Source organism: Ictidomys tridecemlineatus, chromosome Y (genome assembly GCF_052094955.1).
Source record: "Ictidomys tridecemlineatus isolate mIctTri1 chromosome Y, mIctTri1.hap1, whole genome shotgun sequence".
Lineage (NCBI taxonomy): Eukaryota > Metazoa > Chordata > Mammalia > Rodentia > Sciuridae > Ictidomys > Ictidomys tridecemlineatus.
The window spans coordinates 5008994-5152662 of record NC_135494.1 but is presented as its reverse complement, the minus strand read 5'-3'; the positions used below and the strand labels follow the sequence as shown (position 1 = coordinate 5152662).

Here is a 143669-nt window from a genome sequence, read left to right as displayed (position 1 = left end):
CCAACACAGGTGGGGCTCTCTGACTGTTCTCTGTTGGCCCCTCTCTCTCTGACACTGAGCTCTGTGTCCCCGCTTCTACGCCGCCGCGACAGCCTGCCCAGTAGCTGGATCTTAATTGCTCTCCAAAGGCCCCTCTGCTGGAGGCTTGGTCACCAGCCCATGGCGCTATTGGAGGGTAGAAGGTTTGGGAGCCGCAGCCTGGGGCAAAGGACTTGAGTCATTGTAAGCATGGCCTTAAGGGGACACAGGGACCCTGGCACCCTCCCATCTTTGCTTCCTAGCTGCCATGACATGAGTGGCCTCCTCTTCTGCGCCCTCGTGCCACGATGCATCGTGATCCCACAGGTCCAAACAATGTGCCACCACGGTTGAAACCTCTGAAACTTCCAGCCAGACTGAACCTTCCCTCCTTGAACTTGTTGACCTTAGGGTACTTCGTCACAGCAACGGAAAGCTGACTAACACAGGAACAAGTTACAGGTGCTGGGGATGAACCCAGGGGCATTAGGTGGGGTGTTATTCTGTCTACTACTCTAGTCACCACCCCCAAAACTTTCCTCACACCCCTTCTAATTCTTCCCTCCCATCCCACCCCATTGTCTTATTCCCAAATACTCACTGGTTTGCTCCTGTCACATTTTCTTGAGCTCATAAAAATTAAGCCATATGGTCTATATCTTTCATATACTTTCTTTTACTCCATGCTGAATTATGTATCAATTATTCATTCCTTTTCCTTGCTGAGTAATATTCCATTGTAGTTTGCACCACAGTTTATTAATTAATCTACAGATGGACATTGGGTGATTTATAGTTATATAGTGTTTGGGCATTACAAATAAAAAAGATTCTTTGTGCATTTGTTTACAAGTTTTTACATGGGCTTATGTTTTTATTTCTCTTGAATAAATACCTAGAACTGAAACTGCTGGATCCTACCTACTGTCGGTGTATATTTAAAGTTTTAAGAAACAGACTCTGTCAAACAATAAAATGGCACAACAAAGTGGTGTACCCTTTTACACCCCCACCAGCCACCTTGGGAAGTTCCGGTTCCTCCACATCCTCACCGATCCTTACTGTGTTTGCTTGTTTCAATTTTAACCACTCGGGACACCTTTTAAAGATCACTGGTACTTACCAACGGTGGGATTTGAGACGAGTCCATTAGCCATTTTGAAATCTCCCTGGATTCGCTGTGAGAGGGAGATAATGAGATTTTCCTTTCCCTACAAAATCAGATTGATTGCCTGAGGATCACAGAGCAAGCCAAAGCGCGCGCTCTTCACTATCCACAGACGACGTGTCGATTCCAGGCACTTTTATGGGCTCTGTTTTTATTTCTGTTTATGTTCACCTCATCGTTCCTGGCTCACTGTAGATGATTCCATTTCTAAGCCAACGCAGAGCTTTGCCAGCACCCTCTATACCCCGAAAAGGGAACTGTCCACTGTGGAGTGTCCATCACGCCTCTGGGGGGACTCAGCCTGACCCAAACGCTGGGGACAATGGCTGCTGTCTATCTCATCATGTGTTGGACCACCGGCCTCTCGCTTCTCCTGTGTCCTTGACATTGGGCCTCCAAGTTCCCTGGAAGGACTTTTAGATCCCACCTGTTTTAGCTTCCTGTCCCCACTGCAAAATCCGGCCGCGGTGTCAGAGAGAGCGCATGTTGGAGACTCCAGAACGTCGCTAGAATCTGGCCCTAAAGAAGACACGGTGCACCCTGAAGTTCCATGACCCCAAACCTCAGGGACCAGCATTCTTCTGGTTGTGACCCGAGGACAAGGTTCGGGTGGGAGGCTTGGAGATGTTGTCTGTGACAGAGGTTCATTCTGTCATTCAAGTGATCTATATATTTTTTTTTCTTTTTTGGCATCCAGAGATTGAACCCAGGGCTGCCTGACCACTGAGCCACACTCCCAGCCCTTTTTATGTTTCATTTCTGAGACAAGGTCTCGCTGAATTGCTGAGGCTGGCCTCCCACGTGCAGTCTTCCTGCCTCAGCCTCCCAAACTGCTGGATTACAGGCACGTGCCACCGTGCCTGGCCTGTCACTCAGGTTTTAAGACAGTGATGTAGCGAGGCAGCGTGTGAGATACTGACAGTACAAAGTCAGAGGTCTGACAGGAGGATGGGCACATCTTCCAAGTAGTGCTGGGCGCCGTGTCCTCTCTGGTCTGGTCCACGCGGCGGTTGCTCTTGGTCCTCTCCTCCTGGTCTCCTCTCCTGGTCGTGAGTGGCCCTGCCTAGGGACAGAAGCAAGATATGTTTGTGACTTTCCCGGTTCACTGCGAGCCTTTCTGGGCATGGCTGGACGTGGAGGATGTCTCCAGAAGTATCTCCTGCTTATGGGGGTACAAAATTCGCCCTTCAGTCAGTTTTCCATCTCTATGACAAAACGCCTGAGAAAATCACTTAGAAGGAGGAAAAATTTATTTTGGCTCGTGATTTTCAGAGATTTCGATCCATAGCAACTTGACCCTGTTGCCTTTGGAAAGCACATAGCAGAGGAAGCAGCTCACCTCCTACAGCTAGGAAGCAGAGAGAGAGGGGGGAAGGAGCTGGGGCCCCAATATCCCCTTCTACTGCTTCCCCCGAATGACCTGACTTCCTTCCACTTGGACCCACTTCCTGCAGATGTTACCCCCCCCCCCCAATTACGAGCAAGTCAGGGCCGTTAACATTTCCACCTCTTCAACTGAAAAAGAAAAGCCCCTTTTTATTAACACACAATAATCGTACATATTTATGGGGTACAGCGTGCTATTTCAGTTTTAATTCCCACGTCTGCTGTAGGCACTGGTCAAATCTGCATAATTACCATGTCCATCTCACTATTATTTTGTGTGTGGAGAGTTTGAGCTTGTCTCTTCTAGTTCTTTGTAAAATACATAATAGGTGATTGAGAACGGTAGTGTCCCCCAGTTCTGTAGGTCACAAGGACTCATTGGGTTGGGTACCCTGTACCTGCACGCCCCCTGCCTCTCCCCAGCCTCTCGTACCCACCATTACACATTCTCACCTTTGAGAGAGACCATGCGGGAGTGCTTGTCTCCTAGGTGGGAACGTGGAAGTCTGGGGGACTTGAGTGCAGTGGGAGTTGTACGTCTTGCTGCCCATTATCCTGTCTCTATGAGTTTTGTCTCACCCCAAGTTAAATCCTGTTGCTTTTCAAAAAAGCTTCTCTGCTATTAAGAGCAACACCTCTGTCCATCAAAAGACACCATTAGCAGACGTAAATGGCTTCATGGCGTGAGAGAAGGCGTTTTCAATACAGGTATGTATTGGCCAAGAATGCACCAAGTGCTCTTCAACAGCGCTAAGAAGCCAGGCGCAGTGGCGCACGCCTGTTGTCCCAGCGGCTCGGGAGGCTGAGGCCGGAGGATCGCGAGTTCAAAGCCAGCCTCAGCCAAAGCGAGGCCCTGAGCAAATCAGTGAGACCCTGCCTTTAAATAAAATATAAAACAGGGCTGGGGACGGGGCTCCGTGGTTAAGCGCCCCTGGTTTCAATCCCTAATACAAAAATAAAATAGAGGAAGAGGAAGGGAGTGGGGTTCCACAATCCCCTTTGAGGGCATACCCCTCACACGGCCTAAGGACCTCCGAAAGAGACCACCTCTCAAAGATTCCACCACCTCCCAATAGCACCAAGCTTTTGACCTGGGGGGCACATTCAAGGTCCAAGTTAGAGCACACGTCTCTATGTTAAAGGCACATGGACAGTCTGTCAACCGTTCTCTGTACTCTCGGTTGGTTTTGTAGCCCCAGAGGGCAACCGTGATGATCCAGCAACCCCACTTTGAAATGGAAGCCGTGTCTCTTATTCTTTTGTCTTTGGTGCCGGGATGGAATGGAGAGACCTGCACAGGCTAGGCAGGTGCTCGACCCCTGCGCTACACCCCCCGGCCCACAAAATCGGGTCCTGAACAGGTGTTTGCACACCCATGTTAACAGCAGTGCCATTCAGAGTAGCCAAGAGGGGAACCCAGGGCCTTAGCACGTGCTAGAGGTGAGAGCAAGCCCAGCGCCCACTGCCTGAAGGGTGGATGAAGAATGGGGACTGTTTGTATTATAGAATATTAGTCAGAATTAAAAACTAGTCCGTCGTGTTCTGTGCAACAAAACGAACGGGGACATCATGGCTACATGAAATAAGCCAGTTACAAAAGCACAGGTTCTACCTCATTCCACTGACCTGAGGCACGTACAGGAGTCAAACAGAAACCGAAAGGTTAAAGGGGCAGGAAGGGGCAGCTGGAGTTGTTTAATGGGTGCACGGTTTCAGGGTTTTTGTGGTTGTCGTTTTCCGGTATTGGGGATTGAACCCAGGAACACTCTACCACTGGGCTACATCCCCAACCCTGATTTTTTATTTTGAGAAAATGTTGCCCAGAAACCACCTTTGTTTGAACGATACCAGAGAACCACACTACGGAAGGAAGGCGGTGAGGAGCAGATCCAACACGCAGGTGCAGGACAGGGAGCGTGGGTGCAGGACAGGGAGCGCAGGAGCAGGACAGAGAGCGCAGGAGCAGGACAGGGAGCGCAGGAGCAGGACAGGGAGCACAGGAGCAGGACAGGGAGCACAGGAGCAGGACAGGGAGCACAGGAGCAGGACAGGGAGCACAGGAGCAGGACAGGGAGCGCAGGAGCAGGACAGAGAGCGCAGGAGCAGGACAGGGAGCGTGGGTGCAGGACAGGGAGCACAGGAGCAGGACAGGGAGCACAGGAGCAGGACAGGGAGCACAGGAGCAGGACAGGGAGCACAGGAGCAGGACAGGGAGCGCAGGAGCAGGACAGAGAGCGCAGGAGCAGGACAGGGAGCGTGGGTGCAGGACAGGGAGCACAGGAGCAGGACAGGGAGCACAGGAGCAGGACAGGGAGCACAGGAGCAGGACAGGGAGCACAGGAGCAGGACAGGGAGCACAGGAGCAGGACAGGGAGCACAGGAGCAGGACAGGGAGCACAGGAGCAGGACAGGGAGCGCAGGAGCAGGACAGGGAGCATAGGTACGTCCATGCAGCCGACCTTGATGGACAGGCTTGTCCCAGGAGCTGGGCTGCTCGGGGATCCAGGGCTGATTGAGTGGCATCCCAACCCCCAGGGTCTTACCCTTCAGGAAGGGATAAGGGGACAGACCTCCTGCCACCGCTGGCTCCCTGCCTCTCTCCAAGCTTCAGCCGGGTGCCAGGTGCCAAAGGGTGGTCTGTCACAGCTGTCCAGGTGGGGTGACGTCAGCCACCAGAAATTAGAGTTTGCCTCTCTTCCAGGAAGTCATCCACTCTGCACTGTGTGGCTGCAGACAGGACGGCTCCTGCCTGTCTAGACTCATTTCCAAAGGACGGGTCAGGGAAAAAAATGTACAACGGCCCCATGTCAGATTAGTGGGGCCGTCGCTGCGAATCCACATAAAAACTTTGAGTTTAAAATACTTTGAGGGGCTGGGGATGTGGCTCAGGCGGTAGCGCGCTCGCCTGGCATGCGTGCGGCCCGGGTTCGATCCCCAGCACCACATACCAACAAAGATGTTGTGTCCGCTGAGAACTAAAAAATAAAATATTAAAATTTCTCTCTCTCTCTCTCTCCCCTCTCTCACTCTCTCTTTAAAAAAAAATAAATAAATAAAATAAAATAAAATACTTTGAGACTATTATATTTTTATCATAGCTCAAAGCATATAACAACTTGGTTTAGGTTACTCAATTGTCATCTTTAGGATGTCCTTTGAGAGTTGGCCTTAATGAACACACGAGAATAATTCAGAATTAGCGTAGCACTTTTTTTTTTTTTTTTTGGATGGGGGAGAGAGCTTGGGAGGAAAAGAGTCCTGTGAAATTCGGCATCCATTATAGTGCTAGAATCCCTGAGAACACTGGGGTATCCATTGCCACCCTTCTGCATGTATGTTGAAAATATCAGCACAACCAAGAGGGGAGAACACATTTTCTAGTATTTTACACACACACACACACACACACACACACATGTGTATTTTTGGTACTAGGGATTGAACTCAGCAATACTCGACTACTGACACTCCCCAACCCTGTTTTGTATTTTATTTAGAGAAAGGGTCTCGCTGAGTTGCTTAGGGCCTCGCTAAATGGCTGAGGCTGGCTTTGAACTTGTGATCCTCCTGCCTCAGCCTCCTGAGCTGCAGGGGTGACAGGCGTGTGCCACTGCACCCGGCCTGGTTATTTAATATTCGTTCAGTGCATGAAAAAAAAAATTGACTAGTTTTGTGAAAGGAAACTCAGGAACTTTTGCTGATTGATTTTTCAGAGTGACTCTTTACTTGACTTTAGAAACACTTACCCTAGGGCTGGGGATAGCTCGGTTGGTAGAGTGCTTGCTTGCGTGCACAAGACCCTGGGTCAATCCGTAGTACCACACACATACACAAAAATCCTGAATGAGTTATTTGTAGGTGGCTTTTAAAAATATCACCCTGAACCTCAGAAGCTGTGTTCCTTTGTTCATTCATTTCCTGACAATGTGGAGGGAATTGCGGTCCCCCCTCCCCACATGGAGATGCCTCAGAGATCCTATTTAGATGAGCAATTTCCTATTCTTGGACTAGAGTGTCCATCTCTGCTCCTGCCCCTCTCTAGAGGGGAGAATGTGTGTCAGATGTCTCTGTCTCTTCATGGGGAATATTTCTTTATCCTGTGCAAGCCATCTTTACCAAACTCACAGGAGGTCCTGCCCTTTCATTCCAAAAAATCCCTTCTGTCCTCCAGCAGGGCCTCCACCGACAGTTGGTTGGGAGGAAACGGACCTAATATTGCACCAGCCATCACCAGAAATATATACTGACCCAGGTCCCTGCCTTGGACACACCATCTGAACGATGAGCAAGCGCTTTCTCTGTTCAGCCCAGCCTCGCGCTGGCCAGCCTCTGTCACACCCATCACGTCATGCAGACCACTAGAGTCCAAATCCATTAGGTCTGGTTAATCATGAGCTTGCTGGCTCCTAGCGAGAGACGCACTCGGGGCTGGGAATTCTTGAGCTTGCTGTCCACCCAGAACGCTGCCCGGGCTGGAGAAGGCACACGGGGAATTCCAACGTGTGTGCAAAGGTGTCCTTGGAATAGAACGAAGTGTGAGTTCCATAGTCAGAGGTGTCACTGGGTGGGTAGACGTGCCCTGGGGTCTCTGGCTGGGTTTCCCTTGGGGTCCTGGAAGGGGCAGTAAATGAGGACATCTAGGCCCAGGGTGATACCGGAGCAGGTGTCTCCTACAGGGTAGAAGCTGGAGGGACCGCTTGAGACTCTGGGGACCAAATTGGCCTTGCTATGGATTCAAATCCACTCTGCAAAATTCAGTTCGATGTCCACTTGCTTTCTTTCTCCTTGTTTGGTACTGGGGGTTGGGTTTAGGGGTGCTAAACCACTGAGCCACATCCCCAGCCCTATTTTACATTTTATTTAGAGACAGGGTCTCCCTGAGTTGCTTCGCGCCTCCATGTTGCTGAGGCTGGCCTTGAACTAGAGATCCTCCTGCCTCAGCCTCCTGAGTGGCTGGGATGACAGGCGTGCACCACCGCACCTGGCTCCACCAGCTTTCTTTCCCTTTTCTTTTTTGTGGTGCCGGGACGGAACCCAGGGCATGTTAGGCAGATGCTCCACCCCTGACCTGCACCCCCAGCCCTCTGCTGACAGCGAACAATTCCGAAGGTTGGAAGCTGCCCGTCCTTAAACGCTTCCTGTCCACGACTCTCTTATAGCTCGAGGTGCAACGGCGGGTACAGGAACTTGAGATGCCCGGGGCACTAGGAAACCAGGGGCAGGGCCGGGAGGACCTGTGGTCCCAGAGAACCCCTGGTACTGCAGGCCTAGGATGCATGGTTCTGGAACATTCTGGAGGACGCAGAGAATGGAATAAGGACATTAAGGAGGACCGTGTGGGGCACCCAGAACACAGGAGATGAGTCTGACCATCCTCTCCCAGAGCAGCTTCATGTGGCCATGGAGCATGGGGCCTGGGGTGGCCCCATGACTCCTGTCCTTTCTTGTTACCTTTTACCTTGTGGCCGTTATAAAATCCAAGTGGACTTTGGCAGTGCCGGGCTAAGGGGTCCTATCTGGGAAGAACTCAGCAGGTTCCTGGGCAGCGTGTGTGTGGGTGTGTGTGTGTGTGTGTGTGTGTGTGTGTGTGTGTGTGAGATTGCTCCCTTCCTGCTTTGCACTGAACCCTGTGTGTGTGTGTGTGTGAGATTGCTCCCTTCCTGCTTTGCACTGAACCCTGTGTGTGTGTGTGTGTGTGAGATTGCTCCCTTCCTGCTTTGCACTGAACCTTGGGCTCTGCCACGGGGACGTATCTTGGAAAGGGTGTTTCTTTGTCTCCCCTCTCCCTGTCCTCCCTGAACTCCCCGCTCTCTGATCCTGGGGAAACAGGATGGCCTTTCTTCCCCATCCTGGGCACAGCTATCTGGCCTTGGGCACACCCCCCCACGGGAACAAAGTCATCCAGACTGGGCACCAAAAAGTCTCAGAAATGACCTACTCCCAGCGTCTTCAGGGAAGAAGGTACTTCAGTGAGACAAAGTGGTGAACCAGGAAGGCAGAGAGGACCAGGAGACAGCAGCCAGTCTTGCTGAGCACCGTGGGGGGGGGGGGGTATCTCAGGACAGGAGCGTTGCAGGATTTGAGGCTCAAACCAGCATGTCCTAGGGCAGGGGGCCCCTGAGCTCCCAGGAGGTGGGCTCTGGGGTGGGGAGAGGGGAGTCAGGAGCCTCTGGGGAGGGCATCAGTGGGCCCTAGAAGGCATCCACAAACATCTGTGTGTCCGGCCATGACACGGGCAGTACGAACCCCAGGACCAGGCAGAGCTGCACCCACAGGGAAACTCACCAGCCCCTGGCACCAACAGCAAACCCCTCAAGGCAGAATAATAAGACTCTGCAAAAAAAAATCACAGCCAAGGGGCTGGGGAAGGGAGCCGGAGTCGTTTGGGGCAGAAGCCCCTCCAGCCTTATAACACACACACACAAAAATGGCCACTACAAGACACGGAGAAATCATCACACACAGACATGATTTGGGAATAGGGAGGAGGATTCTACCAGAAACGGGACTGAGCGGGCATCGTTGCCCTGGGGGTGCGGGGAGAAGGGTTTAATTCTCCACGTGCTTTAGCTTGATAGAACAGTGATTCATTTTGCCAGCACCTGGCGGTCCCTCTCCAGGTGAGCTTCCTGGGGTTCAATGGCACTTCCCCAGAACTTGGGGCTTTATCCAATGCTTTTCCTCAAACAAGATAAAGATGCAAGTTTTACAGACCGACCAGCCCTGCCAACTGGCACCCTGGGCCAGGGCAGGGGGCGTCACCCGCCACGCACCTTGGTGGCCCCGCTCTGCCCTCTCGGCGGCTTGGAGGCTCCTGTGGTGGCCACTCCTTACCAAGGGGTCACCCGCCTCCACGCACCTCCTCCCGCCCTTCTGCCGTCCTCCAGCGATGGGGGTCACCTGAGTGGAGAAGACAAGACACTAATGAATGCGTGGGGTAGCATGGGTTAAAGATGGAATTTCAGCCTGCGTCGCCTTTCAACGGGAGTCCATCAAGGTCTGCAGATGAACAGAGCTGGGGTCCTCCCTCCCCTCCTAGGATTTCATCAACTCTTCTCCAAGCAGCTGTTTCCCAACCTGCATCATTTTCCCACCCCTGCAGCCACACGTTCGCAGGGCGGTCACCTATCCTGTATTTCACAGCTGACAGTGTTTGCCGTGAATTCCTCCTTGCGGGTGGGGGTCAGGGGAGAAACATCCCGCCTTGTCTATGTAGACGGGAACCCGGGAACCCGGGTAAAAAGCCCCATTCTGACAGTCTAGTGGTTTGAGAATCACCATTTTCATGGCTGGAATGAAAGACGCCTCCCTCCCCACCTCCTTCTCCCCCTCCCTCCCCACCTCCTTCTCCCCCTCCCTCCCTCCCCCTCCTCTGGGCATTTGCAAGCTCGAGTTACCTTGGACAATTCCGTCCTCACCCCGGAGACACCACAACACCAGATTGCACCCAAGGAAACGGATGATAGGAAAACCTGGAACACAGTGTCCAGATACACAAAGGGAATCCTGAGTGCTCTTTTGAACAAGTGGCACGTTGGGTGGCGGGTGCCGTGGGAGGACGAAGCAATTGTTTGATCAACCGAGAGGCCACCGCAATGAAACCCAACCTTGTCCCGCAAACATCCCTCTTGCAGGAAGCACGGATTGCACTCAGGCGAAAATGTGCTAGAAACTCGCCCGGCAAGGAAGGGGCTTGGAACTGGCCACCTTTACTGCAGAAGTGTCATTGTGAAAGGGGACCTTCTTGTCCCGTCCCTTTGCTGATTATTCCTCTTTATCAAGAGCCGCCTCGCACTTCTGATTTTAGGCACAACTCATTTTCATCCCATAGCTGTTTTCTGTCCATCAGAACAAGTTTGCCTTGTGCTCAGTGCACGTAAACCTGCTTCATATTCTAGAATGGCAGCCTGCTCGGGCTCAGCTCACCCAGACCCGTGCTGGCGGGCTTGACTTTTGTTCCTTGGCTTTGGTTTCTCAAACACGGCTGTAATGAACCTCCCTGCACATGCATTATTTACACATTGGGAGGGCTGTCTGTTGGAACATTCTGGAAGAGAGACCATGGAATCAGAGGAGGAACTGCACGCGAGAGAACCCCGCTAGCCCTCCGGCCCTGCGTGTGACGGGCCCTTCTCCGTGCCCTCCACTTGGGACCTACATCTGTTATTGGTTTTAGAAACACTGATTGGCAATGACTGTGGGCAGAGAATGTGTCATTTTGTGCCAGGGAGTTCTGCATGGCTTAGGATGGGTTGGTGTGCAGGGGAAGGTACACGGGGTGCAAACGGAATCCCCCAAGTCAGAGGTTGACGGCGTTTGGAGGTGGCACCTCTGAGGTGTACCTGGAGTCAGAGGAGGTGGAGAGTGTGGGGTTTAGTGAGGGCATCGTAAGACCCCAGCTAGCACGCTTGCCCTGTCTGACCACGCGATGTCCTCTGCCACGTTAGGAGGCACCAAGGAGGTCCTGGCCAGATGCCAGCTGCGTGTTCTTGGTCCTCTGGCCTCCAGTACTGCGAGCTGAATAAGCCTCTATTCTGTGTAAAGGACCCAGTGTCTGGTACTCCGTTACAGCAACGGACAACAACTAAGACTTGCCGTAGGTGAAGTCTGGCAGCTCTGCTCCTGTAAGCCTGGAGGAAGGTGCTTCCAATCACCGCCCAAGCGTCAGCCAAGGGCCCAGACTCTTTCCATCTCTCCCTTCTGCCTCCTCCCAGCCTTGGTCCTTCTCTGCTGGCTGGATCCTGGTACGGCACCAGATGTCTGAAGCGACTCTGGGTACCACATGCAGACATCGAGAAGTCGTGAGACAGAAGAGTTCTGTCCCCAGAACCGCTTTGCCACCGGGCACAGTAAATGATGAGGTGCTACCTGAGCAGTGAGTCCACTGGGTCGCTGTCAGATGACTGCAGGGTGCGTGACACCAGCATTTCTCCAGCACCTGCAATTTCACAGAGTCTCTAGCCCATGTAGAGGGAAGCAGGGATGAACCACAATCGTGGCTCTCTGTGTGTGAGGAGGCACCTGCTTGGCTCCGGGACTTTATTACCTGGTGCCAGGTGGGGGAGAAGGCGCGGAGCGCGGCTGCTGTGCCCTGTGCCTGGTGCACTGTGGCAGTCACACTGGAGGGCCCGATTCCTAAGGACCTCGGCCTGGATCTCTGAGGGTCTGGGGGAAAAGCACTGACCATGTGACCCTATCTGGGCATGCATCACGAAGACATGAAAACCTAGGCTCACCCAAACGCCTGCCCACGAAGATCCTCGGAAGGAGACTTTGCAGTGGCCAAAACTGCCTTCAGCAATGACGTCTCTCGCTGGGTGAACGGTGATCCGTGGAATGTGACTCGGCAATTGGAAGGGACGCGTACCCATCCCTACACACAGCAGCGTGGGTGAAACTCCAGGGAATTACCTTCAAGACGAGAGCACAGATTCAACCTCAAAAAGACACTCGTTGTACATTTCACTTACAGAATGTCCTTGAAATAAAATGATGAAGAGGGAGAACAGATCATTGGTTGCCTCTGGGTGGGGAAGGAGAAAGAGAGACATAGGGAGTTTGGGCATTGTTCTGTGGCTCGATAGTGGTACGGTGACACAAATCTACACAAGCATGTTATTGGTTTGGACCTTAAAATGTCCCCCCGAGGCACAGAGGGTAAAAGGTTTGGTCCCTACTCTGTGGCACCATTCAATGATTATGGCAGCTCAATTCAGAAAGCCAAACTGTGGAGCCAACCTAGGTGCCCTTCAACAGATGAATGGATAAAGAAAATGTGGTACATCTACACAATGGAATATTACTCATTCATGAAGAAGAAGAATGAGATGATGGCATTTGCTGGTAAATGGATGGATCTGGAGTATATCATGCTAAGGGAAATAAGTGAATCCCAAAGAACAAAAGGCTAAATGTTTTTTCTGATATGCTAATTCACAATAAATGTGGGGGTGCTAGGGAAGAACAGAGGTACTTTGAATTAGACAGAGGGGAGTGAGGGAGGGGAGGGGTATGGGGTAGGAAAGACAGCAGAATGAATCAGACATTATTATCCTATGTGCTTGCTGGCCACTGTGAGGTAAACATCTCCTTCCACCCCATGTTCCCGCCATGATGTTCTGCCTCTCCACAAAACTAACGGAGCCAGCTGACCACAGAGAGAAGCCTTGGAAATCAGGAGCCAAAACCATTTCATAGACTCAGACACAAGGACACACCCCTTCCATAAGTGCATGACAAACGGGAAATCTGCGTGGGTCTGTAGACCAGCAAACTGCACTAGGCCCAGGTTGGCTGGCAGGTGGCGGTGTGCCCTGTGTAAGGCACCACCGCGAGGGGACGTTGCGTGAGGGACAGAGGCTTCTCTGTACCATCTTTGCAACTTCCCATGGGTCCATGATCATTTATAAATCCAAAAATTTTTTAAAAAGGTGAACATATTTTGATTCCTAAGGAAATCATTAGAGACATCCATTGAATAAATTTGTTCACATGCCCAGCCACCATCTCCCCAGCCGGCCCCTTCCAGATTCTTGTCACCAGGAAAAGGTTCAGCAGGCAATGGTGGGGGCAGCAAGTGCCTAAAGTCACCTTGTCTAAAGTTCCAGTTTCCCTCCCTCATCACAGAGCGACGCATACAGCGAAGGACGGAGCCCCAGGCTCCCTCTGCTTGTGCAAGGGGTGTTACAACCCCAGAGTGCAAGAATTTTCCGCCTGCCCCCTTTCTGTGGAAGCACGCCGTCCCCATTAGAAAGTCGCCCAGGCTCCCGACCCGGGCCCCTGCTAGCCTCATCCTCTCCTGCGTTCCAAGGTCGCACCTGGGTCACCCCAGCTCTGTGACTGCCTGAGACGCTTCCCGAGAACTTCCATTGAATAATTAATTTTCCGTTTTAAATAATTCACCCGTCCTGGCCTGTGTAACTGCGGGGGAGCAGAGCATTACCTTGCTCAGAGGTCTCTTCTCTCTTCTCTGCCTGGAGGGAGGGAGGGCTGGGCTTTGTGGAACGGAACAGAGCTGAGTGGCCTCCAACCCGATGATCCCCCGGGGACATGGGATCCGTTCATGGTGACGGATGGCGATGGTCATGATCTTGCTGTGGGCATAGAACAGAGATTGTGGTTTTATCTTATGTAGAGACAGGGTTTCAATGAGTTGCTTAGCACCTTGCTTTCACTGAGGCTGGCCTTGAATTTGCAATCCTCCTGCCTCAGCCTCCCAAATTGCTGGGATAATAGGCGTGTGCCACTGTGCCTGGCCCACAGCCTGTTTTTTTTTTTTTATAAATAAAACCATCAGCACCCACTTGAATCTCCTTGTGCAACACACGATGGCAGTTTGAACTGCAAGGACAGAGACTGTAGGGACAGCCAACTTAATCCCTGACGTTCGCAGAGAGAATCCCTGGTGGAAGTAGCAAAGGAGGCCACCAGTCTTCAGTTTGAATTGGCTTTGCTACCAGGTCCGTACTGTGGGTGCTGCAGAGGGACAGGGCCACTTCTCTCCTTTTGTGCTCACCCTAGGGAGGGCCGGGAGAGCTGAGGGGTCAGAGCGAGAGGCAAAAGCTAAGCCATTCCTGGCTGGGCTCAGGCCTCCGCCTATGCAACTATTCAGGGGTCTCACCTGTCTCCTACCCAATAGAGCTAGGAGGGGACAAAAGCAAGCTCGACAGTCACCTGGGGCTCCTATTGGCTGCCGGGTGCCTGGAACCCCTCTTTTTTTGTGCTGGTAAAAGGCAATCTCTCTTGCTTCTCTGCTGGGTTCTTGGAGGGCCATATGCGCTCACTGACACTCAGCTATTTTATCTTTTAATTTTTTTGCAGCGCAGGGTGCTGAAACCCACAGCCTCCGTGCATTCTAGGCAAGCGCCTGGGGCTGAGAGCGACACCCCCAGCTGTGCCAATTAATGTAAAGCACTTATGGAGGCGCCCAGTGCCTAGTGAGCAGTAGGACATTTGGCTAGATGTTATCAGGAGAATGATTATTTCCCCCAAGATGAGTCGGTTCTTTCAGGGATGGGATTGGCAGATAAACTGCAGCTTTCACCTTGTCCATAGTTTGAACCAGAACATTGCAACCCAAACACGGAGAAGCTCAGTTTGCATTCACATGACCCCGAGGAAACACAAGGAAGAGCCCCATGCCATGTTTGATGCCTGCTTTTGCACGAGGCTGAGCTCCTGGCTGGTCAGAGGAAGCCCGAGTGCTTTGGGATAAAATGGAAATCTCTACTACAGCATAGTGAGCCAGGCCCTTGGAGTTTAAAGAGGGAGAAGAGACAGGCAATTGGAGGAAAATTGCTTCTGAAATGCTTTTGGCTTCTGAGGACCTTAGGGCTGCAAACAGGAATCTCCGCTTCTCCCAGGACTTCTCTCCCCCTCTTCCTGGTCTTTATAGATATTCTGTCACTGAGCCCCTAAGTCCCAGGTGGAACTTCCGTCTACGAACTTCTTTCTGTCAATCATTTTTCTCTTAAGTAAGTGACCTCCTCTGCACAATCTGATTCTAAGTCTGGTTGGCTCCAACCCACACCAGGACAGCGGTCTGCCTAACACTTGAATCCCACGGTGCATTGATCTCTTTTTCAGAAAATGATGTTAAAACCCCATAATATAAAATTGGCTGTCAGGGCTAGGGGGTAGCTCAGTGTAGAGCCCCTGCCTCGCATGCCCAACAGCCTGGCACTGCAAGGAAACCCCATGCCCACTAAGCTGCCTCTGCCTAGTTCCCCCAGCTTCTTCCAATCACAGCAAACACCAGTCTACTCTCTGCCTCTGGAATTTTGGACTCTACTTCCCATAAACAGAATTACACAATATGTTTCTGTGCCTGGCTTCTTTTATATAGCATAGGGTTTCCCCCCCTCCAGTATTGGGGATTGAACCCAGGGGTTCTTAACTACTGAGCCACATCCCCAGCCCTTTTTTACATTAGAGACAGGGTCTCACTGAGCTGCTTCCTGCCTCACTTTTGCTGAGGCTGGCTTTGAACTCGCGATCCCACTGCGTCAGCCTCTGGAGCCGCTGGGATTATAGGTGTGTGCCACCATGCCCAGCTTACTTTTTTATTTTGATGTAGGATCTGCCTAAATGTTTTATAACCTCACTAAGTTGCAGAGGCTTGCTTTGAACTTGCAATCCTCCTGCCTCAGTGTCCTGCGTCACGGGGATCACAGGCGTGTGCCACTGTGCCTATAGTATTTTTTACAAACATTTTTTTTAGTGGTAGATGGACACAGTACATATATTTTATTTATTTATTTTTATGCCATACTGAGGACATGCCATGTATTTTTGAAGTTCAACCACATTGTAACAGGTATCAACACTTTCTTCCTTTTTATGCCAGAAGAAGGTTCCATTATAATACTCCATTTTGTTCATCCATTTCACCTTTTGCTAGACACGGGTCATTTCCATTTCCGGGCTGTTGTAAATGATGCTGCTGGGAGCCGACTGTGTACATGCATTGGTTTGAAGACCTGTGTTCATTTCATTAAGGTAGATCCCCTGGAGTGGAATTGCCAGGTCCCGTGGAGTTTCAACACTGAACTGATGGAACTGCTTTTCTGGTTTCACCCACTCGATGGTGACGTCCACAAGGGCAGGAACAGTATCTGATTTGTTGGCCACCTCATGCCTGATTCTCAGCACAAAGTAGGGCAGATGTTTGAATGGATTAAATTGTGGGGCGGGGCAGGCATCACCCCACACCAACTGAAGACAGTTGGAGACGATTAAGAGGCTCAGCCCACAATTCACCCTAGACGTTAGCTTCCTACTTCCTGGTCTTTCCCGCCTCCCTGACATTCCCATATCTGTGACTTCATTGTTTAGAAATGTTTATCTGTAAATGTTTATTTATTGAAAGAAATAATGCCATGCTGCAATAAGACAAGGTGCGCCGTGTGGGCACAGAAGTATGTTTAAATATCAGATGGGTTCTTGTGGTAAGTCGATTCCTATCTCTTGCCTTACGCTTTTCCAAAGTGTCCAAGTGGCCACCTCCATCATGGGAGTTGCTTACCAAAAATCGTAACTAATGGTTGTCGTTCAACCCTCGCAGGTGAAGGAGATCTTTAAGAAGGCATTTGAAAAACCACAGTGAAATGCTCCTACACTGCTCTGGTGTGAGTTCCAAAGGCTGCTCACCACACTGGAGAACCCTCTGGCCGTATGTGACGGCGTTTAGCCCACAGGAATCCTATGCTCACTCTTACTAATGACTTATTAAGAATTAAAATACATGGCTGCAGGAGCCTGGTGCAGGTTCCGTAAGCAGAGGCATGGCCATTGAAGGGCGATAAACAGGAATTACCTATTCCTCCCTATAACAGCATACAACGGTGAATTTCCAAAGCATACTCCTTGGTGAAGAGCCAGTTACAAAGAGCACACACTGTGTGATTGCAAGACAGGATTAACTTTTTTTTAAAAAATTATAAAAATGATGCTTCTTTTGAGGTCCTTGGGTAATAAGTTTCAGATCGCCACTTCTGGATACTCATTAGGGAAAATTAGACTCTATTTTAAAGTATTTGGATCGGTTTCCTTTTGCTGTCTTGACGGATGGTTCCAGAACTGTATGGCTTAAAGCCACCTCCATACATTGAGTTTATGGTTCAGTAGGTCAGCAAATTGGGCTGGGCTCAGCCAGGTGATTCTTCTGGTCTGGGTTGGGCTCTGGCACGTATCGTCAGTTCACTTTCTTCCTTGGCTGGCAGACTGCAGGTTCCACTAGCACATTATTGCTGTCACACCCTGTAAAAGGACAAGGCTGGGAATCATTTTTCATTTTCGAGAAGGATGCAGACTGCATTATGATCCTGAATGAGTGGGACTAAAACGCAGAGATGGAGAAGTCCTCCCTAGCCTGATACTTTCTGTCTTAAAAAGGGGTTCCTTTTTGTGCCAGTCAGCTTTATGTTACTGTGACAAAATACCTGAGGGAACTGACCTATAAGGAACAAATGTCTACACTGGCTTGTGGCTTCAGAGTTTTGATTCCACGATAGGTTGGTGTGTTGCTGTGGGGACTGTGGTTAGATAGCATATCCTGGTGGGGAGCACATGGTGGAGGAAAGCAGCTCACCTCCTGGTGGCCAGGAAGGCAGAGGAAGAGGAGGGGCCAGGGTCCCAGTGTCCTCTCCAGGGTGGGGCCCCCTATGACCTCACTTCCTTCCACTAGGCTCCACCTCTTAAAGGCTCCCCTCCAGGGGCTGGGTCCAAACCGTCAACATGTGGGCCTTTGGAGAACGTTACAGATCTAAACTCTACCATTTTCTATTTGGCTTCTGCTAGGAAATGTGATTGGAAACTCTCCTGACAATACAAGCGGAGGCTTTGTCCTTCTCAGTGCTTGGGATCAGCAGAAAAACAAGCTTGATCTATTTCTGCAACCACACAGCCGTCTCCCTGTGGAAGTTGGAGCCAGGAGCTGACGTTGCAGGAGGCAATCGGAGATGACGGAAGCATGGCCTTCACTTCCACCTGCTCGTGCTTTGTAAGAAGAGGGGCTGCAAGTGGACAGTCACCAACAAAAAGCAAGAGACCACTTCCCAGGACCAAAATGGGCCTCCCCCTCCCTATTTCCTGCTTGAAGAAGCCACAGCACGTGGTGGAAAGGCTTCCTTATTAATACGGGGGAGCATTTCTGAACTCTCAGAAGGCAGCAACACCAGAAGCAGACTTTTGAAGCACCTTTTAAAATCTAGCTGATTTTGTTTTTATCGTTTATCTTTTATCTAGGATACTGGCTTCCCCATCTGTTACAATAAGAAGCAAATCATGTTTAGCAAAGAAAAAAAAAAAAAAATCCACCCGAGACGGAGAGGTAGCAGCAACAGAGTCATTCCATCTCTGAGCCCGTGCCTTAAATTTTAATGCTAACAGCTAATAATTCTGACATTCAGATTTCATTTGCGCTCGTATAAAGATAGATTTTCCCTGTAGGGGGGCCATCATCGTTTTTTTCTGCAGTGACAATGACAGCGAGTGTTCTCTGTAAGATGGCTTTTCCAAAAATCGTGTATTCTGTCACAAATGTGCAGGGGGGAGGGGAAAAGTCGCCCCAAAGTAGGGGAGAGAAATGCAGGTGCAAAGAAAGGGAAGGAGAAATAGACGGTTCTCTCCCTGCCCCCAGCTGAGGATCAATATTTAATCTTTTCTGCCTGAGAACTCTGATCCCGTTAGTCAAGGCGCTGAGACAGGAATGTATGGCGTGGTGCCGATTCCGTCCTCTTGTGATGCTTTCTTCCACAAAGATATTATTTCTTAAAGGATCAGATTTCTGTTTTGGAGAACAATTGATTTCACATTCACATGCTACACTGATGAAGCAAGTAGAAAAAATAGTAGACCTAATTATCTGTAATTCGGTATCTTTTTACCAACCAGTGCTTCTCTGTGTTTGTCCACGGCAGACAGATGTCTATTAACTTCTGCAGCAATGAGCAAAAAAATCATCACTCTGTCTTGACAAATCGCCGTTATTTAAAAATATTAACGGATCAAAGTTTTTTTTTTCGTGACTGAGCCGGGCTCCAAGATAACAATCTAGACTTGGGTTTTCCCCAAAGCAGACCTGAGACAGGGTTGGAGCACAAGTAGTTTCTGTGTGATCCAATCCCTGGGGACACCCAGAGGGTACTGGGAAAGTGAGACAGAGAATGGAGGCAGAGACGAAGGCTCATTTCCAAGCAACCTCTGGGAGACCGTGGAGGCCACGCCCCAAAGCTATTTCTCCTGCTGGTTCAAGAGGGGTGCGCTGACACATGCACCCTCCAGGCTCCGCTGTCGAGCAGTTGCTAGGAGCCCTAATGCTTCAGTTCTGTGGCTTGTGTCACATACAAGATCAGTGTGTGGGACAGTCAGCTTTTTGCAGTGTACCCAGGGGCGATGTCACTGTGCTGGTCCGTGAGGTTGGCCCTGTTTATGTTGGATCCACTGCCAACACTTATGCTGGGGATTGAACCCAAGACCTTGTGCATGTGAGGCGAGCTCTCTGCCAACTGAGCTGTACCCCCGGCCCCTAGGACTGTGGAAGGTTTTTATGGTATTGAGCAGAGGTCGGCACACTTGTGTCAAGGCCCAGCGGTAAATACATCAGGGCTGGGATGCTGGCAGATTTAGGATGACGATGATGGTGAGGGTCATGCCAAGTATCCAGCCCAGGGCCTTGCACACGTTAGGTAAGCACCCTCCCACGGAGCTGCGCCCCCAGCCTGGTGTTGGTGATTAAGTAACTCACTAGTTGATAATGAGGAGTGGCCCTCTGCTCGTCAGCTTTGTCCTACTATAAGGAATACCGGGGCTCAGGGGAGGGCATCGACTTATAAAGAGAAGAGGTTTGTCTTGGCTCAACGTTTTGGAGATTCCAGTTCATAATCAGGCAGACCCACTGCTCTTGGGTGTCAGAGGACAAGAGCAGGATCGCAGAACCCAGCAACACCACTCACCTCAGGAGCAAGAGAGAGGCAGAGGAAGGGCGGGGCCCAAGAGTCTCCTCGGAGGGCACCCGTCAATGACCCCAATACCTCCCATTAGCTCTTAAAGGTGCTGTGGCTTCCCTGGGCTGGCAAACGATCCTCTAACACGGGGCCTTAAAATCCAAATTATTGCAGCCCCGAGATCCAGGTAGCTGAATTGCTCTTCGGTGAAGCAGTGAGTTGGGCTGCGGATGCTCTGCGGTTCTGTGCTGGTCACTCCCCTGCTGCCCGAAGCCAGCTGCGCATGGACGTCATTATTGCAACCTTCCTTGGTGATCTTTCTCTTGTCACGAAAGCCTTGTGTCCCCCCAGTTATGCACTCCTGCACTGTACAGGGGGAAAAGTCTGCTTTGGAGACTAACTGAGGCCATTTTTCATGGCTATAATGAAATACCTGAGGCAGACTCGTTTCCTAAGGAAAAGTGGTTTCTTTAGCTCTGTGGGCTCAGGGGAGGGCATCAACATTAGCGAGGTGCTTGTGGGTGACTGGAGGGAAAGTTCACAGGAAGATGCTGCGAGGATCGACCACTCAGGGTCACTCCAGGAGAACTGGGCTGGCACGCATTAATGACACGCAGACAGAGAACTACCTTTTTCTTTGGATTCTGTGATGGCCCCTCTGACCCAGCTCCTACCAAGGAGGCAAGGCAGGCAAGAATGAGAGGGAGCACGCCTCGAACCTGGGTTTTATTAATAGGGGAGCTCATCCATGGAACATTCTATCCAAAAAAGGGCAGAAGGGTAGGGTTACAACCAACAGGTGGGTGTAATTCAACCTCATCGGTGACACCCACTCCAGAGCTGCACTTTCTTATCTGGGCGGAGGTCAAGTCCGGTTGCATTGCAGGGTGCCGTACCAGTCCAGCACCCCTTGACTCGGGACTTAACGGGGTGTGTATTCCTCCTAAATAGGGCGCCCCCCAACAGGAAGGCAGAGATGACCGGGCTCTTACCCCATCTCGTTACGGCCCCTCTGCCTCTCTATGTGGCCACACTAAGGACCAAGCTTCCAGTGCATGGATGCTAGGTGGGCCAACCACACCACAGCACAGCACAGCACACCACAGCACAGCACAGCACACCACACCACAGCACAGCACACCACACCACACCACCCCACACCACACCACACCACACCACAGCACAGCACAGCACAGCACACCACAGCAGAGACCTGTGCAAACCTGAGGCTGTCCGGAGGCTTGACATTTGCTGGGGTCCAGTTCTACCACCCGAGCGGAACGCTGTCTCTAGAGCACCCCACCCTTTCCCTGGCTCCAGGTGCTACCTCTTTCTCTTTGCCTGCTCCTAAGTGGACTCCTTAGGCCCGGAGAGGGACTTTGGATTCCCTCAAACTCATGGGATTTAATTAATTTCTGCAGTAAGACGCAGAAGTCCCCGATAACCGTTGCACGAACCAGGCAGAAGCTCATTTTCTGTTCACGTATTCAAGCTGGAGGGACCCGCGGTGGAGATGGGTGGTCCAGGCCTGGGCCAACACGGGAAGCAGGGGCTCGGGGCCAGCCCTGATAGGTGCTTTGTCAAGAAGCCCGGAGCCAGACTCTGCAGATCTAGGGACTCAGCCACCCTCCATCCACTTGCTTCCAACTTGTGGTCTAAAAAGGCTCTTCCACGTCCATCCTAATGGAGTGACCAGAGGAGACGGGGGAAAGGTGGGGTGTGGTAGATTGCATGTAGGTGCTGTCCCCAAATTCAGAGGTTGAAACTCTGACCCCCCCAATGAGACGCCATTGGGGGGTGGAAATTTCAGGAAGTGATTAGGTCACGAGGTGGCTCCTCATGATGGGATCAGGACGTTCATAAGAAGAGACGGGAGGGGTCTTGCTTCTCTGGCTGCTCTCTGTCATGAGGCAGCTCAGCCCCCACCTCATTTCCGTCCATATCCCCAAAGTGAGAGCTTCGTCACATGGACACACGTCACTGCTAAGGAGGCCGGAGAATGTGACCCTTGTTCTGGGAGGCCTAGGACAGCCAAAAATCACAGGTTTTATTACGACAGGGCACTACTGACTTCTTTGTTTGGTTTGGTACCAAGGATTGTCCACAGGGTGCTTTACCACCGAGCCACATCTCCAGTCCTTTGTGGTTATTTTATTTTTTTAGATTTTGAAACAGGGTCTCACTCAACTTGCTCAGGACCTCGCTAAGTTGCTGAGGCTGGTTTCCACTTGCTCCTGCCTCAGCCTCCTGAGCCGCTGGGATGAGAGGCGCACTACTGACATTTTGAAGAGGAGGTCCTTCTTACGGGATGTAATCTTGTGCCTTGTAGGATACATGGCAGCATCCCTGGTCTCCGGCCAATAGGTACCAGAAACACTCTCTGCCATTTCTGACAAGCCACAATGCGTCCAGATAGATGTCCACTGCGGGTAAAATCGCCCAGGCTTAGAAGCAGGGCTGGGGCGGGGATGGGTAGTGAGACGCACCCCAACACTCTCCCTTGCCTGGAAAGTGGATTCTCCCCACGCCCGCCCGTGTCTGGGCAGCCTCTCCTCTCTCATTCAAGGTCAGCTGTGGTGGTCTCCTGGTTGGTGGGCAGTCTGGCCTCTGGGGGAGCTGTTCTGTGACATGTTTCGGCCACTCCTGACCCAGTCGCCCCTGCGTCTGGTGCGCCCTCTTCGAGATCCTGGGAACTGGTCAGGAATCCTGCTACGCTCATCCTCTGTGGAGACTCGCTGAAGGTAAGTCCTATCGTGACAGCAAAGACTCCAGGCTGATTCATCAGGCCCTGCTTTGAAGGCCTTGGTCTTTGGTTCCTCCAGTTAAGGAGCAAGGCAAAAATTCTCGGAAGAGCTCACAAGAGCAGATTCCCATGCTTGGGACCCGTGGGACGATGCTCCTGTCCACAGGAGTTTGTGGGTCTCAATTCTGTCTCTGTCATCTTTCGCCTCGCTTGAGGACCAGCTGGGAAAGGGTGTGAGCCTCAGAATTCCAAAAGGCTCTCCTGCGTCTGCCTTCAACTCTAATCCCTGCATAATCCTCTTCACTCATCTCTCCCTCCCTCTGTCGCCTCCTTTTCCTTCTGGTCTGACCTCTTCCCCACTTAGTTTTTTCTCTCTCTCTCTCTCTTTTCCCTCCTCGCCACTGGCTTAAAAACTTTGGTCCCCATGTGTTCTTATTTCCTAGTTGGAAAGTGTTCTGTCAAACTTGCACCGGGAGCCATCTCACGAATCCTGGAACAAGTTGGAAAGCAGGAGAGAAGGAGAGAGAGGCACACTGGCCACAGTTGGGAGTCCGTCCACCCCGCAGGAGGCTAGCTGGGGGTAGGACTGGTGGGCAGTACTCCAGCAGGGGACTGAATTGAGACAGCCTCCAGGGAAGCCCAGCAGAACCACGGGCCACGAGAAGGACAGTGAGGTGCGTCCATTCAAGGAACTAGGTGTGCCAGGGGTGCATCAGCCCCAGGTCTGGGAAAGGCTGGGTAGGGTGCAGGATTGAGCTCTGCCTGGGCTCAGGGCTGACACGAGCAGAGCCTGCCACCACTGACGGAGCCAAAGAACAACCTGCCCAGGCCCAGTTCAAAGACTGGAGCCTGCACAGAGTCTCGAGATCCCTGGACTCCACCCTGGCGTGTCTGATCAGCCCGGGGTGGGGCCCCGGAATTGGCATTTCTCACAGGTTCCTGGGAGAGGCTGCAGTCTGGCTGGTGGCCAGGCTTGGAGAACTAGTGGCCTCTGCATTCTGAAACACTCTGGCTGCCTGTCAGAACCGTGTGCAGATGAAAGGACTGTGATTTCTGCTTCTGCTGAGGGGCCGGCCATTGCTTCCAAAGCAACAACTAGGACACGATGATACAAAATCATTAGGGGTGTCAGAGGGGTGTGCAAAGAGGTCAAGCGGACACCGGATGCTAGAGGAATCTTAGGCGAGACAAGCCACTTGACTATTGGACTATAACCATGTGACATTTTTGTTTATTATTTATGACCCTTATTTTTGCCCCCCCCGCCCAGTGCTGGGGATTGAAACCAGGGGCCCTTAACCACCGAGCCATTGGATGTACAGACACAGTCTCACTCAGTTGCTCAGGGACTTGCTAAGTTGCTGAGGCTGGCTTTGAACTTGTGATTCCCCCTGCCTCAGCCTCCCAAGCCGCTGGGACTATAGTCATGTCCCACCACACCCGGCTTATTTAGGGTCTTCCTCATCCCTGTACCCCCAGATTCCGGCACAGGGTGTGTAGCCATCAATGGGTGCCCACTGAATGTTTGCTGACTGAATACCAACGGTCTCAGTTCAGACTCTAGCTTAATGGCTCTTGGCGGCAGGTGACCTTGCAGCCCTCAGGGGTGTTCAGCTGTATTTGTAGTCATTGTTGATTGTCACAACTTTGGGGGGCTGGGGAGGTGCTCCTGGCACCTCCAGGGTACAGCCCAGGGAGGCTCAGCTTACATTGCACAGAGCAGACCCTGGGCAAAGACCGATTCTGCCCCACAGGCCTGCAGGGCCAGAGGTGCCAAATCCTGCGCCCTCCGTCCCTGCGGAATGGCCCCATCTCTGCTGCCTCCTCCGGCTTGAGGTTGGGGGCAGCTTGGGTCAGGCCAGCACAATCCCTTGACCCTCTGCCAAGGGCTTTCCTGCTGCTTCCTGGTTTCAGCTGGTGTTTCCTTCAAGGGCCACCTGCACACACAGGTAGTGACGGGGTTGTCCCTGAGCCCAGGTGGAGCCCAGCAAGGGACACGCATGAGACCTGTGTGACCTTTTCAAGAGACTCTTCTCTGTTTTCCAAGAGCCCTTCTCTGCCTCCAGCCTGCAGCCACCTGCCCACCCCCTTGTTCCTCTCCACCGTGACTCACTTCTCCTGGGGGAGATAGAAGAAGCCCCGGACTCCAATAAAGGCTTAAAACAAACAAACAAAAAGAGCAAGTCACTCCTTCCCAGGAAGGGAGGCAGGAGAGGAGGTGGAGGTGACATTTCTCACTATTGTACTGGCCCAGATGAATTAGTCAGCCAACAGGAGTAGGAAGGTGGGGAGGATAAAGCCCAGTAAAGACAGGGAAGGCTGGACACAGAGTGTGGACCAGGGGAACTAGGTCTGCAGGGGCTGGAGGGTCAACCCTCTAGTCTGGGAGATAGGTCCAAGGCTCTGTAAGCAAATTCCAGCACAGAAGTGCTTTAAAAGCACTCTACATCTATGATCCCATGCCACCTTCACAACCAATGAAATGGGTTCTATCACTATCATCTGAATCAATCAGCTAGTGATTGAATAATGCTGTGTAACAAGCATCCCTAAAGAATCTGAACTAGTCAGCTAGTGCCTCAATATTGCTCTATAACAAGCTTCCTTAAACAATCTGTACCAATAAGCTAGTGTTTCAATAATGCTATATAACAAACATCCCCACACAATCTGTATCGATCAGCTAGTGTCTCAGCAATGCTATGTAACAAGCATTCCCACACATTTTCCATGTCTTAACATACCCATAATTTAATCTCCATAATGTGTCTACCAGCTCAGTTGAGAGTCAGCAGATCTCATCTGGGTTTATATGGCCTTAGTTCCAAACTGCATGTTGGGTTCAGGTTTGCTTCCGTTATCTCTTTCCTTGAATCAGCAGGCTAACTGGAGCATGATCCCTGCACCACCACCCCACGCCAATGGTTGATGGGAGACCAGCAAAAGGGCAAGCAAATCTATGCAAACTCATTCCAAGCTTCTGCTTGTGCCACATCTTCTCACATTTGCCAAAGGAATGCCCACTTTTGATTCTCAAATTGAGAGAGCAGGAATTCAATTTGTGAGTTCAAAGCAAGTTATCCCATCAAGCCCAACACTGATGAAGGCCGGGAAGAAGTGGTGTTGGGAATAGACACATCACATGCCGCTTGATTTCACTTTCCAAAGTTCCAGTTACCTGCGTTCAACCTCAGACGGGACTGCTTGAGCATCCTCACCATATGGCAAAGGCTTTTCCCACAGGGAATGATCTAAGAAACCAAAGAGTAAATATCAAATGGAAATTTCCAGATATGAACAACTCAAACTTCTAAATTGTACACCACTGAGTACTTTGATAAGATCTCTTGCTTCCTCCCAGCCCCATCCTGCTTGGGACATGACTAATTCCTTTCTCCAGTGTATCCATGCTGTATATGATACTTGCCCATTAATAACCCAGTAGCCGCCTCTGTTATCAGATTGACTATCACGGTATTGCAGTGCCCTTATTTTACACATTACTGTGTACAGAGTGCTCGATACTCTCTGTGACGTTTTGGGTTTCCACTGGAGATCTTGAGATACGTCCCCTATGGATAAGGGGGGACTGTTGTATTTATCAAACAATAATAAAACTTTCCACATTGTAGATACACAGAAACTGAGACACAAAAGGATTGAGCCATCTGCTTTAGGCCCAGAGGAATGACTGGCTGGAACGTGAACCCAGATAACAGGCATGGTTTGAAGGCCCATGTAACAAAACAACACTCTATACTGAATCCGTGCACCAGGCCGCCAGGCCCCACTCTCTACCAGGTCTTGCTGTCTGAGGTAGACGTTCTCCAACAGGAAGTCTGCAAGGACCCCACCTTGTGTATCCATGCCTACTGTGAGGTGAAAGTGTGTGCCTCCCTTGTCAGACTTATATGTGGAGCCTCTAGTCCACACTGTGGTAGTATTTGGAGACAGGATACTTAGGAAATCATCTCAGTTTGCATTCTGAAGGTTTAGAGGGGGTCGTGAGGGTAGAGACTATTTTGGAACTGGTGCCCTGTAAGAAGACCATCTGTCATCTGCCTCTGCCATGTGAGAACACTGTAGGAAGGCGGCTGTCTGTAAATCAGGAGCAGACTCCTCACCAGGAGACAATGGCCAACTCGTGATCACGGACTCCAAGAATGGTGAGATATGAAGATCTGTTTGATGCTCTTTCATGATGGCTGGAGCCCAGGCAGAAGGTACACTAAGGCAACCCTCGTTCATAGCCTACTCCCACATTGGATATGGTGACCGCTAGGACCAATAAAATGCTAAGAATGGAATGTGACTTCCTAAGGGCCGTTTCAGGTTCCTCTGTGTGGGTTGGATCACTCACTCTGGGGGAACCTGCCACCATGTTGTGAGGATGCTCAAGCAGTCCTGTGGAGAAGGCCATGGGTAGGGGAGTCTACTTCCAACAGCCAAGGTCAATGTGACAGCCATGACTGGGTCCCCTGGGAAGTGGAGCCTTCAGCCCCCAGGAAGTCTTGAGACACTTTGTGTCCCTAGCTGTTAAGTCTTCCAGCTGATACCCCAGGAATCACGAGTCAAGGACCAGCCCTTTCTTCTGTGCCCTGTCTACAATCCGGACCCAAACAAACTGTGAGACATGGAACATGGGAGCCCGAGCGTGTCATGCCCCTAAATTCTGGAACAATTTATGATGTGGAAATTGATTGTGAATACACAGCCTGCCATAGTTTGGAGGTTGAATGTTCCTTAAAAGCTCATATGTTAAAGGCTTGGTCCCCAGTGTATGGCACTATTGGAAGATGGGGAGACCTTTAGGAGGTACAGTCTCCAACTCACCATGCACTGAACCCTCTGAAACCATGAGCCAAAATAAACCTCTCCTCCTTATGGGTTAATTATCTCAGGCATTTGGTCACAGTGTTGGAAACTGGACTAACACACAGTCTTTCTTCAGTCCTAGAAACGTCACCCCATAGTAAATACTAGCACTGTGGCTTGAACTCTAGTACTCCCGTCCAGTCCAGTGGTTTCTCTACCACCCTTCCACAGCAACGAGAACAAGGACTCGGGAGATAGCAGAAACAACTGAATCTGGGCAATGGTGCATGGGAGATCTGAACTATCCAGGGAATCTTAAAAGGTTGTCCGCAGCTTGAGGTAAATGAAGATTTAAAAGCAAGGTTAGTGGTAGGATTGCAACAGCACTACAAAGAAGTCTCGGGGTGAGGGGAACAGAGTGATCTGCACCTAGAACCCTTCCTTCCACAGACACCCTCTCTAGCCAATGAGGGATGTGGCAAATTGCTTGGGTCTGCAGAGCATAGTTCCCAGACTTAGAATTTGTCCTGATGCCATTATTTGGTGTTGCCTTCAAATAGGGTTTTCCGGTCCCATCTCTCCTTTTAATCTGGTCTTTGCTTTATTGAGGTAAATGTGTCTCTTGTTAGCTCTTGGGGATTTTGGTAGCCAGCTTTTTGTCACTGTGAACAAAATACCTGACAAGAACAGCTCAGAGGAGGAAGGATTTATTTTGGCTCTTGGTTTCAGATGTGTAGTCCGTGGCTGGCTGGCTCCAGGGCAGAAACAATATGGAGGAAGGGCATGGTGGGGAGAGGTTTTCAACTCATGACAGCTAGGAAGCAGAGAAAGAGGGGAGGGACAGAGAATGATAAACCCTTCCAGGGTCCCACTTGCTCCAACTGAGTCCCACTTCCCGGTCGTCCATTCAGTCATCAATGGATTAATCCACCAAGTGGATTAACCGATGAAGTTACAGCCCTCGTGATCCAATCATGGCCTGAAAACCCTGCCTCTGAACCTTGTTGCAATGGGGGCCGTGCTTTCCACAAAGGAGCTCCTTGTGGGGCATTTCAGATCTACACCGTCACAGGCATGTCTGCAATCTCCTCTTACAAGACAGCTCTTGTCACGACAATCAATAACACATAATATGGAGACAAGCCTGTCCCTCCCCCCACTTCACACACACACACTCCAGAGAGAAAGATAAGAAAACCCCATCTGCTTTTTATAATTTTTAAGATAGGCAACCAGGGCCTGACCACAATAAATGTGGCAACCTCACAGCCTTGGCAAGCACTCTGGCAGATGGGGAGGCAGATGACGCCACATAGACTTTCATCTGAAGAGCATCAGTCACTGGAGTTGACTTCTCCCCGGTCACCTCCGTCTCCCTGGGTGCGTTCTGACATGCCGGGCCAGGCACAGCTCGCTAGTGTCCACGGGGGATGGAGGTGACTCCCCCAGAGCGTCATGTGGCAGTTGGAATTGCTAAGTGGCCCTAGGGCAGGGTGAAAGGTGACCTCCTGAATTTAAAATCGTGGGCTGGGCAAGATGACTTGGCCACGCCACTCGGACTTGACTGTTTCTGAAACAGAAACCAGCGGCTTCTCCTGCCTGTGATTTCCTTGACCTCAGACCCCGTGGAGGGGCCAGGATTTGTCTGAGTACGTCATGTGATTCTGTGTCTCCCAAACACGCAGGAAACATGATCTGCACATGTTGAGTCCTTGGTTGGCTGGCTCCAAGGCAGAAACAATATGGCGGAAGGGCATGGTACAGAGAGAGAGAGAGATGAGCACACCAATGTGCACACACGCCCCACACACGTATACTCAGAATGCTCTCTGCTGTGACTGTGCGGTGCCGTGATAAACGTTGAACATGTTGGGATTTAGTAGAAGACGCTACAAAGCCCTAAATTAAATTCAGGAGATCTCCAGGGCTTTGCAGGTGAGAAAACCAACTTGAAGACATTCAGATCTGAGATTTTAAAAAACAAACACACAAGCATGAAGAAACCACTTGGGGTGTTACCTTAACAATCATTTTAACACTGAACAAATGCTGTCACTATACAATAAAATCACGAGTTTAGACTTACAGACACCATGGACAAAGAGTGTCACATTCTTGACTCCCTTGGGCCTCAGAAATACCAGAGAATTCAGATATTGCCATATGACACAAGTATCAGCATGTGTCCTCAGTACGTAACTTGCCCAGTGCCACCTGCCCAATGCATCCCCACACCAATGCATCCCCAACGACTCTCCATTTCCAAAGCCCCAATTCTTCTGCGTGGCTAGGCACTGTCGCTTTTGTACAAATTTTGTTTCATGCCTTAAAATGCATTGCAATACGTGTGTTTGAACTTGATAGTGCAATGAGTCATTGGAAAATTCTTGCCCTTCGTTTATTTACTTTTTGAGATTTATTTCCAATGCATCTATTCTTCAAAGTTTAGCTCAAATACCATTGCCTGTGAGAAGCTATCATCAAATACCAACCTGGCAAGCCCGGCTCTGCTTTTTTATTTTTTTTGGGGGGGGTGCAAGGATTGAACCCAAGGGTGCTTAACCACTGAGCCATATCCCCAGCCCTTTTTATTTAGAGACAGAGTCTCACTGAGTTACTGAGGCTGGCCTCTGACTTGGAACCCTCCTGCCTCTGCCTCCCGAGCCGCTGGGATTACAGGTGTGTGCCATCATGCCAGGCCCCTTGGGTGGATTTTGACAGTTACTCCCTGGGCCCCCACGGTCTCAGTCAAAGGTAGAATAATTCCATCACCTCTTCTGCCTCTTTGCAGTTAATGACCTTCAGGTAACCGCCAATCTGAACCTCCACCTGCACGTTGCGATGACGTGTCCCCGGGCATGGCTCCTGTGGGCTCTGGGTCTGTCCTCCCTGCTCCTCCATGCGCCCTGCACGCCGCCCTGCTCAGGTTGTAACATCCAAAGCCTCTTATTTTGCAGCCCTTCCCCCACCCTCAGTGGGCAGTTACTCATGGAGCAAACTTCCTGAAGCCGGGGAGCCCTGCCAGGGACCGAGTCATCCCCCAAAGCCAGCTCAGGCCACCTTCTCAGCAGCTCTTGCACTCCTTGTTAGCCTCGCTGCCGCCTCAGGTCACCTCCTCAGAAACTGTGGCTGATCCTGGCAGATCTGGGTCTGATCTCGGGCCTCCTCCTCTTCCCATCAACCCAGGGCTCCTGCTTCTGTCACCCACCTCCCTGGGCCTCCCCAGGTGATACAAAACACACAGAACAATGTCCCGCCTCCTCCGTGGGGCTTCAGGAGAGTGTACAGAGAGCCTCTCCCACTCACCTCCCCGGACCTGCTTCTGTGAGAACCAGAAGACTCACCTGCTTCAGAAGAGACTCTGTTTCCTCCTAATGCTACGTCTTCGTCCATGCTGTTCCTTCTTCTTGAGATGCCTTTCCTTCTCCCTCTTTGGGAATGAGACTCACCTTCAGGGCCCTGGGTTCAAAGATGCAAAGCTCCTTTGCAAAGATGTCACTGTCTCTCTGCGCGTGCTCCCTGAGCCTTGGTCACAGGGACTTTGTCTCCCTGGCTCTGTTCTGGCTACACCGTGAGCTCCACGCTCTGTGGAAGCCCATGTCAGCAAACCAAGGGACAGAATGCTCTTTCAGAAAGACCACCAGGGTTTGGTCTTGTGTTTCCCCTTCTAATTTTCTCAACACCTATATTTCTTCACCTGTTTTTGTCTTCTAGATGGGTTTGAATACTGCTTCTGCCTATAGTAGGTGTCAATCATTTGTCTGAAGAGACAGTTCATTGATTTCATTGGAACGCATTAGGGAAAAAAAAAGAAACAGTTTTTTCCCAAATACGCCTTTGATTCATCTTTATGTCCCATTCCCAGAGCCTAGCATGGGTCTTGGTGTACAATAGGTGCTCAATAAATGTTGAGTCAATGAATTGAAAAAATAGAGGGGGCCATGTGAGTGCTCAAAACCATCTGTAAAAGGTTATGCTAAGTTTGCTTTTATTATAGGGCTATTATGAAATCACAGGCATTGCCCAAACATTTAGGAAAAAGTAAAGGGACTTGTTCTGGACTTTGGGAAGTGTTCCTTCACTCAGAGCTTTGTGAGGCTGAGCAAAAGCCTTCCAGAGCAGGGCTTGTGGCCCCAGGCACTGGAGCCGGCAAACAGGAATGAGCGAGCATCTCGGGAGCCCCCGCGCTTCTGGGGCTCTGTTGAAAGACTGGTGGCTTCTGTCACAACAGAAAGCAGAGACAAGAGGAAATGAACGACTCTTTATCTGCCTCTCTCTATGCTTACATCCACCCCATTGCGAGGCAGCTTAAGAATCATGCATTCACAAACAATGCAGGTAGCAAGCAGAATATAAAGACTGATAAAGGGGATTTTTTTTCCTACCATGAATGTTTTTCTTGATTACAGCAGTGGCTTATATTTTCGGTTTCTCCAAAAAGCAGTAGAGACCCCAGCCATCATCTCCAGGTGAGTCTCTCTGACTCCATGTCTCTGCGGTCTCCCTGCATCTTGCTGTCGGGTACCACCTGGTGTTACTCAGATGCAGAGGCCCACATGTGCACACCCCCTCTTCTGACTCCACAGGAAATGATTTCGTGGGTTCAGGCAGAGAGGACCCCCTGCCCTCCATTCACTTGATTGCACCCCCACCACACTACCACCAGCTGCTGGAACAGCTGGTTAGAGGATTGTCCCCTCAGCTCAAGGTGATGGGCAAAAGCCAAGGCAAGAGAATTCTAGAAAACGAATCCCAGCTATTCCATTCACCCTCCCTGAGCCTGGTGGGTGTGTCTCGGATCTCTGAAGCCACTTGGAGAAGTAGACAGGTTTAGGTCAGGGCCTCCTACAATGGCAGAATCCCCCATGCGTCTACAAGCAGTTGTTCAAGTCTCTCGTGGATGACATCTCTCTTCCCTACCGCAGAAGGGAAAGCCACTGGCGTCTGCTTTGGGGCCAATTCCAGGACCTAAATTCACGCACCCTAATGAAATCAGAGAAGAAACGTGTAAAGCCTTAGACTTATTCAGCTTCACCCACTCTTAGTTTATTGCTTTAAAAAACACCAAATTTAGAGGTACAGGTAACACATCTGATTGTGCGTCATAATGGTACAGGAGACGAGAGTTGATCTCACATGCCCAGACCCTGGAGCACTGTCTAACCCCCAATCCCCTTCCCCTGCGCACTGCCTACCCTCCAATCCCCTTCCCCTGCACACTGCCTACCCCCAATCCCCTTCCCCTGAGCACTGCCTAACCCCCAATCCCCTTCCCCTGCGCACTGCCTAACCCCCAATCCCCATCCCCTGCGCATGGCCTAACCCCCAATCCCCTTCCCCTACGCACTGCCTACCCTCCAATCCCCTTCCCCTGCGCACTGCCTACCCTCCAATCCCCTTCCCCTGAGCACTGCCTACCCTCCAATCCCCTTCCCCTGTGCACTGCCTTCCCTCCAATCCCCTTCCCCTGCGCACGGCCTACCCTCCAATCCCCTTCCCCTGAGCACTGCCTACCCTCCAATTTCCTTCCCCTGCACACTGCCTAACCCCCAATCCCCTTCCCCTGCGCACTGCCTACCCTCCAATCCCCTTCCCCTGCGCACTGCCTAACCCCCAATCCCCTTCCCCTGCGCACTGCCTACCCTCCAATCCCCTTCCCCTGCGCAAGGCCTATCCTCCAATCCCCTTCCCCTGCGCACTGCCTTCCCTCCAATTTCCTTCCCCTGCGCACTGCCTACCCTCCAATCCCCTTCCCCTGCGCACTGCCTACCCTCCAATCCCCTTCCCCTGAGCACTTCCTACCCTCCAATTTCCTTCCCCTGCGCACTGCCTAACCCCCAATCCCCTTCCCCTGCGCACTGCCTACCCTCCAATCCCCTTCCCCTGCGCACTGCCTAACCCCCAATCCCCTTCCCCTGCGCACTGCCTACCCTCCAATCCCCTTCCCCTGCGCACTGCCTACCCTCCAATCCCCTTCCCCTGCGCACGGCCTATCCTCCAAACCCCTTCCCCTGCGCACTGCCTTCCCTCCAATCCCCTTCCCTTGAGCACTGCCTAACCCCCAATCCCCTTCCCCTGCGCACTGCCTACCGTCTGTTCCCGTTTCCCCATGCCTCAGCCCTTTCCTATCTCCAAACTCTTCTTGGGAATCTGAGCCTCGCTGTCCGTTCTCCATGTTTGGCTGCTTGGAGAATGAAAATTTTCTTTTCCAAAACTCTTGGTTTCTGTGGCTGGCGTAAGGCAGTAATGAGCAAAGGAGCGCCGTTCTCCACACACCTTTCCCTCCCTTAAGCGCAAACCAACCACTTAGGTGCTCAGGGACTTGCGCAGTGCGCGGAGGCCACCGCCCCAGGAGAGTCACCAAGACTCGTCTCACCGCGGGGCCACAGTACCCGGGGATCCAAACTGATCCTGCAGCTTTCTGTGGCTACTATTTTCACTTACAGTTTACTCTGCGGACAGTGAAATAAGATCAATCTCGTGTGGTTTGTATTTCAGTGATCTTTTAAATCTGAGAAACAAAGTGTGTGTGTGTGTGTTTGTGTGTTGTTTTTCTTCTTCCCTTTCTCTTTTCATAGAGAAAAAAAAAAAAAAAAGCCCTTTGCCCAGAACACAGCCAGCCACCTGCCCCCAGAAGCTGATGTGCTGGCTTCCCGTGGCTTGCTCTCTGAGCCTTTGGTCCTCAGCCCTTGGCCAGCCATGGCTGTCAGTCACAGGTTCTCGACCTTAGCGCTCACGCCTTTCTGGGCTGCATAATTCTTTGGTAATGGAGGCTGTGTGTCTGTGGGAGGGCTAGCAGTCCTTGTCCTCAATCCACTGGATGCTACCAGCATCCCTCCTCCCCTAGGTGAGACCATCAAAAATGTCCCCCAGGGAGCAGAATTCCAGCCAGGGGAGAACCCGGCTCCTTTCTGCTCAAATCTTTACACAAAAGCCTGACTATATCTGCCTCTCTTGCAAGGTCTGTTCCACTCTGTTTTCTGTTGCTAACACACAATACCAGAGTCTAGATAAATTGTAAAGAACAAAAGGTTTATTTGGGCTGGGATGGTGGTGCTGCCTCAGATCCTGGTCAGTCACTCTGGAGGCTGAGGCAGGAGACTTGCAAGTTGGAGGCCAGCCTTGGCAACTTAGCGAGACCCCCATCAGAGGAAAAAATTTAAAAAAGGTTAGAAGGGCTGAGGGTCTAGGTTAGTGATGGAGTGCTTGCCTAGCACGTGTGAGGCCCTTAGTTCCATCCCAATGTTGGAAAAAAAGAGCTTATTTGGTTCACAGTTCTGGCCCAAAATTGGGGAGCTGGCCCTGGTCTCACTCTGTCTCCCTGTCAGATTCCTGAGGCACTAGAGAGCGTCACATGGTAAGAGGGGGTGTGGGAGCCATCTAACCCAACTGGCTTCATAGCAGACCCATTCCGTAGATAACCCATTAACCCATGAACCCACTAATCCATTAATCACAGGAAAAGATTAATCCACTTACAAGGCCAGAGCTCTAATCAGCTCCCACCTGGTCCCCCTCTGAATCTCTTACGATGGGGAGTCAGTTTCATCTGAGTGACCCGCAAAGCGGAGGAGCCCTGTTCTAACCATTAGGCTACCAGATGAGATCGGCACAGGACAGGTTTCTGCAAGAGGGGGCCCTCATTTAACACTCTGCAGGAGGGGCCCTCGTGTAGCACGCAGACTTCTGTTTATGGATCCCGAGAGAACTTTCCCCAGACCTGAGCCTCCAGAGGGGAGCAGGGAGGAGCCGAGAGAAGACAAGGATAGCGACAGCTTACCCATTTCCGCTCCCCCCATGGAGTCTGAGAACGCCAGTGGGTCCCATGTCCGTGGATCCCTTGTGGCCACCTGAAGTGACCTGTTCCTAGAAAGCCACATTAGAAATAAACCAGACTGACGGAGCACGGTGGCGCACGCCTGTCATCCATCGGCTCAGGAGGCTGAGGCAGGAGGATCGTGAGTTCAAAGCCAGCCTCAGCAACTTAGCGAGGCTCTCAGTGAGAGTGTTTTCATAGTCTCCTCTGGACAAAAGGCCCTTCCACTTGTCCAGAGGAGGCTATGAAAACATCAGACAGTCACACCAGCCACTCTCAGGTGGGAGGCTGGCCACGTCTCTAAAGCACCTGGTTCCAGGGATCCATTAGTGTGAACATGAGCTCTGTGGTCTGCTGCTGAATCACACTGTTTTCAACTCTGAACTGGTTTTGCTATTGCTACATCAGAAGTTACCACAAACAGATTGCCTCAAAACCCCTCCCAGGAATCAGGTCAGAAGTCTGGTAGCGGGGCCTCCCCAGGCTGCAGTCCAGCTGGGGCTGGGGCCAGGCTGCGGCTCTTATCTGGGGTGACAGTCCTTTTCCCAGCTCAGGTGGTTGTGGGAGGACTCAGACGCTTTTAGCTTCTAGAAGCCACCTGTGTTCCTTGTCACATGACCATCCTCAGAGCCACTAACAGGGAATTCTGATCCAGCTTCAAATCTCTTTCCAGGGAGAATCCTGGAGTCCCCTAAGGACCCACTAGTTAGCCCAGACACAGAGAGTGATCTCCCTTTCTTAAAGTCATCCCATTTGGGATTTCATTACATCTGCAAACTCCGAGGTCAGGGTTGGATGGATAAGTTGGAGAAGGTGCATGTGTAGCAGGGGTCAGGAGTGCTGGGGGCTCACTTAGATTTCTGTTTCCTGCAACTTCTAATAGGACCACGGTGGCCTCAGGACACTGGAGACCCACCACTTCACCCGGGAAGAGACTGACTCCCCGCTCCTTCTGCCTCAACTTCAGTGCACTTGATTAATATCGATGGATTTAATGTTTTGGGAAAGTAATCGAACTCATTCAATAAATATTTACTGACTATCAATTACGTTTCAGGTACTCCTCCAGGTGGAAATGACATAAGATACACTATCAGACAAGGTACCTGGCTGAAGGGGTCTTCAGTTCCAATGGGTGTCTGAACCAACAAGTCTACATGAAGATCTTTTGAATACCCACTCTACGCGACTGATTATTTTGCAGGAAAACTACATTCCCTTTGATTTTTCTCCACAGAACGGATCATCTTTTCCTCGCGTGGAGAACAGTTCTCTGCCTCCCTACTTTCTTTCTTTCTTTTTTAAAAATATTTTTTATTTATTCATTTATTTTTTTAGTTCTTGGCGGACACAGCATCTTTGTTGGTATGTGGTGCTGAGGATGGAACCCGGGCCGCACGCATGCCAGGCGAGCGCGCTACCGCTTGAGCCACGTCCCCAGCCCTGCCTCCCTACTTTCTTCTCTGGCTGTGTATATTTGCCAAATTCACTTTTTGTGAAGCAATATACTAAACTGGAAGCTTTGGCCTGAGAACTTTGAAAACGTTCAAATGAACGTACTGAGGTGGAGCAGACCTGCTGGAGTTGGAACGTCCCCCAGAGGCTCATGGGGTGCTCCCCAGTGAAGCAGTGTTGGAGGTGGGTCTTTGGGAAGTGGTTGGATGACGAGGGGTCTGACCTCATCAGTGGTTAACCCGTGGAGTGGGCTGTTGGGAGGGGGTAGAAGGTAATGGAAGGGCGTGCCCTGGAAGGGTGTGTCTTGTCCTCCTGGACTCCTTCCACTGTTTCCTGGCTGCCGTGAGGTGAGCAGGTTCCCTGCCTCTGCTAAATTCTGTCCCATCTCAGGCCCAAAGCCATGGAGTCAGCTGTCCATGGGCTGGAACCTGTAAACCCTCCTGTCAGTCGTTTTCTTGGGCATTTGTCCCAGCCACAAAAAGCTGACCCAATCCCTTACGTGATGAGCTTAGGGCCAAAGTGTTTCAGATTTCAGATTCTTTGCTGGAATATTTTCACATACATAATCCTGGGGATGGGACCCTAGTCCAAACACAAAATTCATGTTTTATGTTTCCTATACACCTTGCACACGTAGCCTGATGGTAAATTCATGAGATATATTTATCAGAGTTTTGTGCATGGAACAAAGTTTCTCTATTGCAGCTGAAGGGGCTAGGATGGTGTTTTTTCTCTTGCAGATGCTGAATGTAAGTGTGTCATATACTTGATTGTTTGGGGGATATTGGGGTTTGAATCCAGGGGTGTTTTACTTCTAAGATACAACCTCAGTCCTCTTTATTCCTTTATTTATTTATTTAAAAAAATTTTTTTTGAGACAAAGTCTCACTTAGTTGCTGAGGCTGGCCTCAAACTTGCAGTCCTCCTGTTTCTGCCTCCTGAATCGCTGCATACATTTGAGTTTTTTTTTTTTAGTTCTTTTTATTTTGGGGTACTAAGGACTCAACTCAGGGGCACCCAACTACTGAGCCCCGTCCCCAGCCCTATTCTGTATTTTATTTAGAGACAGGATCTCACTGAGTTGCTTAGAGCTTCACCTTTGCTGGGGCTGGCTTTGAACTCCTTATTCTCCTGTCTCAGCCTCCTGAGGGGCTAGGATTACAGGCGTGCACCACACCCAGCTGCACTTGAGTTTTGATTGCAATTTGTCACATGAGGTTGGGGTGGGAATTCCACTTGCAATGTCATGTTGGCGTTCGAAAGGTTTCAAAAGGAGCATAGTTGAATTCATCAATTTAGAATTAGGGAGGCTCAGCCTGTTCAATGATTCGGGACATGCATTGGAGAGCCTTTGGACTGTACTGCACCAGTCCTCTGTTCCATCAGACCTGCCTTGGTGATCACACAGGATTGCCGAGAAAGATTCAGTAGGATGCTCCACTTCCTCCGTGAAGTCATCGTCGTGACTGATGGATTCTCTGGTGACTCTAATGCCACCAACAACCCAAGTGAACAGGTAGGTGTCATAAAGTGTGGATCATTTCCAGATCCAGGAGATCCCATGCTCTTGAGAAGACCTGGATCTAATCCGGAGGAGGCATAAGATAAAGCCTTTGGGAGGGAAATGGGCGTCAGGGCTGGGCATGTCACTAACTGATCACCCTTCAGTACCTAGGACAAGCTCTAGCAACAAAGACCCCTCTGGCCCCGAATATCAGTAGAGCTGAGGTTAGGGAGCTCTGCACTAACCAGGTCCAGGCCCTGGGGTGGACCCCGGACCACGCCATCAATGATTTATGGGCTGTTACTTCCAGCGAATCACATTGGGGATTGGTATCTTTTCAGAGCTCAGCAATCAGCCAGTTTCAAGGCCACAACGACAAGCCAGATATTCATTTGTCCCATTCGTAGTTGTGCAAGGGGAAATTATGGGAGTGTGTCGGTTCCTGTCCTTGTTATGTCAAATCCCTTGGCGTATTTGATTTGTATTTTTTTCCTGCTGGGATTGTTTTTCTTCAGATGCACGCTTACCAGAGAGAAGGCACTCTTTCAGGTTTTGAAAGCACAGTTAAACCTTGGGGAGGGGGTGGAGGGTCAGAAATGAACAAACAAACAAACAAACAAGCCATTCCTGCCTTCCTGCCCCTGGAAGGAGTCTGGCATGTGGAGCCGGAGTCATCTGTGCCTGTGACTGGCTCTCGGGTGGCTGATGAGCCCTCCTGGTACTATCAGGGTCACTTTCTATAAAACAGTCCCAAGATAAACTACGCAAGTTGCGTATCCACTTAAGACCTGGAGATCTTCCTCTTCTTCCTCATTTACTTCTTTTTAAAAAATCGGTCCTGGTAAACATCATTTGGATTGAGGCAGGCTCTGGCTCATTGACAGCATCTTAAATGCTTTTGAGTTTAGAACAAATGCTGTCTTTTCCTTGGTGAGGTCATCAAAATCAACTACAGATCTCCAAATGGCCCAAGAAGGTGTCAGGGAGATTCGCAAACCTTCAGATCTAAAGAGCTGAAATAATTTCGCTTTCTCAACTTCCTCCTGGGCTGGAGACCTGGAGGCTGTTTCTCTATGAACTTTCATGGTGGGGACAGGTAAATATTTGGGGTCTCAAAGGTAATTTTTCCCAATCCTGAATCAAAGGGTTGCAGGTAATCAGTCTTCATTTCCTTCTTCTTGTCTTGCTTTCATCTTTGGTCTGTGTGGCAGCTACCTAAATTACGAGACTTGACAGTCTCTTCTATTTAATAACCTTGCTTTGAAACTCAAGAAGTCCCCAGGGTGCAGCCCTGTCAACAGGGAATCCTTAACGCCCAGCAGACAAAAGGAACAGGCTTAATTGTTTTTATTGAAATCAGCGCCCCCTTCTTTCCCTCCTTTCCTCCCTCTCTTCCTTCCTTCCTTCACTTGGGGACAATGACAATCATAGCCTTGCTTCCAGATTCTTGATTCTGAGATGGAAGACTCAGATGGAAGACCAGATAAAAGTAAAAAGGTCTGGGGATGTAGCTCAGTGGCAGAGCGCACATGGGCTCATCCCTAGTACGCAAAAAATTAAAAAAGAAAGGCAGGAGGAAGCCGGTGTACACACAGTGAGGTCCACCACCATTAGTCAGCAGCCCCCTGGGTAATCACCAACCAGCCTTCCCTGGATTGGCCCCGGTGAAGTCCTTTGGGATCTGCCTTCAACCTGTATTTATAGCCCTTCTGTCCACAATTTTGCCTTGAACTCTTTATCATTGAGTCCAGTGGAAATATCCAGTGACTGCATAGTATAAAAAACGATGGCAACTGAAATAGCTGAATTGCTTTGTATATTTCACATGCCTCCGGCGCTTGGCCAAGGCTCTTGGACGATATATTTTAATCTTCTTAACAACCTTAGGAGATAGGGCTATTCTCAACCCCACTCCACTGGGAACTGAGTAACTTCCTGGAGGTCACACACCCCAGAGGTTGCAGAATGACCACTGAGCCTCCCAGGGTCGACCTTGGGGCTTGCTCTTCGGGAGCCAAGTGCCACCATGTCCCAAGTGGACGATCTTAGGTGTAACCCACCTTTTTATATCCACCTCTGAGCTGCTCGCAAAGCCCCGCCCCCACACCCCCCTCTCCAGGGCACACTTCCCGTTGCCCTTGGCTGGATGTTGTCTGGGAACCCACGGAGCATTTTACTCCTTCTTTCCGTGACACGCATCCTTTAATGCACTCATTTAACAAATATGCATTCTCACTACTCAGAGTAGTGGTGCCCTATCAAGTGTCCATGCATACGGAAGGAGCACGTGCTGACACTTTTTTCCCAGGGTCAACAGGCAGCCTCTTGCAACGACGTTTGGCCAACCCATCAGTACGGGACTTTGTTTTACGCGTGTTCCTGTTGGAAGACCCTTATTTAATATATACTGTTGATTGACAGGTTGAACTCCCGGCGGAGGGCACCATACCACACTTGAACCAAGAGGATCCACTGGGTCCTTTTTCCATAAAGCACTTGCTAAGCCTACTTGTGCTTAATCTCCAATATGCAAAATGCAAAAAGCATGACGCAGGCTCCAGAACATTTCTTTATTGCACCTGGCTTTTCTTTGTGTGTCATTTTTGTTTTTGAAGTTTCTTTGTTTTGCACTGCTGGGGATTGAACCCTGCCCGGGCAGTGTTCTGTAGACTGAGCAACAACCCCGGCCCCTGGTTTGCCCTTAGATGTTCTTAGTCTACCCAATGGGCTGTGACTTCAAGATCCGTTCAGAAATATGTGATTACCCTTTCCCTGAGACACATTTCTTCTTACTTTAAGATGTTGTGGGTAAAGGCATAGGTTATTATTTTTCCTTTAATCTCTTGGAAGTGTGCTCCAAATATGAGCAGCCAGGTAATGAAGTAATTTGGTGCTTCTCATCCAGCCCACGGCTCGTGTGGGCAGTGGGTGGACGATTCGGTGACACAGGTGACTTCAAGGAGTGCACCTGAGCCATTTCTGGTTGGGGCGGGAGCACCAGGTCCCCCAGAGCAGAAGCCATTGATTTTCTTTGTCATTATTCTTGGTTGATGTCCCCTGCTCATGAATAAGATATTAGTGACTCTCTCCTGCTGCTTTTTTTTCCTCTTTATCCATTTAAATAAAGGTGTCTCACCCTTTTTCTTCTAATGCGCTTTGTAATGGAATACAAAATAACGAGGTTATTCTGTTCAACATCAATGAGCTTTAGCTACAGAGAAACTTACATTGCACTAATATTTTTCCCTGTTTCTGCAACAGACTGATCTCATCAAGGATTGTAGGCGATTCCACTGCTGTGGGAAATGGTAATTATTTTACCAAGGAACAAGAGATGCTGCTCTGAGAGCACCTTAAGAGCCTGTTATTCAGCAGGGCAATGTGGTACATGCCTGCAATCCCAGCAACTAGGCCAGGAGAATTGCAAGTTCGAGGCCAGCCTTTGCAACTTAGCAAGACCCTAAGCAACTTAGTGAGACCCTGTTTCAAAAACAAAAAATAGCCTGGGGATGTGGCTCTGTGGTAGAGCATCCCTGGGTTCAGTCCCCAGTATCAGACAAAGAAAAAAAGGTCTGATGTATCAAGGTGATATATTTCAAAGCCATATATTTAGGGGGATGTTTCAAAATTTAAACACCAAGCACACAATCCTATATCTGGGCTTAAATCAAATCAGAATCCAGTGGAGCTTTTTAGTTCCCAACTGCTGGGTTGAATTTTTAAAACAACAACATAGAATGTGATTACGAAAATGCAAATAAGTACTACAGTGGATTGCAAAACTGGCCACGAATCTTGACCCCTACTTACGCGCATGCCCCTTTGTGGTAAGTTTCCAACTGACACGGAAGAAAGGAACCTTTGACTCAGACACAGTAGAAATGAAATCAAGTCAAGTGAAAGCAAATAGACAGGCAGGGCTTCTAACCAGGAGTTGAGCTGAAGGGAGACAGCACTGACCTAGGAGCAAGCCTAGCTTTTCTTGATTTGCTGGCATAGGTGGAGTCTTATAATATTCCACTGGCCAGGGGCCCCTTTCCAAAAGATGTTTCTTCTTGAGTGGCCCCGGTCAACTTGTCCTGGGTAATGTTGAGTTGTCTTACAACTGTCTCATCCTCCTGGACGAACAAGCTGGACACGTGGCTTGATTTGCCACTGGGCTGAAGGACTTTGGGTGCTTGGGCACAAGAAAACACACACCAGCTTCAACGGGAAAGCAGCCTGTCTACATGCAGAGCTGAGCAGGACGTGAAATCCACTAATAGGAGAAATCTACTTTTCCTCCCGGTGCATCCGTCTGCTCTTGTCCCTTGCTTTGGCTAACAGAAGGTGAAGCAGAGACATTGTGTACGTTCTAGCTCCAGATGCCAGGAGGCCTTTCTCTTGGAATCCTGCGAAGCCTGCCGGGGGCTGAGGCAGCCCACCTACAGCTCCCCTGAAGCGACACCACGTACTCACAGCTGGCCCCATCCGAGAAGAACCACGGAGCTGAGCCCAGCCCAAATTCCTGATCCACAGACTCCCAGGCTACACCAAGGGTGACTGTCGAAATCATTAAAACAAGGACTCACTCTCATTGGCCGTCATGACCTGTTTGGTGGACTTAAGCCATTCAGTTGGGGGAATGTGTGTTTTGCAGAAAATTCTGACTAGTACAAAGATTTTAAAGGTTCTCCAGTTTTAAAATAGAGTGCATGCAATAGTAGTGACTCAAAAACACGTTTTGGTTACTCCAAAGCAGCAGTATTTTCAGTAATTTTTAAGAGTTTTTTAACCCCCTCCCTCACTTTTTTTTTTTGGGGGGGCAATTCTAATGGTTTATTTGGTGGAATAACTGGAATTGTTCACCTGTGCCCTATGACAAGGAAAGTCTTCTTTGCTGTTTGGTAACTGAATTGGAAACTCTGAGGAGGAGGGGAGTTATGTCTGGCTAGAGCTTTAAACATCAAGAAATACTTCATAAAGAAACAGCACTTCTCCCTAAACGACTGTGCTCTCGCCTAGGGTAAGTATTCTGTGAGTGCGTGGGGAAGAAACAAGTGCAGGCTCTACTTCCCTTCACTAGGACCTGTGAACCTTCCGCAAGACCTTCTCTCCAGCGATCACCTGCTTGGAAACATGGAGTGAAACATGTCCAGCCTTCCTAATGAACAGACGTGATCGCAAGAGCCCTTGAACCCGGAAAAGAGGAACAACTCAGAATCATTTTATATCACAGGATCCATTAATCTCGTTCTGAGATGCGTTACTAATGCATGGCGGTAAAGATCCACGTGGGGGTCCCCATGACTCTGGAGGTGATCAAGAGCTGCGACTTATGATTCCAGTGAAAGCTCACTCCCCTTAACCCACTCTGAGGTGCTGGGCCGCTGGTGCCCTTGGAAGTCAGGAGCCTGGTCCTGGGTGATGCAAACGTCTCACCTGTGGAAACATTGGTCTGTTTGGCCACCTGTGCTTCCATTCCTTTCCCGGAGCCTGAAAACAAATGGCATCAGTTTGCAATAGGCACGCCTGCTGTGGGTGTAAAGTGCCAACCCCGAGCCCTTACATCTCTAATTCTCACCCCCGCTTTCACGCTTGGGTTTGTGTGTATCCTAGGTTTTTTTTGTTTTTTTTTTGGTTAAGGGGGAAGGGTCAATGACAACCCTGGGAGAACACACCACCTTCATCAAACCTTGTTACTGTTTCTTTTTTCTTTGGGCATGAAGCTACTTTACATGGCAGCATCCCTCACGGCTGTGTGGGGACTTGGGACGGAGTCTTGGCCAGTGGAAGGTTGGGGAGGGTGTTGGTGTGGACTCCTCTAGTTATTCCTGACTCCTGGGACTCCCCGATGTCCCCCACCCTCTCTTGTCCTCTTCCCTATTTATTCGCTTTCAGAACGCGGATCCCAGTGGATGGAGGAGCTCAAGAGTGCAGAGATCTGGGGTCCGCAGATGGCAGTCTAGAGCAGAATTCTCCACCTGCAGTGACGCTGGTTGACCTGTTTGCTGCGTGGCCCTGATGGGGTTGGTTTGCTAGGCTAGTCAGCTAACCCTAGTGAGTCTCCAGTGGAGGTGATGTTGCGCCTCTGCAGAGAGCATTTGGCAGCGTCTGGAGACATTTGTGATGGGTGCTCAGGAGACTGCTCTACAAGGGGCATCTAGCCGGGATGCTACTACAGGTGGTACAGTGCACGGACAGCCCCCCACAGCAAGACTCCCGGGCCCCAAACATCACTAGTGACAGTTGAGGACTCTCACCTTACCCTGATTTGTCCCTTGACTGTCCCTTAAATGGTAGCATATTCTACCATTGCTCTTGCTTTCCCCCAACAGTAACTTCTTGAGCGAAACATTCAGCTTTCATCATTCTTTTTCATGACCCCTCTCAAGGCTCCCTTACCCTTCTTCTGAAACTTAGGACAGGTAGGTAAGCAAGGAAACACAGCTGAGAGGCATGGATGGGCACCTTAGGAAAGTCACAAGTGGCAATGACAATGACGATGTCTTTGCGGTCACAATCTGATATGTGATCTGCACACATCAGATCCCAGTGTGACTGTTTGACCTTGGGTTAGACGGTTTCTAAGAACAGGAGAAGATCTAAGCTGGACCTTTCCTGCTACCCCAACCTAACAAACAATGGCAAATCTATTGAAACTAATAGGAATGAATGGTGGCTATTACCAGGCAGAACTGGGTGTCTGTCACTCTGGTGTGATACTCACGTGCCCACAATGTGATCCTTCAAGTCAATTGTTGAAGAGAGATAAATTTGCTCACTTCAAGACACCTAAGAAGTAGCTTTTTGGGGACAGAATAGGGGGTCACTTGGGTGCAAGAAGGTAGGCAGGGATTGAGGCTCACCTTCTCTCTCTCTGCATTTTAATCTGCCCACAAGAGTTGTGTTGAGTTTCTAAAATGTGCCTTGCTGAGGGTGACTTGTTACAACTGACTGAGATGTAGCTGCCTCTCTTCACATTCCTTAAAGTCTTATTGTTGAAGAAGGGGATCAGGGGGATGGAGGAAGGGTGGGAAAGGGCAAGTCCTGGGGGCTGTATTGGAGGAAACTCTATTAAGTGCATTTGTGAATATGTCAGAATGAACTCCACTATGAACTATAACTGTGCGGCAGTAATAAAAACATAGGAAAAAATCCTATTGTTGAGCTGCGTTTGGTGGTGAACGCCTTTAGCCCCTGCTACTTGGGAGGTGAGACAGGAGATCAGCTGAGCCCAGGAGTTCGGGGCCAGCCAGAGAAACATAGAAAATCTTAACCATGGGACCATTTCTTGTCACTGAATCCTGTCGACCAGATGCTATGCGGTTGGCATTTGGACTGTGCTTAGGATGTTTAGCCATCAGCTTATTATGTCAAAGTTGAGAGTCGGGTGGGGGTGGTGTGAAGATGACAAACAGCTAGCTTGGCTCTTTGGCTCCCTCAAGGTGTCAAGTACCACCCCATTTACAGGACAGTCCAGAACTCGGGTTTTCCCATCGATTCCTTCTCCTTCTTCCTTCCCACCTTCAAGATGTCCCTGGCCCTCATTCACTCATCAAGCATCCAGTTGAGCATTCGCCTGTGACCGACAGTTCAGAAGCTTAGGATGTACCACCGAACACAGCCGAGACCCGTGTCCCTCTGAAGTCTGCACTACTGCAAGAAAATCAGAAAATGACGTAGCATCTTAGGAGGGGTAAAACCATGTAGAGCAAAAACCAAAGTTGGGCAGGGTGGAAAACGTCGTGGAGTATCAGGACGGAGGGACGCACGGGAGTTGGAATACCATGGTCAGAGTCAGCCTTGTTGAGGAGACGGCATTTGGGCAAAGGCTCCAAGGTGCGAAGGTTGCCTCTCCGCAGAGCAGGCAGCCAGGTGCAGAGATTTTAAGGCTGGGCTGAACACACGTCTCCATTTGCCCGGGGACATCTTGGTTTATTGTAATTATTAGCAGTCCTGCCACTTGGTCACCAAAGTCCCCTGTTTTAGTCAGTTTTTTTTTTTTTTTTTTTTTTTTTTTTGCCACTCTGGCCCAAAAGACCTGACAAAAACAGTTTTAAGGAGGTAAGTCACCACAAAGAATACGAAACCAGTTGCAGTGGCGCACACCGGTCATCCCAGCAACCCAGGAGGCTAAGGCAGGAGGATCTTGAGTTCAAAGCCAGCCTCAGCAACTGAGTGAGGCCCTAAGCAATTTAGCAAGACCCTGTCTCCAAACAAAACATGGAAAAGGGCTGGGGATGTGGCTCAGTGGCGAGCTTTCCTGGGTTTGGTGCACAGTACCTCCACCCCAGAATACGAATCCAGGTAGCATTGATCATGCAGGATGATGATAAGGGTTCAATGGTAGTTGCACCTATACCTGGACCCGCTTCTTCCCACAGAACAGTTTTAAGTCATCTGTGACCATCAGGCAGCACTGATTGACTCAGTTGCTTAATAAAAGTGCTTAGTGTGTGCGGGGTGGGGTGTCTCAACTGAGACGTCCCCTCTGGAAAGCCATGCACCACAGTTCAGGAACACAGTCCACCTGTGTTGGACACCTGCCCATCTTTACCTGTCCTCTCGCTGTCTATCTTCCGGGTAAATTCTGACATACTGCAGGGCTGACCTCTTGGGGATTCCTGGGGAGCTCTGTGCATGTCTTAATAGGATGAAGTTTCAAAGGAATCTCCTTGAACCTTAACCAACTCCAGATTTTAAGGGACTTCAAGTTCCGGAGGTCTTACCTATTCAAAAACTTGAGAGTCACCCTTTGCCCCAGGGTTATGCCTTTGCATTCACAGTGCAGCAACTGTTGGCAAATCTCTTTTGCTAATTACAGGGCCTTCCACTGCAGGTTCCCCTTCTCCCTTCCTTCCAGGTTGGCACAGCAGTGGGGCCCGCAAGTGGTTGTCCAATTGCATAAGATCTAAAGGCGTCGATGGGCCACGCAATGATGTGGAAAGCGCTTGCTTTGTTCTCATCACAGTTGTGCCAGAGACGCCCTGTTCTGTCTGCGGGGCTCTGTCATTTCCTGAGAACAGTCTTGTTGCTTTTGGAGGAGGGCAAGATAAGAATAATGAATCGCATACGGGATCCTACTGTGAACTGGATCCTTGGCCTCCATCCATCCGTGGAGCCTGTGGGTAGTGTGGCAACTGAGATTCCCCAAACCCTGGAAGAGGGGAGCCGCTCCCTAGCCCTCTCCCCTCCCCCAGAGACAGCAGGGCTGGGAACGCAGGCAGCATCCAAGCCTAGAGTGGCACAGACATTTTTAGTTGCACGTGGTACCCCAGGCAGCCGATGATATGTTTTCCAACAGGCACGTGTGTGCTCTGCAACCAGGAGCGGCCCGCTGTTTGGCATAAACCATGTGACTGGGGTCCTTTTATGCGGATCTTGCGATTTCTCTGTAGCTGACCTTGTCTGATGGGCCCCTGCACCTTGGGATCCTGCAAGCCAGTGACTGCGTCCTGAGGCTGGGCTGCAAATCCAAGCCAAACCCAACCTCAGCCGCTGGCCTTGAGTGTCTCTTATCTGGAGCGTCTCGGAGGAGGACTCCTCCACTCCACGGGCGCCTGCTCAGCTCAAAGACTTCTAAATGGCAACAACTGGCCAAATGTTGCCTTTGGTCTCTGCACCCTATCACGCCTGCTCCTCTGCAGTCCCTTCACATTTCCTCTTTGTTGACTCAGAGAATGGAGGAGAAGGGGGGGGGGGGCGGCTGGAAGAGATGCAGAGGAAGCCAAGCTGCCCAGACGCTCTGGGGAAGGAGCCAAGTTCCTCTTGCCTGCACCTCTTTTTGTCTCAGAGAAGGCCACCCCGGCACAGCTGCAGAGGCTCCCCGGCTGGAGGACGCGCAGAGGTCAGCCATCTCCATGGAGGACACAGGATTCCAAGCCGCTCTCAGGGTCCTGAAAGGCATTCGCAGGACCCCTGAGGACCCCAGCAAATCCCGCTTCCTGTTCATTTCTCCGAAAAACCTGCCAGCTCCTGAGGAATTACCACGGCCTTGCAGAATCTCTCGGCGCTCCCAAGCACCCCGCTTCTCTTCTCCCTCCCTGTTTGGTCTTAACAGAATTTCTTCTGCCTCTCGGGTTCCTGGTGCTCTTATATTTTAAAATGTGTTCATGGTTTAAATCATGGAACCGGCACATCCCCTGGGGCAGAATCACACGTTTCAGAGAAGGCACACATTCCGCCAGATGGGAGCCTTCAAAAAAAAAAAAAATGTTGCCACATAAATATGTGGTTATTATTTGTCGATTAAAAACATTTTCTAAAGCTTTTTACTTTTTGATCTTTTTGTTTGTTCTTCTTAGGTGTAGATGACAGTAGAGTGTATTTTGACATATTATACCTACACGGAGTATAACTTATGCTAGTTAGGATCCCATTCACTGAGATTCCATCTCCCTCCAGTCAAAATGGCAATTGATCAAGAATACAAGGGGGCTCTGGGCCTGGTGGCACAGGCCTGTCATCCCAGCAGCTTGGGAGGCTGAGGCAGGAGGATCGCGAGTTCAAAGCCAGCCTCCCCAAAAGAGACGTGCTAAGCAACTCAGTGAGACCTTGTCCCTAAATAAAATACAAAATAGGCTGGGGACGTGGTTTAGTGGTTGAGTGCCCCTGAGTTTTCAATACCCAGTATCCCCCCCCCAAAAAAAAGAATTCAAAGGGGCCTGGGGACATAGCTCAGTTGGTAGAGTGCTTGCCTTGCATGCACAAGGCCCTGGGTTTAAACTCCAGCACCACACACACACACCAAAAAAAAAAAAAAAAAAAAAAAAACCCACAAGCAACAATAAGTGTAGATGAGGATGTGAGGAAAAAGGTACACTCATACTTTGCTGATGGGACTGCAAATTGGTATAACCACTATGGAAAGCAGAATATAGATTCCTCAGAAAACTTGGAATGGATCCACCATTTGACCTAGCTATCCCACTCCCTCGTCTATACCCAAGGAACTTAAAATCAGCACACTAGCGGGACACAGCCACATTCATGTTTACAGCAGCTCAGTTCACAATAGCTAAACTATGAAACCAACCAAGGTGCCCTTCAACAGATGAATGGATATAGAAAGTGTGCTACCTATACACAAGGGGATATGACTCAGCCAGATGGAAGAAGGAAATTATGGCATTTGCAGGTAAATGAATGCAACTGGAGACTATCATGCTAAGTGAAATAGGTCAATTAAAAATTTAAAAAGTAAGCCTGACATGGTGATTCATGCCTGTGATCCCAGCAGCTGAGGAGGCTGAGACAGGAGGACTGTGAGTTCAAAGTCAGCCTCTGAAACTTAGCGAGGACCTAGACAACTCAGCGAGACCCTGTCTCTAAATAAAATATAAAAAGGGTTGGGGATGTGGCTCAGTGGTTAAGCACCCCTGGGTTCCATCCTTGGCACCAAAAAATAAATACATTTGTTTTTTTAAGGTAGTGGGTGCTGTGACTCACACCTGTAGTTCAGCTACCTGGAAGGCTGAGTGGGGAAGATGGCTTGAGCCCAGGTGTGTGACCAGCCAGGCCACAAAAAATAATAAGAAGAAATTAAAATACCGATAAGTAAATGAATACCCTGGGCAAATGTGCAGGGGCAGCAAGGATGAGTTCCCTATTCTGAGTCTCGATGATGATGAATCACTGGATGTACATGGCTTGACAAGCACGAGTAGCAGAAAGATGGCTCTGTAGCCACTCCGTGAAGCACGGGTGCCGAACTAATATCCCCCAGGAAAGATAGGTATCCCCACAGTGACCGCCTGTGCTTGCCGAGTCGGGAGGCTGAGCCAGGAGCATCGCAAGTTCAAGGTCAGCCTCAGCAACTTAGTGAGGCCCTGATACAGCATGAAAAGCAGAAAGGGCTGGCATGGGGCTCAGTGGTAGAGCACCCCTGGGTTCAATCCCTGGTACCAAATAATAATAAAAAAAAAATCGCTAAGGAATGTGACTTCGGAGCTGAAACAATTTGCATTTTTAATTTTTGCTCCTATCTTGCAAGTGGGATCTGTGCTGAGGCAGCTAAACAGAGAACAAACAGACTGTGTTTTTCAGAGCATGGAGAAGCTGGGAAGAAGGGAGGTGTGGTGGCGTCCTGCATGTGTGCCGGGTACCCAAGGTGGCCGGAGGTGGGGAGGGCCCACAGGGGATGGGCACCCACACCCATAGAACGTCACTGGGTGCCCGCACCCTCTGTCAGGGCCTTTAGACTAGGAGCGTGTGTGGCTTCCTAGCATTTCAGCCAAGATGCGCAAGCCTACGCCAAAAGCAGGGTGGGGTTCATAGTGTTTCTGGGAGGAGCTAGAGTTGGTCACAACTGGAGGGGACATTGTTTAGACACGGGACACTGGGCCTGAAATGGGGGTGTCCCCAGCACCTCACCCTGCAGTTTGATCTTTGGAGCTGAGAAGTGACAAATGCTTTACATCTAGGTACGGGTGGTTCCAAGTCCTGACACCGAGAAACAGTGGGTGATATCCAGTGACAAGTTCAGGTGACATTCGCTTTCTCTCTCATCTTGCCGTTGTCCCCCACACAGTGCTGCTCCACGTTCAAACCCACCAGCAATGGTTTCCATTTTACTTTTCAAGGAAGGGGCAAAAATACATCTGTGGAATGCCTAATTTTTTTTTGGCCACACATAAATTATAATTGCTGGATTATTTTTGACTGTTTTTACAAAGCAGTCAAGGAATGTATGGTAGAAAGAACAGAAAAAGGAAGGCCTATTATTATTTTTTTTTTAAAAGCATACTTCATGTTTTCATTATGCACAGACTGACAACGTAAGCAAAAACGGGAAATGTTAGCAAATGTGAAGACCAAAAGTGCTCAATATGTGAATTCTCATTTTGAGAGAAGCCAGGTGCGGTGGTACACCTGGAGTCTGAGCCGCTCGAGAGGCTGAGAAAAGAGTATCATTGGAGCCCAGGGGTTCAGGGCCAGCCTGGCAACATAGCCAGACCCTGACTTGTAAAAAATAAAACAAAACAAATCTGCAAGAATGAGTTACTTGGGCAACTGGTTATAGCATTAGCCTTCTGATTTGGAAAATCATCCACTGCACCCTTTACATAATTGTAGAGGCTCCCCTCCATCTCTGAGGATTCTACATCCCCAATTTCAACTCACTGCCGTCGGAAAATCTTTGAAAGACTTGCATCTGAACTGCATGTGCACAGACATTTTTATTTCCTACTCCCTAAATACACAGAGTAACAACTATTTACGCAGCATTCTCATTGTGTTAGGGATCACACGCGTCATTGAGACAGGAGTTGACGTGGACTGCAGGATGTTTTATGCAAGACGTGTGATGCAATTTCATAGGAGGGGCTTGAGTGTTTATGGATTTGGGTGTCTGAGGGGTTCTGGACCAACTGTCCCTGCATAATGGGGACGACCGTGTAGGAAATAAGCTGGTCCTGGAGCTCAGTGGCAGACCTTGGCTGGCATGTGTGAGGCCTGGGTTCAACCCCAGCAAAACCCCCCCCCCAAATTAGCTGTTACTTTAAGTGCAAGCAGTGCCAGTTCCTTGGCTGTGTGACAGCTGATCACATCCATGTGACCCATGCTCGGGCAGGGTTCACGGTCTGCAACCTCCGTAAGAAAACTCTTCACCGCTTTGAGTGTGACTTGGAAGTGATGTCTGAGGGGGAGAGTGGAGCGTGAGCCTGCGGCTTGGTGGTCCCATCCGGCTGAGTGTCGCCTCCTCTTGTGACCTTTCTGTACCCCACTTGCCTGCCCTCATCCGTGACTGCAGCTTCCTTCGTCCCCATCCGGCACAGAAGGGAACAGGTCACCAGGCCTGTGCCCCACTCGAGGGTCAAGGGCAAGACCCTGGGTACCTGTGAGGGTGCACATTGGTTCCGAGAGGCATTAAAAACACCATCGAGAGACTGGGGGGTACCAGGACGGGGGATTCTCACTTGCAAACAACAGGCCCTGATTTGCATTTTGCACCATGTCATGCAAATCAGGCGTGGTCCTGTGTATACATCACTAAAAACCATGTCCCTGCACTACAGCAGGCTGGATGAAGGTCTGAGAAAGGACCGACGGGAGAATGACTCACCTTTCCACAAACAATTAAAGGGGTGAGCATCCAGAGAACCAATGTCCCTTCTCAATTCCAAACAAATGCTGCAAAGCCTGTTTTCAAACCCATGGACGCTCTGCTTACAGTTTTAAACAGCTACTCCTGGCCGGGCCCCGTGTGGGAGCAGTAGTGAATGGCATCCTGCCTGGTGTCGGCAGAAGTGACACACACTGTCCCCAAGCAGGTGCCAGCCATGCCGCACAGTTGGGCCACTCTGCTGTGTCTTTCTCCAGGTACATATTCTTCCCGCAGGTTTTCTAAAGCTCTTTTTGTACCCAGGAGAATAGGCCTGATGCTTTCTCCCACCAGCATTATGTAACTGGTTTGACTGGTTTGGAGAATATTTTTCTTCTTTGATACTGGGGTTGAACCACTGAGTCACATCCCCGGCTCTTTTTATTTTCCATTTTGAGGCTGGGTCTTGATAAATTGCTGAGGCTGACCTCCAACTTTTGATCCTCCTACCTCAGCCACCAGAGTGGCCGGGATTGCAGACATGCACCACCATGCCCAGCTGGAAAATATATTGGGAAAGAAAGTCTTTTTAAAAAATTTCACGTGGTTAAAAAAATCAGCAAGCTGAAACACATTTCTGCATGTATTTCAAGGCAGTGGTTCTCAACGGAGGGCAATTTCACTCCCTCGGGGGTTATTGGGCATTGTCTGAAGACAATGATGGTTGTGACAATTGGGGGAACTATTGGCATCTAGTGGGCAAGGATCTTCGACGCTGTCAAATACCCTACCATGTACTGGTAGCGCCCCACAGCCAAGAACTGTGCCATCCCAAATGCCAACAGTGTGAGGCTTGACTTAAACACAATTTTGCACACACACACACACACACACACACACACACTCGACAAACCTCATTGAGCCCCTCAGACCGAGTACAAATATGGAACGCCCATAAATTTACATGTCATCCTTGTGCAAGGGCCAGCCTCTTCTCTGGTTCCAATTTCACTGTATGTGCTGCCAAAGTAAGCATTTAAAAAAAAAAAATCTTAAAAAACATGACTCAGTTCCATCCCTCAGCAAATAATCTATCACTGCTTCCCTCAAAGACGGAGGAGATCTGCTTCATCGGGATTCAGAATATTAATTTATCCAAGACTACTTCCCCGGGGGCAATGATGGGTTAGTCTCCACTACGCAATTAAAAGGAAGGGGGAGTGGTCGGCCTGCTTAGGCTGAAGAGCAGAGAAGCCTACAGCCCTGCCCCGGGAATGTCCTGGGGGGCTTCACCCATCTCCACGCTGCCTGCAGTAGAATCCCTAGGAGTTAAAAACAAAACAAAAACCACCATCCAGGCCCTGGAGACCCAGCTGTCTTTTCCAAGCCCCTGGCGTGATGGCTCAGCAGGCCCGAGCTGCAGAATCATGGGGACATAGGACTGAGAGGTGGGGTGAGCAGGATGGGTTGGTCAGGGTGTCAGAAAAAGAGCCCAGAGGCAGCACCTTCCAGAAGGAGTCAGGCAGGACCCCAAGAAGAGGAACTTTCTAGAAGAAAACACTGGGTGGATGTGAGGGGGTGGTGCAGGCAGGAACTGGGACATGGCCCGTGGCTGGGGAGGACGCACGCTGTAGCCAAGGTGCCTTGGGGGAGCCAGGCCTGTGTCCTGTTCAGGCTGGGACAAGAGGCAACAGGAGCCCTCCAAGGAGTTGGCCTTGATCTTAGAACAGTTTTAGCCTCAAGGGGCCACCTGAGGCCACCTCAGCACCCACACGAAAGGCCAGACTGGGCTGAGGGCTGTGGTTCAACTATGAGTGGTGGTCACGGGAGCAGCGATTTAGGAAAAGGATACGTTCTCCCTGAGCCAAGCTGGCGGGCAGTCCCCTGCTCTGAGCTATTGTCATCTGGGAACCCAAACTATGGGAGTGGAATGAACGCAGCTCTGAGCATCTCACCCCAAGCTCGGGAATCCCAGATGCTCCCCAATCTCACTTCTTGAGCTCTGATACGAGGCTGCAAGTGGAAAATGTCACAGTTTTCTGCACCAAACCACTAGAAATAGCGCATAAAATTACCTTTATGCCAGGTGTGTAAGGTGTGCATGAAGCATAAATGGATTTCATGTTCAGACCTGGGTCCTAATCCCAAGATATCTCATTAGGAGAGTGCAAATATTCCAAAGTCCAAAAATACCTGAATGCAAAACGCCTGTGGTCCCACGCGGTTGAGGTGAGGGCTACTCAGCCGGCAATACTGAAGTCAACGCTACCAGGGACGCTGGGCCAGCGGGTACAGGCAGGCCATCCCAGTGGCTCAGTGCCGGGAGGCTGACGCAGGATGGTCGTGAGTTCAAAGCCAGCCTCAGCAACTTCGGAAAGCCCTAAGCAGCTTAGTAAGACCCTGTCTCAAAATAAAATATCAAAAAGGCTGGGGATGTGGTCAGTGGTTAAGTACCCCTGGATTCATTGCCCAGTGCCAAACAAACAACAATAACAACAAAAGGCTACCAAGGAGAGTTGGGAAGAAAAAGGAGAGACAGAGTCTTTTCTTAATGCCAAGACTTCTCCTTCCACATTATTTTAGGGTTTCATGAGACCAGAAACTTCTAGAATGGAGAACAGAGTTTCTCAAGATCAGCAAATATGGACACTTGCAGCCAGAGCCTTCTCCACCGTGGGGGCTGTCCTCTGCACTACGGGACACTCAGCAGTATCCCTGGCAGCTGCCCACTACATACCAGAGGCACCGCACCCCGGCCCCAGCCCTGTGTGGGACAACCAGAAATGCCTGCAGACATTGCCTAATATCCTCTGTGGGGCACAATGACCACTGGCTGAGGGCCATTGGTCTAGACCAAACTGGGGAGGGGGAGGAGCCTGTCTCAAAGATTAGTTGGCAGTAAAACCAGATGTGTGAGTGGTATCTAGCACTTAAAAAGAAGAAGAGGAGGAGGAGGAGGAGGAGGAGGAGGAGGAGGAGGAGGAGGAGGAGGAGGAGAAAAACCATACAAAAGTGGATAAATAAGAAAATTCCAGAGCTTTTCACACATGGCCAGAGCAAGGATTATTTCATGAACCCGGATCACAATTCAGTGCCCTTGGGGGTCCTGTGCTTCTATGGGGGGTCGACTTCTCCTCGTGGACGAGCAGTTCTCTGCAAAAAAGGAATCTCACAAGAGCTCAGAGCAATAGAGGAGAAACAGCCGCCAGAGGAATGGAGGGTGACCCAGGCCCACCACCAGGGAGATCAAGTTAGGCTGCAGCCCACCAATAGGAGACACGCACCAGGGCAACGACCCTGTGCCCCAGAGCATCTTGGGAACATGCAGGACACCCAGGCAAGAAGGAGCAGGAGGATGGAGACCAAGTGCTCCCAAGTGCTGCAGGTGTGCCCCTGGGTGGGAAGCAGAGAAATGCTGTCACAGAAGAAAACCCTTTACTCTACCCTGTGCTCGTCTTAGGGTGGCCTATTTTGAAGTTTTGTCTTTTCCCTTTAGCTTTAGTGGGTCTGTGTTAAGAGCCCCTTTCCACCTAGAGTCGGTGCCTGCAAAAGTGTTACAATATAGCATGAAGAAAAGTTTGGCTAAGGATGTAGCTCAGTTGGTAGAGTGCTTGCCCTGCATGCACAAGGCCCTGGGTTCAATTCCCAGCACCACCACAAGAAAAAAAAAAAAAAAAGAAGAAGGTTTGGCTAAGACATATTTTATACATCATAAAATGCCCCCTTGCAACTGGGCAACTCCTTGTTCTATAGAGTCAGGCAATCCTGATCCTAATCTGGCCTTAGAACCATTCCACCCTCCCCACCCCCGGAAAGAGCCTGGAGCCCACTGTAGTCAGTCCCCACCTGACCCCTTTCTTAGGGACCACCATTAATCCTCTTCTTATTTCTTCATCTTATCTGGACATTGCACACAAATGGGATCATATACCATGTACCCTTTGGTGTCTCTGTATGTTTTCTAGGTTCGACCCTGTGTAGCATCATGTCAGTGGTTCACTCCTCTTTATGGCTGAATGGTGGTCCATTCGTCGTACGACGAGACCATATTTTTAAATCAGTGTTATCCGCTGATGGACATTCGGGTCGTTTTCACGTTACAACTCTAGTGCCTGATACTTTGCTATGAGCACTCATGTAAGAGGCGATAGATGTGTTTTCGTTTCTCTTAGCCAAGTATCTATGATTGATCGCATTTTAATACTGAAATGATCAATTAAAAACCCTACTTTCTGAGCAATACCAGGGGATTCAGAAAATGTTCTGAGTTGCTTCCTTCTAAGAAATAGAAGTTGAGGGCTTGGTGGTAGATTGCTTTCGTGGTTCAATCTCCTGCATCGGGCAGTGTTTAGCAGGAGGGGGACTCCAAGTTCCAGGTCAGCCTGAGCAATATGGCCAGACCCTGACTCAAAAGAGCTAACTAAAAAGGGCCAGGGGTGATGCTCAGTGGTAAAGCACCTTGGGTGCCAATCCTAGGACCAAGTAAATAAGTAAACAAACCCCCAGGACCACAAAAACTGAGCAAGCAAACAACAAAAAACAGTTGCAGGTGATGCTTTAGGGAGGGTGACGGTGCACTTGCAAATCTCTTCTTTTCATATTCAATATTGAAACAGAAGCAAGGGGAAGGAAGTACCTTGGGAGGCAATTTCCTCATGCCAGTTTGTGTGACAGACACAAAAGCAGGGGGTGATTCCCGTCACTTAGAGGACGCTTCACAGCTCTGGCGTGAGCTTCTTAGGACCGCCAAGTTCGGCATTAATGGGAGCAGTGGATTATTCTGTATCCCGGGGATGCCTGTCTTCTCCCACCATATGGAGACTTGTGTCTTTCCTTTACAATCACTCAATAGATATGTAATCAGTGATATCCACCATTCTGCTTAAGTGTGCATAAGAATATAAATATAAAATGCTATATTTAGAGAGAAAGTGAGGAAAAGAAAATTTCCACTCATTACCATAAACACTGAGGCTTTGTGGTATCAGAAAGAGGCTGCTGCTGCTGCGGAGTGTTTGCCATGCTCTGGAGCAGGCCCTGCCACCCCTGGATCCACCCTCTCCTGAGCTTTGAAGTCTCCAAGAACAGCAATCAGCACTTGGCTTGGAGGCTTGACTAATGTTTTCTTCCTTTAACTCTAGAAAGTTACAAACAGGAATTCCAAACAAGCCCAAAGCAGGCCAGGATCCACACTTACCCATAGCAAGGAGGAAACTGTATCCACTTGTTGCATTGAGGGTTATGGAGAAAAAGGTTACTAAAGTAATTTACACAAGTGGGGCTAATTTAGGACACAGTGTTTCTTCTTGGGAATGCGTGTGGCATGGGGGATCAAACCCAGGACCTCATGAATGCCGGGCAAGCGCTCTCCCACTGAGCTACACCCTGGCCCCTGCCCGACCCTCTGCATTGCATTTCCTAAATGTTAAAGGCAGGAACGTTCTGCCACAGGGAATGGCTGATACATCCCGGCATGTAAAATTCCACACAGCCACACAGCGGAATTTTAAGCCTTCATTCCAAGTATGACTTCGAAAAACATTTAGTGACCTAGAAAAATATTTTTAAGGGTAGGTAACTAAATCAGAACGCCAAACTATTCACAGCTTGAGCCCAATTTTATTAGTCACCTCCCCGCCACCCTCAACTCCCATTTTGGGATAGAAATTATTTTCTGCGCAGAGAAAAATGACAGGCCTGTTATGCTTGCAAATGTTAACATGTTTTCCTCTGGGAATTCATCTTTTTTTTTGGACAGAAAAGGGAGTCCGCTCTATTACATAAAAGGTGTTAACTATCCTTTAACATCTAATTATTTAAGTGACACAAGATTTCTTCAGAAAGAACTCTGGACTGGCTCGGTGGCTCAGGGTGTAATCCCAGCGACTGGGGAGGCTGAGGGAGGCTGAGGCAGGAGGATCCCAAGTTCTTGAGACTGGCCTCAAAAAGGGACGGGGATGTGGCTCAGTGGTTAAGCAACTCTGGCTTCAAGCCCTAGCAGCAAAAAACACCACCAAATCAAAACGCCCCACACGAAGGCAGGCATTTAAACAACTCGCTCGCTCCTGCCACCATCCCAAGTACCAGCTCTCAGAGGTGACCCCGGCGGGTATCTGATGGGCGCCTCACAGGGCCCGGCTGCAGGGCGTTCTTCGTGGATTTGAGGTTGCCTTGCAGGGCGCGGTGGCCAGCAGCAGTTCTGTCCCCCACCCTCTAGGACATGGAGCCGAAACTTGGAGCCGCCCCACGGTGTCCACCGACTGGCCCAACAGCCCTGGAGGTCAGGGCCTGACCTTCCCGTCCCAGGCCTTCCTTTAGGGTCGCCCACCTCCCCAGCCCTGCCCTGCCCCTCCCCCGGCGGTCCCCCCCGTCTGCAGGCCGGGAGCGGGCAGCGCACCCCGCGGTCCTGCGCAGCCGGCGGTGGGGGCGGGGCGCGTGCGCTGCTCTTCCAAGGTCCTCGGTAGCTCCGGGCCGCGGCCGGGCGCGGGCGGTGACCTCTTAACAAAGAACAGGTTCTGCCGTCGCCCCTCCCCCGCCCGGGAGGCGGAGGGGCCACGTGACCTTTGCAGGCTTCGCCCACTGAGAGCTGGCAGCCGGGGCGGACCACAGGGGAGGGGACCAAGGGTAAGGGAGGGAGGCCGGCAGCAGGCCAAGGGGGGAGGGGGAGGAGGAGGAGGGGAGGGAGGGGGTTAGAGAGGAGCGAGGAGGGGGATGGGAGTTGCAGAGGAAGGAGGGGGATGGGTGGCGGAGCAGGAAGGAAGGGGATGGAAAGTGGAGGGGGAGGGGGAGGGGAGTTGCAGAGGAAGGAGGGGGGGATGGGCGACGAAGCAGGAAGGAGGGGTGGAAAGTGGAGGGGGAGGGGGATGGGCAGCGCGGAAGGAAGGAGGGGAGGAAAGTGGAGGGGAGGGGGTGGGGGATGGGAGTTGCAGGGGAAGGCGGGGTGGAAAGTGGAGGGGGATGGGCGATGAGGAAAGAGGGAGGGGTGGAAAGGGGAGGGGGAGGGGGAGGGGCGGCGAGGAAGGAGGGAGGGGTGGAAAGTGGAGGGGCCAGGGAGGGACCCGCCCAGCCTCATTCCAGAGACTGATTAAGATGCAATTGCCAATTTTTTTTTTTTAAAACCAGACTGTATAAATTTACAGTTTCCTTTTCAGCTGAAGCAGACAATGCTACAACACATTGGGGTTTTCCGTCTCAGAATGCAAATTAAACCTAGGCAAGCTCTTGGAAGGCTTAATGAAGGGCTTAAGAAAATAGGAGATGGGGAACCTTGACGCTGGGCTGGGCTAAGAAGCTGTCCCCGGCCCCGGAGCAACGTGGTCTTGGTGTGTGTGTGGTTTTTTTTTTTTTTTCCCCGTTTCTTTAAAAAGAAAATTGCTTCATAATGAAACGGCTGCGAGTCTCCCTTGAACATAACAGGAAGTATTGCTTTAAAAAAAATTTTTTTTAAATCAGCCTGATTTGTCGGTGGGCTGGGAGCGGTGGGCTGGCCCTAGGCGGCTGCCCAGTGCTCACACCCGGCTCCTGGTCGCTTGCTCACCCTGCCCCCCTCCATCGCCAAAGGGTAGCTCTAGGAGCGTCCGAGCCTGGCTCCTGTAGTGACCCTGCTAATATTTGCCTGCAGACGGCTCCTTTCGGTTCCCTGCCCCCCCCCTTCCACCCCAGCAGAAGCCCCTCCCCCGCCGGGCTCAAACCAGTGGGGGCTCTTTCTGTTCTCTTGTCCCCGGGAGAGATTCGAGGCCTCTCTGTGCCATTCCGTGCACACTGGGCACAACTTAAAACCCGTCTGGCGTGGGGGGCCGCTGGCAAGTGTGCAGGTCACTATCAGTGACCCTCTAGTGAAGCCAGACTTGGGAGTCGTCTTCTGGGCGGGTGGTGCGGCTTCTTCCCAGGGGAGTGGAGGGAGAAGGGCGCCCTTGAGGGGAGAATCCGCAGCTGGGTGTTACCTGCGGGTCTGCCTGGGCAGTCGGGTTAGCAGTGCAAAGAGCCAGACAGCCATAGCTGTCACTGGGTGGCTTTAAAAAGTGGGAGGGGGCGTGGTGAGGGATTCTGCAGGACCTGGATCCTCCAGGTGCCCTGGGCTGGGGACAGTGCGCCAGGACTGCTGTGTCCACATACTACATGTTGGTCTGGGGGCTGACATTCATGGTCCCATAGCCCTGGGGCCTGGACGTTCAAGATCAGGGTGTCTGCAAGGGCCTGTCTTGTGGACCACCATCTTCTCCCTGGGTCCCCCCAGGGTGGTGCCTCTGTGTGGGTCTGTGTCCTCATCTCTTCTGATAAAGACCTGGGACCTGTTGGATCAGGACCACCCTCCAGAACTCATCGCCTGTTTAGAGACCCTGCTTTCAAATACAGACACGGTGCTGCAGTGCCCTTGTGGCTTGAATTTGGGGGAGAACATCGCTGAAGGTAGTAAGGGAAGGGGAAACCGTACCCTTTGTGTACCCTGCCTGGGCACCCCTCAGTGCTGGGGAGGGGGAGTGTGTCTCCTTGGCAGGGGATGTGGCTGGCTAGTATCTGTCTTTCTGGTTCTCAGCAGAGTGCTGGGCACCGGAAGGGAGCCCTGGGTAGTCTTGGAATAAAGGAAGACGAGAAGAAGGTCTTCTATGTGTTTTCAAGATGTTAATTTAATCTTCATTGATGGTACGAGACAGAAACTGAAAGCTTGCTTATCAAAAAGAGCCTTCTGAGCTACTAAGGATCAAACCCAGGAGCCCTCCATTCCTGAACTACTCCCAGCCCATTTTATTTTATTATTATTATTTTTTATTTGTTTTGAGACAGGCTCTTCTGTTGCCCAGGCTGGACTTGTCCTTGTGATCCTCCTGCAGGTGTGAGCCATTGGGTCCTGCTAAAAGCAGTCTTTCTTGTGGTCAAATGATTATTGATGATTTTCAGAAACAGACTTGGTTGCTGTACTGTTTAGAAATGCAAGCCGCGTGGTATAGGCCTGTAATCCCAGTGGCTCAGGAGGCTGAGGCAGGAGGATCACAAGTTCAAAGCCAGCCTCAGCGACTTAGCAAGGCCCTGAGTAACTGAGTGAGACCCTGTCTCAAAATAAAACATAAAAAAGGCAGGGGGAAGGCGGAGGCTGGGGCTCGGTGGTTAAGTGCCTCTGGGTTCAGTCCCTGCTATCCCTTTCCCCCAAGAACAAACCCACAAATGTGGGGATCCGTATCAAGGCTGTGGCTGTTCTGACATGGAGAGTTTTCTCAGCAAGGCTAAAATCTGCTGGACTTTGTGCTTGGATGGCTTTTGTTAAGGTTCGATGCCAATGACCTGTGGCTCAAGACAGCTGCAGATTCCAGGGTGCTTTGGACTGTGCACAGGTCAGCCCATCAGTCCAGCCTTGGTGGGTCTCAACAGAGGCCTAAGGGGTTCCGTGACAGACAGGATGAGGAGGCTCTCTTGGTTGTGGTGATCTTGCGGGAGCCCTGGGACCCTGGCATGCTTGCTCCGCAGAACACAGCTCGCCTTCCCTGGGTGCTGGATGGTTCCTGGGCATTCATGCCATCTGCCCTCATTCACTGGAAGGAGCTGGTTGAGTACCCCTGAGGCTCTGCGGGGACAGAAATTGTGGGTCACTAGGCAAAGCTGGAGGGCTTGGGCCAATCTGGTCTCTTGATGTTCTTCCAGGTAGAAGGTCATGTTCTGCTAAACTGTGCCAGCAGGCGTCTATAATCTGGGGACTGCTAGGAATGACATACCTAAGCTTTTGCAGGAACTTCTATGAGGTGATTAGCAGCCACAGGGAGGAGACGGAAGCCTGGGTCATTGTGGTGTGTGTTCTGTTGGTTGCATGTATGTGTGGGAAAGGAAAGGAGATTGCTGACTTGGGGCTCAGGCTGGCCGAAAAACAGCATCTCACATCCCTCCGTCAGGGAGAGTTGTTAGGGAAGGATCTGTGGTCCATCATGATCTGGAGACAGATGGATTAGGGCTTGTGATAGAGTTGGTGATAGAGAGTTTTGATTTGTGCTGGGCTTGCTAAGTGGGTAGCAGGTCAACCTAGTGAAGATAAACCCACCTCTTCGGTATCACTCTTTGAAGCTGAAGACAGCATGAAGACTCGGAGGAGTATTGAGAAATCCTCATGAGGTGGCGTCTGAGCCCCTGGGTATAGCCTAGCCTGCAGATCTCGAATGAAGTTTCCAGTTACATTAACCAATGTGTTTCTTTCTTCTTTCCTTCTCTTACTCTTCCTGTCTCCCTCCTCCTTCATCTCCTCCTCTTCTTCCCTTTCTAATGGATTTGGGTTTTTTAAAATTTTGTCTTTTATTTTGCAGTGTTGGGGGATGGATCCCAGGGATGCTCTACCATTGAGCTGTGTCCCAAGCCCTTTTTAATTTTATTTGGAGACAGGGTCATACTAAGTTGCCAAAGATGGCCTCACACTCGCGATCCTCCTTCCTTAGGCTGCTGAGCTGTGTGTGTGGGGTGTGTCCTGCCACCCTGGCATCTGGCTCAATTTGGATTTCCAATGCTTGTCGTTGAAAGTTGAATGCTGGTCTAGCCAGGGAATAGTCCTTCTGTTCTTTCACTTTTTTATTGTGACGCATGACCTATGGACACAGAAGTGCATTTCAGAGACGTACATTGTCATTCTGCAGCAGTCACCCAACCCAGGAGCTGGATGTGGCCTCTGCTCAGCGGCCAGAGCACCCCACCCCCACTCTCCCTTAACACTATTTTGACTTGGCGGAAAATCATCTCCAGCACCGCTGCTGCCATGTTCAGCTTGTGGCTGCAAGACGGTGGATCAGAGTATTTTTTTTTGTATCCAGTGTTTACTGCACAGGATCTATTGAAGCCCATCCGTCCAACGAGCTCCTGTTGGAAACAAACTGTGCACAAGCCCCATCTTCCACCAGCCCAGCCATCTGCCTTCCTTGGTCCACATCCAACTCCCCACGGTGCTGGAGAAAAATTGCACGGGTGAGCAAATTCGTGTTACTACAGAATCTTGATCTTCAACCCCAGCTGGGCCCTCGTGGGAGCAAGCGGTGCTATGTGCTCTATCACCCGTCCTCAGTGCCAAGGACATCAGGCTGTTCCTGTTGTCCCCGGCCCCTGCCCTGAACACTCTGCTGTGGACCCTGCCTCCTCCCAGCCATCCCCGGGTCCTTGTGTGTCTCAACTTGGCTGTGATGAACCTCGTCTATATCCATCACCGTGGGTTTAGGGCCCACCCTAAAGATCGCATTTCTTGAAGCTCACCTTAATTACAAGACCTTGTTCCAAATAAGGACGCATTCTAAGGCTCTGACAGTTATGATTTGGGTATTTTATTTTATTCTACTTTTTATTTTGAGATAGGGTCTCACTGAGTTGCTTAGGGCCTCCCTAAGTGGCTGAGGCTGGCCTCCAACTTGCAATCCTCCTGCCTCAGCCTCCCAAACCACTGGGATTACAGGTGCGCACCACCATGCCTGGCTCATTTTTAATTGGTTTTCTCATTGTGGTAATATAGAGATAACCCAAAGGTTACCATTTAAACCACTTTTAAGCCTACTGTCGATGGCACCAAGTACATTCACAATGATTTTATTTCATCTTATGGAGGAATTCTAGCATGAACATGGGATAGCTTCAGGCTAGCTTGAAAGTGTAGACGATGTTTGGTAATTTTTTTCCAGTTGCAAATGGACACAATATCTTTATTTTTACTTATTTTTATATGGTGCTAAGGATCGAACCCAGTGCCTCACAAGTGACAGGCGAGTACTCTACCACTGAGCCACAACCATCCCCCCTTTCTTTTTAAACCTGTGAGAAAAAGAGACCTTCTCATCCACTAACAAAGTTGGGAATTTGATAGAGTGTGTTCTTCTAGTTCAGAAAAAAGAAAAACCCAACTCAGGTAGGAGCCCAGGGCCTGACTCAGGCTATGGTGTTTTGCAGTGAAATCTTGTTTCCTGTCTTGGAGGAAGCTTTCTGGTTTGCAGGATAAAAGGATCACAAGATGGAGTGGGCGTGCTGTCAGGAAAATCAGACTAAAACTTGACTGCTCCAAATGCCACAGGCCCCAGGGACCTGGACCGGTGCCCCTGCAGTTCTGGGCAGTAGACAAGGTCTACCTCATTGGTGACTGAGGCGATAAGCTGAAACGGCAAGAGGAAACGCTAGAAAAGAGCAACGCTGGTGGATTCACAGGGGACGGGATAATCTTATTCTCTTGGGTTCTGAAGTTCACCTCATCTCATTAGTGTGCACACAGGTTTTTGATTTTTTTGCGATATTGGGGGTTGAACTCGGGTGCTCAAGCGCTGAGCCACATCCCAAGCCATTTTTATTATTTTATTTTGAAACTGGGTCTTTCCAAGCTGCTGAGGCTGGCCTCAAACTTGTAATCCTCCTGCCTCAGCCTCTCAAGTAGCTGGGGTTACGGGCATGAGTTGACGGTGGTGAGCTTGGGGTGCAGTTTTTTGTTGTTGTTGTTCGGACTGAAAGCTAACCCTCATTCTGCAGGAAACACCTCTTGAGCCATCATTAGCTAATGGATCCATGGTGGAGGGCCCCGAAACCTGATCTCTGTAAACTGGAAAAGCATGACGTCAGGAAAGGCTCTCTGTTCTTTTGGGGAGAAAGTTTCTCCCCCCGTGATTTTTTTCAAGATGAGTAAAAGGAAAAGTGCTCGATTGTGGCTGTCACAAGGTCATTTTCTCCTTTGCTCTTTGGGCCTCTTCTTAGTTGTCTTGTGGAATTTGCATGGTGTGAATTCTTTCTTTGTAAGGAGTGCCTAGGCTCCTGGTGACACAAAACGTTTCTTTTCTCTGTTTACGGTCTGCTTGGAGGAGATGGCCATGTTTCCTGGAGCACACTGCACAGACCCAGGGCTGATATTTTGCAGAGTCCCCCTCCGGGATGCAGCCTGGTGTATCTGAGTGACACCCGGCAGCCCTGGGGCTGGACCAGGTCAGCGTTCATGGATTTATCAGCTGGCAGGCGTGCTTGCCCAGGTGACTTTCAGAATCAACTAAAGGTGGCCTGGGGCACACAGAGTGCAGGCTCCCGCAGTTTCTTTGGGGGTGCTCAGGCTGGGGGAGGAATCCCTCCAAACCCGTCTTTCGGTCGCGTTGGATAGGATGTGGTCACAAGTGGGGCTCGAACAGCAGCCAGTCTGAATTTATACACATGCCATGTGCAGGGCACACGGGGCTTCCGTGCCTTTGGAAAAACCATGGAAATGTTCTCAGCCGTCACTTTTTAACCTTCTCATGTTGAAGTGATGCTATTTTGCCTACGTGGTCATGAGCCACCCAACTATGTCTTGGTCACCAAGGAACCTCATGTACAGTGGTGGTCCTGTCCAATGACATCACTAGGAGATGTCTGTAAACGCGCTGGGATATTTGCACAATCATGAAATAGCCCAACAAAATGCTTCTCAGAGTGTATCGCCGTGCGTTACTGTACTGGGCTAAATTATATCATTAAAATGAACTTAAAGACAAGAAAAAAAAATGGATGAGGCTGCTAGCCTGGGTCCATGACTTGTGTCAAAGCTTCCTGGATCCCACTATAGGTCGCGGTCATCTGCCAGGAAGAAGCGAAGGAAACCCAAGAGAGTTGTTATTGTCCTGAGTCCTATAAAAGTGCACAGGGGCACTCGTAATATACACTCCCTTTGGAAAAGGGTAACACCACCCACCAGACGCTGAAAGAGAAGGAACCTCCGCAGTGGGGGGCTTGGATCACCCGCAGAGTCAAAGGAGGTTTTACAAAGAAGGGTGGAAGTGGTAAATCTCTTTCCTCGCCCAATTAAAGCGTTTTATCTGCTGAGAACACCCAGGCTGTACCCGGGAAGAACTCACTTTGTGGGATTGGAAAACATCCTATCCTGTAAAAGCTACTGGGGATAACTTTCAACAGAACAGACCACAAAGCAAAACGTGGCACTCATGAACTTCTGGGTCTGACCACCAGCGTGGGCTGGGGCGGGGCGAAAGAGAGAAAATCACAACAGGCAGGTATATTTTTGTGAGATGGGCGCGTGAACTGATGCACACTGGCACCATTGATGCATTGATGCGTATCTGGTTTTCTTTGTGGGGGGCAGGACAGGGAGTTAGCAGTCTATCGGGATCAGAAGCGAAAAAACCTACCAGGAAATTTCTGAAAATAAAATTTGATTTATTGCCTTCTCTTGCCAGTGTCCAGGGCAACTGGAAAGGATTTGTATGTTGCCCGTGAATCATGCCTGAGTATCCAGTGCCTAAGTTGAATTTCGATTCATTGTTGCACATTTCAAACCAAGAGTTTCCAGCTTTGGGGGAAGACCGTGGGCCAGGGACAGCTCTTCCCTGTCTCTTGGTCTGGAGTTTGTCTAAAGCCCAGGTGTTGTGGCCGAGAAGGACTAAGGTACACAGTGTGTACTTCCAGTGTGACGGGGACACTGCTCAGCACTTGACCTATTTTTTTTCCCCCCTCATCTTCCAAATTACCCTTTGAACAGTACTGAGACACAAAATCCTTAGTGAGATAAATGTGTGACTGACTCCATTTAGTTCTCTAAATTCTCTATCACTGAAATGGCTTTTCCAAGGGATATAAATCGAGACACCAATTACCAGCGTGATCCTTTTCAAATGTTAGTCTAAGACTTCCTAAATTATTTCAGAGATCCTCAGTGGGCATTCCCCCCCCCCCCACACACACACCCTCCATCCTTCCTTCCCTTCTCTCTCTCTGTAGCTTCTACGAGCAAAGCAATGTCAGGAGGGACAGAGGCCACTCAGTGTTTAAGGCCTCCTGGACTTCTTCACTCTCTGCACCCCAGCCCCAGGGCACATCTGGATTGACCTGGACACTGCATCTCAGCCTTGCCCAAACCTCACCAGCAATGCCGCTTGCCCCAAACCTGCCCCCAAACCCATCCAAGGCAGGAATTCTCAGAGCAACAGGTGGCTGTCACATGGCTTGGACATCTGTGACCACTTGGTCGTTGCCAGGGCCTTTGGATTCAAGAAAAAATATCTATCGTCTTTATAAAAAAAAAAATTGCCATTAAACTCTGGTTAAGAATCGTGCACACCACATGTAGCTAGGACTCTGTAATTTTCTCCAGCTGTGACAGTTGGTCATTGTCCTTTAGAGTTTTTGCATGGCTCTGATGGCTTTGGAAAAGTCTGGGTCAGTGGTCCTCTTTAATATCCAATAATCTGTATTTGTATAATTGCTTTTTTTTAAATTTTGCTTCAATTCAGGTTGGACATGTTTGGCAAGAATCCTTCAGACACTTTTGCGAGGACTTGGCCTCCTGGGCTGCAGAGTTGGTGCTATGTCCCTTTCATGAAGGTGCATGAGGGCATTCTGAGTCAGGTTGGCCTGGCCTTGTCTTGGCTGGGTGCGGTGAGCTGGTCAGGCATGTGTGCACCACATTGGGCATGTGCGTCTGTCCTGTGCGCTGAGTGAGTAATTTGGGGAAGTATTCTGAGCCTATGAATATCTGTTCACAGCCATGCACCGTCTTTTCCTTTTGTACCAAGGCACAGACTGGTGAATTCCTGACACTTTCATTTCTGCTGCAAGTACGTAGATGAAGTCCCCCTAGGGAGCAGAGATTTTACTTCCCTGTCCTTTAGTTTTGAGCAACATTATTGACTTGTGGTTTCATTTTTGTTATATGTCTTGTCATCAATTACTGTCATGATTCTTTTTGAGGCTCAGCTTGTCCCCAGATGGTCCCATGAGAGCTCTTTGCCTACCATCATGCTTAAAAGGTAGCGATTTCCCCTCTGAAACTTCTATATGCAACATAGTTAAAAAAAAAAAAAAAAACCGACATGTGAATTTGATGTCTTTTTCTTACTGTGTTTCACCCAATCTCTTGCTTTAGCCAGAAGGTGCACTGCAGTTAGTGTTGGCATTGAATGGTATCAATGGGCTAGATGCTTGCCTGGGACCAAAGGGAAATTGTATTTTCTTCTTCTTTCTTTCTTTCCTGGGAATTAAACCCAGCAGTGCTCTGTGATGGAGCTACATCCCCAGCCGTTTTGATTATTTCTTTTGAGATAGGGTCTTCGTAACTCACCCAGGCTGGCTTTGAGCTTGCAATCCTCCTGCCTCAGCCTCCCAGGATGCTGGGATTACAGGCATGAGCCACTGTGCCTGGGCTTTCTTCCTTTTTATTTTTTTTTGGTACTTGGGAGTGAATCCAGGGGCGCTCAACCACTGAGCCACATCCCCAGCCCTTTCTAAGATTTTATTTAAAGTCATGGTCTCACTAAGTTGCTTAGGGCCTAGCTAAATTGCTGAGTCTGGCTTTGAACTCATGATCCTTCAGCCTCAGCCTCCGCCTCCCGAGCCACTGAGATTACCGGCACGTGCCACCATGCCCGGTGGGAAGCTGTAGTTTCCTAAAACATTGTGGTTTACCTTGTTGAGTCACGAGTCAAATTTGGCAAACATTTTATGACAGTTGGAATTCACTGACCAACTAAGGGAGTTTTTTTTTAAGAGCTTTTTTAAAAAATATTTTTCTAGGCGTCAGTGAATCTTGTATGTATGTATATATGTATGTGGTTTGAGAAGAAAGACCTTTTCTTTTCTTTTTTTTCTTTTGGAAAAGTCATAATAATAGATAAATTTCACTCGCTTTTTACAGTGCTGGGGGTGAAACCCAGGGTCTCAAGCACGCTAGGCACGCGCCCTACCACTGAGCTATACCCCAAACTCCTAGGGATTTGGTGCATGTGTGTGCTGTGGTTGATATGAATGCCTGTGTCTGTGTGCACATGTGCACTGCTCTGTGGTAGAGGGCACGTGCTGTTTGTGTGAGTGCTCATGCATGAGTTGACCCGTCGTAGATAAGTGTGTGCCTGTGTGTGTGTATATGCACTGATCCACGGTAGAGGGCACCTACTGTTGGTGTGTACGTGCATGGATTCCTGCACCATAGATGGTGTATGTGCTGAGTGGGTGTGATGTGCTCCATGGGAAGGTTCTAGAGCTCATGAGAGGCTGTTTAGTCCCTTTGGGTTGCTCTAACCAAATGCTATAAACTCAGTGGTTTTCACAAGCCAGAAACCTTTCTTGCAGTCCTGGAGGCTGCAAGTCCACAGGAAGAGGATGCTGGTGTATTCTGTGAATCTGTCGGGGCAGCTTCCCGGTTCATAGGTGGAACCTTCTTGCTGCGTCTTCACATGGTGGAAGGGCAGGGGGCTCTCTGGGTCTGCTTTATAAGGACTCTCATCCCACTCATGGCTGCACCTGATTAGCTCAGCCCCTCCCAGAGCCCCCCCCCCCCCCCCCCCCCCCGCCAACACCATCGTCTTCTAAGTCAGGAGTTTTGCATTGGACACAGACATTCAGACCACGGTGCTGTTTGACGTCTGAATCACAGCAATCTACCTTTGAAAGGCAATTCCCCTTTTCCCTGGTGGAGTGTCTCTCGGAGCAGATCATGCAATACAGACTGCGGCCTCCTTTGTGCTTTTTGAAAGCGGTTGCAGGGTTCATGGGTGGTTTGAGTTCTGCCAAACCTCCCGAGGCAGCCCGGGTTTTCCCTTTTCTTGCTTGTTAATGAGGCTCAGAGAGCACTGACACCTTTTGCTAAGTTAGTAAAATATCAGGAAGAATGATTGCAGAGGGCAAAACAGCAGGAAGCAAGGAGGGAGGTCAGAGGGTGAAGATGTGTGCAGTACACCCAGTGCCAGTGCCTTTTCCTCCCAGAAGGTCCTGGGTGGTGGTTTCTCCCGGATTCCCTTGTACTGGTGACGATGGGCTTTGTCCCCGGGGCAGAAGCACACACTGAAATGTTCCCGGCACCATGAAGTCGTCCTTGACTCCCGGGTCATTTCTCTCTGTGAGTGATCAAACACTTGGAAAATCTTTGAAACTGTCTCTAGATCTTTTTTTTTTTTGGAGGGGGGCAAGGGGTACTGGGGATTGAACTCAGGGGCATTTGCCCACTGAGCCCCATCCCAGCCCTATTTTCTATTTTATTCCGAGGCAGGGTCTCACTGGGTTGCTTAGAGTCTCTCTGTTGCTGAGGCTGGCTCTCAATTCGTGATCCTCCTGCCTCAGCCTCCTGAGCCACTGGGATGACAGGTGTGAGTCACCGTGCCTGACTCTAGATCTTCAATGTCGCACACTTATGCATTTTTCTAAGGAAAAAGACAATGGGGAAAAAATCCAACTAATTTTTTAAATCTGTCAAAGTCATCGATTCATATTGATGAAGATTTAGAACCCACAGACTGTGCCTTCCTACTGTGCCTTCAAGCTCTGGTCTCCTGTTGGCCCCATGGATCCTTCTTCCTGGGAGGCAGGGCCGGAGCAGGCCAGAGAGGACTCCCAGGTGGCCGGAAGCCCTGGGAGAGTTCTTCTTCCCCAAGGGTGGAAATGATGACCCTGGCAAGCCCCAGAGACCAGCTGGGTGGCTGAGGCAGGGACCAAGGGAGAGGGCAAGTGTGTCTGGGTTCTCACTTTACTCCTAAGAACTGAGATGATAAGTTGGACCATTCTGGAAATTCCCTTCATCCAAGCATATGTTACAAAGAATGAGGAAACTGTTATCAAGTGAAAGGCTTGGGGACAGGCGGACAAAGGATGCTTCAAATGGCTTTAGCTGCGGTCAGTTCCTGGACTTCAGGGACTCTGTGCCCAGGTACCAAGCGTGCAGAACGCCATGATGGTGGACAAAAGTCTCTTAAAGGAAGATTCTTGCTCACTGTTCTGTTCTGCTTTCCCTCTGGTGTTAATAAATAGGTGAGACCACTCCGTGCCCCATGGAGCCTAACTGGCCCCATTAAACTCTAGTCCTCCTTGGTATCCATGGGAGATTGGTTCCAAAAACCTCCAGATACCCAAGTCATGGAGGTCCAAGTCCCTCATATGAAATTATGCACTATTTGCAGAAATCATCCTCCCATCTATTTATTTTGGTACTGGGGAATGAACCCAGCGGTGCTTAACCACCAAACCACACCACCATCCCTTTTTATGTTTTGAGACAGGGTCTGGTTAAGTTGCTTAGTGCCTGCTTTTTGCTGAGGCTGGCCTTGAACTTGTGATCCTCCTGCCTCAGCCTCCCGAACTGCTGAGATTACAGGCATGCACCTGTAATGTGCCTGGCTTTTATGAATTTCAAATTCTTGATCTAGCATGCTGTCACCGTCTGCATGCTTTTTGGTCACATTTTTGGGAGTCTGTTCTTCTCCTGATCATTTCTGATGCCTTTGCCCTACACCGAAACCATAAAGCAATGCAGTGCTCTTCCTCATGGGGGACAGTGGGTGACATTGACATCACTAGTGCTGGATAGCAACAGCTGTGTGCATGGAAAATTCCGGAGTCTTTTCTATTGCGACGGTTTTCATTTTTATATGCACCAAGAAAAATGTGTTTAACTGGATTCAGCTGTTTGAAAATTCACAGAACGTATGAGATAATATTTATCTTTGCCGTTTAAGCGACTTTAATAGCAGAAGAGATGTGGTTTGGTCAAAGAGAGTTGAAATACACGGTATCTTTCAGCAATACTGTGCTAAACACCAAGGGAGGTTTAAAAACCCATTAGGTTCAAATCCTGGAGAATACAGTAAGACCTATGCACGTGAACAGTTTTGCTTTTTTCATGGAAAGAAAATGAAAGATTGCTCTTTGACGCTTTCACAGTTCATGGAAGGGGTGAGTTTTGAGCTGTACTTTTTTTTATGTTGTTTTTTTTTTTTTTTTTTTAGTTGTAGATGGACACAATACCTTTATTTTATTTATTTATTTTTACACAGTGCTGAGGATCGAACCCAGCACCTCGCACATGCTAGGTGAGCGCTCTACTGCTGAGCCACAACCCCAGCCCCTTAAGTGTACTTTTTGGGGTGGACAAAGCTTCCTTTTAAGAGCTGTTGAGCCAGGTGCGGTGGTGCGCGCCTGTCATCCCAGAGGCTCGGGAAGCTGAGGAGGAGAATCATGAGTTCAAAGCCAGCCTCAGCAACAGCGAGACTGTAAGCAACTCAGTGAGACCCTGTCTCTCATAAAGTACAAAATAGGGCTGGGGCTGGGGCTCCGTGGTCAAGTGCCCCTGAGTTCAATCCCTGGTACCCTTCAAAAATAAAAAGAGCTGTTGAAGTCAGGCACACTGGGGCACATCAATAGTCCCAGCAACTCGGGAGCTGGAGAATTGCACGTTCAAAGCCAACTTGGCAATCTGGCCAGCTCCTCAGCACCTAATGAGACCTTGTCTTACTGAAAACAAGAATTGAAGAATATGTATGGAAGATGTTTGTGTGTTGTAAGTGGTCAGTTTCCCTACACATGCACACCTGTGCTACAGTTTAACTTGTAAATTAGGTACAGTAAGAGATGGACAAGAGTAAAGAACAGTTAGAACTGTGTCTGTTGACATAAAAGGTCTGTGAATATGATCTCTCCTTTTTTAAGAATATCTTACTATACTTTCACCATTTCACTTACGGGAAGCATTTCTATTTGCCATATTCAAATTGCCAGCATGACCATTCTTGTACTTCAGGGCCACTATTAAGTAAAACAAGGTGACTTGAACACAAGCGCTGTGATACTGTGACAGTCCTTCTGATAACCAAGATGGCTACTAAATGACTAATGGGTGGGTAGCATATACAGCACAGATACAGTGGTCAAAGGGATAATTCACATTCTGGGTGAGACATTCTAGGACAGTGAGAGATTTCATTATGCTACTTGGTGTGGCAAAAAAATTAAAGCTTTACAAATTGTTTGCTTCTGGAATTTTCCATTTTAATATTTTGGGACCATATTTGACCTCAGCTCACTGCAGCCACGGAAAGGGAAACCTTAGATAATGTTGAATCCTATGGGCCTGGATGCTTTTACTCAATACCATGTTGAGAGATGTAACACTGCCGTTATGTGCCTCAGACATGGAACTGTCTCCCAGTAGGCTCCACCTCTTAAAAACCCCACCACTTCCTGGTAGTGCCACAGGCTGACCCTTAACACATGGGCCTTTGGGGGGACACTTAGCCAAATCACAGCAATCATGTGCCCAGGAATTGGGGTGGGCCATTTCAGTAGAAACCTGTACTAGTGTCCCCTAGTGATCATATAAGCTGATGCTCCTGCCCAGCCGGGGGTGAGTTTCCACTTGTTCCCCTGCCTAGCCACAGAAGGACCTAGAAAGCCATACTGGGGGGCTGGGGATGTGGCTCAAGCAGTAGCGCACTCGCCTGGCATGCGTGCGGCCCGGGTTCCATCCTCAGCACCACATACCAACAATGATGTTGTGTCCGCCGAGAACTAAAAAATAAATATTAAAAACTCTCTCTCTCTCTCTCTCTCTCTCTCTCTCTCTCTCTCTTAAAAAAAAAATTAAATTAAAGCCACACTGGGCCATACTGGTCCTCCCAGGGCTTTCCTGTATCCCATTTGGGCTTCCTTTGTGAACAGAACTTGGTTTCTAATCCAGGCAGCTTCACTTTGTGCCCCATTGAACCCCAAAGGTATCCATCAGTGGCCCCCTCTTGCAGAACAGGCTGAATCGTCCTTCCATGATTGGACAGGAACCTGACTGAAGACACTGGGTGGACTTCCTTCTTCACTCTTTCTTGTCTTGCTTCTTAGATTAGATCCTAAAGCGACTCCAGACAATAGCTAATCAAGAGGGCGTCCTTGAAATTTTGAAATATGGTTTGAAGTTTTAGAGTTTTGAGTCCTCTTATATCCATTTCTGGGAAAATAATTTATAAGTTTTAAATTGAGCATCATTCTGGAGAGAAAGATGAAAGAAATCTCATGACATTCCACTCTGGGAGGTGAATCATCACTTTGTCCAGTGTATCCACAGTGTATATGCTACCCTCCTTTTGATAATTTGAGGCATTCTGGTTACCAGATTGACTGTCACAATATCACAGTGCTTTTGTTAAGTATGGGTCATGTTTAAGTCACATATTTTATTTCAAATGGCTCCAAGAGTAGTCATGTTGGCCGTATTATGTTATATTATTGACATTGTTCAGTTTTATTATTAGTTGTTGTCGTCAACGTCTTACTATATCTAATTAATTAATTTAGTACAGGGATTGAACCCAAGGACACTTAACCACTGAGCTACAACCCAGCCCTTTTAAAAAAATTTTTTTTTAATCTTTTTTAGTACTAGGGATTTAACCCAGGGGCACCTAATCACTGTGCCATACCCCCAGCCCTTTTTTTGTGTTTTATTTAGAGACAGGGTCTCATTAAGTTGCTTAGGGCCTCGTTACATTGCTGAGGCTGACTTTAAACTTGCCATCTATCCTGCCTCAGCCTCTGGAGCCACTGAGATTACAGGTGTGCCCCACGGTGCCCGGCTTATTTTTTATTTTGAGACAGGGTCTCTGTGACTTGCTCAGGGCTTAAGTTGCTGAGGTTGGTCTTGAACTTGCAATCCTCCTGCCTCCCAATTAACATAGGTGTGTGCCGGTGCACACAGCTACTGTGTCTCATTTATAGTTAAACTTTCTCGCATGCACAGTATATATTTGTTTTGGTGCGATGCAATTTCATATACCCACTGGGGGTCTTGCAATGTACCCCCTAAGGATAAGGGGGAGCCCTGTAATTCTCAGATTGTGTTTGGTCGCAGTTACTTGAGAGTGCCCCCAATTCTCTGGGGAATTGTTCTGAAGCACCTGGCGCTTCCTGGTGCCATATCTTCTAACCACAGGTGACTATTTGTATCTAAGTGAAGTACATGGGTAACTAGTTAGTCGTGGCTTAGTCACTAGCTAAAATCCAACCTACTAATAGTTGGCTTCTCCATCATCCTTCCCACATCTCAGGGGCTCCATGGCTACGGGTGGCCTCCGCGTGTGACAGCGGCGTTTGTACACGTGACGCTGACTTCTGTTTCAGTGGTCACCCTAAAAGAGTGTGGTCTTGCACCTGATCACCCTGGCAACGTCTGCAGGTCCCCGGTTTCCTATTTCCGGTCGGAGCTTTGCGGACTTTGTTTCCTTCACACATTCCTCTTTTCTCCCCACCCTCATCCTCACTGTGACGTAAAATCTGGGTGATGAGGCACTTCCCACGTTGCAAATCCATTGCAACTGGGTGTCGAGGGTTGGTTTACTGTGCGTGTGCAAACTACCCACTAGCCCGGGCGCAGGCTGTTTTAAAGAAGGCTTGGCTCCCCTCTGTGGCCAGGGGTTGAGTGAGGTCAGCGCCAGGCTGGGCCACTCCTGTCCGGGCACCTGCTGCCCCAGATCTCCAGGCAGCTGGAAACGGGGGAGCCTAAGAACGCACGGAGGACCCAACAACAGACTCAGGCTTAGGACGGTATTTTTTATTTTTGCCTGTTTTGGAAAACATTCGGACACCTTGTGCCTCAAAATGATTTTCTGGATTCACAAAAAATCCCAACTCCGATGGTTTTCCTTCTTCCTTCTCAGAGGTGGAATTTGTTCCCGTTTGGGTCAGCAAGAAGTGAGAGCAAAGTCCCCGGGGGCGTCTCCTGGTGTCACACAGATTTGGATGGTGGTTCCCTCTTCGTCCCAAAATACGCGTTGGGGGTTTACCACTTGATCAGCGCTGAATATGCTCCTGGGGTTTAGGGCACGACTTGTCTAGCACCGGTCCTCGTGGCTGTTATGATCTAGACAGCAAGGCTAGTGTTGTAAGCGTCAGGAACTGTGAACAGGCCAAGTGCACGCCTGTCATCCCAGCAGCTCGGGAGGCTGAGGCAGGAGGATCGCGAGTTCAAAGCCAGCCTCAGCCAAAGTGGGGCGCTGAGCAACTCAGACCCTGTCTCTCAATAAAATACAAAACTGGGCTGGGGATGGGTCTCCGTGTTCGAGGGCTCCCGAGTTCAATCCCCAGTACCCCTCCTCCCCCGCAAAAGAACCATGAATAGGTACAAAAATGTGATGTAATTGGCCAAGACTGCGCGGGCTGTTAGGGGAAACCGCACACTGAGGAGGCCGAAACGCTCAGATTTTGCCCAAAAGGCCACAGAGAAAGGAGCGCGGTGAAAGCAAAGGTCGCGGGCTTTGGGGTCGGGACCTCTGGGTTCAAATTCCTGGTGCATTGCTTATGTGCGGCCGCAGAACAAACCGTCAGCTCTCAGTTTAAAACAATCAACAGCATTATCAACGTTTCTGGGCGTAAGAATTTAGCTGGGGGTTTCTGATCCAGGACTTCTTGTGGGACTGCAGAGAGAAGCTTTAGCTGGGGTGGGTGGATCTGCTTTCAAGATGAGTCACCAGGGTGGCTTTGGGTGGAAACCCTCCTTTTTGGTCATTTGGTCATTTAATCTTTTTCTTTGCCTTTGTTCCCAAAGGTCAGTGTCAAGAAGGTGGAGAAAAGTTGGCTGGGGAAAGAAATGTGATTGCAACAGAGACCGTTTCTTGGTTCCTCTGAGCAATCTCAATCAAGCCAGCGCTCACATCTCCATAACTGACGGCTCTGCCACAGGCTTCAAGTTGGAAGAAAATGAGGTCCAGCACTGCCTTTTCCAGAATGCATTCATTGTTGGGTGTTTCTGGAATTATTGAGCGGGCCCGGGGCTGTCAGAATCATTTAGGTGGCTGGTTCATGTTGCACAACTGTGTGAATGAACAATGAGCAACTGAAATCCACGTGGGTCTGTCGGTTTGAAATGACTGCCATGATGATCTTTTTCTTTTTTTTGTTGGTGCTGGGGATTGAACCCAGGGCCTTGTGCATTGAGGCAAGCACTCTGCCAACTGAGCTACGTCCTCAGGCCTGAAATGACTGGCTGAATGCTCTTTATTGATGCTTTAGCTTTAATGTTTCAAACGATGCTACATTACAGTTTTGTACGTTGGACAAGATATCTCAAAAACAAACCAAACCCAACAATAAATGGAGGTCATCATCTACCATAATCCCGTGTCGTAGTTAAACGTTATCCAGTGATGACTCCCCAGTCAATAATATTTCAAGGAAACGGCATTTACTCAGGATGATGTTTTCAGTACTATCACGAATGGGATTGCTGTTATTCTCCTAAGGAGCTTGATCTTGGCAAGCATTTACAGGATTCATTATAATGAATCATAAAAAATACTTTTTAAAAAATAAATCTTCCTAATAACGAATTATCCAGTCCTTAGCACAAAGGAAACTGAATTTATTGTTTGCACGTTCAGAGTTTCATGTATTTCCAGCAGACAGATCACAGGGGCAGGCTGAATTCATTTTTCGATGTACGAATTGCTACCTTTTCTCCAGTTCTGTAGTTTCCTATAAGGTCCATAGATCAGTGATGCTTTAGAAGCTGGTTCTGAGTTTGAATTGGCCTCTCTGTTGCCTCTTGTCTTAAAACTGATCAAGAACATGGACAGTTTAATGCATGTTCTAATACACACCAGTTCAGAGCCATAGTGAAATCTGTTCTCATGGGCTACTTGACATCAATCCATCCATCTCCATGCTTGACGGAACATTTCCTAAGAGGTACTCTGACTTTGCAATTCTCTTACAGCAGGTGAATTGCACAACAGAACTGGTTTATCCATAGCAGTCTTATAAACCAGGAAAAGCCCTCTGTAGTGAATTTCTTTATACTTCAGTAACATGTATACTGTTGGCATCACGGCCCTGTTTGTCAGGTGGCTGGGATTTCCGACACAGCAGGCATGAAATCCCTCTACGTGGGACTCCCAGGCTTTGGGAGATTCCGCTCTCTTGTGCTCTTTGGGGGTAGATCAAAAGATAACTGGTTGGAGAGGCATTGAGATTTATTAATGAAAGCAATCAAGACGTAGAGCCAGAGTCTTTGGTGACCGACGTTGCCAGTTCAAATCCTTGGGGCTGGGGATAGAGCTCAGTGATAGCACCCTTGCCGAGCATGCACAAGGCCCTGGGTTCAGTCCCTGGCACTGGAAAAAAACGAAAAAGAAATCCTTAACTCGTCTCCTACCAGTTGTACCAATTGGGCAGAATTTCTCCCTCTCTCTGGACCCTCAGCTTCCTTCCTGTGGAAAGGGGGTTATCAATTGTACTCAGCCCAAAGGTCATTGAGGAATTAAATGAGTTGGACAGTTTTATGTCTAGACAACTGTCTGGTCATAGAAAGTGCTCAAAAACAAATTTTAAAAGCACACCCCAAAAGCCAATTAGTATCGTGTTTCTTTTCCCTGGAGACAAAGAATAAAAAAAAAAAAAATATGATCCAGAAACCCAAGATGACAGGCTGGTTTTTGACGAAATGGTCTTCTTTTATTTTTACAGGCTATGGATTTGGAAGGTCGGCTTTGGACAGGGGTGGCGGCGCTGTGGTTGGAGAACATTCAGGCTGAATAAAGGACCATTAAACTGACCTTTTATATTTTGGGTAATTACCCAGAATACAGAGGCAGTTTTCCGCGCTTGAGAAACTTCCTGCTATGGTGGGAGCATCGTCTTGATTTTTGTTTTAAAATTTATTGTGCCCGACAGGCTGAGTTCTCTTGGGAGGCCTTCGGAACACCGGGTTTGCTTCCTGAGCTGAGGTTTTCTACCTCTCTGTGAGCTCCCCTTCATCTGACTCTCTGAAGATAACTTGATACATCCAAGATCTTCTTGTTCACGTGTAGCTTTTAATATTTAGCCCATTACATGCAGAGGATAATGAAAAAGTCTTGTGTTAATCTGTTTCCAAGACAAATATTTGATGGAACAGGTGGGATTTTATTTCAATATTTCCCTCAAACTCGATTAAACTATTAAGCTTTGTTTTGTAGGGGGAAAAATGAGCTTATGTTCTACCCTGTCTCAGTCTGATTCTTAGTTTTTGTCAATTAAACAATATGTCACAATTTCGTAATTCGCACGGGTTGTCGGCAATCACATCTAGACAGTGATTGGAAATTCAGAAAGGCAGAGGAAATATCTTTACTCCCTTTATCAGAATTTTCAGCCAGGAAAAGGAACTTTACAGAAGGAGATACATTGTCTCTGAGAAGCAAAATTTAATTGATATGTGAAAAACACTCATGTCCAAAAAACAAAAAAAAATATGGTTGGCTGCTTTAAAGACTTGAGTTAAAAAAAATTGTGTCTGATCTACTGAATCATCTGATTGAAGGGGTGAAACCTTGGCAAACTTTTTTCCTGATCAAAGTGAGTCTTTTGGGGGTAATCCATTTTGGTGTGTGTGGGGGGGTGGGTGAGAGAGAGAGAGACAGACAGACAGTATGGCTGCGTAACAAGTCATCCCCAAACGGAGCAGCTTCAAACAGAACAAAGATAATCACTTCTTATCTCTCAGGGCTGGTCTGGGTTGGGAATTTGGGCATGGTTCCTGCTCCGGGCCTCATGAGGTTGTAGAAAGCCTTCCGTCTGGGCTGCCTTAGGGGGCTGGGATGTAGCTCAGTTGGTAGAGTGTTTGCCTCATATGCACAAGGCCCTGGGTTCAATCCCCAGCACCACGGGGGGGAAGGAAGTAATTTAGGGATTTTTTAACAATGAGTTCAAGAACAGCCAATTCAAAAACTAGAAATGTGATCTGCTTTTGAACAAAAGGGTGGCTTTAAAGATATGTTGTTTAATAGATAAAGATTTAAAAACATATATATATATTTTTTCATTCTTTTTATTTATTTATTTTTTTTTTGAGATAGGGTCTTGCCATTTTGCCCAGGCTGGTCTCAAACTCTTAGGTTCAAGTGATCCTCCTGCCTCAGCCTCCCCATCAGCTGGCACATCAGGGACATGCCACATGCCCAGCGCATTCTTGCACTTGGAAGGAGACGTTGCCCCCCATGTCTGACCACAGGTTGTGCATGCTTACGGACCTGGGCACCCGTGAGGGCAATGCACACGACCTCAACATTAAGTACAAGAGGCCATGTTTCTGCCGTGGTTCGGTAATGAGCCTACTCCCAGGAAAGACGATCTGCACATTCCGATTTGGCAAGCTTGTTACAAGACAAGCTTGTTGATTTTCCTTCCTTACCTGAAACTGGCTCTCCTCAGCCGTCGGATTTAAAACCCTGAGCGATGGGTTTGCTTTCCACCTTGAAGATTTTGTTGGGAAAAAACAACTTTAGGAAACAAAAGGAAAAAAAAAAAAAAGAAATCCAAGAAAGAAACCGTCACAAAAACCCAAACAGACACAACAACCCGCTTTAACACAGTCATAAAACCTACCACGAGATAAGGTGGGGACACTTCTTTAAAAAGAAGGACCTAATAGTGATTTGTTTTTAAGGAGTGCCAACGAGATGTGTAAGGGAGATGGTACATTTTTACACTGGGCTCTTGTGAGTCCTGGGCACTGGACTTATATTTTTGGCCAGGGCTTATTTTTGTCTTGGTTCTCCCCTTTTCTAAATCTGGTGGAATTGTTTTCTCGGGACCTCAGATTGTTGGCTTGAGTTGCAACCAGACAGACTGGAGCATTTTTTTTTTTTTCCAGTATCCTTTTCTTCTTGTTTCTCATCTTTTATTTCTCAAAATACATGTGCTTTTTATAGCTATGGGAGCGATTTTCAAATCAGGCTGCCTGAAAATAGTTTGAATTAGAATATATTAGGGGGGAAATCACCATCTACCACCCAGCACACCATGTTGCGTTTTATTAAAAGCAGTCTTTTGGAGGCTGCAGACAGGGGAGAAAAGAAGTGGAAAATGTTCCCTCTCAGCTTTGATCGAAGCCACGGTTTTTGTTTATAGGAATCATCTTGACTGTCCGATGGACCCGTTGATTGGAAATGTCTTGAACCACGTCTGGTTTCTCTTCTGCTCTCTCTGTTCACATTTCTCTGCACACCTCTTCCCGAGGGCTGTAGATGTTCCCATGTTCCCAGCCCGGGGCATTAGCTTTGTAAGGTCCCCAACAGCTGGTCCCTGTGGGTGCCCTTCTCCTGCCCTCACCCACTGACCCTTCCTGGCCTGCCACTCTTTATGTTTTTAATCTGTGCTTACGGTGCCACGTTAGACTCCTCGTTTGTAAGAGCGTCTCCTTATTTCCATGAGATCATTCCTTAGAGTAACACCCTGCTTGTATCTTATTACCCCAAAGTTTATCCTTTTCCATTTCAATTAGAGCACACACCCCTCTAAGTTGGTGCTGATGATTCTTCAAACACTTGGCACCTTAGAACACGCGCTGTGCATGTTCACAGTGCCCTACAATTGCTCCCCTGCACATTTGTCCCAAGGAAATGGAATTCATGTCCGCAGAAAGACACACCATGTGAATGACCTTCACAGATTGACTCACCAGAGTCCCAAACTGGAAACAGTTCCTGGTGTCCTCCTAGACGAACTATAGTAGATTCAAACTGTGGAATATTATTTGGTAATGAAAAGGAACTAAGGATTGTTACAGGCAATAACTTGGATGTCTCTCAAGGAAAGGTGCTGAGTGAAAAAGCTGATCAATCATCAACCGAGGGCCACTCCCAAGACAGAATCATCCCCCTGCACTGACCGCTGGTTGCTTGAAAGAGCAGAGCAGAAGCTGGTCTCTATAAAACCCCTGAGTTGTGGGTGCCTGCAATCAGAAGGTACAGAGTGGCCCAAGTGCACATTTACACACCAAGGGATATGGACGAATGTACCCTGGACTAACCGCCTGAGGTCCACTTGAAGAAACCTACGTAGAACAAAGAGAAAAAGAGAAAGGATACAGAAAAAGAGGAGATTAGCAGACCAATTCTGGGGGTCCCATGGCTAAATAAGAGAGATTCCAGAAGGAGACAAGAGTAAAAAATAAAAATGATGAGTAAACAGTTTTTTAAAAATTGAGGTTGCCATTGCTGGTTCTGCTGGGATGGTGGTGGCAGCTCAGCGCTGAGCGGTCTCCTGGCAGGAGATATGCAGAAAAAACACATTGCCAGGGGCCCTGGGGGCAGAAAATGCACAACCCCCAAACTGAAAGCCCAGCTGCTGACGTTGGAACCGTACAGGGGAAGCCTGGGCCGGAAGCTGCAGCAGTTCTACCTAATAAGAATCCAGGCTCGCAGCTAGAAGGCCTTGGGGAATGTCACCGGGGTTGGTCTGTGTAGAGGCGGTGTTTGATGTCACTGGGAAGATAATTTTACCAAAAAGAGAAAAGGTTGCTCCGTATGGTGGGGCACACCTCTGTAAGCCCAGCACCTTGGGATCTGAGGCAGGAGGATTGCATGTTTGAGGCAAGCCTGCTCAGCTTAGTGAGATGCTGTATTAAAAAAAAAAAAAATTTAAAAGGGTTGGGAATGTAGCTCAATAGAAGAGCACCCCTGGGTTCAGTCCTCAAGAGATGGCGAAGGACAGAGAGGCTCTGGGCGTGTCCAGCAGGTGTGTCCAGGAGTGACTGGCCTGGGGCATAGCCAGCTAAAGTGCACAGCCTCCCTAAGTGTGGGCAGCAGTGCCCAGTAGGTTGCGACTGGCCCATTCCCAGTGCTAATGGCTTCTTGTGGCCGGCGGCTTCCTAATGGGGCGACAGCTGGTTATGATGCTAATGTTGCAGTATGACTCACGGTTCCTTCCTCCACCCCAGTTCCTCTCTCAACCCCGGCTGCAAAGAAGCAGCATGTGGGTTGCTATACACACACACACACACATACACACACACTCTTGGGGAAGCCAACTCTCAAACATGGAGCAACAAGCATGAGGATCAAGGTTAATGGCGTGTGCCTGATCCCAACGACTTTCTTGCTCATTTCTCTCCACTGTCTGGGCCTTTCATGGAGCTAGGATGAGTCCTGGGACCTTGCTTTGGGCAACTAGACATAGATGAAAGTCTGCCAGGGGCCTCTGCTAGATGATACTTGCGGACACTCATCACCTCCCTCCTATTCTGCCTCGTACACTGCCACCACCCCTGGAGGGACAGGGGCTAGTTTCCAGACATGAGCACAAGTAACAGAGGATAGCAGAAGCACCTGCTGCGGGACCAAGGCAGGCCACTGCCGTCCGTCTCCAGATTCTTGTCACGTAAGCAACGATGACTCTCTATCAGTTCAGGGCGCACACCCCCCCACTGATCCTGGGATGTCCTTAAGGACCCTCGTATCAGCCCATACCTTTCTCAACTCCTCTCAGGTGTTATGTGGCTTTGACTGGCGGCTTGGTCTAAAAGGTATCCAGAGCCAGAAGCTGAGACCCATCAAGGCAGGGGCTTTGGAACGTGTGCTGGCCTCCTGGCCAACACTGGGGAAGGGACAAGGGCATCTTGGCGCTGTTCTAGTTAGCACTGAGCTCCCACTCCTGTCTTTCCCCTGACTAGCCCACGTGTGCCCTCGACATGCACTGACCTTCCTTCATCCACAGCCAACTCCCCTCTCTGTGGGTGGGTTGGACACTCTCCTCAGCTACTGCCTGGAATCTCGCTCCACACTGAGTGGACCATTTGGAACCACAACACCACGATCTATTCCAAGCCTTTCTCTGGCTCCAAAATTTTTGCTGCTTCATCCATGCACAGGAGTGGACCATCTTTGATCTTTAAAGGCTCCATTATATTAGATGAACTCTGGACTTGCCATGCATTTTTGGATGGTGACATTTGAATGGGTGGCCTTCTGGTACAAGATTGGCCAGTCGGTCTGCAAGCCCTCAACCTGGTCTTGGTCTTTCCCGTTTTGGCAATTCCCATCATCCTCTGGGAAACTATGGAGCAGCCAGTTTCCAATATGGCGCCCAATAAATTCTCCCTTGTGAGATGTGTCGTGTCCTTCCACGTTGACGAAGACTAACCGGTGGAATATCACCACCAATAGAATATGGTGGTAAGATGGGGCGTTATTTTAGAGGCTAGAGCATGGAACACGTCGCCATTTCAGTCTTTTTCTTCCTTGGTCATCATCAGTCGGGGTGGCCAGGTGTTTTAACATGGTGAGTACCAAGACGCCCGTGGAGAGCTCTTTCTGACAGTGCCCAGTCCCCAGTCCCCAGCCATGTTCACAAGTCATCTTGGGAGTTGACCAGCCCTGGTCAAGCCATCCGACAATGGCAGTCCCCGTGGAGAGCTGAACTGCAACCTTTCGGGACACCCTGAGTCCGACTGTCCATCGAGGCAGCACCCAAATCGTGACCCCCAGAGCTTTTGGGTACTTATTAATTTGGAAAAATAAGAAATTATATGAGAATTAAAAAAGAGAAAGGCCAAATGCTATTTTAAAATACGACAGGTCTAAAAAATGTAGTTGAAGTTTAAAAATTGAGATTCTCAAGGGATGCTCGAGGAGTCAGACCCTCCCTTGCTGAGATCCTCTGAGGCTCTGAATGGTACAGTCTGCTGCCCGTTCTGGGGCAGCCTCGGAAGCTGCTAGAAACGGGTACGACGTCTCCTTTGTTTTGTACGGACTTTAAGTACTGGGACGTCTTTGTTTTATACTTGGGAAGAGAAGGTGCCAGAACCCTGCCCAGGAGCCCAAATGGAGACCGACACCCAGGTGAGGTGAGAATTGGTATTTTCATCTGCAGACAGCTCAGGTGAGGTGGGCCGATGAGTACCAGGACACTAGCCCACCTGTGTGCAGGCTGGCTTGGCGGGACGGGCATCATTCCGTTCTGCTTTTGTTTTCTTGGTTCAGGGGATTGTTAAGGGAACTTACCACTGAGCCACATCCCCAGCCCGCCATTTTTTTTTGAATTTTATTTATTTATTTATGGTGCTGGGGATTGAACCCAGGGCTTTGTGCATGCGAGGAGGCTGCCAACGGAGCCACACCCCCAGCCCTGTATTTTATTTAGAGACAGGGTCTCACTGAGTTGCTTAGGGCCTTATGAAGCTGCTGAGGCTGGCTTTGAACTTGCTATCCTCTTGCCTCAGCCTCCCGAGCTGCTGGCATGCCAGGCGTGCGCTATGGTGCCTGTCCTGTGGACGCGATTATGACGGCGATTGAGTCGCACTGTACTCCGCACACAGGAGAATCCCTAAGGGACAGACAGACAACACTTGGCGACCCACATAGAGAAGGCTCTGACTGGCTTAGCCTAATCCCATCACCAGGACTGAGCCTCAGTCTTCCCTTAATATGATTAAAACAAAAAATTGGGTCATGCGACGCACCGATCCACTCTACGCTTCTGCCTTGGACCATCAACCACCAAGTATGGTTCCTTGGAATTCAATGGGGATAGCTAAAAGATGATCACTCGGGCTGGGAGTGTTCTGGAGCTGGGGCCTGCCAGGAATTACCCTTATCTCCCAGCGTTTTGGGATCTGGTCTCTGAAAAGGGTCGTAAAAGTCTCCCCCTTCCGGGTAACTTGGTTCCTCTTATCAACCTTACTTGGGGTCTGCATTTCTCCTGCACGTAGCAGGTGCTTGGCTGAGGAATGTGGCATAGCCTGTCCACTGGATCCAGGCAGGACTGCAGGTCAGTTGCTTTTGGAAAGAGAAAGCAGGATGCCCGGCACTGGAAAACGAAATCCACCTTGTTCTCGCTGCAGATGGGGCTTGGGACACACCCATCTCTCCTGTCTTCCCTGAGATGAACCAGTGTGAGTTTGTTCCCCATTTCACCCCCTTTCTATGTTGGACATCTTCGACATTCAATGTTCACGCCAAATAAATATCTCCCTCTTTCATCTGTTTTAAAGAGGTGGAGCAGAAAGGGGGCCTTATCATGGGCTGGAAACGCATCATGGAGGATGGAAGTCGGGCAGCAGGACTGGGTATCACTGGGTATCACGATTGTTCAAACCAGACTGACCCATAGCTGTTGCTCCGTTTTCAACATCTGCCTCTGGAGCTGAGGTTTCAGGCACAGGCCGGTGTTTCCTGATTATGTAAAGTCGCCCTGGGGGGATGGGGCGGGTGGCTTCCAGGGCCCCAGCTTAGCTGTCCCGGGTGACCGCCTCAGCTGCTAATCTCCTTCAGTTTGGACGCTGCAGAGCCGGGCTTCCTGCCTTTGAATAGGGATGTTAAAACCTTCGCCAAGCACCCAGACAGCCGGAGCAGTGTCGTTTTGGCTGAAAACACAGTGTGTGTGTGTGTGTGTGTGTGTGTGTGTGTGTGTGTGTGTGGTATTTGGCATCTGTTTACATAAGAGCAAAGACCCTGAGAGAGGAAAGGCTATGCACGTTTGGGCTGACTAGGGAAAGCCTCTGTTTGATCATCATCTTGCTCCTGCCCTGTGACCAAGTGCAGCTGCCCAGACCAGGGCACATACTGTGTTTCGCCTCTCCCAAGTCACCCCACCCAGGCACCTGCTACCCGCCGTGAGGACCTGTTTTCTGGGGTGGACAGCTGTCAGGTGGAGGACAGCATGGCTCTCTGATTTGGCCTCCCTTTATTTTCCTGGTTCTGCTTATTTGCCTGCTTTTCTAACTCAATTCTGGAGAGCAGGACCGATACCTTTGTCAGGGAGTGAGCCGTGCAGTGCATGAGTGGGGGCTTATTGCTTTATTCTGATCTGCCTGTTGATGGCAGAATAGGGGAAGTACAGTGGCCTTGTGCTTTTTCTTTGCATTTGGACACAGCAGTGGGACTCTTGTGACATACTCGTACATGCACGTAAGAGTTGGCTCCCTTTCGTTTACCCGGATGTTTCTTTCTCTCTCCTCCTCCCTCCTCTTGGTCACCTTCCACCACACTACCTCTCTCCCTTCTGTTTGCTTTCCTTGGGCATAACTGGAGTTGGAAGTGGCCAGGAGGGACCGAGGGCAGGGCCAGGGCCAACACAGCAGGGTCCTGAGGGCCCCAGGCGGTCTGTTCCAGTGACCAGAGGAGAAAGGTCCCTGAACCGCGTATTGCAAGATGAAAACTGGCTGCAGCATCCTGGAGGTCCCCATTCAGAGTCTCGGTCTGAAGGACGGGGTGGCCTCAACCTGATTTTCCATCATCTTTCCTTTGCAGCAAGGCCTTACAAAGGTCTCCGGTTCATTCACTCTCTCAGCTGCCAACAGAGAACTCATCACATCAATACGTGTGGGTGTGTGTATCTGGTGAGCGTATCCGTTTATGCGTCAGCGTGTGCATGTGCGTGTGGGTGTGTCATGGGTACGTGGGCACTTGTGTATAGCTCTAGGTGTGTGCACAAGTGCCCTCAGGTATAGGTGTGTGTTTTTACCTGTTTACGTGCCTGTGTATGCATTTACGGACTCCTGTGCACACACGTGAACGGGTTGGCACATGCCTGTCCGCCGGGTGAAGGCTGTGCCTGTTGCCGCGTAGCCATGCGTACCCCTGTTTGTGCGTTCGTTTGGTTATTGTCTATAACCTGCGGCAACTTGGGCTGCACTCCGGTGGCTGTTTGTTTCCCCACGGTGGCTGATCACTTTGGTGTTTGTATGCAATCAGACGTGATTTCGAGGCCCCCAATACTAGACTGCACCCTCGATGAATTAATGGGTCAGGAGGAGCACGCTGATTACAAACTAGAGAGGTTATTTAGACAGAACTCCATAGCAATCAGGAGGGTAGGAAGGAGCTGGAGAGCCTGTGGGCGGGCGGGCGGGTGGGTGGGCATCCTGGGAGCAGGTGTCTCTGGGGCCTAGATGGGCGTGGGGGAAGGGCCTGTTGCCTGGAGACTGGGAGCTTAGCGCTCAGGTGACAGAAGACGTCCCAGGCTATTCAGAAGGGCAGCAGCTGCTTGGGGACTGAGACTGGGGTGGCAGTAAGCCCTGGTGTATGCATACTGTTTACAGAACTGTTTAGACTGGGCAGCGACATGGACTGGGTGCCGTTAAAACGCCACCACCCCACGGCACCACAGCAGCACGTGCTCTGCTGACTCCTCTCAAGAAAATCCAAAGGGTCGCATAAATCCCTCTTCCGCCTGGCAACCCTTACAGCCATCCCAGGAAAAATTGGCGGAGCCTTTACCTAGACAGATCCCCACCTTTCCCCTACTGACCTCATGTTTATTCTTTCAGCTCTTCTTATGTGTATTCCCACAAGATCCCCCTCCGGCCCCATCCGACTTTAACCGTCTTCTTAGATGTAAAAGCTTCACATCACCTGTGCCAAACAGATGCCCAGCTGCCTATCTGGCCAAAGTCACCAGCACATAGTAGAGGTGCTTGCAGACGCTGTGGGGCGTGGTCACCCACTGCCACCATTTATTAAAGGGGCATGTTCTGTCATTCCCAAAACAGGCTGGTGAAGAGGCAGATTCTAACTAACCAGGGGGCTGGAGTTTCTGATTCTAGAGTACAGACGCTGATCTTTAGATTTGATGAGAAACTGCAGGGAGTTTCACTTTTCCCTGGCTCTTGGTCGGATACTGAGGTGCTAAGGCCAGGGGGCAGGGCTCCTGTGTTCCCGTGTCTCCCCACACGAGGAGGCTGGCTTTCCTTCCCGTGAGTCAGCGTGGGGGCAGAGGTGGGCATCCTGAGTCATCTTCCAAAATGACCCAGAGCTGCTGGGTGACTTTGTGACTTCTCTTATTAGGCTCCTTTACCGTCTAGTAGATGTCACAACTAATTTCATTCTGCAAAGCATCCTTGAGATCATGGGACTCGGGGACCACAGTGTTTTCCTTGCTGCAATTCCGTATGATAATATTAGCAAATACGTCTTCTGTAAGCCCCGTCTCCACGCCTTTTGAATCGCATTATCTCCTCTCTGTATTGTTGACTTTCTCACCGAGAGCATTTGGCTCTGCAAAGCAGGGGAAATGATTTCACACTTGCTTGGATCAGAAATCTGTTGAGGTGGTTAAACTGCTCAGTCTATTCAAATGCAGTTATCTTTGCCGAGGGAAGAAAAAAAAAAAACCCCCGCTCAGATTGTTAGCATAAATCAGGATGCCCGAGGGCTGTCTCGAATATATTCAGATGGATTTGAAAAGTCGTTTAAATTCAAAAAGTTTGAGGATGTCATGAATTTGAAGCAAACCCATTACGAACCAATTCCAGCAATAGGTCACAGCCTGCGTATTTGTGTGAGTGTTTGACGTCTAGATTAGGTTGAGTCAAAATGAAGTCACCTTCTCCACTGTATACACTATGAATCTACCCTCCCGGGTTAACCAGGAGTGAGCTCTTGGTGAATTACGAAATGCTTGCATTTGTTCTTGCCAAAGACAATGTGGGTCGTCTGCATGTCTTCTAGATTGGGAGAGCTGATATCACCCTCTCTTATCTTCCTCCCCAGGAAAAGTGGTCATTTTATAACAGCATTTGTAACTTTACGCAACTAAAATTTGGCTCAAGACTTTGCCAAGGGCCATGCGTTGCTTAATAATAAATACATACATTGTTTTGAAATATCTGGAAGCTTTGCGAGTTCATTGAGTGACCAGGCAACTCCGTGGCCTACTACCGTGTGGAAGTGAAAGATTGTGTGACACAAGGCCAAAGGGAAATCGGGTGTGCAGGAGTGAAAAGGACTCCAAGTGCATCAAAAGGGAGTGGTGTCATACTGTAGATGGTCACAAAGGAGGACAAAGGTTGCCCAAGGCGTAGCTACAGAAAGAGTTGGGTGTCGGAGGTGAGTTGCCAGAGGAGCTTAGGAAGATGTGGGGCCTGAACTCCAAGAAATCTGTCCAACACGCAGGGCTTTTGAAAGGCTGTATTGAGAGAGAGAGAGAGAGAGAGAGACAGAGAGAGAGAGAGAGAGAGAGAGAGAGAGAGAGAGAGAGAATCAGCCCCTGAATCTCCACATCCTGCTGTCTTCAGAGATGCAGCCACCCACAGGTGGAAAAATACTTTTTAAAAACTTGAACATGTGCAGGTTTTTGTTTCTTCTTGTCACTATTCTCTCTCTACAGCATCTCAACTATTTACACAGCCTTCGCATCATACTAGGCAGTATAGAGGATCTAGAGATGACTTGAAGTAAATGAGATGCTCAGCACACCGCGCAGGGCCTGGGTTCAGTGCCCAGCGCCAGAAGATGGCAACAGCAAGCCTGGGGTAGGCAATGAATGTAAGCTGGGTCAAGATCAAGGAACAACTAGGTCCACCTGGGACAAGTGCATGCTGCCTTGGGTCTCCTGGAGCATGCAGGCTGGGAGGTGCAGAGCTTTAAATTTGGGAGTTCGAAACAGTTTATGATTCGGTAATTTTAAAAGGCTACTGTGCATAGTAGTAAGATATATTAGTGGTTATAACACGAAGGTGGGTATTATATAATGTACATGTATGATTATCTATTATGTAAAATCTAATCACGTATTAACAGAATGCATGCAGTCATGTGTCACAGAATGCCGGTGGGATACATCATTATTGGGCAATTTCATCTTTATGTGATCATTGCAGAGAGTAGATTGATTGTCTGTGTGTGACCAGAATTTCTGCTGCAGGGTTGGTTTGCAGACTATGGAGGCTGATTTTCCTCTTGCAGAGCTGGGAACGAAACCAGGGTCCTCCTACATGCTAGGCAAGCACTGCTCCTGAGCTACACTGCCAGCCCTTTTTATTTTATTTTTTTATTTTGAGACACGCTCTCACTTAGCTGCTGAGGCTGGCTTTGAACTTGCAATCTTCCTGTCTAAGCCTCCTGAGTCACTGAGACTACAGGTGTGCACCACCACATCCAGTCTCTTGATGCAACAAGGGACAGGTAAAGATGAGGTGTAAGAGGCTGCTGCCGGCACAACACCGTAAACTGTTTCACAGTAACCTTTTTAAAAGACAAAATGATAGGAGGACACTCTAAGCTGGTGATTCATAGTGCAGTGAATACAGCAACCAGCAACATACTTGCCTATGGTCATTATCAAGTATTATGTGTGGCACATGATTGTGCTACACTTACAGGACTGGCAGCACAGTTGTGTTCGTTTACACCAGCTTTGCTGCAGACTTGTGAATGATGTGCCTAACAGTTATGGCACTAGGTGACAGGATCGTCTCAGCTCCAACGTCATCTTACAGGACCCTCCTTGTGCGGTCAGTCTATCTTTGACTGAAACACCATTGTCTGTGCACAGGTGTAACTCCCTGATATATTAACTTGACAATAGATGCATGCTGTACATTGCAAATGTGTAATGTGCACTTTAATTACAAATGTTATTACACAGTATAAGCATCAGGTACTTCTACAGCATATAATACCTAATTATGTTGTCTTTTCCTATTGCTACAGATGTGGACTCATGCACATAACGACTTCTGGCACCTATTACGCGAAAACAGAAGCTGAGTTTGGTTGCTTTGTTTTGTTTTCGCTTCCTGAAATAAGAAGCAGAAGATGACGTCATCTTCTCAAGTGTCAAATCGGGTGACTGATTACAGAGGGGCTGAGCGGGTCGGTCACCATTCAGCATAATGCATCCTGCAATCAGTCCCCAGAGCCGCCCAGAGGGTCTGTGTTCTAGTGTGGTCTCCAGTGGCATCCCTTTATCCCGTGGGCATGATGCTGACCGCTGCTCATTTGCTGATGAAGACGGAGCCTGCTGTGAGCCAGGTGCATGTAGCTGGTTCCTGGAGGCCCAGCTCTTAGGAGGCATTCACCTGTCTCATTGCAACATGTTTACCGGCACCTAGAAGTTTTTCTTGCTCCCTATGAGACTTGCCCTCTGCATCTCAGGGATGGGATCCTCTCAGGATAGCTCAGGCCACCAGCCTCAGAGCCTTCCTGGGGCCCTTTGCCCAGCTCACTCCCCTCCACGTGGAGATGGACGGGAGCAAAGGCACAGTGGAGGGAGAGGGAGGGAGCGGTCTTGGCGGTTGGTAAAGACACGGTTAAAAAGTTCTGTGTGCGTCCCTGGGTTGGAGCACTGCCTGACCAAGTCTCTGTCCCTGGAGGCCTCCAGGAAGAGGACAGGAGAGCACTCCTGGTGCCTTGGAGGGTGGCCGGACCTTGGTACAGGGCATCTAGAGGCTTGGTGGGGACCTTCTGTGGAAAGCAGGGTACACAGCTTCAGGGCTGCTGGGGGACCCCCGTACCATGTCGCTTCCAACTCAAGTCTTTCTGGTTTGCCCAGAGACCTGCGTTTTTAAGGAGCTCCCAGATGACACCTCCCTCCCTCCCTCCCTCCCTCCCTCCCTTCCCTCCCTCCCTTCCTCCCTCCCTCCCTCCCTCCCTCCCTTCCTTCCTTCCTCCCTCCCTCCCTCCCTTCCTTCCTTCCTTCCTTCCTTCTTTTTAGAACCCCTCATTCCTAGAGTCCTCTAGGAGGTATTTTAAAAAGTGACAGTAATATTTCAGAGGCGCTGGGGGGTGACCGAGGGCACGGTCCGATTGCGTGTCAAGTGCTCTGCCACCGAGCGGCACCCCCGCCGTCATAGGAGATTCTATAAAGGTCTTACACAGTTTCTTCAAAAAAATGAAAGGAAACCTAAACCTCCTGGAACAAAGACCCTGCAGTTTACTTAGCAAAATATATTTCATGTTTTAAATCATGCATTTAAAGAAACTGAGGTGAGGGCTGGGGGGATAGCTCGGTTGGTAGAGTGCTCGCCTCCTCCCATGCTCAAGGCCCTGGGCACAACCCAGCACCACCAAAAACACCAAGCCAAAACCAAACCAGCCAACCCCAAAAAACCAAAACAAAATACTGAGGTGAAACTCACATGGCATAAAATTGACCATTTTAAAGTGAACGGGTCAGTGGTTTTTAATACACCTGCAGAGTCACGCAGCCATAATCTCCATCTAGTTTCTAAACATGTTCATCACCTCAAAACAAAGCCATACCCACCAGGAATTACTCCCCAGTCTCTCCTTCCCCAGCCCCTGGCAAACTGCAGTCAGCTTTCTGTCTCTGTGGATCCATCTATTCTGAATACTTCATATAAACGGAATCTGATTATACTCTCTCTTTTGCATTTGATTTTTTTTTTCTTTTTTGGTACCAGGAATTGAACTCAGGGGCACTCAACCACTGAGCCACATCCCCAGCCCTTTTTTATATTTTATTTTGCTTAGGACTTTGCCAAGTTGCTGAGGCTGGCTTTGAACTTGCAATCCTCCTACCTCAGCTTCCTGAGCCACTCAAATTACAGGCGTGGACCCTGTCACCCGGCTGCGTGGCTACCCCCTTTAATTCCAAGGTGGCCGGATGGATGGATGGACGGATGGATGGATGGATGGATGGATGGATGGATGGAGCCACTGGGGTATGGGCGTGTGGGCATGGCTCCTCCCTGGCTGCAGGGGGAACAGGATCTGACGGAACAGGAGCACAGAGACACTCCAAGTATCACAACAAAATCAAACAAACTCAGTGCTCGGTAGAGTTGCAGGGGTGAGAGGTTCAATTACACCAAGCCTCAGTGTAATTTCCCTGAACTTTAGTAATTATACTGCAACAATAAAAAGTGATCTGAAATAAATAATAAGAATAGCAAAGAGTCACCATCAAGTCATTTATTTGTGCATACATGTTTGGTTTTTCCTTTCCTTTTTTTGGTACCAGGGATGGAACTCAGGGACACTCAACCACTGAGACACATCCCCAGCCCTTTTTTAATATTTTATTTAAAGACAGGGTCTCACTGAGTTGCTTAGCACTTCACTTTTTGCTGAGGCTGGCTTTCAACTTCCAATCCTCCTGCCTCAGCCTCCAGAGCAGCTGGGATTACAGGCGTGCACATGTGCCAGTATATAATCCATGTCTGTTTGCATATATGTAACCTTTTGTATATTCAAATGGATAGACAATGTAACCAATATTTACACACATTCCACTACAGTGGAATGCTTGACATACTCCCATTCTAATTAATTTACTGAAAATACCACTACTCTTCTTGACTATAATTCAAAAAAGTATGAATCCACTCAGCTCAGCTTGTACAGTAATAACTGCATGTCCAAAATGAAAATAGGAAATCAAAGGCACTTTGTGATTGCAAACCTTTCCTTTGCTTTCGTGGCAAATTCCAGTCTGGTTGCTTAACCGTGTTCTGCTGTTTTTTTCCCTCTGTGCTCTTGACCTTGAAGAGCCCGCTGGGCTAGGCACGGGGAGATGGCTCTGCTGCCTCCCATCCACAGTTTAATTTACTCAGCACTTCTTTAAGCACCTGGGGGCGGGGAAGGTGATTGAGCTGTGTTCAATGCTTTTGAGCTTCCACCTTTCACTTGCAGCAGAAGTTGGAAGCATTTCAGAGAAAGGACAGTTGAAAAGACCCATGGTGAAGACTCCAAAGAGACCACACCAATCATAACAAGGGACTCCTTATCTCCAAGGAACTTCTAACCTCGTAGGACCACTCCAGACAGCAAGAGGCAACAAAGATAATGGAAGATTGCCGACAGTGCACTAGGGGCCAGCTCTTCAGTGCTGGGAAGGAGCTTGGGCCAGGGCGCATGGGACTGCAGGTTGCATGCCTTGGGAAAAAGAGCTCCAGTTGGAAGCGCTGCAGATGTTGCTAGGTACGGAAGAATAGCTAAATCAGTTTCAAAGACTGAGGGTATTTATAAGCTCCAAGAACTTGCTAAAACCTCTTAGTATCAGAAGAATTTTGGAAAGGTCCTGACACCCTCAGATTGTGGGTCAATGAGGGGAAGCAGAATTGCAGATGAGCAATTGCAGAAGGTGCCTCTCAGAAGTCAGTCTGTGGAAATGATTCTGGAGGATTTGTCTAGAGGAAGCTAAATGCCAAGTGCAAGGCTTGGACCAAGGCTCAGCGTGGTGGCAGTGCCGGCAGATTTGGGGTGCAGCGAGCGAGCTCTGTGGGAACTCCAGAATGAGGACCCACACAGCCAACAGAAGGAGCTGAATTGGGAAGCCAGAATTTACGAAAACTTGGTCCAAGTTGGGACAGGTCTCTGCGTGGAGGTTGAGCCTCCTCCTTGTGACCCACCTGGAGCATGGCGGGTCCAGGCTGGGCTGGCGGGGAAGTGCTTTGCTCAGCCCCGGGGCCAGCAGAGACATCCTTCTGCACGAGCCCAGACAGAGATCCATCTCTGCCTGGTTCTCGCAGTTCCAGCTAATTACCTCCGCGCCTGTGGATGTGAGCGTTGGAAACGGCCTCCTGTACATCTGCCTTATTAGAATGCAGCCCGGCTGCCTCCAGACAAAACATCCTCTAAATGAGATTTGCTCTCAAGTATCTGGTGTGTGGGAGGAGGCCGCAAACCAAGCGGTGGAGCTTTCAAATGCATCACGGAAAAATGCATAAGGGTATCCAGCGAGCTCCTGCACTCCACGCGTCTTGTTATAATCAGCAGTGTGAAGGAGTCAGCATTTCTGTCCTGAACTCTCAGAGGTGGGATGAGCCGTGGAGATGTTCATAACAGTGACTTGTTTACTTTGTCATTTCCCCTCCTGACCCTCTCCTCTCCCTAGCTCTCCAAAAGACAGGCAATTTGGCTTATTGCTGGCCTATTTGAACTCGTGCAATTCAAACATGGTATTTTTTTTTTTTGGTTTTGTTTTTTCAAAACACAGTTTGTCACCCATCCAGCCTCATTTGGCAGGAGCCTTTGCTACACAGAATCCTACCGAGATTCCAATACTCGCGTCTGAAGAGGAGTATCTCTCTACAGGCTGTCAAGATTTTATCTTCCCGTACTCTGAATCCAGCTCTCTAGAAAGCTGGTTAGTATGTTGGCTTAAACCTCTGGGGAAGCCTCCCCTCCCCTCCCCAGGCAATGATGGAAAGAAGAGGGTCCATCTTTCCTCCAAACTTCTCTGGTCCACACTCCAAAATTCTACGGATGCTTCAGTTGGTATATCGCACATGCACTGCCTTCCCGGAGCCATCGCATGCCCCCTGGAGCCGTGGATTTCATCAAAACCTTCGCTCACAGCTGGGTGTGGTGGTGCAAGCCCGTAATCACAGCAGCAGCTTGGGAGGCTGAGGTAGGAGGATCGCGAGTTCAAAGCCAGCCTCAGCAACTTAGCAAGGTCCTTAGCAACTTAGCGAGACCCTATCTCTAAATAAAATATAAAAAAGCGCTGGGGGTGTGGCTCAGTGGTTAATAAGCACCCTGGGTTCAATTCCTGGTACCAAAAAAAAAAAAAAGTCTCACTCCCTACTAAACTAGGGGCTAGTACTTTTCACTGTTTTCCATAAAGGTTGCCTTGGAAGAGGTGTAGAAGTACACACGATGATTATCATTCCCTACGTGCACCAAGCTATCTTCTAGTCCATTCCAAGGACTATCTTATCCTGATATTATTCTGATACCTTCTGGCTATGCTTTTGGTAGGTGTAGGAGTCTAGCTGTCCTTCCCACCCCGCCCCAAGCAGAATAAAGGTCCACATCAAAGGTCAGTAGATAAAGGACCAGAGAGCGCACGCACGTATTCTCTGCTTTGTGGGTCGCCCTTTGTAATCACGACTGACTTAGACAGACACAAAAAAGCACAGAGGAATTTACAGCCCTGGCTCTGTTTCCGTGAGGCCTTATCTACAAAGTGTGCCTCGGTGGGAGGTGGCCTAGAGGCTCCTCATCTAACCAGTGGGCCCCAACCCCCCAGGAACGTGTTACCGTGAAGTTTGCAGCTCACTGGGTGAGGGGTGCCTGCTGGTGCACATTCTGTATTTTCTGCCCCCAAACCTTACGTGACAAGAGTCAGAATCACCCCAGAGACGCTCACCATGTCTTCAACAGCCCTTGAAGGACCATGAAAGGTTTCCACTAAGTCTTCCCACACGGGCGGCCAGCGTGTGGCCGGGGCGAGATGGCACGGGGCTGCATCCCCGATGTGACAACACGGTTCTTGTCCCCGCCTCCCCTCTTTCCCTCCCCGTAACCCTTTCCATATGGAAACGGGAAGCTGCCAAGTCCCAGAGACCCCCTCCCTGGGCAGAATCCCTGGAATCCACTGCACATGTGTGACGTCTCTGGAAGTTTGCTCGACACGTGGTCCAGGGGTCTGGAACTGTTTTAAGTTTCAGGTTTTAAAGATAACAGGCCACCTCGACCCCTCTTGGAGGACTTGCTACTTATTGGACGCTCTCCTGGGACAGTCAGGTGGGGATCGCGTTTTCCTGCCTGTCATTCCAGACTCTCCTCCTAAGGAAAAAGGCTTCCTGTCGGTGGCTGTTTGCATGACACATTTGTTTGGGCTGAAATCTCGTAGGCGGTGTCCACAGCACGTCAGGCATCGGGCATCGCTGCAAGAAGCCGCGTGGGTTAGGACATCCTAGCTGCGATGTCTTGTAAGTGCGCGGCTCCTGGGAGGAAGCGTGGCCTCAGGGTGAGTCCCACAAAGGGTCTCACTGCAGACTCATGGCTTCCTCGGTTTCTGATCTGCTTGCCCCTCCGTGTGTCCAGTTTTTTACGTTTTGCAAAACATGTGAGACATTCCGTGGTACCAGGGTATGTTGGAGAGAAACATGGCTGTACATTGTTGCAACGGTGGTGCATCTTGCATGGATCTTCCTCTCCATGGCTGGCCGTCTTAGCAAGGGCATTGTGGCCGTGGCTACTTACAGTTGCCGGTGGACGTGGGAGGTCCAGGAGTCTTGCACATTTGCGTGAGTGTTGAAGGTTTCTGAAGAACCGAGAGGTTCCAGATGCTTTAGGAGGGCACAGGAGAAGGACCCTGGAACCAGGAGGAGGAGGGCTCCTGAGGACCATAGCCCTTGCGGCTGGCAGGGATATGTCAACAGGTGTGGGTACACACCCCGTCAGTTCACTTCCAAACCTTGTAGGGTCGCGCACTGGAGCTTTTTGGGGGAAACTTCCTACCTAAACCATAACAGGGAGGTAGGAAGGATTTGAAACTCAGACGCAGAGGCTAACGTCTGGGGAATGTTCCAGAAAGCCAAGCAGGCTGTTCTCTGCAAACCCACGGAAAAAACGTGGAGGACTGGACTCCGCAGTGTCCGTCGGCAGAGACATTGCAAGTCCTCCCACCGTCCCTTGAGACCCCGCCTGCTTCTGTCACCCCGTCACCTGTGGTCATGTCACATTAGGGAGGATAATACGTCACCTGGATCTTATAGGCAGCTCCTTTATTTCTCTTATTTCTGTTTTTACAGTCTTAGCTGTCAATCCCCACCCCCATGGGTACGCAGAGATTTCCTGATGATAAGCAGCACCGCTCCAAACGCACCACCTGAACACGGAAATTCTCAGTGGGACTTCACACGTCAATCCGGCACGTGTTTAGGGAGCACCTTGGGCCAGGAACTCCCAGGCGCTTCTTGAAGGCAGGAGGGGGAGTAGATGTATCAGGGAATATAAAACACACAGAACCCCGGCAGGAGCTGCCTGCTGGGAGGGAGACAGAGGATCCATGATCGCAACAGGTAAGTGAATGCCGCCGTCCGTTACAAGTCCGCAAGCCCCGTGTGCAAACACTCTTTATAGCCAGGTGCAGTGGCGTACCCCTGTAATCCCAGTAACCCAGGAGGCCGAGGCAGGAGGATCGCAGATGAGATCAGCCTCAGCAGCTTAGTGAGGTCCTAAGCAATTTCGAGAGACTCTGTCTCTAAATAAAAAATAAAAAGGGCTGGGGATGTGGCTCAGTGGTTAAGGACCCCTGGGTACAAAAAAATATATGTTTATCCTATTGTCTTTCCCTTCCTTGTAAGAAAACATGCCTTGCTGTTCTGTCAGGGACTGACTCCCTCGGTCCAGTTGCTGCTTGGTTTTTGGATATTTTAGAAGATGGATAGATGATAGAGATTGAGCTCATTGGATAAAGCATGCATTATGACTGAGGTTGGGAAAAAAAGAGTTTTTTACCCCAGACCCAAACATTAGTTTCCAGATTGTAAGCCGGGCTCTGTTGGCTGATCTGATCTTCATCTGACACATGCAACACGTTGACAGAATATTTTTTTCCCCACGGGGGAGACGGAGCCTTGTCATGCCCAAGCCGTCAGACACGTCTCGCTGCCAGAGCGCGGCTTACAACTCTTCTCGGAGACAGCGATTTCACTCTGGGGAAGATCTTCTGCACATAACAGGCGTCCCTCTTCTTTGCAGCGCTGGGGAGGAGGGAATTGGGCCTGTGGTTGATTAGCTGGGGCCCCCGTAGGGTCAGATGCAATTCTCCCCCTCCTCATTTTATCCTGGGCACTGGGCTGGAAGGGTACGTTACGTTCATCATTCAGGTGTACCCAGAGGACGAATGATACATGGAGTGTGAAGTGTGTGTTCTGAGAAGTGTAAAACTTATTGGAAAGACACCCAAACAGGACCCAGATTAAATGGAAATGCATCCCACGTTCATGGATGGACGGAAAGACACATCAAGATGGCGGTGCCTCCCAAACGGACTGACACATTCAACCTCACCCCCCGCCGAAATCCCAGCTCGCTTCTCTTCACAAACGGACCACACAGAACCACAATTCACCGGCAAGTGGCAGGGAGCCAAGATGACCTTGAGGATGAAGGTCAAAGGAGGACTTGTTCTTCCTGATTACAAAACTCACTGGAAAACTTTCAGGCAAAACTGCCCACAGTAATGGAGATGGTGAGGCTCGTACTGACTGACTGATGGATGTACCAATGAGCGGAGCAGAAATGACCTGTCGCGCTGCGGTCAGTTGATTTCCCACGGAGAAGTCAAGACAATTCAGGGGCAAAAAGGACTCTTTCTATTTTTAAAATTGGTTCTTGTTAAATTATACATGATATTAGAATCTGTTTGGATACGATTATGCAAGCATGGACTATATTTTCTTCTAATTAGGACCCCATTCTTGTGGGGCTATATGATGGTGGGATTCACTCTGGTGTCTTCACGTGTGAACATAGTAAAATTGTGACAGAGATTCATTCCACTGTCTTTCCTTTTCTTATCCCTCCCTCCTTTTCCTCCATCGCTCTTTGTCTAATATTCTTCCCCTTCCCCTCTTTATGGTGGGTTAGCTTCCACAGTCAGAGAAAATATTTGACCTTTGGTATGTTGGGATTGGCTTCTTTCACTTAACATGATGGTCTCCAGATCCATCCATTTACTGGCAAACGTCATAAAGTCATCCTTTTTTATGGCTAAGTAGTATTCCATTGTGTTTATATACCATGTTTTCTTTATCCATTCATCTGTTGAAGGGCACCTAGGCTGGTTACATAGTTTAGCTCTTGTGAATTGGATTGCTATAAACATTGATGTGGCCACATCACTGTAGTATGCTGACTTTAAATCCTTGGGGTATAGACCAAGGAGTCAGATAGCTGGATCAAATGGTGGTTCCATTCCTGTTTTTGTGCGGATTCTCCATCCTGCTTTCCAGAGTGGTTGCACCAATTTGCAGTCCCACCAACAATGTGAGGGTGACTCTTCTCAAACCTGGTGCTGTGATAATTGGATGTCCATGTGCCCAAGACAGTTCCATGTCTATTTCAGGATCTTGTTCGTCACACAGTGAGGTGCTTCAGCATTGAGTGGATTGAGTCTGTTAATTTTTTCTGAATAACTTCATGTGGTCAGACCCCTTGAGCCAGGCCAATGATCCTAAAGATCAGGGATCAGGATTTTTTTTTTCCATAAAAGGGCTAGACAATAAATAAATACACTCGGGGCTTTGCTGGCCATACGGTCTGTGTTGTAGCTATTTGACTCTGCCGCCCAAGCTCAGAGCAGCCATGGGGCGACGCAAATAAAACGGCATGGCTGGGTTCCCATCAATGTTTATGCAAAACAAAATGAGACAAATGAACAAAAAAGAGGCGTTTTCCAAGTCTTTGGGAAAATGATGGTGAAAAATATAAAACATCAGTTAGAAGCCAGAGGTTTGGGCGTCAGACATGTCTGGCTTTGTATTCTCATTTCCACTGTGTGAGCTCAGGCAGCGAATCACCCTCTCTGTGTCTTATCTTGTAAGATAAGGACAGTCAAACTGACTTCACCAGATTTTATAAGGATTAGGAGCTATAATACATGTAACACATTTATCCTGGTGTCTGGCACATGGTACATGATGATAAATGGCAGGGAACAATTATGCTCAATTATTTAAAGCATTAACATTTAGATATGAAATATGAAATCCCACTTCCTTAATTTCCAGGCTTAACCAGTTCTTGGAATTGTCTTTGGCTCCTCAGGCAGACAGACAGACAGACAGACGGGCAAAGAAAGAATGCGAACTGCCCCAGACCATCACAGCAAGTGACGGATACCGAAAGGCAGTTGCTCGCGTCAGGAACAAAGCGTTTGGGCTTCACTCTGAACACAGTGCCACTTTAGGAAAAAAGTCCTTGCTTGTCAAGAAAAATATTTTCAAACAATTCTCTGAGTCTCTTGCACCTTTGACAGTGTATTGTGTGCCCCACGGAGCAGAAGGCAAGAGTTGGATACGTTTCCCTCCGGGATTTGATGTAAGACAATCACATAGCCAGGGGCACAAAATAAGAACAACTCAAGTTTCTAAATTATGTCTCATGTTTTTAAGGATCAGAAAAAAAAAATCAGCAGTTACGGGGGGAAAAAAAAGCAACCCTAAATCAAGAAAACATAAAGTTGAACAGTGATTAAAGTCTACAGCTGAATCTATGTCTTTGCTTCCAAAAGTAACCCAGGATGAAGATTTGCCAAATTTTCTCAGGTTCATATTGGGATAGTGATGTTGATGTTGGATACAGCAACCAACTTCAGTTCTTATGTGTGCAGAAAGGATGATGTCAACAATTTTCAAACTTTTCATATAACTGGGGTTGCTCTTTCATTGGCATGCAGACACTTTTACTTGCATTTTAAGAAAAGCAATTTATTTCAAAGATGTGGCTCACAACAGGAAGAACATAATATCAATAAGGTAAAGATTTAAGCATATAATGCAACATAATATCAGTGGGGTAAAGATTTAAAGTTTACCATCCTATAGAAACTGGGTTCTAATGTTGGCTAGAAATTGCTTCATCTCTTACAGAATAATTTGCTGGACTTTACCTCACAAGGCTTATTCGACTTGATAATGGCCAGAAAGCAATCTTGTATTATAATCTGCAGAGATACATTTTTAAAAAAATATTGGGGATTGAAGCCATGGGTCCGTAACCACTGAGCCATAACCTCAGTCCTTTTTATATTTTATTTAGAGGCAGGGTATCACTAAGTTGCTCAGGGCCTTGCTAAATTGCTGAGGCTGGCCTCCAAATTGCAGTCCTCCTCCCCCAGCCTCCCAAGCCACAGGGATTACAGGGATGCACCACCACACCTGGCCTGGAGACACATTTTTTAATTTTCTAAGGGTTAGTGAAGAATTGTGCTTTAAAGATGTGCCTGCTTTCCTTCACCTCCTCTGCCCACAGTCCCCTCCAACTGGGAAGATGACCAGAGACTCTGTCTTCTTCTGTCATTGCTGGAAAAGCCCAGAGAACATTCTCTCCCCATCTCTGCCCTGGAGTTGTGGTCGCCATCGCAGTCCAAGGAGACGTCCAAATCCTGCTCCTGGGTCAAGCCCTGGGAAGCCTTCCTGGTGTTCCCACTCACGCCAAGTTTGTTTGGGGGAGGGGAAGCCCACCTTGCTTCTCATCCAGGACCTGCACCGGCTGCCTCCGTTGTGGTCCTTGGAAGAAAAGGGCTGTGCTCTCTGTGTCTGGAATAAGACAGGAAGGTGGTGCATTTCTAAAGGCATGAAGCAAACAAGCTGGATCATTATCTTTTCTCCACGGAAATTCTTTCATCATACACGGGGACAGAGCTAACGGGCAATCAGACTCTGAACACGTGTGTACATGTGAGCTATTGCACGTACACATCGCGCACACAGGTATCTCCAAAGAGTTTTTGCAAGAGAGCCAACCCGACTCTCTACTACCACTTCAGTGAAAGCAACAGTCTTGCAAAACAGCAAGCCCCAGGAAGCAGCCATTTATGGAATTACATACAGACGACTTATTTTTAGAAAGAACACCTTTCAGTTTCAATAGGGGCGGGAAAAAAAAGTGTGTGTTTGAGACGTGAGATAAAATGAACGTGCGGATGGAGGGAAAGCGAGAGAGAGTGTGGGTTGGGATTTATTTTCTTTTGATTCTTAGAGTCACTGCCACCACACTCAAAATGGGCCCTCTTTGAGAGAAAACAAGATCTCCCGCCAGCCATGTTTTATTATTCTGCTTTATGCTATTTGTTTTGGCTGGCTGACAGCAGCTCCCTGCGACAAAGACGCATCTACGTGAAGTCTGTCAATTCCCGAGCCTGCCTGGTTTGCAAAAAAAAAAAACATCATGCCCGGCCGTCTTCATTGGGGTTTGGAATGGGTTCAGGGTAATGTCCTTGGCTGTAAATAAGGTTTGCACTCTGGGGAGGGCTGGTCTTGGCTGCCATCCCTGTGCCCTTTGCTACTGCTAGGTAACCAGGCAGACCTTCAGACACCGATGACCTCCAAGGCCGAAGCTCATAAATGCACAGAGAACACCACTGCTTCCCGGGCGCCTGGGCCCTGACGCCTTTACACCCCCAGAGATGCCTGGCCTGCAGGTAACCTCACAGAGTCGAACGTCAGAAGCCGCATGAACAGAGCAAGCCCCCCAAATCCCAGAGCAAACCTGCGCCTTGCCCCACACAGAGTCTCACTCAACGGGAACCGTTTCTGTGTGCCAAGGTTTGCTCTGCTCAGCGCTGGACGCCCCTGGCCTCTCTGGCTCTGAGCCTCTCTCTGTTCCCATCACATGGGGTTTTCTTTATATCAGGCATCCGGACCTGCCACGGTGATTCTCTGTTGTACTTCTTTCTTTCTTTTTGCTGCATTCCATTTCTACCTAACAGAGAGATTCACCACGCCATACTCCTACGTGCGTGTGGCAAAATTGGATCGTCTCAATCCCGGTACCTTCCCCTTTAAGTTCTTTGTTTAAACCTCTCTCTTCTCCACTGAAAGTCTTCTTGGGAGAAAGGGGTTTGCCTTCTTCCTTGTTTTTGACTAAGCGCCTAGCATCTATGAACACTCTGACTACTTAAATAAATGCACGTTGCACAGACGAATGCCTAGACCTGTTCCTAAGTGTGGCATATTGTACTTAGGTAATTGGGACATCATGCCACGTAGGAATTTATTCTGAATCTTCCAATGACGATATGCACATACACCAAATGACGATCAATTGATAGCGGTATGTAGGTATTATTTGTTTGTATCAATGATCTACCTACCTAATGATAATCCGTTATGTATCTATTGATATATACTTATTGATATATCTATCATGTATATATTAAAATCTATCATCTATTTACCATCTATTTACATGGTTTTATCTACCAATCGATTGATCAGACTATCATATATCTATCAATATTCATCATTTGTCTATATCTGTTATCTATCTATAGCTATCTACCTACTGATAAAACTATCATATATCAATATCTATCATCTACGTTCTATCTATATATATTATCTACCTCTTGGTCAAATTGTCATGTATCAATATGTATTAATCCATCAATCTATTATCTATATACTACCTATCTGCTGATCAAACTATTGTACATCAGTATGTCTCTATCATTCGTCTGTGTACTACTTATGTCTATCCATGTCTGTCTATTCATCCATCCATTTCCGTCTATCATCTATGTCTCTATCCACCCATCTATATCCATCTATCATCTATCTATATATATCTATCTATCCATCTATCCACCCATCCACCTCTTATTCCAACCATCCAATTGCGTATTGAATCTATCAATCTATCCATCCATCTATATCCATCTATCGTCTATCTCTATCTATCCATTTATCTATTATCTATCTACCCATCTGGTCTTCCATCCATCCATCTCATTTGTCATCTATCTATCTATCATCCATCCATCTATCCGTCCGTGCATTCATCCATCCTACCTAGGTTCCAGATAGAAGCTCTAATCCCAGCAGGGTGACCATGTCTTCCAAAAAAAGCATTAGACAAAAATGGGGGTGATCCTGGAGGGGGATGAACTTGTCATCAGGATCAATTGCTGTAATCGGTTAGTAATGAAGATAGTGATTAAACACCACGTGGAATTAAAATTCTGACATTAGCCATTGCCCTGGTAATGGTATGAGTGTGAACCAACACCCTTTAAAAATCCCAGCTCCAAAAGAAAAAAGATGCTGGGCTAGAGTCCGTCCTGAGGGTCTGTTTTGGTTGGAAGGCTTCTTTGTGGTGCTGAACACGGAGTCCCAGTCTCGCTAAGGGGCAGTCCTTCCCTTTACTGATCCTTCCTTCTGTCTGGCCTTCCCTCCCTCCTCCGTCTGTCTTCTGTCCCTCTCCTTCCCACTCGATGCAGCCTGGGTTTTCTCCTTGGCCTCCTTGTAGGGTGAGGAAGTTGTTAATAAAAATCAATGTGGGGCTGGGGTTGGGGCTCAGTGGTGGAGCGCTAGCCTGGCATGTGTGAGGCACTGGGTTTGATTCTCAGCACCACATAGAAATAAAGGCCCATCATCCACTAGTAAAATATTTAAAAAGAAACAACGTAAGTGGTACCTTATGCTTGGAAGAGATGAGCTTTTTTTAAAATAATAATGGGTGAAGTAATGTTGGCCAAATTATGTTGTCCTATTGTGTGCGTGTATAAATATGCAACAGCAAATCCCTCCATTATATAAAACTATAATGCACCAACAAAAATACAGATAGAGTTAATACGGGATTTCAGTGATGACACTCGGGATTGTCTACGTAGTAATAATCACATCGTAGGCCAGGTGTGGGTGCCTTACTCTCATAGACCAGGTGTGGTCTTGAGTTCCTAACTGTGAAGTGAGGATCCTGTAGTACTGGGTTCGCTGAAGTTTTAAATCAGAGGGTGGATGGCTGTCACTCTCCCAAAGTCACAGGGTTGGGTAAATATCAGGATGTGACCTAGAGGGTGATATACTCCCTGTCGCTCTGTCCACTCTGCACAAAAGAAAAGCAGACTTTTCTCTTCTCATTTGGAAATAATCTGGGACTTACAAGCATGCTCTAAACTTAGTACAAAAAATCCCCACAAACCCTTCCGCCAGCCTTGAAAGACGCCAACGTGGTGCATGGCCGCGGTACGACGCTTAGAACCAGGACCTCATCCAACACCCCACCTGGCACTTGGCTGCCGAGTCTCCTTGGTGCCTTGCAATCTGAGCCTCTTGATCTTTTGTGATCTTGACATGGAAGAAGAGTGGAGGCCCGTCTCCGGGTGGAATGCCCCTGGGTGTGAGTTTTCCTGGTGTCTCCTCATGGTTAGTTTATGCCTCTGTGGCAGGAATGTCTCAGAAATGACAAGGTCCTTCTCAGGGCACAGAATTCGGGGTCACCTTGTGTCACTGTGGTTCAGTTCAGTGATATTAACCTTGGTACCGGACTCCCCTGTCCCGTTTTTCTTTTTTTGGCAAGGGGTGGGGTACGAGGGATTAACTTAGAGGCACTCGAATGCTGAGTTTTTGTATTTTGTATTTTATTTAGAGACAAGGTCTTAGGGAGCTGCTTAGGGCCTTGCTAAGTTGCTGAGGCTGGTTCTGAACTTGCAATCCTCCCGCCTCAGCCTCCTGAGTCGCTGGGATTTGAGGCGTGTGCCACCGCGCCCTGCTCCCCTGTCCTTTTGATATCCCATCATGATTTTTTGGAGCACCTTCTTGATTTTTTTTATTAGTTTCTCAAGACAATAACCTTCTTAATTTTTGACACCATATGGTATAGAAGAAACATTTTGTGTTTTCCTTGCCTCAGTCTTGGTTCCTTCTATTGGAAAATGGATTGAGAAACCACGATCTGGGAGCCTGGAGTGCTCATTGCTATTGGAGTGCGGTGGCCTCTTCACCCTCTCAGAGCGATGTACTAGTATGCGTGTGAATACACACACAGACACATATTCCCCTCTCTCTGGCTCATGTGACTGTGTATATATTAAAGACCAAGAGTTTACAGAAGAATTACACCAGATCCCAGTGAAATGCCTGGTGTAGCTCCTGGGATTCAGAAATGGAAAGGGGCTTGTTTCATTGATAACGCTAAGGCTAGCCTAACGGGTACAGGTTGAGCAGAGGTATGAATGATAGCTCATGTCCTGAATTCAAAAAATGTATCATCACGGCCATTATTAAGATCACCTTTTATCTTTCTATTTTTTTTTTTAATTCATTGATGCTGTTGCTCGAATAAGGAAATACTTGAGATGGTTTCTGTGGGTCCTGGACTTCTTTTATTAATCAATATTGGGATAATAGCTGGTATGTTTATTCTAGTTGTACTCAGGTCAGCAATCAGTAGGAGCTAAACAGGGCAACGGTTGTACCTGAGAATAAAAGACGTAGGTGGAAGACGATAGCGGGCTAATTGGTAAGGAAATGGTAGAAAACAACATTTCCCGAGAGCCTTTTTAGCTGACCTTACTAATCCAACAGAGTGCACTATGTAGCTCAAAGAGTTTTGAATTCTTGGGGTTTGGTTCAAGTCCTACAGTTCTACAAACAAGAGGGCTTAAACCTCTGTTATTCACTCTATCCAAATAACTCTTTAGTCAAACACATTTCCTTTATTTTTAGGGGGATTGCTTGACAGGATAATGGGTATGAAGGTCACATGCATAAAGCTGATGTTAAAGGTAAAAATGTTTTTTCATAATAAATGCATTAGTCGATCACATGGGAATCACGAATAAGATGCTCAAATTCATGAGAATGAGGCCGTTAAAACAAGGGCTTTAGAAATAAAATTAAATGTGAAGATTTCAGGGATTAATGGATTATGAAGTGCTCCCAGGAAAAGAATTATAGTTGGGGCATTTATGGTCATGATATTGGCTTACGCTGCTGTAAAAGAAGGGCAGACTGTCTGCAGCATATTCCATGTTAAGGCCCCCAAATGTTCTGGTTCACCTTGGGTTAAGTCCAGACTGTTCAGTTTCTTTCCACTAAGGTTGAGATAAATCCCATTATCACCGGAGGTCATGATTATAGGAAGAGTCATGCATATTCTTGGGAGTAAGTAAAGTGAAAGGCACATTTATTAGTCAAATTGAAAGGAGAATAATACTAGTCGTGACTTTGCATGAAATGGTGCTACAGCTAGTTTGATGTTTATTCTCATGATAGGATAGCATAAACAGCAAGGCTTGATGTAGCTAGAATGAATAATACTCTTATTTTACATATACTGGGAGTAGAATTATATAGTAAGTGCTAGTGTCAGGGCTAGGGTAAAGACAATAGTAAATAAGAGAATAAATGTGCAGGACCAAAGGGGTTCATTAATGATCAATTTTATTGCATAAGCAATTGGCTGAAGGATGCCATTGGAATCCACAATATCTGGTCCTTTGCAAAGATATATATATATATCTCCTATTATTTTTCATTTGATTAAAGCTAGAAATGCTAGGGCAGGTAAAACTGGACTCATCCATGAAAAAAGATTAATTGTGCACATGCTGTGAAGAAGAGAAATGAAGTTTGAAGTAATATTTGCCCAGATCTTTCACACACCCTCCTGTGTACTTTAAATCTTATCCAGGTGACTTATGAGACCGAATACAGTGCAAGTCCTATGCAAATATATCTATTAAACTGTTTAGGACATAATGAAAAGAAAAAAAGCTGGGTACACATTCAGAACTGACCTAATTTTTTTTTTCCTGAATATTTTCAATTTGCAATGGATGAAATCCAGGGAGATGGAGCCCAAAGACACAGAGGCACATCTCTATATGGCCACAGTTATTTTTCTCTTTCAAGCCTTTTAATATACAGTTCAGAACACTGTTTTCCAAGGTTATTCGTCAGTTCTTCCTTCAGTATGGCTCTGCCAGTCATTCACAATAGAGTTGGGCATTTTTGTTTCTGTTTAAATTCCATTTTGGGTCCCCATCAACCTACTTCTGCTACCGTCCTTGGGGATTTTAATTATTTATTCATTTTTTTGGAGTAAGTGAAATGTTGATATAATTCTAAAAAGTCCATAGCGCACTAAAAAGCATTGATGTGGCATTTTTTTTTTTTTGGATTCTGTACCCCACTGAGCAAGCAAGCGGAAACCTGAGACTCTGCTCTATTTTAAACTCCTCTCCCTTCACCTGCTGAAGGAAATTCCGTAGCTCAGTGGTGATGATCTCTTACAGGCAGCTTCAACCAATTAGAGGGAAAATGTCTTAATTTACAAGGGAAAAGACAGTTGTGTTGAGAATAATTAGTCTCTGCTATGAAAAATGCACATATTAGTATGGTCACCTTCAAGAATTAATCACCCCGTCGTTGGCGATTTATCTTTTCTGGAATCCTGCTTACTTCAAAATGTGATTAAAATATTTAGCACATCACAAATTGAAAATGGTTGCTCTGTGTGTCAGAGCCAGCGTGCGAGGAGAGAAGCCGTGGTTGTGAGCGTGCCGTGTACTTCCTCTGGGCAGGGATGTGGGACATTTCCTAATGATATCATTTCCTAATGATATCTAGGGATTTGAGATTGCATTAATGCTGTGGTTAGATAAAGAGATAATAACGGATCCCCTCTCTGCATGTGGCTGATTGAATCTTGTGATGAGTAGGCACTTGGATAACTTTGGATGGTAGTTACATTGTATCTTCTTCTGGTCACATTGTATCCCCCTCCTCCCCCCAGTTACTGGGGATTAAATCCAGGGTCTCATTGGTACTAGGCAACTGTGCTACCACTGAGCTCCACTCTCAACCCCTGTGTTTCTTTCGATGGCTTCACGTTGTCTCTAAGTGCTTGTGTCTTAGAAGTGCAACAGTAGGTATTGCGTATGATCACCCTGTGAGCCGTCATGGTGGAATCCATAGACAGTTTTCTGGTCCCACACGGAGTCTACTTCCTCTCTCCTTGAATCTGAGTGGGGTACTTTGATCACCTCAAAAAGTAGACTGTGTTGTAAGTGATCCCCAAGGCTAAGCCATAAGATTCAACATAGCACCCATCCCCTCCCTAAACATTGACCTTGGGACTCAGTCGCCATGTTGTAAGGGAGACCACACCACATGGAGAGGTCGGGTATCAGGTATTCGGTCAACAGCCCCAGCTGAGATCTCAGACCGCAGTGAGCCAACATCGGCTGCCTGAATCAGTCTTCGGTGGATTCTAATCCCCAGCCTTTGAGCTTCCCCAACTAACAGCCACAAAAAGGAACAAGTCCTGTCCAACTTTTATATTCGGGGGGAAAAAATTTTCAGATAATTTCTTCTGCTACCACCTTAAATGGAACATAAGATAAACATACCTACTGGGGGAAAAAAAATAGCTTTTATAGGAAGGTTCATTTCTAGTGGTTTGGAGAAAACGTTTGGTGGGATAAATAGCAGTGACAGAATTCATAATTGAGACTGGCCTTTTCACTGGATGCAAGTGAGTTTAAATGACACACACACACACACACACACACACGCACGCACAAACATCTGCACCCCTGCAAGTATACATATGCACACAGATACCTCATAGTATCACCAGCTTTTCCAAGTCTCCTCTGCCTTAACAATATTCTGTCTGAATCCACCAGGAAACGCCCTGGCAATGCTTTGCCCCTTGGCCTTCTTGGGCAATCAGACTCCCCAGGAGCCTAACAGCTTTGCACCTGCCCACCTCACAGGTGTGTGCGGTGGATAATGCCAGAGCCTGCAGACGATGCTTTGTGACGCGGAGGGGACAAGCCCAGGAGAGAGAGAGCTCCTGACAAGAGCACATTGTGCTGATGCACCATCAGGACCCACGGCAGGAACGGCTGCATCCGTGGCAGCACCGGCCAAGTACACCCACCTGACGAAATAGCACTTCTCTCTCCTCCAGAAACAAAAATGGCCCTGGGAATCGTGCTGAAGCCATCGGCGGCAGGGTTTTCTGTCCGGATGGCCTCCGGCGTTGGCACTAATGGAGACTCATATTTTTTTTGCCATCGCCGGCGGCTTCTGTCACTGACAAAAATGTATGTTCCTCTGCAGAATCGCCCTGTGGCTTTGAGCAGGAAGTCGGCCCTGCCAATTTTCATATAGACCCTCTTATTTCTTGGTCAATATCACCGGGGCCTCTTCAAAGCTCTGGGATGGATCTGTTTTCCCCGAGGGCTGGCGGCTGCTTGGAGAGGAGAACACAGTTTCTTTTTATTTCAAAACTTCATGCTGCTTGCAAGAGCCCCGGAGCGGGGTGCTGTCTGTGGGCATTCTATAGAGAAGGAGGCTGCCAGTGAACTGGTGCACAGGGCCACTTTCGGAGAAGGGAATAGGAAACTTGATAGCTGGATCCATCCAGGCCATGACACGGGAACTCAGAGGCCAACAGGATTCGTGAAGATTCTCCTTCTACGCGCCGCAGAGGGGTAGAGCACCTGCCTCGTGTTCGCAAGGCCTGGCTTCCATCTCGGGACGGAAAAAAATTTTGTATTGACTTCACTTTCTTTCTCAGCAAATGACACACCAAGACCTTCCCGGGCGGGCACCAGTGTCGCACCCAGAGTTCAAATGCAAGCAGAGCTCGGAATATTGGGATGCACTGGGAGATGTCAGGCTGAGGCTTATTGGAGGATCCTGGGGAGCAGGTGGCTCTCGTTCAGCCCATTGGCTAAGACTTAGCAGGGTGAGAGGTAGCCACTGCCATTGGGCTAGTAGGTTCTTCCTTGGATCGGACCCTGCTCTGTTTCTAGCAGTTTCTGAGAGCAGCTGACCAGGTGGCTCAGGCAACTCTGCAAGTAGGAAAACCGGGAATGTCGGAGCCTCTTGGAAATAGGTGAGTCCATGGATGAACTATTTTATTTCTTTCTCAGATTTCCAAGACCGAGATGAGCAAGCCAAACAGGAAGAGCTGTGAAACTCGTAAGGTCCAGTGCAAAATGAAAACGTGGAGAGCCTGCAATCAGATATTAAGAATTTATAAAGGGCCGCACAAGGATGAAGCCGAAGGTGGCATCTGTCTGCACCTACTAGGGCTCTTTTGTTAATGTCCCGTAAGTAGAAGAACATAGTTGGTCCTCTGTATGGACAGGTTCTGCACGGGGCACTCAACCGACTTTGAGTACAAAAAAGTAGAAAACAGAGAGGGAAACTGCGTTTGTATGAAATGCGCAGACTCTCTTCTTGCCGTTACTCCCTAAGCTGTGGGGCACAATAGCTCCTTACGTAGCAATTGCACTGTTTTTGTACCTCATGTCGCCTGGAGATGGGATCAGCCGACGCATGTCCGTTACATGCAGATACGACGTCATCTTGTATCTTGGGATGCATGGGGGTCCCGGAACCAATCCGCAGGAAGCCTCTCAGTCTGCTTTCTTTGACTTAGCGTGATGTGCTTCAGTCCAATGCCTCTGATTCCTTCCCTTTCACTCCTAAGGAGAAACTGATTGGATGGAGGCGCCGCCCACTTTTGTTTCTTTATTTATCTGCTAAATGGCACTAGATTATTTCCAGGTCTCAGTGACTGTGATTAAAGCCACTGTGTACCTCCCTATTCAGCAGCTGCTGTGGACATGTCTTCTACTTTCTTGAAGTAAATGCACAGGAGCAGAATTTTGGGGTCTTACCATCAGTGTGTAAATTTTTTTTGTTTGTTTTTTATGAATGACCTTTTTCTTAAAATTTTTATTATTGGTTATTCACAACATTACAGACCTCTTGACATATCATATTTCATACATTAGATTCAAGTGGGTTATGAACTCCCATTTTTACCCCAAATACAGATTGCAGAATCACATCGGTTACACATCCACATTTTTACATAATGCCCCATTAGTAACTGTTGTATTCTGCTTCCTTTCCTATCCCCTACTATCCCCCCTCCCCTCCCCTCCCATCTTCTCTCTGTACCCCATCTACTGTAATTCATTTCTCTCCTTGTTTTTTTCCCCTTTCCCCTCACTTCCTCTTATATGTAATTTTGTATAACCCTGAGGGTCTCCCTTCATTTCCATGCAATTTCTCTTCTCTCTCCCTTTCCCTCCCGCCTCTGTCCCTGTTTAATGTTAATCTTTTCCTCATGCTCTTCCTCCCTGCTCTGTTCTTAGTTGCTCTCCTTATATCAAAGAAGACATTTGGCATTTGTTTTTTAGCGATTGGCTAGCTTCACTAAGCATAATCTGCTCTAGTGCCATCCATTTCCCTGCAAATGCCATGATTTCATCATTTTTTAGTGCAGAGTAATACTCCATTGTGTATAAATGCCACATTGTTTTTATCCATTCATCTATTTTGTTGTTGTTTTTTGTTTGTTTGTTTTTTGGTACCAAACATTGAACTTTCAGTGCTTAACCACTGAGCCACACACTTAGCCCTTTTTATCTTTTATTTACACAGGGTCTTGCTGAGTTGCTCAGAGCCTCTCTAAGTTGCTGAGTCTTGCCTCCAACTTGCAATCCTCCTGCCTCAGCCTCCCAAGTCACTGGGATTATAGGTGTGCACCACCACACAGAGTCAGTGCATGCCTTTATAAGAAGCATTTTGTTGGGCTGGGGATGTGGCTGAAGCGGTAGTGTGCTTGCTTGGCATGTGTGGGGCACTGGGTTCAATCCTCAGCACCACATAAAAATAAAATAAAGATATTGTGTCCACCGAAAAACTAACTAACTAACTAAATAAATAAAAATTCTCTCTCTTAAAAAAAAAAAAAAGAAGCATTCATTTCGCATCCTTGCCAACAGTGTATGAATATCCCGTTGCCCTGTGTTTCCATCGATGCTTGCTCTTGGCAATCTTTTTGACTTTGGCAGTTCTAGATGTGTAAGCCTTCAACCTCTGGTTCGTTTGAAAAGGTCCGGTTGTGTATCCTCTCTTTACAGAGTGCGAGAGTTCTGTAATACAAGCTTCTGTCAGATACATTTTACAAGATTTTCCCATCTGCGGACTTTCCTTTCCCCTTTTCCTAATTGTGTCTTTAAGAGAACAGCTGCTTTTCATCCTGATGCTGTCTACTTTTATCATTTTCAAAAATACTTGTACCGCATGTGTCCCGAGTTAGCAAGCCTCAGTTTTCCAGACTGTTCTCCTGGGTTCACGCTGAGAAATGTGTTGGTTAGAGCTCTTTTTGTACAGGGTGCATTTTGAGTCAACTTGGAGGTTTGGTATAAAGTCACGACTCATTTTTTTTTTTTTTATCTCTGTCAATATCCAGTTGTCCCAGGACCCCCTGATGCTCAAAGTTGGGGTTTTCCCTTGGAAAAATTCTCAGTGGGTACCATTTTGTCACTTGTGGGGTCATATGACACTTGGTAAGCTCTGCTTTTAATCTTTTTTCAATTTGCATCAGTCGGAGGCCCGGAGTAGCCTCGGGTTTGCCAAATTGGACTCTAGGAAACGCAATGCGTGCTTGTCATGGACAAAGGGTTGCTATGTACTGATTTAAAAGATGCACGAGAGCAAATCCATTGCTTGGGAGCCATTTTTCCCCTTGTCCCAAGAGCACAGTGACAACCAGTTAGCTGGCCACCCCATCCATGGGGTCTTCTTCCTGGGGACTCCACCCTACAACTTCCCTTGCTGGTGGCTATCACCACGTGACAAGGTTCCAGCCGTTGGAAGGTGAGTGCAGGTCAAGTGCTGGGGAACCTGTTCTGCACGGTCTTCCCAGCCCCCTCCCCCGGGATCTGCCCACCTGGTGGGACCCAAATGAGGTTGGCAACTGCAGGAGCCAGGCCATGAACCTCAGTGGAGGGAACTCAATCCCTGAGTCACCACCTGGAGAGAGGCTGCCTTTGGGACAGTGCCCGAGTGAGTGAGCCGCTGTTTTTGTTAAATAGCTGAGATCAGGGTTTACCAGCTCTGCAAGTAACAGCTGCATCCACAGGAGTGACTGCTTCAGTAAATACGGCACTTGAGCGTGGTTCACCAGCCTCCAAACTGTGCAGTGTTCTGGAACATGGCCCCGGCTCAGAGCCGGGGGGTACTTGATGCCACAGCACCCCCAGGACCTCCTTTCATCTTTATCAGCCCTGTGTTCCCTGATGCCGCATGAGGTGGCCTTAGCAGGAAAGGACCCCAGGCAGAGCATCTCTTATTTTACCCTCTGTGTCTGTGGGCAAGACACCTTGAGAGGTTTTGGTCAGCAGCCTTCTGGTCTGAGACATGGACATTTTTGTGTGTGTGGCATTGTGTAGACAAAGTAATGGTCCCCAAGGTCATCCATTTCTAATTCCTGAGACTTGTGACTGTGGAATGGTGCCGTGGATGTGCAGGATTTTGAGATGGGGTGAGTGCAATGCAATCACAAAAGTCCTGATCAGAAAGAGGCTGAGGGTCCGATTTGGATAAGGAGGTTTGCAAAAGAGATCAGAGATAGATAGAGAGAGAGAGAGAGCGATAAACAGATGGACAAAGACTTCTGACCTCCAAAAGTGTCGGCTAATACACCTTTACGGTTGTTAGAAAATCAATAGGAAACCCACATGGTGTTATCTTAGATCAATGTTGTGATTTCCGTGTATTTACAGATAGATGCATTTCCTTTACCCTCATCCACTCCTACCCAAACCTGAGAAATCAATACAGCCAACTGGAGATAATCCAGGAGAGGACAGAAGGAAGGCTGGCAATATTGTATCTAAAGACGAACCAAGAAAAGTAGGAGAGAAGTTACCTGCCGCATCCCAACTCCTCCACCGTGGGCTGGCTGCGGAGCATCGAGGAGGGAGGTGCTGCAGAATCTGTGCCCTTGCCACAAGGAGTCGCACCTTCCAATCTGGTAGGAAGAGTGGTTAATGGTGACAATACCCAAGGTTCACAGTGATTTTGTTGTTACTGTTTTTATTCAGCTACATGAGAAATTAGAATCCCTCCCATCTAAAGTCAGGGATGTTAGGCACCTGTCACCTCAGTCCCTCCTCCCCTCCCTCCCCCTCCCCTTCCTTTCACCTCCCCTCCCCCTTTCCCCAGGTAACTTAGCATTCCTAAAATATTTGAGTATTTTCTGTTGGGAACAAAAGTGCAGCCATGCTTCAATCATGCAACGACACTGTAGTCTTTCTGTGAAAATCATGTGCCATTATTCCCTTACACCTGTATCAAGCACAAGTCATTCATGAATGAAGGATCGTGCTTGCTACAGGAACCAAGGTGGCTCCTGTGTTTCCTGGCAGGTTCTCTGTTCCTGTCGGATGAAGATCACTCAGGTTTCGACAAGTAAAAATCGTTGGCAGGGAACACGATCTCTCTTTGGGGATATTTTCTCTCACATTTGTTCACAGTTTTTAAAAAAATTGGATTCTGTGTATCGCTATGGGAGTCAGGAGTACCAGGCTAGCAGACTGAAATCTCCCAAACTTGCTCCCAGCCCTAACCTGCTCAGGTAACTTGTTGCCGCCTGCACATCTGCTCCGTACCCGGGTGACTGCTAAGGGGGGAGAAAACCCAGGAGTGTGAGCTTCAGATTTCCACTGCAGAGGATGGAACTCTGCAAAACTTCTTGTCTGCATTGACTTGTTGGTCTTGAGGTGTGGACCTGACAACCGATTTCCCTGCACTTGGAGGTATACTGCATCTCAAAGTGAAAGGCAGACAGGTGCATGGAGATAGAAGACACCAAGGATTAAACATTACCAAATCCCCCAGGGCCACGCACACTGTCCCGACCCAAGGAACGGGGTTCGTCCCTTGCGCAAGAGCGTCCCACCTGTCAGCGTCTCCTGAGACAGCCCAGAAAGTGTTCCCGTTTCCCTTAGAATCAGGAGGAAGAGAACAACTTCCATGCCACATAGGTCATGTTCGGCTTTCTGCACCGGGTCCCAAGAATACATCCGAATTCATAAAAATGAAGGTGTGTCTTAGACATGGATTTATAGGTTAGTATATGAATTAATATACTTTTATACAGTGTACGTATAATTATATATAAGTAACCTATGCTGGGTTCATAATAATTATATGGTGATGTAACATGTGATATTCATCACATAGATCATGTATTGATGTAATTACATCATTATCACGTGACACAAATTCATATACTGTAATTAATTACATGAATAATCATATAGTTGTGTTATATTGGATGATATAATATCATCTATATCATACCATTTATGGTTTGTGTAGTTATTTATTATAAGTAATAATTATAAATAATTATAAAGTGAACATTGTGGATTTATACTAATCTATAGGTTTATAAAAATTTTACATATCAACCAACATGTGTACGTGTATATACGTGTATATAGAATATATATTTCTTGCATGAAATATTTATATTTTCCTGCAAGAAATATATATTTCTGCAAGTTCAAGTGCATTTCAGGATCACCACCTTCTACCCACACAGAAGCTGTGGGCAGTGTATTCCTGGGTCTTCCTCTTGGGACTGAGAAGGACAGTCCCCCCGCCCCCCATGGGCTTCCTCTCACAAGAAGCACGTGCTCATGAGCAGACCAACCTGCCAGGATGAGCCTGAGAAGGCTGGCACGGTGGCACACGCCTGTGATCCCAGAGGCTCGGGAGGCTGAGGCAGGAGGATCTTGAGTTCAAAGTCAGTTTCAGCGAAAGCAAGGCGCTAAGCAACTCAGTGAGACCCTGTCTCTAAATAAAATACAAAATAGGGCTGGGGACGGGGCTCAGTGGTCGAGTGCCCCTGAGTTCAGTCCCCAGTATTAAAGAAAAGCCCTGGAGGAATTGGAACCATGGGGGCACTTTGCCTAGCGGGGCTGTGCTTTGCTAGCGGATGACGGGCCATTGGATTCTCCACTGGATCCTCTGCAGATGGCTGGATTGTGTACCTTTCCTCCCTTCTCCCTCCCTCTCCTTCTCTCTGCAGTGCTCAGCCAATCTCCAAGCGTTTATTTCATCTCTCACAGACGAGGGTCGTGGTTTGCAGTCCTACTATGGATCCTCCAAACATTTCTATCCCTCATCTATTTCTTTTGGAATCTGTTTATCCAGGAACCTTAAAGTGCCTTTGGTGACAGCAGAGCCCTATCCATTTTGATCTTGTCTCTAGAAATTGAAACCTGCAGTTCTTATCCCTGAGTGTGCGTTGAAGAACTCGCGTGGGGTCTTGTTAAACGTGCATATTCTCTGGCTCGGAACCAAGAATCCGAGTCAGCAGGTTTGGGCTGGCATCCAGGAATTCACATGCATCACAAACTCCCCCAGTGGGGCCCAGTATGGTCCTTGTCACCCCGACCTTTAAAGACACAGTCCTAACGGCTTAATGGTTGGCTCTCTCTGCCACCTTGTCCAGGAAATCTAGGACAATCTGCCTTTAGTTCCTTTTCTTTTGGGTACCAGGGATTGAACTCAGAGGCTACGGAGCCCCATCCCCAGCCCTATTTTGTATTTTATTTAGAGACAGGGTCTCCCTGAGCTGCTTTGGACCTCACTAAGTTGCAATCCTCCTGCCTCGGCCTCCCAAGCTGCTGGGATGACAGGCGTGCACCATGCGCCTGTGAATTTTAAATGTGTCTGTCGCCACAGGGGCAGCCCCGAGTTAGCACCCAAAATTATAGTCCTGGTGCCACGTCTTTGAAGTTCACAGCTACCACACTGACTACCAAGCCGAGTTTACACTAGAAAAAAGACATTGAAGAAAGGAGGAGAGTTGTCTTTAGCAGTTTCAGGAATTACTGAGGTTTGCTTTCGTTAAATCCCTGCATATGGCCAATAAGTTTTTACCCAGCAGGGAGAGATGGGAATACAGTTTTGCTGTCTGTGTGCAGAACACGGGGGAGCTCTCTATGCTACGTGGTCCCGTCTGTACTGTGCATTCTTGCTCCCATTTTGCAGATAAGGAAACCGAGGCTTAGAGGAGTGATTTGTTGTGGAGCTGGTAAATGACACAAATGGGCTTTCCAAATAGGCTGCCCAACCCCAAATCCCCAACTTCTTTACCCTTTAGCATGCAGCCTTCATGGAAGAAAGAAAGGCAAATAGAAGAGGATGCTTTGAAAAGCATTCTCCGTGGATGCCTTTAACCTCTCAGTTAGTATCTGAAGCTCCAGGAAAATTGACATCCTCACGTTTGGTGTCCCAGCTTGACGTCATGATTCCTCCCCTGTGTGCGAGACTTGCTTCCATTTATTTGCTAGGATAGATTATTTTTTCTCTCCTTTAAAACAAGGCTCGAGACACAGCCTTTACTTCTTCTTCCCCTGCATAAACCCCATTGGACCCTGAACCCAGCCGGATCTCTACCACTCTTGCCAGTTTGGAGAAGGTCAGAGGCCACATGGGAAATCCAGTGCAGAAGCAATATGGCGGCCAGCGCTTGGAGGACCAGAAGGGAATGAATCACAGCAACTGATGCAGGACAGGTTTGCTACGCAGCTTTCTCGGCGTGTGCACCGAGAACTGCGTTCAAATGAACGCCAAGCCCCAGATAATCCTCTTCAGCTCAGTGGTCCTGGCACAGGGCCGACTCGGCTAGTTTCTGAGTAGGACACCCTGTGCCCAGTGCCTCTCTCTCCGCCCAGGTGCACCTGAAGTCGCTCTTCCAACTCCGCATGTCGTCGTTGTATCTACAAAAAGGTTTCATCTCAGCCTGACCTTCCAGCACCCCGGGGAGAGGCATGAAATTCATCCTCCTCTGCATCCCCAGCTGGTTGCTTCTCAGCTCCACGGAGATCAGTGGTATTTTAAGAAGTCAAACCGCCGCACTCCCCGAAAAGCAGCACAGTGTCTCCTTGGCTTTTGCAGAAGTTGCCACAGCAACGCAGGTTGGAGTACTTCCCCCCGCTCCCCAGCCTCCCCGGAAAACCTGTTTCAACAAATTGTCTTCCAAAAAGGCCGAGCTGGGGAATGGTGTCTTGCGCTCGCTCTGAGAATGTCATTATCTTTGATCAGTGTAAGTGCAGCCCCCAAATGAGATGCAAAACGTACGGCTTTTAAGAAATCGGGCCGTGGGAAGAATGAAAGCTATCCAAGTGGCGTTCTCATGCAGAATTCTGAGACCCAAAAGCACCTCCCTTCCTTAGGTGCAGAGCCGTCGTGACATTGTATCCTGGTCGACCCTAAAGGTCATTGTTCCCAAACGGGTGGAATGCCATCCTTATTTCTTAGCGTTCTGGCTGCCCGTTTCTGGGTGGACCCAAGCTGATTTGCCGTCTGGTTTGATTTTCACGGCCATCTGATAGTCCCCTGGACTCTGCCTTTACTTTAAAGTGGTTCTTTGGGGACTCCTTTGCCTTCTGCCATTTTTAGCCCGCCACATGCCACCCAGCTCCAGCCCCCTGGCTGGGTCTTCAAATTATACGACTTTGGGGGATACATTGGGGACATGGTGGTGCCTCCTGCTCTTGGGACATTTAGCCATGTCTGGTGACGTTTCTGATGGTCAACTGTGGGGGTTGCTCCTGGCATCTAGAGACCAGGGATGCTGCTAAACACCCCACAGAGCGAAGGACGGTCCCACCACAAAATAGGTGGCCCTAAAGATCAGTGGGACCAAGACTGAGAAACGTGTTTTCCACGAAGAGACCAAGGTCAAGAAATGGCCCGTTAATTATCTCGCTGAAGCTTATGGCCACAGGACCAAGGGTCACCTCTGAGCCACATGCTAACCCCTTTCCATCACTTTATTTGGAGATAGGGTCTGTCTGAGTTGCTGAGGCTGGCCTCAAACTTGAGGTCCTCCTGCCTCAGCCTCCTGAGAAGCTGGGTTTACAGGTGAGGGCCCTGGCGCCCCGCGGTAGTTGACTCTTCCATTGAGACTGAGTTATGGAATCCAATCAAACCGGCTTATGCCTCTAATCCCAGAGGCTGTGGAGGCTGAGGCAGGAGGATCACAAGTTCAAAGCCCCAAGCAACTCAGCAGGACCCTGTCTAAATAAAATATAAAAAAAAGGGCTGGGGATGTGGCTCAGTGGTGAAGCACCCCAGAGCTCAATCCATGGTCCAAAACAAACAAACAAAAAACCAAACAAACAAAAAACCATAAACATTATCACTGCTCAAACACTAAAAGCCACCTTCAGGTGACGCCCGTGATCAGCTGAATAGTCACTGGTTCTACATCCACAGCAACAGTCAGAACAGGGTCCTCCCGCTCATTTCCCCAGTCACAAAAACCAGTGCCTGCTTTGTGGTGGTTTTGATGGTCACAGGTTTCCGGCAACGCATTGCATCCATTTGGTCTTTGCACGTGAAGATGCTAGCAAATAGGATTCCTATTCCATGACAAAGGAGATCTTAGCTTTGCTCAGTCCTGCGGGCTGTGGGCAGTGCGTCAGCCCTCCCTAACCCCACGCTGCAGTCTCACTAAGCCGTGAGCATCCTGAGCTGCCCGCAATTGCCTCCCGCGCGCGGGTGGGTGCGTGCGTGCGCTGAGAATCTGTGCTTTGCAGCGGGCTGTCCCAGAAAGACCTCTGGTGGAGCCATTCCCAGTGGATCAATGCGGGGAAGCCCGGCCAACTCAGTCACAGAATCGGGCCAGTTCTCCTTCCACATTTTGTAGACCCCACCACGACTCCCCAGGCAGAAGGGTGGGAAGAAAAGTCCATTCCACGTTGAAGACTCGATTGGGTGCCAGACACCACAGGCTGAGACGGGTTTTTTTGCTCAAGAAGAGGCGGCGGCGGACGCTTTTGGTTTTCAGAACATCTTCAGATGAGACGCTGGAAAAGAAAATTTTTTTTTTTGGTGTCACCAAAGAATCTAGGAGTTAAAAAAAAAAAACAAAAACGGTGGGGACGCTCTGACTTTCTCAGCTGATGTGTCAGGGTGACAGTCTGAGGACCGAGTGGCATCTGAAGTGACTTTGGAAGCTCAGCAGCCCTGACTCTCTCCCTCCCAGGGTCCGGGATGTGCTCTTGGTGCGTTATTTAGCCCCAGGCTACATGCGGACTTCTGTGACACTGGGGGGTGTCTTCCTGTCTCCCGTGGCCTGCATTCTCCAGCGATGAGCACCTTCTGGGGATACTTTAGGTCACCAGAGCTGAGAAGTCCTGATGCAGAGAGCAGGCGGGATCAGTCACATCCTGACGTGGGCACAGGGGACAGAGACCTGAGCCTTGTTTTAAAGAGTGTCCTTTTAGGTCCTCTGAGCAGCAGATGCCAGGGCAGGCTCAGGCGTGCAGGACGCCATCTGGGGACATGGCTGTTTCCAGACCTGCCGTGACAAGGTACAGGAACCAGGGCACTTAAACCACAGAAATGCATTAATCTCTCACCGTCTCGGAGACGAGGAATCTGAAACCACAGTGTCCACCGCCTCGTGCTACCTCCAGAGGCCCCAGGGAAAACCTGTCCCTGTCTTTTCTGGGTCTTGATGACTCCAGAGGCGTCCCTTGGCTTGTGCCTACGTCCATCCAGTCCCTGCTGCCTCTCCGCATGGCTCTCCTTCCACATCTGTGGGTCCTCTCTTCTTTCTTACAAAAACAAGTGTCCCTGGGTTTCCAGTCCACCCTACATTCACCCTCAATCCAAGATGACCATCAAGACCTCCTGTCCAGGTCCTTACTTGAACTTCAATACCCTCAAGACCCTTATATGCAAAGATTCCTTTTCCATGCTCCTGGCACTGAGTGGGTGGGGCTCAGGGGTCCCACAGCTCCCAGGACAGACCCCAGCACCCGGAGTTCACCAGCCCCACAGGTCAGCGGTGCGGAGGGGCGTCTCCTGCACGGCTGCCACGCTCTGTCATCGACTGGGAGCAGGCGGGAGGCTGGGGCTGGGCAGGAGCACCCAAGACGAATCAAGGTGTAGCATCCGCACCTCCATCTGCAGCAAGCAGATGGAAGGGAGACTCAGGCCCGTCTGATGTAACTTTCAGAGATGACAGGAGCTGCGTGCAGAAGCTTAACAGGTGGGAACGTGCGGGGTTTGTCCATAATGGCAGGATGGAGCTTTTCTGGGATGCAGTTTCAACAGCTCTCTATATGAATATGGTGGGCTTTCAATTAATGGGTGGAGAGGGGAGGAAAAATAAGACTCACACCCTCGCCCTGCCCCGAGCACTCGTCCGTCTGCACTTTGTGTTGATGATCTTTGGCTGTTTATTATTTTATTTTATTGTTATTATTTTTTGGTACTGAGGATTGAACCCAGGGGTGCTTAACCACGGAGCCACATCTCCAGCCCTTTTTTACTTTTTATTTGGAGACAGGGTCTTGTTCAGTTGCTTGCAGCCTCTCTACATTGCTGAGGCTGCCTTTGAACTTGAGATCCTGTCACCTCAGCCTCCCAAGCCCCTGGGATTATAGGCGTCTGGCTGTGTGTAAATTCGACAGGAAGCAGGTTGGCCAGGCACTTGGCTCTGAATCAGGTGTTTGGAGATGGACAGCTGAATAAGTCAGATCAAAGCCTACCTCTCTTTCCAGTTGGACCTCTTTGAGCAGTACTTGGGACAAAAATAGAGACTGTCGTGTGATTTTTTTGTGGTACCAGGGATTAAACCCAGGGGCACTCGACCACCGATTCACATCCCCAGCTCTATTTTTGTGTTTTATTTAGAGACAGAGGTTCACGGAGTTGCTTAGGGCCTCCCTAAGTTGCTGAGGCTGGCTTTGAACTCACGATCCTCCTGCCTCAGCCTCCTGAGCCACTGGGATGACAGACGTGCACCACCGTGCCTATCTATTCCTTGCATTAAAATGATACACCCTCGTTATGAAGATCAGGCAAAACAGAAACACAAGCTATGAAATAAGAAGCAACCCAGAATCCCCACCCATGAAGAGTAAAGACCATGCCAAGTGACCGTCATAGCAAACACCTCTCAAACCCCGTAGCTAGAAGGAAAGGCTGCAAGTCAAGGTAGACAGGCTCAGGAAAGTGTTTTTACTTTGGTAATGCGTTCTGCATCCGATCACGTGTCATACTTAATTTTACGTAGCTTCTCATGAAGAAATGAAACTGATTTGAAATAGACTTCAAATAGACTAAGCTTCAAATAGATGTTATTATTATTTTTTCCCCTACAAGACGTATTTTAGATGTTGCTTTCTATTGCCAAGCTCTGGGGCGATTTGTTACACAGCACTAGCTGACAGATGTCTCTGACTTTAGTTTCATTCCGACTCTTTGATCTCATGGGTGTTTTCTTGAGCCTCTCTGGGAATGTGGTACGGATACGTAAACAAACAAGAAGTGGATCCCAGATCTTGCATTCAGACTCAGAACCACCTGCCATCTATGTCCGTGCTGGTTTTGTGGAGGGTACTTGAAGGAATCAAGACAGACTCCTGCAATCACGTCTTTGCCACCTGGGGACACGGTGGCTGCCCTCTGAGAAACACTTGGGAGGGGACACCTATGGGTTAAATCTGCCTGCTTTTTAGGGCTGGGGTTGTGGCTCAGCGGTAGAGCGCTCACCTGGCACGTGCCAGGCCCTGGGTTCGATCCTCAGCACCACATAAAAATAAATAAACAAAATAAAGGTACTGTGTCCAACTAAAAGATACATATCAAAAAATATTTGCCTGCTTTCACTAGAAGCTGCATTTTCAAAATCTCCTCAGACTGAGTGTGCCCCATCCAGACATTTTATTGACTCATGGAAAAAATTTGTCTGGGATGCCTGACACCGAGGCTGAAGCAGATAAAATGATTTAAAGAGTGGTTTTTCATTGTGCGCATACTCTCTGCTGGCGATACTCAATATCCATTTTGCTTCTCACTGTTTTTTTGTGATGCCAACAGAGCAAACGCTACAAATATTATGGGAAATTGGAGTCACAAGCAGCAGGTGTGTATCATAAGAGCTTTTTTCCCTCCTCCCCTCACAAATTTCTCTTGGGGCATAAGATGAAGAGTGTTTTGCGTCTGGTGAAATCAAGCAGACACTGGGCAGAAGTCTCCTATCATGACATTTTCCTCTCGGGGATCTCAGGATTTCCCTGAGTACTTTAAATGACGACTCTCCTTGTTTCTGTTCTGCATGCACAGGCGTTTTTTTTTTTTTTGAAATTCTTGGATGAGAAATAAAAAGCTATTACCGGGCTGGTCAAGTAAACATCTCTATGAAGAAAGATCCCTTTGCATTCCAGGCAGAGAGTTATTCTACAAAGACAGCGCGTCTTTCTGCAACGCATGGTTTATCTTTTCAAAGACTCCATCGATCCCAAACTGAACAGCTCCTCTTGGCTTTCCAAGAGGTGGTGTCTTGCAGACAGGTGGCCGCTTGTGCCCTGAACGGAAGCCCCTCTGTGAGGATTTCTTCGCGGCTCAGCTGATGAGCTCCAAAGATGCCTGCCAGGTCTCTTCAGGGGACGGAGCTCAGGGCTGCCTCTCACGGGCTGACGGGCAAAGATTTCCGAGCTGAGAGGGCAGACGAGCTGTGCCCCACCAAACAGAGACCGTGGGTGAGTCGGCCAAGCAATCCTGGTCCTTTCTTCTCTATCAGGAGGCTCCGGGAATGCCTCACGGTCCTCAGGGTGAGGAGGATGGTGCATGTGTGGGTTGGGGGTGCTACAACTTCCCACAGAGTGGCCAAGAGGGAGTGGGGCCCCGCACAGGTCTGCTGGCTGGTCTGGGTCATCAGTACTGGCATCGCGCCAGGCACAGTGGCAGACACCTGTAATCTGAGCCGCTCAGGAGGCCGGGGCCAGCCTCAGCAACTTAGCAAGACCCCAGGTAACTCAGCGAGACTCTGATTTAAAATAAAAATGCAAAATGGGCTGGGGATGTGGCTCCGGGGCAAAGCCCCTGTGGGTTCAATCCCCAGCACCACCCGCTCCGCAAAATACTGGCACCAACAAGTGTCTGTGGGTTGCTGGGTGCCCCCGGTAGGTCCAGCAACCAGTCCTCACTCCAGGGGAAAATGAGACAGAGCAGAGACTCCCAGAAAGCACTGCAAAAGCTTTGCAATTTCTGCCCCGTTAATTTTGAATTCACGATCATGCTTCAAGTCTAGTGGAAACCTAACTTGTCAAGAGCATCAGCATGACCGACTGACTCCAGACAGTGCCGAATCGCCCAGGAAATGGACCCAGCTTGGCCGGGGGATTGATTTCTCCACTCCACAGCGTTACCTGATGGTGCACCCTCTGGGGGCCGTTCTGTTCTCCCGGCCCTGGACGGAGCTTGCCGGAGGCGTGCCTCATGGACGCTTGGAACCCCCAAGTGCCATCAGAGGGGTTTAAACACCACGCTGTGAGCAGGTTTGGTGATGCACTGTGCAGCCCAGCCAACCTGAGCTTTCCTGGGTACTTTTTGCTAACTGCTTTTACCCTGGCTAGAACACTCCATGTGTTCCTTTGAAAACCAACAAATCCAATTAAATCAAGTCTGTTTCCGCTCAGGAGGTGATTCTCCGAGTTTACATGCAAAATCTCATTGTTGTAGATCATTTCAGACATGTGATACGTATAGAACCAATACATGCACTCAACACATCTGCACAAATGAAATGATCCGTAAAAGAAAAACAGAATCTACAAATAAAATGCATGATATGTATATGCATGCACAAGGGTACATACAATTGCGTTTACATGTCATCTGGCTATGTCTATATAACTAAGTAACATATCTGCTGCATATCTGCTTATCACGGGGTGACATATATGCAGTATGCAAATTGCATATATTTAATACCAAAATATCATACCTTTATTATGTACAATTGTGCAATTATAATAATATATCATTATAATCATATGCAATATCATATATAAGTATGCGACACATACACATGTTATACATACATCTATAATATATCTACACATGTACTTATATTTTATGTAATCATAATTATTGGATTACTCGTTCGTAGTATAAATATGTATTTTTATATCTATGGTACATGTATGAAAGTGACAAGTAAATAGTTATATCATGGTTATTAAAAATATATATGTAACATATAAATATATACTAAATACACGTCTTTATTCACAAGGAGTGGAACAAATATATTGTAAAAGTCTGTATTTATGCACAATCTATTGCCAGCTTATTTAGAAGAGATTTTTTTTTTTTTTTAAAGCCGAGTTGAAAACTGGATTTAATTTATTTCTGGGAAGCAGATGATGTCATCTGGAGAAAAAATAAACAAACCCATTCCCATCGGGTCCGAAATGCAATCTGTAATGTAAATTTGGGGGGAGAACGCTTATTTTTCTTTTCTTAGGAAACTAAACAATTTTGAGAAGGTGTCTCTTCGCCCTGAGAAGGGAATGGGGAGGACGCAGCCTCAAAGAAAGCTCGGGCCTCCAGGGAGGCCCTTGGGGAGGTGGAAACACTCAGGAGCTGGTGGAGGGCACGATGCCCTGTCCCCTCGGGGACGCTCCTCCAGGCCTTTTGCAACCCACAAGGACAGAATGCCCTTGGAAATCTCTGCTCCCAAACATAAAGAGGGGTAACAGCCTGGTCATTGGATGAGGCCTCTTCTCTTTTCCCTAAGGAAGCACCGCCCGTGCGTGATACTGTCCCCTGCAGTTAACATTTCCAGGAGAATTCTGGGTGTGGGCACAGCGGGCCCCGCCCCACCCCAGGCTTCAGTGCCCAGGAACCACCGACCCAGGGTCAACCAGCTCTTTCCCGTTGGGTCCTCCCTGCACTTGTTTCACGACCCCCCACATTTCTCTGTGGTCATCGGGGGGAGCCTGGGTCCCTGTCCGGGCCTGCCTGGAGATGACCATGCTGTGGATGGAGGTGTGGCCCTGGCACGGGATGTTTGCAAGCCCTTAGCACGGCCCTAGCGCCCTGGCGTGCTCGCTTGCAGGAGAGTGACTTATGGATCAAGCTGTGGGGAGCCCAGGCAACTGCACCCCACCATGGGGATTCTCACCCCGCTGGCGGGCTGAAAGGAGGGACCCCCTTCCCTGGGCCCACAGAGCACTCAGGGCCTGCCCTCACTGAGCAGGCATTGGTTTGGATGGTGCTTTCTACTGAGCCCAAGATTAGTCAAGGACAAGGCGTGTGTGTGCGCGATGCGAACGGTGAGGGGAACAGACAAGTGACCAGCACAGGGAGGTGAGGTGGGAATTGCACTCACTGCGTCCTTCCCTTGCGATTCCAGGTTAAGAGCGGAAGAAACCAAGGAGTCGGGCTGGTTCGGGAGACGGCTTGCATCCTCCAGGATCTGGATTTAGTTAGGTGTACTGGGGATTTACTGGCTCACCTCCTCCTCATCCCAGTTGCTGAGCAGCAAGAGGAAGTTTGCATTAGCAAGAAGGGAGGCCGGGAGGCTGCTTGGGTACAGAGTTCTCAAAGCTTGGAGGCCCCAGGCAGGACTCGGCCTCAGCTCATTGGTGCAGGTGCTGGTGTGAGCAGGCACATCTTTTCAGCAGCATGACCTCTCTAGGGGCATAGGTGAGAGGCGTTCCAAGAACAGGGGACATAGGCAGAAGGGGGTGGAATTTCTTGTGCGATTTTAGAAAGTCCGTGAGATAGCGCTTGTCTGAAGTGAGTTGTTCTCTTTCACCAGTTTCTGGTTTTTGTCGGAATCTGACGAGAATGATTTCCTCTTGGAATCAGTAACTTTCGCAGGGAACATAGTAACTGCTCCGTAAGTACAGGTTACACACACATACATTACTGTTTTGATACAACCCTATTTCTTTCAGGTGGTGACAAAGCAGTTTTTAGAATCCAGCTCTTTTTATTTTCCAAAAGAAGAAAGTAAAGTAAAAAGAGAAATGTCTTTAAAAGTATATGTGAAGTGCTTGCCTAGCATGCCCAAAGACCTGGGTTCAAGCTGCAGTATCTACAAAAAAAAAAATATATATATATATGTAATTATTCATATATACATACGTCATATACAAATTATAGGAGTTAATCAGAGCAAGGAAAATCACATTGAGTGCCAGTAAAGGGACCCGTGTCACCCTTGGTCCACATACGGTCATTAAAGGAGGCTGACACGGTGGAGCCCGAGAATCAGGATGGTATTATCAGCCTGGCTCTCACCTGCACCGGCCCCTTCATCTTTTCTGTCTCCCCAGAAGTCAGCATGAGGCTGAAGTCTGAGTCTCTTGGTCCCCCACGTGGGCTGTCCCCCTCTTTCTATCATTATAGCAGACGTCGACTGCTGCCGTTTTAGTGACTCTCCTCCCAGCCCTTTCCTTTGTCATTCGCATCCTAGGGACGTGATCACCCTGAGTGTATAATTCTGTATTCTGCACTTCAGCTCCATATTGTGCGGCATGTCTCCGTGTTTTTTCCATCTTCCTTTCAAGCTGCACAGGTAACGGCAGCATGACTTCTTAAATCATGTCTTCTACCTTTCTCCTTCCTATTTGCTTCTTGCCTGAGTCCGCTTTGAGGATTCACTAAATTAGGGGCTGTGGAGCGCGTGCAGATTAAACAGGGTCTTGGCTGAGAGGGTCTGGGAGGATGGACGGGAGAATGGAAGGAGGAGGGACGTGTGTCTGGTGGGTGTACCTAGTAACTGAAGAGTGAGCTGCTGACACACGACGACATTGTGAGACATACAGATCACCCAACTGGGCTTGTCAACGCTTTCGTTATTGGGGGGGGATACACCAGGGATTGAACTCAGGGGCACTTGACCCCTGAGCCCCGTCCCCAGCCCCCTTTTATACTTCATTTAGAGACAGGGTCTCCCTGAGTGGCTTAGCATCCCGCCATGGCTGAGGCTGGCTTTGAACCTGCCATCCTCCCGTCTCCGCCTCCCGAGCCGCTGGGATCACGGGCGCGCGCCACCACACCCCGGCTTCACTGTGTGCAAAGTTTCTCTGCTTCGGCGACCGCGTCGGGGAGGCTGTTAAAGGATGCCGTGAAGCAGAGGGTTGGGATGATGCAGGTAAGCCCAGGTTCCCATTCACTCCGCGTCGATAGAAGGAGCATACATCTCCAAGGGCTGCGGCTCCGCAGTTTGCAAAACCGCAGCCTGGGAACTCTTTCCAAAGACGGGAGTTTTCCAAATATCCAGGCTCTCTATCAATGATCCCAACGGGATGCTGGCAAAGACGCGGCATCTGGGGAACACAGGAGAAGAGAAAGCAATGGGTCGAAAGGTGAGCTACAGAGGAGCAGGCTGTCCATGCCGAGGTCTATTCCTGCCAGCGATGTGTCTCTTGACCTTGGAAGCAAAGTCACCTTGAAGATGTGTCAGAGGCATCCAAGAAGGCAGGGTAGCCTGGAGTCTCAGCCAGGGGAGGGTGGACACAGGACAGTCTCTGCCGACGGGCCAGGAATGGGAAGACTCATTGTCCCTTGTAAATTATTAAAAAAACGATGTGCCGCTTGTGTTTCTGCAGAACGTGTTTCTTGGGCGGTTCTTTGGTGACGGTCACCTAGATTCATACTCGGCTGAGGCGTGGGCAGAGGTGCCTGGGCAAACTGTTTTAAACGAAGCCGGAGTGAAAAAGAAGGGTCAGTTTTTTAGAATTTTGGAAATGGAATTTGGAATCGTCCTTGAGGACGCAGAGGCTGTCCACTGGGTGGTAGGTATCTCGTTTCCTAAGGCGCGCAGATTCCCTTTCTTTTGGACACCCGTGAGAAATAATGCAGCGAAGCCCACGCGTGAGCTTATTCCAGAAAAACGACAGAGGAGATAACAGAATATGGAACATTTATAATGACGCTTGGATCAAGAGTGTCACCTAAAACGAGCTCGTACCCGTGGTCTTCCACGAGCCACAGAAATCCAGGTCAGAAGCCATCGGGAAAGAATCAAGTTTGTGCTAAGTTGTGTGAGTTGGTTTCTGTGTCTCTCTCAACGTGACTTTCACTCTGTTTTAGGGTAGACTACAAATAGTGATTCACAATCCAGCGGGTGCCGGGGGTCGCGTGTTGTCACGTAGACTCTAGGTCACGGGAAGTCATGTCACTCTGGGACACGTTTGAGCCTGCATGATTTTCCCACTTTGTGCTTGTTTTTGGTACTGAGGATTGAACCACGGGTGCCTAGCCACTGAGCCACATCCACAGCCCTTTTTATGTTTTATGTTGAGGCAGGGTCTCGCTAAGTAGCTCGGGGTCTCGCTGAGTTGCTGAGGCTGGATTCCGAGTTGCGATCCTCCTGCCTCAGCCTCCTGAGTTGCTGGGATTACAGGCACGCTCTCCCAAGCCCAGGTCTCCCACTCGTTTTTACACCATGTGCTCGTGACTTTGGAGCTGCATTCACCTCCCTCCTGATTGTCCCATCGGCTACCATTTCCTGGGCTGAAGGACTAGTGGCCTCCGTGGAGGACGCAGAAAATAACGGGAGGAATTCTTCCTGGCTTTGATTTCCAGGAGCCTTAGATTCAAGGGCAAAAATGAAGCACTTTTTTTTTTTTCTACACAGAAAACCTGAGAAAGTTTGGGGGGTTGTGGAGAGAGAGCTCTCCCAAGAAACCCGACAACGTTGAATGGAAATTCTCAGGTGTGGCGAGCTGGGGGCCTGGTGACCTTGTGGGTGGCCCTGGAGCGTCCTGCTTGGCCTCTCCGTGAAACACGGATGACCAAGTCGGGGGACACAGCGGGGGACGGTTGTTGAGGACTCTGTAGAGATGTTGGTGGCGACCTCTCACCGGGTCCCTGTTGCGGTTAGACTATTTGGCCACCCGCTTCCAAAATCCCACCCTGGACATGTGCTCTCTGGGAGCGCGGCTCTCCAGAATGGGTCACGCGAGTGGCTTCCAGGTCAACACATGGCTCACCTCCCGAGGGACAGGCAAGGACAAGAGAACCCGAGGCCATGCACGAGGCTTGTCATCTGAATCGAGAAGGGGAAAGGGAACATGTTCTAGAACCAGGTCAAGCAATGTCCATCTTGGGTCTCAGACGTCCCCGTTGGCCCTGCATCGCTGGCTTGGGACTTGGCGGAGGACGGGGACTCTAACCTCCTCAACCGGACAAGCTCAATAAGACCACCGGACTCCCTGAGCTGGCCTCTGAAGTTAGTCCTTTATCCTCCGCTTTGCTTCAGACCTTCAGGCGTCCTGTTGGATCCTTCCCTCCGCACCATCGCCCCGATTCTTTGACGGTTCCAGGAATTGTTATTTTTACAGCCTCTTCTACTCATCTTTTCACTGCAGCATGGAACATCTAGAAAAGGCAGGGTAGAAACAGGATTCTTACACTTTATTTAAGGTTTTGGATCGATTTTCCTGGACTCCTCAAAAAGTGACCAATTTTCAAGAAAGTTTAGTCATGAACTTTTGGTTTTAAATTCTTAAGGTTTACTCCATTAGGGTTCTTATTACTGGGGTTCGGTTTTCTCCATTGCAAGGGTTTCTTATATGGGTTCTTGGGTCCTTTGGACACCGAGAAGTCATCCTTGCTTTCCGGACTCATTGTCTGGTACAATAGTCTTTCCTTATCCATGGTTTTGCTTTCCAAGATTTCAGCAGCCACGTCTAAAACTATTAAATGAAGAAATCTCAGAAACCAACAACGCATAATTACGAGTCATTCCGAGTAGCAGGATGAAATCTTGTGCCGTCCTGCTCCATGCCACCTGCAATGTGAATCGTCCCCTTGTTTAGCGTATCTACACAGTATGTGCTGCCCACCCGTTTGTTACTTAATAGCCCCTTGTTTAGCGTATCCACACAGTATGTGCTACCCACCCATTTGTTACTTAATAGCCCCTTGTTTAGCGTATCCACACAGTATGTGCTACCCACCCGTTTGTTACTTAATAGCCCCTTGTTTAGCGTATCCACACAGTATGTGCTACCCACCCGTTTGTTACTTAATAGCCCCTTGTTTAGCGTATCCACACAGTATGTGCTACCCACCCGTTTGTTACTTATTCTGTTTATTTTCACTGGAATAAAGCCTTGTCATTCAATTGTGATAACAGTATAGTTTTATTTATGTCGTACGTCACATCCTCTTTTTAATGTGTAAACGATTAGAATTCTTTTCATTTAAAGTTCAGGAATTTCACTAGATAACATCTTCCTGTGGGTTTTCTGGTTCAGTGTTCTCAGGGGTGTTACTTTTTCCTTTGGTATGTCATTTCAAATCTGTAACTTAATGGTTTTCTTGAATTGGGATTTTTTTAGCGTTTGTTGGGGTGTTGTCTGGGGGTGTTTCTAGCAGTGTCAATGCAACAGGTTGGGTCTCCTTTGCTCATTTAAATACTTTTTCTATATTTAACTTTTTTTAAATTGAAAATTTTCTTCCCTTTTCACCTTTGATTTCTCCAAAGTTATTTTTAATTCATCGTCTCCTATAATTTTCTACTTTTTCTCTGAAATCACTTTTCCTTCTTTCAACGGGTCTTGTCAGAGGATTTCTGAGTTTTTCAGTTTCTGAATCACGTTGTGCCTTCACGTTACGTGTCATTTTTTATGAGTGTATTTTCGTTCTCTTTGAAACAGAAAATTACAGTCTTCAAGTGATCTATGAGGATGTATTCTTTTTTTTTTTTTTTTTGCCTTTGGGAGGTTGCTCTACTCTTTATTCTTTTTTTTCTCTCAAAATAAATTTGAGTCAGATTTCACTCTGATCCCTTCTTATTGTTCACGTTCACATGAAGTCCATTGCCTTGCTCTCTCAGGAGCGGTTCTATTTCTGAACACCGTGCTACCTCCACAGAGCTACCCGCTAGCTGTTTTTGCACAGATTAACACAACAGCTTTGCTGAACTTCTCCTCATCTATCTTGTCCCCGTGAAGCTTAATTTGAATTCCACTTGCAGGGGGGGGTGGGAAGGGCTGTGTGCTGAAGGGAACTTGGGGGTCAGATCCAGGAGCGTGCTGTAGAGTTGAACTGGGCCCTTCGGAGCCTCAGCTCTTTCTCTAAGTCCAGTGCAGACCAATGGGTGATGTCGGGGATCTTGTGTTTCTAAGTCTTGCGGGATTCCTGACACTCCCCTCTGCTTCCTCCCTCACAGACCCCGATCCTGTAAGCCTTGTAGTTTGGGATTCATGCATATATCGTGCTTTTTGATTTTACTGTGAAGAAGCTGTGTTTATCTTGGGGGCTTACTAACTGGCTGATCTGTCCATTTTTAAAACTTTTTATTTTTTAATTTGTTCTAATTAGTGGCACATGGCAGCAGAGTGCATTTTGACACGTGGTACGCATTGTACCCAAATGGAGCACAACTTCTCATTCCTGTGGCTGCACATGGTGCAGAGTCACACCATAGTACAGTGGTGTAATAGAGGGCAACGTTCCTTCATTCTTCCCGTCCGCCACTCTGGATCAGCATCTGCTTATCAGAGAAAACGTTCAGCCTCTGGTTTCTCCATATTGGCTTACTCCACTTCGAATGATGTTCTCCAGTTCCATCCGTTTACCTGCAAATGCCATCATTTCATTCATCTTTAAGGCTGAGTAATATTCCATTGTGTCTATGTACCCCATTTTCTTTATCCATCCATCTGTGGAAGGGTACCCACAGTTTAGCTGTCGTGAACTGAGCTGCTGTAAACATGGATGTGGCTATGTCCCCGTAGCGGGCTGATTTTAAGTTTTTGGGGTACAAACCAAGGAGTGGGATGGCTGGGTCAAACAGTGGTTCCCTTCCAAGGTTTCTGAGAATTCTCCATAGTGCTTTCCAGAGCGGTTGCACCAATTTTCAGTCCCACCAGCAGTGGACGAGTGTGCCTGTTCCCCCACATCCTCAGAAACACTTCTTGTGGCTTGTATTCTTGACAGCTGCCATTCTGACTGGAGCCAGATGAAACCTTGGAGGAGTTTTGATTTGCGTTTCTCTAATTGCTAGAGATGCTGAACACTTTTTCATATGTTTGTTGATCGATTGCAGATCCTCTTCTGAGAAGTGTCTGTTCAGGTCCTTGGCCCATTGACTGGGCTGGGTTATTATGATTGTTATTATTGGGTGGTAAGGGTTTTGAGCTCTTTATAGACCCTGGGGATTAGTGCTCTATCTGATGGGTATAGATTTTCTCCCACTCTGTGGGCTCTCTCTTCCTGTTATTGGTTATTTCCTTTGCTGAGAAGAAGCTTTTTAGTTTGAATCCATCCCATTGGTTGATTATGGATTTTGCTTCTCACACTTTACGCGTCTTGTTAAGCAAGTCAGATCCCAGGCTGACATGGGGAAGACTTGGCCCTACTTTTTCTTCTATTAGGCGCAGGGTCTCTGGTCTAGTGAGTAAGTAGTTGATCCACTTTGAGTTTTGTGCAGAATGAGAGAGAGAGTTAATTTCATTTTGTTCCGTATGGATTTCCGGCTTTCCCAGCACCATTTGTTGAATAGGCGATCTTTACTCCAGTGTGTGTTTTTGGTGCCTTTGTCTAGGATGAGAGAACCATATTGCTGTGGGTGAGTCTCTGTGCCCTCTATTCGGCACCATTGGTTTACGGGTCTGTGCCAGTACCATGCTGTTTTTGTTACTGTCGCTCTGCAGTATAGTTTAAGGTCTGGTATGGTGATGTCTCCTGCTTCACTCTTCCTGCTAAGGACGGCTTTGGCTATTCTGGGCCTCTTATTTTTCCAAAACGAATTTCACGATTGCTTTTTCTAATTCTATGAGGAGTGTCATTGGGATTTGACTAGGAATTGTGTCGAATCTGTGTTGAAGTCTGGGTAGCATGGCCATTTTGACCACGCTGATTCCGCCCGTCCGGGAGCACGGGAGAAGTCGCCCAAGTCTTCTAAGGTCTTCAATTTCTTTCTTTTTCTGCCCATTTCTACAGGGAGACTTTGGGGACATTTGGGGACTGCTGTGGCTGCTTCCTCCCCAGATCTGATTGGGACACAAACACACAGTGATCGTGGTGGGCGAAGCCGTCACTGGGTCTTACCCAAACGCGTTCCGACTCAGCCTGGCCCAGGGATGGCGATCCACTTTCATCATTTGGTGCAACGAAACCGCGTACGTGGCGATTGTACTGCTGGGTAACCACAGCCGAAGGGAGTACTCAGGTTTACACCGTCCTGTGCTGTCCGCCTAAAGGCAGAGTGGAAAGTGGGGTCAATCGTAAGCATGAGGCAAACGAACTACTGAAACGGGGGGTTCAAATGACCCCAACTATGCCCTAAAACCTTTGGGTAAAAACTTAATAAAGCTCTTGGTGAAGCTAGCTGTATTTTCCACGCTTCCCTTTGTCTCTTGAAAGATTCAGGATTGAAAACACTGTTGCCTGCCTGGGTTCCCAGCCACTTGGGAGGCTGAGGCAGGAGGATTGAAAGTTGGAGGCCAGCCTCAGCAACTTAGTGAGACCCTATTTAAAAAAAAAGAAAAAAGGACTGAGGATGTGGCTCAGTGGTTCAGCACCCCGGGTTCCATCCTCTGTGTCAAAAACAAACAAAAAAAGAAAAAAGAAAAAAACCATTCAGAATGGAAGGGATTCATGGCCCAGAAATGGATCATTTTTATTTCTAGAAATTCCAAAGCTTTGTGAAGGGAAGGACCCAGACACTGTGGTCAGTAACCCTGCCCCGACAAGGGGCTTCTCCTCTCCTCATAGGGTTAGACGCCACTGGTTCAGAAAATTACATGTGCTGTGTGTGTGCGTCTTACGTGTGTGTCAGTTATGTGTGTGTGTGCGTTTTGTGTATGTCTTATGTGTGTGTGTATGTTATGTGTTGGGTGTGTATGTTATGTGTATGAGTTATGTGTGTTGTGTGTGTATGTGTTATGTGTGTGTTTTGCATATGTGTGTTGTGTGTGTATGTTATGTGTGCGTGTTGTGTGTGTTTTGTGTGTATGTTATATGTGTGTGTTGTGTGTGTTTTGTGTTTGTGTTATGTGTGTGTTTTGTATGTGCATGTTGTGTGTGTTGTGTATGTGTGTGTTGTGTATGTGTGTGTTGTGTGTGCATGTGTGTATGTTGTGTGTTGTATGTTGTGTTATGTGTGTGCGTGTTGTGTGTTTTGAGAGTTGAATGTTGTGTGTTGTGTGTGTTATGTGTGTTTTGTGCATGTTATCTCTGTGTTTTGTGTGTGTTGTGTGCATGTTGTGTGTTGTGTGTGTTTTGTGTATGTGTGTTTTGTGTGTGCATGTTGTATGTGTTGTGTGTGCGTGCTGTGTGCATGTTGTAAGTTATGTGTTGTGTGTGTGATGGGTGTTTTTTTGTGTGTTATCTGTGCATGTTGTGTGTGTTATGTGTGTGTTGTGTGTATGTGTTGTCTGTGTTGTAGGCATGTTGTGTGGTGTGTGTTATGTGTGTGTTTTGTGTATGTGATATCTGTGTTGTGTGCATGTTGTGCATGTTGTGTGTTGTGTGTGTTTTGTGTATGTGTGTTTTGTGTGTGCATGTTGCATGTGTTGTGTGTGCGTGTTGTGTGCATGTTGTAAGTTATGTGTTGTATGTTGTGTGTGTGTTATGTGTGTGTTCTGTGTATGTGTTTTCTGTGTTGTAGGCATGTTGTGTGTGTGTTATGTATGTGTGTTATCTGTGCATGTTGTGTGTGTTGTGTGTGTGTTTTGTGTATGTGTCATCTGTGTTGGGTGCATGTTGTGTGCATGTTGTGTGTGTGTGTGTGTGTGTGTGTGTGTGCGCTCTGTGTGTGCTTGGGTTCTGCAGAGGGGCCTTGGTGGCACAGCTGGGTCACTGAGCACAGGCAGATTGGGAGACGGCGTGCCCTGGCGCTCTGCGGCACCGACGGGGACGTGGGTGGCCTGGGTGGCCTTCCTGCTGTGCCTGCTGCAGAGGGGCAGGGTGAACTGTGGCCTGGCGGGGGGCGTGGGCGCTGGGAGCTCCTCTTGTTTGCCGAGCCGCAGCCTGGAGAAGGGGATGCTGGGGGGGGACTCTCGCGGTGGCCGGAGAGCGTTCCCTTGGGGCAGTTTTGGGGGTCCCCTCCCAGGCTGGGGAAGAGTGCGTCGCGTTCAGCCTGTCCCTCTCTGCCCCTGGGTGTCCCTGTGGAGGGACACAGACCCTGTGGCCCTGGGCAGAAGAGGGCCAGGGAAGAGGCCCTTTGGCCGGTGACAGAGGACCCCACGTGAGAAGGGGCCGTGGCAGCTGTCCTGCGAGTGTGGGAGCTGGGGGTCCGCCAGGCGGTGCACGTCCCAGAAACGGCAGAGTGTGCCTTGCCCCGTGGACGCACAGGGGTGCCCCCCGCCCGTGGCCCTCTGGGCAGATGGGCACATTCCACTCAGGGCCGTTCCCATCAGAGCCCACGGATGCAGGTGGTGGCCCTGGACGGAGCCGCAGGCCTGCGGTGACACAGCAGCCACCGCATGCCAACGTCCCCCAGCCCTGTGGCTTGTCCTGTGAGCTGGGCCGTGCGCTGCCCGGTGCCAGGGGCTTATCAGGTGCGTCCCAGAAGCGGGCTCCCGCGGGGCTCTTTCCTGGGGGCTGGACCTCTCTGCCCTGGGCTCTGGCGGCCTCTGTGCCTCTGTCTGTGTGACCTGGCGGTGCCACACACAGCCGCGACCTGCCGTCGATCGGCTGGAATCAGTTCTGAGAAGATCGGCCCCGACTTCTCTTTTCCTTTTTTTCTTTCCAGCTTCCGCCTCTGAGAGAAATCATCCTGCCCCTGACCTCCCGAGTCCGACGGATTCCATTTGCCAGCAGACGCCATAGTTCCGCTCTTTTTCCTGGCTGAGTAGTGCTCCTTTGTGTACATTTTCCTGACGCCCTTGTCCACCAGTACGCTGTCACCCCAGGTCTTTCCTGGCGTTGCCAACAAAGCTCAGAGCCACCAAGGTCAACCCGACGGTCATTCATTTATTTTTCCTTTTCCGCATGGATGGCTGCCTTCGATAGTTGCCCTTTGGACATAACCGCGTGAGACTGTAAGAAAGCTGAGGAACGTAGCGCGACATGGGGGACAGCCTTAAGGAGGAGCCCGTCTGTGACAGCCACAGAGACTCGAGTGCGTGCAACCGCCTAAGGAATTGGCCGGGAACTTGCTGCGGCTTGGAATGGGTTCATGGTGGGTTCCCCAAAGCCTCGTGTGTCACCAGTGTGCTTCTCTGGGCAGCCGTGTGACGAGGCACTGGGACTTTGAAGGGGTGGGGCCTGATGGGATTTCTGAAGTCCACTGAGGGCGGCCTTTGGAAAGGACCATAGATCCGCGGCTTCTCTTGACGTGTTTCCTCTTGCACTCGCTCCGGCCATCGGCCACAGGGCCTTTGCCCAAGCTGCTGCCAGGCTATTTGGATCTCCCGTCTCCAAAACAGTGCACTCAATCTACGTCTTTTCTTTATAAAGTAAGGGTGCCTCGGGTATTTCATCATAGTCACATAAGACAGACGGATGCAGAACACTTTCACACCACGAGTTAAACCTAGGTCATCAGAACCAGTTTTTGAGTGAAGCAGAAAAAATGGAGACGGGTCGGCCACAGGCACGATTTAGGCTGCCTTCAGATCACAGTGGAGGCTGATCACGTCACGGGGGGAGCTGAGTGGAAGCTTTCTTCCTGGCACCCAGGAAGCTCTTGGTGGCTGCAATGGGGTGAGCTGGCCTCTCTGCACCCAGCACCCAGTGTGCACAGTCACAGCACCCAAGAGGCCAGGGAAGGACCGTCATTGAAGCCTGAGGAGAAGGACTTACCCCCTGGGAACGGGACAGTCTGTCCCTCGGGGACGGTGCTGGCAGCAGGACGCGTCTTTCCTGAGGTGGGGGCGTCTCCCACTCCCAGAGAACCCCGCCCTGACGTGTTTCTCCCCCTTTAATGGAGCTCAGAGATGAGACTGAGCGTCAATCACCCTTTACGTTTCCGATTTCTTAAGACAGTCCCTCTGCGGGGCTCACCCCCGTTCCGCTAAACGCACTCTCCATTTTCCCCCGCAGGTTCCATGTCCGCGGCGCCCCCTTTCTCTGAGACTTTCCCACGGCCAGGGCCCCTCCCTTCTCCCCACAGCCTCATCCTTTCGTGATGCGACCAGGTAGACCCCACGCGGCGGCTCCCGATTGCTGGCTGACGACTGGTTTCCCTGAATCCTGCGGGGGCCGAGTCCCGCATGGACGCCTGCTGGCTCTCCGTCTTGCAGACCAGCTCCAGTCCAGGTGTGGCAGAGAGGCGAGGCCAGGACTGGGCCCCCGTGAGGAGCAGGTGTTTGGTTGCCTTGGGGATATTTAGTGCTGTGTGTCCTCCTGGACTGCTCTGGGCTGTCACCAAAGGGCCCCCATCCTGACTCCCTCCCAGGACCACGCTTCTCCTCCCGGCTCAGCAGGGGCCTCGGCCCAGCATGAATACAACCTGGCAGCCCACATCGTGGCCCGAGAGACCCTCTCTCTGTGCCCGTGGACACTCTGGAAGAAAGGAGTGAACGCCGCCCGCCATCCTGGCACCGAGGTCTCAGGTTGTACGTCAGGAGGTGGGCGGGGCAGGAGCCGCGGGATGCAAGAGGCGATGACCGGTGTGACCTGTCCCCATAGCACGCAAGTGCCCTGAGCAGCCGTCCACAGCCTCTCGGGTCACAGCCCATGCAACGTCCTGTTCCTGGGAGCCCATGTCCAAGCCACCCCCGGACCCTCAGCGACATCTCAGCCCTGTGCGGGGGCCTTGGGGGTCTCTTCACGGCTGGTGTCTTTTCTGCTTTCCCGCATTGACTCAGTCGGTTTCCAGCCTCAGTCTAGTGCCGGTGTGTCACTGCGATACCATGAGCACTTTATCCATGAGAATCACGGGATCATGTCCCAATGTCCGTGACACGATCGTCCTTATTAATGGGTGTGACCGTGGTTCTGTCGTAAAGATATGTGGCCAAAGGGTGTTCCGTAACTCCACAGTGCAGGTCCCAGACCATCATTTGTCGACACCCTTTTTGGTTTGTATTCCTTGGGAAAAATATCTCAAGATACACATTTAATTCAAATAAATTACTGGGCCCTAAAGACCTAAAAAGAGCAGACTACAGGGATACTGCCACATCAATGTTCATAGCAGCACAATTCACAATAGCTAGACTGTGGAACCAACCCAGATGCCCTTCAATAGATGAATGGATAAAAAAAATATGGCATTTATACACCATGGAGTACTACGCAGCACTAAAAAATGACAAAATCACGGAATTTGCAGGGAAATGGATGGCACTAGAGCAGATTATGCTTAGTGAAGCTAGCCAATCCCTAAAAAACAAATGCCAAATGTCTTCTTTGATATAAGGAGGGCAACTAAGAACAGAGCAGGGAGGAAGAGCAGGAGGAAAAGATTAACATTAAACACGGATGAGAGGTGGGAGGGAAAGGGAGAGAAAAGGGAAATTGCATGGAAATGGAGGGAGACCCTCATTGTTAGACAAAATTATATATAAGAGGAAGTGAAGGGAATGGGAAAATAAACAAGGAGAGAAATACAGTAGATGGGGTAGAGAGAGAAGATGGGAGGGAAGGGGAGGGGGATAGTAGGGGATAGGAAAGGCAGCAGAATACAACAGTTACTAATAGGGCATCATGTAAAATTGTGGATGTGTAACCGACGTGATTCTGCAATCCGTATTTGGGGTAAAAATGGGAGTTCATAACCCACTTGAATCTAATGTATGAAATATGATATGTTAAGAGCTTTGTAATGTTGTGAACAACCAATAAAAAAAAATTAAAAAAGGAATGTCAAATACACAAAATTCAGGGGTTGGGACGTGGCTCAGACCCCCAGCTCGGCACATGCCAGCTGCTGATCCCATCCCCGAAACAAAGGCGCACTTGAAGTCTAACCCAGCAGAGCGGTCCCAAGGGGGAACGATGATACTTGTCTTCAGAATCATCCGGGAGCCAAGCAGCGGTGTGCTCAGTTCAGGCAGCATTTTTATAGATCATCTTCTTCTTATGGTTCCTCAAAGAAACTTGGAGATTGTCTGAAAGCATCTGCCTTGAGACACGTCTGACCTCTAATCATGATTTTCCACGGTTTGGCTGCCAAGGCACGCTCCCCCAGTGAGGCCTCTGACTCTCCCTGCCCTCCTCTGCCCCCTCACTGGGGGGGAGATGGACCTTGGCCAGCAGCACGGGCCACTGGATGCTCTGGGCAGCGAGGCAGTCCCGGTGCTCCTGTTGCACACCCCGGCCGCGACACGTGGTGCAGCACGACTTTCTTGTTTCCTGTCTTGAGTGCTGTGGGTTGTGGGGATGTCTCACTGATTTTGGCAGGATCTGGGCAGCCTCTTTGAAGTAATGAGACATCGAGTCTCCATCATAGAGCCATTTGACAAGGTTGCACCCTCTCCTCTTTCTGTCTCCATTACACGGCTTTATCCAACAGCTTATTAACAGACGCGCATTTGTACATTTTGGGCATCAAATGATACAATACGTCCCAGAAGTTGTTTTCTAGAGTTTCGTGGCTCTTAGGGCTTTGAACGCTTACTGGGTGTATGTAGCCATGGATGTTCCTACCGTGACCATCACGCATGCAGATTTACTTGGGGCAATGTCCACGGCGTCTCCTCTCAGGGTCGGTCCCCGTGAGGCTCAGAAGTGCCGGCCGTTCGTAGTGCAGGATTGCAGATGGCCATGGTGGACGCCGACCCGATGGGATGGACACGCGGCTGGGAGGTGAGCAAGCCCCCTCCTGGTGCGTGGAGGAGGGCCTTCCCAGAGACACCTGCACGTGAGACAGGAGGAGGCCCACCCCGAATGGGGGGCACTGTCCAGGAGGTGGGTGGGGGCACGGTGGGAGGAGCCCACAGCTCCCTGGTTCCTGAGCGCCAGTCCACCTGCACAGCCGACTCGCGCTCTGCAGCCTTTCACTGGGCTCCCCCCAGAGGCTGTCCTGGCAGCTCCCGGGCCTTTGCTCCTGCACGCGGGCTGCATCCTTGGTCCCTCCAGTTGTGGGGCTCCGGCCTCTTGCGCTGAGCAGCCCCCCGTTGCTCCAGCTCTGAGCCTGCACACGGCCACTGGGGACCGTGCAGCCTCTGGTGGTGACAGCCAAACTGCTCTGTCCACACCTCGTGTGCACAGCTAGGCACACGCTCATCTCATGTTCCTCGTCCATCCAAATTACCCAAGGCATCCACCCAATCGAACGTCCTTCATGTGAGCACGTCCCTATCGTCTGCCCAACCCCGAGAATTCTCTCCCTCCTTCCTTATCCATCTGTGTCTCTGCCACCTGCCTTATCTACCCGTTTATCCAACCCCACGTGTGCGCTCTCTAGATCTACCTACCCATCAACTTAACTATGTGCATTATTTATATCCATCTATCTTTCATCTAATCCACCCATCCATCCATCCACCCACCCATCCATCCATCCATCCATCCATCCATCCATCCATCATGTCTATCTACTTACCTATTGATCAGTCATCTCTACCATCCAATCATCCATCATGGCTGTCTATCTATCTATCATCTATCTAATCCATCCATCATCCATCATGTCTATCTATTTATCTATTGATCAATCATCTGTACCATCCATTCATCCAACCATCCATTCATCCATCCATCCATCATCCATCATATCTATCAATCATCTATCTAATCCATCTGTCCACCCATCCATCCATGCATCCATCCATCCATCCATCCATCATCCATCATGTCTGTCTATCTATCTATCAATCATCTAACTAATTCATCCATCCATCCCATCCTTCCATCCATCCATCCATCCATCCATCATGTCTATCTACTTATCTATTGATCAATCATCTGTACCATCCATTCATCCAACCATTCATCCACCCATCCATCATCCATCATATCTATCTCATCCATCATCCATCATATCTATCAATCATCTATCTAATCCATCTATCCATCCATCCATCCATCATCCATCATATCTATCATCTATCTATCGTCTATCCCATCCATCCATCCATCTATCCATCCATCACCCATAATCCATCATGTCTATCTACCTATCAATCAATTAATCATCTATCTCATCCATCCATCCATCCATCCATCATCCATCATGTCTATCTATCTATTGATCAATCATCTGTACCATCCATTCATCTAACCATTCATCCACCCATCCATCATCCATCATATCTATCAATCATCTATCTCATCCATCTGTCCACCCATCATCCATCATGTCTATCTATTTATCTATTGATCAATCAC

General features: G+C 48.9%; 2 long non-coding RNA genes, 2 other non-coding genes and 1 pseudogene across 14 annotated transcripts; 4 read left to right on the top strand and 1 right to left on the bottom strand.

The window, feature by feature from the left end:
- Positions 1-53312: 53312 nt before the first annotated feature.
- Positions 53313-53411, bottom strand: LOC120890348 (U6 spliceosomal RNA; annotated as a pseudogene).
- Positions 53412-55961: 2550 nt separating this feature from the next.
- Positions 55962-56032, top strand: Trnaa-ugc (transfer RNA alanine (anticodon UGC)). Its single transcript has one exon. It is a non-coding gene; the product is annotated as a tRNA-Ala (tRNA).
- Positions 56033-58800: 2768 nt separating this feature from the next.
- On the top strand, positions 58801-99825 carry LOC110599146 (uncharacterized). Of its 11 annotated transcripts, none has more exons than XR_013432052.1 (9): positions 58801-58999; positions 76641-76797; positions 78557-79426; positions 79927-85742; positions 85842-85916; positions 89977-90101; positions 91282-91602; positions 94228-95944; positions 98076-99825. It is a non-coding gene; the product is annotated as an uncharacterized LOC110599146 (long non-coding RNA). The 11 variants fall into 11 exon arrangements; XR_013432048.1 differs by having other exon boundaries at positions 94228-98345; positions 99156-99825; XR_013432047.1 differs by having other exon boundaries at positions 94228-99825.
- On the top strand, positions 79666-79734 carry Trnat-cgu (transfer RNA threonine (anticodon CGU)). The gene has a single exon. It is a non-coding gene; the product is annotated as a tRNA-Met (tRNA).
- A 24652-nt stretch (positions 99826-124477) lies between the features above and the next one.
- On the top strand, positions 124478-140791 carry LOC120890332 (uncharacterized). The gene is made up of 3 exons (XR_005734519.2): positions 124478-125176; positions 135390-135568; positions 138145-140791. It is a non-coding gene; the product is annotated as an uncharacterized LOC120890332 (long non-coding RNA).
- Positions 140792-143669: the final 2878 nt, after the last annotated feature.